We start from the raw sequence: 142,402 nt of genomic DNA on the forward strand, positions 1-142,402 counted from the left end.
CATTACTTAAGATTTCATTGTTAAGTCTCCATTTGGGTCTGTATCTTGTGGTTGTGGTTCCAGAACCAATTTCCATTCTTATTGCATTATGGTCTATAAAGGATGTATTGGTTATTTCTGCCCCTTTATATTTGTTTGTAATATCTCTGTGCCCTATGACATGACCAATTTTTGTAAAAGTTCTATGTGATACAGAGAAAAGATATATATTCTTTGTTGTTGTTCATTTGTTTCAGTTGTGTCTGACTCTTTGTGACTCCATTTGAAGTTTTCTTGGCAAAGATTTTGGAATGGTTTGCCATTACCTTCTTTAGCTTATTTTACAGATGAGGAAACTGAGGCAAACAGGGTTAAGTGACTTGCCCAGGATCACACAGCTAGAAAGTATTTGAGGCCAGATTTGAACTCAGGAAAAGGAGCTTTCCTGACCCTGGGTCTGGCACTCTCCACTGTGCTACCTAGTTGCCCACAATCCAAGCATTAGTGTCTCTATTTTATAGATGAAGAGAAGGCAATTCACACATACTTCACTGGCCTTGGTCTCTGCCCAGCTGACTTTTAGGTGGTCACAACTGATCCCAGCTGGATGCTGTGTCCTTCCTTCAGGTTTGGTGGAGTGCTCCACAGTTCTACTCACACAGTGTTCTGTCCCTGTGACCTGTGTCACTTCTTCTGTTCCTTAGTTCTTTGACCAAGCACAGTTGTTCAGAGCCTACTTTCCCTGGCACCAGCAGTTCAAAGGTATGGGCAGTTTAGAGCTTTTTAGCATTGGTGCTTCTGGGTGTATTGGGAATCAAGATGGGCTCTTAGCACTTATTCAACCAAGTGCCCTTGAAGAGTTTGGCCTTTGTTTCCTCGATTAAATTAGGAGTCCTTGATGACCTCCTTGACTCAAGGGAATGCCTAGTTTACATGGGTTTGAGTGACATGTTTGTGGCATCAGAGGCTTTTAGACCACATGGGTTTAAGTGGCATTTTTGCAACGATTTTAGGTCACGTGGGTGAGTTGCATGTGTGACTTACCTTTGATCCTGAACAAGATATATAAACACAGAGGTTGGCTTTCTCTTTTGGAGCTCTGAGCTGCAGCAGAAGTGGTGTGTGACTCTAGGCTAGCCATTGTTATTAGCTCCCTGGCTTTGATGTTGATGCTTCTCTGGTAACTGTATATTGTGATTTTGTCAGACAGAAATCTGTCTGTTGATTTGTGTTTGTAATTTGTTTGTGTTTGCTCTGAAGTTCAGGGTGCTGGCTTTTCCCTCTGAACTAGGTGAATGATATTTGTATGTTGGATTAAAGTAAGATTGTTAACCCCTTAACGTTGCTTTCCTTAGTAAAGCAGATCAAAAGAATCTGGGCTTGCAGCATTCTTGTTGTTGGGCTTGTGTTGTTTTTTTTTTAACCCCCACAGCAGCTGCTAGCCAAATTATTGCAACACTGGGTTATAGATTCTGGCAGGCTTTTGCTCCTGAAGGGCTGTGGCCACTGTCATGTCCCTAGATTTGCTTGTGTGGCCTTACTGCAGGTAGTGTAGGAGGCTGGGGAAGAGTGCTGAGTAAGTTCAAGGTCATTAAGTATTAGTTTCTGGGTTTTTTTTTAACCTTCTTCTGGATTCTTGGTGTACTAGACTATGGAAATAGCTAAAGTTGTTTTTATTATTGGTGCATGGTTCCTGTTTTGAAGAGGTTTGAGAAATCATGGGGATTGAAGAAAATGTCCAGGTGCATCTCATTGGTCTGGTGACCTGAATGTTGACTCATTCCCTTCTAAATCCATATGCACTTTTTCTTATTCCCATCCTCAAAACTCCTTTTGTGAAGCTTTTTCAACTATAGTTGTAACTGGCACAGAATAGAAGGCTTTGTACCGGAGGACCAACATGGGCACAGGGTAAAAGGACTCCCCACAATGATACTAGACTTCTCCTTGAGGCCCTCCGTTGATCTGCACCATATTACACAGCTGCTCACTTGTGCCCCACTCCCAGGTCCATTTTCCCATCCCAACGCCCAAGGGGCTATTGTCTGGAATCTGTGGGGTTCAGGTCGCCTACTTTTCTAGTGCAATATACTCATGGTGGTACTATACTATTCTTCCTTCCTTCACCCTCATTCCAATCCCAGTTGAAATCCCCCAAATGCCAGTATTCCTAGTTAAAATCCTGTTTACATCTGTAACCATCTTAGGGTCCTAGAAAAGGGAAGATGATACCCAGATGGCTAAAATGTTATTTATTATTAAGCTCTTCCTTAAGATTGTGGTATTTATTTATTTGAGAGTATAAAACTAAATGAACAGGAAACATTCTGCTTTTATGCTTCAGATAGAGGTGAGGAAAACTTGGCTAGAAAATAGTTCAAGTGAGAATTAGGGCTTTTAATGGACAGCAATCTCAAAAGAAGGCAGTTAAAGCTAATGTGGCCTTAGGCTATATAATGGGAAAAGTGCCACATCTAGAATCAGGAAATGTGGTCTTGGCACTTACTTTATGACATTAGGCAAGTCACTTACCCTCTCTGGATCTCAGTTTTCTCATCTGTAAAATGAGTGGGTTGGACTAGGGAACTTCCAATACCCTCTCTAACTCAGCTCAAGCAGCCTTCACGTGAACTCTTTCTTGATCTCCACTTACTGCCAGTGCCCCTCCCTCCCACAGCTACCTTGATTCATTTTGCATATGTTTTATATATACTTATATAGGTACATGTTGTTTCCTTCATGGGAACGCAGGCTCCCTGAGAGCAGGCACTGTTTCGCTTTTATTTTTGTATACCAAATGCTTGCTATTCCTTGGCAGACAATAGGTAGTTAATAAATGCTTATTTATTGGTTGATCACATCTTATGAAAAAGGACTAGAAATCATATGTAAGAAGATCATTGAAGGAAACTCAGATGTTAGTCTGGAGAAAAGAAGACTTAAGGGGTACATGATAACTGTCTCCAAATACTTGACTTGTTAAATATTTTAAGAATCAAAGTATAAGACTGTGGAAGGACTTCCTATCCAGTAGAGTTGTCCAAAAATGGAATGTGCTTTCTGGGGATCAGGAGGAGGTAGTCACTTGTTGGGAATATAATAGATATACTTTGAGTAATGATTCATTAGGTTCTTTCTAATTTTGTGACCCTATGTGATTCTATAACCATTGAAAATTGAGATCTTTTCTTGTGAATCTAATTTGTCCAAGGGGTAGTTGGTGATGTGCAAGGAGAAATGAGGAAAGAGAATAAATCTGGAGATACAGATCTAGAAATCATCTGCATTGAGATGCTAATTTGAGTCCTTGGGAGCCGATAAGATTACCAAATGAGGTAGTATAGTTGGAAAAGAGAAGAGGGCTGAGGACCAAGTCTTGGGGACAACCACAGTTAGTGTTACCTGAAAATCTAGCAAAGGAAACTGTGGAGCAGTGAGACAGATATAGGAACACTGGAAGAGAGCAATGTTATGGAAATCTAAAAGAGGAGAGGGTGACTGACCATGTGAAAGGCTGATGAGAGCGAGTTAAGGAGGAAGAGGACTGAGAAAAGACCATTAGATCTGGCACATCTAATGTTACAGATCCTCTGTAACTTTGGAGGGAGTAGTTCCGGTTGAACAATGAGGCTGGAAGCCAGATTGCAGAGTGTTAAGAAGAGAAGGAGAAGATAGGAAGTGAGGCATATAGCATAGACAGATTTCTCAAGTTTAGCTGAGAAAGGTAGACACATGATAGCTAGCAGGGATACTTGGATCAAGTGAGAATGAGGGACACATGAGCTAGTAGGGAGAATCTAAAAATTAGAGATGGTAAGGCTGATGGTGGAGACAATCTGCTGGAAAAGTTGGGAGTGTTTGGAACCAAGGATACATATTTAGCACTAGGTGAGTTTAGGTGGCAAATAGAGCCATATGACAATTTCACTTTAAACCATGCAGTCAATATTTGGATTGGAACTCATGTCCAAGCAGGAAGCATTTTGGGTCTGAGGAACTCCTAACCTTGCCCTGGGCAGCGCATGCTATCTATGCTTTGGGAAGCGGAATAACTGCAAGGTAGTGTTCAGGAATTATTTCAACATTTGCTTCCCAGGCACACCCCAAACCTGTTTTAAATAGTGTGGTGTGGGTTAAACACAAGAAAGGCTGGGACATATTTCCCTTTACTTGACTCCACCTCTATTTCAGAGGCTATCCAGGGGCCAGATTATGCAAAAAGCTAAGAGAGGATCAGCACAGCTTGGGTCCTTTAAGCAGGCAACAGTTTTAGAGAGGGAGGGAGGAAAAGAGGGAAGTGTTTGGGAGGCCCCACCTTTCATTCCAGCAGAGTGGATGACCAGAACTAGTATGAGTCAGAGGCACCAAAGCTTAGATTCCCAGAGGTGAAGAGGATCTTAAAGAATTTTCTCTGCAGTCAGAATCCACTTTTTTGGACACACGTTTCCTCTCTTACTCTTGGCAAAACTTCTGAAGGGTCTGGACTCCCTCGGTCTGCCCTTTCTGGTATCGGGGTGAGGGCTAGGTTTCCCTGATGTATGGCAAGAACCCGACATGTGCTGTGCTTCTCTTTTGCATACAACTCACAGGTAAGGAACGCGGGCTTTTATTGTGTGTCTTCTTCCTATGTCTTCTTCCTGCTGAAGTTAGTTCGTGAGTTTAAGAAGCTCTGGAAATTTATGTCAGTGAGGCTGAACTACAGTTTTCTTTGATTTGACTCCACTGAAACCCAAATTAGTGGGTTGATTTTTGGGAACTGCTTTTGGACAAACAGGTTTAGGTGTGTTCAGGTTGCCAGTGATTCAGATACAGTGAGTGCTTTCTGATCTCAAGTTACACATTATTTTCTTCTCGAAAATAATGCTGCAGCTCCAGGCAGGATTTGGCTTAGTGTATTGCTGGTAAATATGTCTCTGGTTTTGTCTGGGACTAAATCTACAGCACTAGAAAAGTTATAGACACATGAAGAAGTGTGGTTTTGAAACTACCTGGTTTTGAACGTGAACACAGTCATTTGGGTATACATATTCCTGGGAGGTACTTGAGAAGCAGTAGGGTATAGGAGAAAGGAAGTGGATTTGAAGTCAGAGGAAATGGATTTAAATTCCACTTTCACTATTTGCTTCCTATGTGATTTTGGCCAAATTCCTTTAGCTTTCTGGGCTTTGATTTTCTTATGTGAAAAATGAGGGCTATAGATTAGATGATAGATAAGATACCTTCCTGTTCTAGATCCTGTGATGGCAAAAATAACTCTGGGCAAAATACCTAGTGGTTTAGCAGCTCAGAGCAAATATATTTTAGGATACTTTAGTGTTTACTTAATGAACTCCTATAGCGTGTTTGGACCTATATAGAATATATACGACAAGGTTCCTCTCTTGTGAGGGCAATTTCAGTGAACTGCAAAACGAATGTGATGTCCTTAACTAAATACCACAAAATTTACACCCTCTTATAGCTAGTTATGTTCTGTCTTGTTTTTATTCTCCAATATTTCTAATTTGATAAATTTTTGCTATGTGAGAAGTGAGTATGCAGCATATCAGGCTGCTTCTTAACAATGTGTGACTTCAGCTTTTTTTTTTAACTCAGTAAACTCACGGGGTACAGAAGTGTTGAATTCTGGGAATGTGACTAGCTGCAAGTTTGGGTAAACGGACAACTCGGTTTGGTTGCTTGACCTATCTGGGCTGTTACGTTGGGGGCACTTCAGAATTCCATGAAGATCTACTTACAAGGGTGGGAGGAAAGCACTTTGTAGAGCACCATATCAATGTGCATTGTCACTATTAGCAGAACATTTCAGGTGGCTTAATGTGGGTAGGCAGTTTTTTCCATAATTCATCTCTTCCTTAATCTTTCTCTTCTCCTTTGCTTATCTTTGTAGTTGTTTGGCACATAGCAGCTGTGGAAGTTTATACCTCCCGAGTAGTAGAGGCTGTTAATGGGACAGATGCTCGGCTAAAATGTACTTTCTCCAGTTTCTCTCCTGTGGGTAATGCCCTAACAGTAACCTGGAACTTCCGTCCCCGAGATGGGGGGCCTGAGGAGTTTGTAAGTAGATAATCATTTTCCAGGGAGTTCTGGGTGGGTTAATTTATGGCAAGTTCCTCTTGCTCTTTCTGAAATTGCTCTTAGAGCCAAGATGAGGGAGTGAAAATTCCTAGGAGGACAGACTGAGCAGAATAGAAGACAGGTAAATGAGAATTTAATTGCTTCTTATGGAACAGTGCATTGGCAGAAAAGATGAAGCACTTACTGGGCTCCACGGCATTCTCTTTTAACTCCTACCATCCAGCCAGGTAGGATGGGGTATACAATGAAAATATTCCTCTGCAATTCACTCTCTCTAGGTGTTTTACTTCCATGAGCAGCCCTATCCACCAACTGCTGGACATTTTAAGAATCGGGTGGCCTGGGACGGAAATGTAAACCGGAATGATGTGTCCATCATCATCTGGAAACTACAGTTTAATGATAATGGGACATTCACCTGCCAGGTGAAGAATCCACCAGATGTTGATGGAGTGATAGGGGAGATTCGACTCAGTGTTGTACAGACAGGTAGGTCACCCAGAGGAAAGTGTAATGAGGATGTAGAAAATTTTTGGAAGAGAGAGGATCCATCTTCCATGATGGCTGCCATAAAGACTGGGGGTGGGGTGGGGCATATTCTATAGAATGGGTGAGAGGTAGAATGAAAAATCCTGAGGCAAAAATGAATACTTTGGCTCAAATTGGACAGGAAATAGAAAAGGCAAAAAGATTTAGGGGAAATTATTATTAGAATGTTGAGGTTGAGAGAAATATGGGGAGAGAAAAGAACTATAAAATTCACTTTTTCACGGGGGAAAAGACCAGAAGATAGTCATGAAAAATAAAAGTGAATAGAAAACAATGAAGTCTGTGAAGAGAAGCTATTTCTTCCCTTCATACCCAGTCTTAAAATTGTCCCCTCTAAAATCAATCAGATGATAGGAAACCAAGGTAAGATGTGGGAAGAGAGAACTGAGGGAAAAGAAGGTTACATATTTATCTTATGAAGTTAGTAATATCCTGATAGTAAAACCCTGATAGTAATCTAACCAGTGCCTCTTTTCTATTGTTCCTGAAAGGTTAACCCAAGGGAATAAGAACATTTTTCATGTAGTGAGGGAGATTTATTATGTTAAAAATATAGTCCTCCATATCTTGGGGAGTTTCCATTGTCTTCTACAGAGTCTTAATACGTCCTTTTTCTTTTGTGCAGCACGTTTCTCTGAGATCTATTTCCTGGCTCTGGCCATTGGCTCTGCCTGTGCACTGATGGTCTTAATAGTAATTGTGGTGGTCCTCTTCCAGCACTCCCGGAAAAGACGGTGGACCAACAGAGGTCATGTGGCAGTTGAAATAGAATCGTAAGACTGGGTACTTGTGGGAAAACTTCTGACATCATCTCATGGTGACTCTCATAGTATTGCTGGTGCATAAAGATGTACCTTACTTTAGTCAAGGAAACTAAGTGAAAATTCATTTAAAAAAAACCACCTTATTTAAACAGAACAAAATTTTTGTTTAATTTGGAAGCTTAAATGACCAGAATTAGGGGTATTCCTCAAATTAAAACTGTAAGTGTTCATAAAATAGAAAGTAAATGACTGTTCAGTCTAACTGGAAAATAAAATGAAGTAACAAGAGTCTTGATCCAGTATAGCCATGTCTTTAAAGCTGAGAGAAGAAAGCAGTTTTGTAACATTTTCCTTCTCTCAAGAATAGAAAATACATACGAGAACAACAGCATGAAATCAAATGTAAAATGTCTCCCATTGTACTGTGTTGTATTGTTTCACTATGTACTGCATGGTTTTGGTTTATGCTAGCAGGCAGAAGCAAATACATTTTGTACTTTAGTTTTTGCTTTGTATCTCAGGTGATTGAGAGTTCCCAAGAACGAGAAGCTCTAAGACATGCTGGGATTAATGGAAAATTTCCTTCGGCTATTCCAGTACTGACCCACTCGAACCAACTCTGCTCATTCACATCTGTCCTGACACACTGCAATAGTCCCTTAGGAGCCAGTGCAGGACCCTTCTTGAGGAACACTGCCAGAATGTTCTTATTTTCCCCTTACGAAGGTTTTATTCAAATTCAAAATCCAATGCCATCAAGCAGGATGAAAATGAATTTTTCCTTCAAAACACCATAACGTTTCCTTCTGAAGATGATGAGAAGCAATTCTTGATATTAAATCTGATATGTAGGTTCTCCGTCATCTGATGTCCTCAATCAGAAGGTGAGATAAGTCTCACAGTTTCTGTGTTTTGACAGAAGTAATTTGAAGCTTCAAATTGTTGGCTTGAAGAATGATTTTCTGAGCAGTTGTTTACAGCTCAGTTTTACGTGATCTTGCGACTCTAATATGCAAACTGAACAAAGACCCATCCTGAGGTTAGAATCATTAAGCAAGTTACCACTGGGATTTGGAAGATGATCATTACATCTCTGGGAGTTTAGGGATAGAAGATTGTAAAAAGGACCCAGAAGTGGTGATGAAAATTTTATATAGTATTATATTCAGCTCTGAAAAAGTAGGAACATTGCTGGAGTGAAAGAGTATTTTTTTTTTTGAGGTTGGGATAAAAGGGAATTGGTTTTATTATGGTTGATCCAGAGTAATGATGAAAGGGATTTCTTTTACGTACTAGTATATCACTGGTTTAAAACAAACTTTGTAAGTGGGTTTTGGGAAGAAAAGTATCTTTTTAAAAAATGCCCAATTTTCTGTTTTCTCTCAACTCCAAGCCATGGCAGCTTTTAAGGTGCAGACATCACATGGAAGTTTAAGCACAAGAGTGGACTATACAATCTGACTGTTGGCATGTCTTCTTTAGTAACCAGACTGGTGAATACGTTTCTTCTAACAAACGAAATAGGTCCAGGGAGACTGCATATCCTGGGACTTCCAAATGTGCTACTTCAAACTGTAAAGACAGCTGAGCCTTGATTTTGATCCTTAACAATTTGTCTTCTTCACAAAATAGCCCTCCAAGAGTGAAGTTTAGTTCCCTGCTTTTATACTAGATATTTAGGTTTAGGTATCTATTACTTTTAAGCCACATTTCATTTTAAAAAGTAAATTATCTGGAAACACCATTATTAGATAATTTTCTTCAGACAGATGGTCTGGAGAGTGTTTTATAAACAAAATTAAGTTTTTAAAAATAATTTACCTTTAGTCCTGATTCCAGCAAAACTTGTAGCTTCCTTGTGTCTTGGCTGAAACATACCAGGAGAAAATTTTACTTGCTACTTGGATATCTATCCTAATGGGCCCTTTTGTATTGTAATTTATTTTTTATTAAGCTATGAAAACTCATTTGAATAAATACTACCTTTAGTAATAAAGCATTTTTTCATTATTCTTGCATACACAAAAGTAAGAAGTTTAAGAAACATTTAAGTCAAAAATCAGATGGAGGGTGGCAGTAAATAAAGATTTTAGCTGAAATGAAAAAGTAAAAATTGCCTTAGGATAAATCATTCATTGGAGGTAGATATAATTGAATAAACTAGACTTGATTTCTACCTCTGATCTTTGCTATCTTCAAAGAACAATGATACTTGACTTCTTCTTGATTGTTTAGAGGTAAAGGAAGTAAAATGTTGTCTATTCTATATCAGTATTTTTAAATTACCTGAAAAGCATATGCAGTTGGTTACTAGTTCCTAAGCCTCTAGTGAAGCAGGCTAAGTTGCAAAATAGCAAGCTTCTTAAAGTTTAAGGAATATACTGCAAAGAGCACTGGGTTAATAGTCAGGAGATCCCTGTTTTAGTACTGGTTCTGCCACTCACTAGCCATGTGACTGTGGGAAGTCAATTTTCTGATCCTCAGTTTCTTCAGATGTAAAATGTGGGAGCTGGCCTACCAGAAGTCCCCACCCTGACATTCTATTCTCTAGATGCATATTTTTTGTTCCATCCTATTTTCCTCAAATAGTCTCATGATCTAGAGTTGAACAGAATGACTGGAATCAATAAAAATCTGAACAGTGCAAGACATACGGCACATTTTTCCCCCTTGAAAGGTCTGTCATCATTCTTTTAATTATCTCAAGCCTAGTGATAAACTGCACGACTGGCTTACTGCAGCAGGGGAATGGTAAACCGCACTTTCTCTTCTTTTTTAAGATGACATTGCCCCACTAGCATTCACTTTTCTTGCCCCCTGCGCGGGTAGGTACCTATGCATAGCTGGTACACACTGTCCTCGGAGGCAAGGGGTGCCGGTCCCAAGGCCAAGGTAGCAAACTCTGACACATACTGGGAGTCTACCTAACCGGTAGCTCTGGTTCCCTGACTAACATCCACCTGCGGCCATCCCGCGGCCCAATAAAGGCCCTTTTCACGCCAGGCTATGACCCAATGCCGCGGAACTCCCTTTCCACAGGCAATCTAGGCTGCTTCTTTCTCAGGTAGATGAGGAAGAAGCCTTCTCACTCCTGGCTGCGAAGAGCCACCTCACAGAACGCTCAGGTGAGCAAGACCATAGAGCCACACGGGTTCCCATGACAACCGCCGGCGGCCATCTTGGTCTCCCCGTGGCGTCCGCCCTTCCGATCTGTCATTTCCGGTATCACCTGTGTGGGTCGAGAGAGCCGTAAACAAGGTTTTCGCAGGTATCGGCAGCGGTGCCGGGATGCAGCCGAGCGGCTCGGCTAGAGGCCGCTGCCGCTCTTTCTCCCAGCTGCTGGCTCTTCTGTTCTTCCAGGGTGAGTGCGCGGGGTGCTTGTGCCCTATTTCCGGGTGTTTTTTTTTAGCGTGTGTATGGGGGGGGGGAGGAAGATGGTCGCTCTTCCGCTTCCGGGTGGGGGTCCCCAGAGGAGGCAGGCCGGCTTACTGCACTGGGTGGTTGGGAGGCTTAGAGGTGAGCTCACCGCTCGTACTGTTCCCCGATTTTGGGGTGGGGAGGAAATCCGAGCGAGCGCGCGGCGCGTGCCCGAGCGACGGGGCGGCTCCTGCGTGGGCCCAAGTCCCCACCGCCTTCGCGCGGTGCTCGTGGGCCGGCAGCGGGCACCGAGAAGCCTCTACCGTGAGCTAGGAGGACCATTGCGCCCCTCGGGGCCCCTTCAGTGTCAAAACTCTTCTTACAAATTCAGGGCGTTACTTAGCTTGGCTGTATAAAACCTCGTTGAAGTCCTCAGTATTTTAAGATCGTTTAAGCCAGGAAAATTTGAGGACCGCAGATGTAGTGTCACTTTACAGATGACGATCCCGAGGCCCAGAGAGGAGGGCCAGACATCGGGGAACTCCAGGTAACGCAGGTGTTACAAAGTGGCAGATACAGGATTCGAACCCACGTGCCTCGCTTCCAGTGGAGCACCTCTCTGCAGGGGACTGTGTTTAGATCGAGAACAAAGTTAATATGGAATATGCTCTTGAGTAAAACATTGCTATTAACTGTCCCAAATTCTTAAGTTTAGAGAAGTTTAAGTTAAATTTAAAAGTATGTAATTTTTGTTTTAACCACAGGGAATGAATGAAACACCCAGCTGTTATTCCTCTCCTCCCTCCACACCCCCCTCCCCTTGCCTTTAGTTCCTGGAAGGAGAGATGTCAATTCTCTGATCATCCAACTTACTGTAGTAATACCTTTTGTTATGATAATAATCATAGGTGAATACTAGTTTCCTGTAAGCTAAACAGCAGGGAAATTTTTCTCTTCAAGGAAATTTGTGAAAGGGGGCCCTTAATCCAAAGATCCTGGATTTTTAGGTCTCAGAAGTTTAAGGTGGAGGAATTTTTAATCTGGTGATTCATGACCCCTCCCAGGTAGGTACCTGTGTCATCACAAGTGTCCAGTTTTTCAACTAAGCTCTTTTGCAATACCGTATTTGGGGTAGCCTAGCCTAATTCTGATTTCACTAGGAAATGCTGCCTCCATTTCCACGCAGAAAGTGTTCAACACATTTAAATTTAGCGAATGTTCATTCGTTGTCTAGTATGTGTAGGTTTCTCAGTGTTCTGTTGTGTTCACATGTGGATATAAAGACAGGAAATGATGGCTAACAAATAAATTATAGTTGATTTCAAACTTATTTCTAAAGTCACTTCAGGTACTTCAAGATTTCTTTAGCTCCAACTGATTCCAGATTTGCAAATCATATGCTGAAATGTGGATCACCAAAAGGGAAAGACACTATAGGTTTAAGTAGGCTAGTTGTGCTTCAGAATAGGCACACCAATATCAGAATGAATGAAAAGGCTGGAAAAAAGGAGAACCTGGTTATTCAGAGATAATTGACAACCTTTGGACTTCATTGGTACTTCAAACTTCCTCTGGTTCCCTCTCCTCCTATCTTCTTGCCTCATATTTTACTGAAAAAACTGAGGCCATTCATTGAGAGGTCCTTCTCCCTCCCTCCTTATCTCACATTTCCCAGGGGCCTCCTACCCCTGTATCCTATACCTCTGTCTCACATGATGAGGTGGTCATTCTTACCAAGGCAAACCACCCTGCATGCATGAGTGATATCCTTCCTATCTACTCCATCAGATTGTTTTATCATCCCTGCACTCTTGTTTATGTTGAATCTTCTCTAACTTTTTCACCATGCCCCAGAAAGCTCAGTGGGAAAACCACATCATCTTGCAAGATTCCTGTTACTTCACCTCAGCGCTACCCTTTGTCCCTTGTATTGGAAGGTGGAACCATGAACTCCTCAAACCTCCATTTAAGAAGGGAGCCCAGGTCAGATTGTCTTTAGTTCTCACCTGGCTGCACTATGGGAGTTCTGACTTTTCTATCACGCCCTTGTATTGGGTACCTTCCCTGGTGACAACTCTTTCCTCTTGCTTTTCACTATCCTTTTGTGTGTTGTCCTCCCCTATCAGATTGTAAGCTCTTTGAGGACAGGGACTGTTTTTTTTTTTCTTTTCCATATTTGTACCCCCATCACTTAGCACCGTGCCTGGTGCATAGTGGGTACTTCATAAATGTTTATTGACTGAAAGTCTCTCCTTATATATTGCTGCTTCCCTGCTGTCTACAAACATGCCTATGTCTCCTTCATCCTCAGAAACCCTCACTCAACCCTTCCATCCCACTATCACTCCCAGTCTTTCCTCCCTTTTGTGGCAAAACTTGAGGAAGCTATCTATAATAGATGGTTCTACTTCCTTTCCTCTTGCTGTCTTCTTAACTCTTTGCAGTCTGACTTCTGATATCATTATTCCATGGAAATTTCTTTTTCCATAGTTTGCAGTGATCTCTTCATTGTCAAATCCAATAGCCTTTTCCTCAAGCCTCCTCTTTTTTGATTTCCCTGTAGGCTTTTATACTGTCTATCACCCTCTTCTTGAGAACTCTCTTCTAACTTCTTTGGCTTCCTTCAAGTCTCAGCTAGAATCCCACCTCCAACAAGAAGCCAGTTCTGCCTTAATCCTAGGGCCTTCCCTCTGTTGATTATTTCCTATTTATCTTGTACATAGCTTGTTTATGAGTCGTCTCCATTATAATTGTGAGCGTCTCCAGGACAGGGACTACCCTTTACCTTTCTTTGTAGGTCCTGCACTTAGCATAGTGTCTGGAACCTAGCAGGCACTTGAGAAATGTTTATTGACCGAATGTTTGACTGATGATGACTAGAAATCTAGATAATTGGAGGATTTATGAAAATACAAGGTACAGGGAGGGTGTCAGTGAGTGGATGGATGGTTTGTTAAGGAGAGCTGATATTGGACCAATGTGAGCCATGATCTATTTCAAACAGATCTATTTCAAACAAAAATTGGTAATTGGCTTCTAGAGTTTTTGTTGTTTTTTTTTGGTTTTAATGTCCTAAGTGGTAGACTTTGGTACAATACTGTTCTTTGTTTGCTTTTCCTTTTCACCCTTTGAAAGCAGGACTGGTTCAGTTATTAGCCCATTTGACTTTTTCCTAACTTAAGAGTATTGTCTTGGTGTTATCAATTCTTTAAAAAATAAAAAATTTTTAAAAATAAAATATTATTTATCTTTTGTTTTTATATAATTTATATTTCCCACTGTGTTCTTCCCTTTTCCCTATGCAAGAGAAGCATACCTTATAATAAAATATGAAAAAGGAAGGAAAAAAAGCTCAGAACACTAAACAACACATCAAGTAAATCTGATGTTATATGCAATAGTAGGTCACATCTATAGTTCCTGCTTCCACAATAGACTGAAGGAAGATGTCTTCTAATATCTGTTCTTTGGGGTCAAGTTTGCCCATCATTCCAGAGGATTCGATTTAAATTGTTTTGTTGTTCATTTTTCTATTTACATTATTGGAGACATTGTACATGTTTTCTGGGTTCTGCTTACTTTGCGTTAGTTTACCTAAGTCTTTTGGTGCTTTGTATTTGTCATGTTCATTATTTCTTCCAGCACAGTAATGCCACTGTATTCATGCACTACAATTTGTTTATTCATCTCCCTAATTAATAGGTCTCTACTTAGTTTCCAGTTCTTTACTGTCACAGAAGTGCTGCTATAAATATTTTGGTGTATATAGGACCTCTCTTTTTGTCATTGTCCTCCTTTGGGTATATGCCTAGCAATGGAATTGCTGGGTCAGGGGTATGACCCTTTTAATAATTGTCTTTGCATAATTCTAGATTGCTTTCCAGAATGATTATACCCATTCACAACCCTACCAAGAATGCATTAGGGTGCTTGTCTTTCAACTACTTCACCAGTGACTGTTCTCATCTTTGCCAAAATGGTGGGTGTGAGGTAAAACCTCAGAGCTATTTTAAAAATCTGTTGTCTTTTATTTTTTAGAAATAATATTTTTTCCCAGTTACATGTAAAGACAATTTTTAGCATTCGTTCAAATTTTTTTTAAGTTCCAAATTTTCTCCCTCCCCCCCAGCGCCCCGCCCCGAGACAGTAGTCAATTTCATATAGGTTATAAATATGCAGTCATTCAAAACATTTCCGTATTAGTCATGTTGTGAAAGAAGACCCAGACCAAAAGAAAAAAAAAACCTTGAAAAAAATAAAGTGAAAAGTAGTATGCTTCCATCTGCATTCAGACTCCATTAGTTCTTTCTCTGAATGTGGATGACTTTTTCATCATGAGTCCTTTGGAATTTGTTTGGATTGTTGTATTGCTGAGAATAGCTAAGTCATTCACAGTTGTTCATTGTACAATATTTTACAATATTGCTGTTTACAATGTTCTCTTGGTTCTCCTTACTTCACTCTGGATGAGTTTGTTTAAATCTTTCTAGGTTTTTCTGAAATCATCCTGCTAGCGCAATGCTGTTCCTTTACAGTCGTATACCCCAATCTTTTGTCTTTTAAAGTGGAGGCAGAATAAATTGTTTATACTTGGTGCCTTCATATTCTTTCCTTTCACTGTCTTTTAAACCCTCACATTTCCAACCTCATAATTCATCCAAAACTACCTTCTCCAGTTACCAATGACCTCTTAAGTGCCCAATCTAATGGCCTTTTTCACTCTTCATCTTTATTGACCACTCTGTAGCATTTGACCCTGTTGTTACCTTTCTCCTCCTTAATATTCTTTTCCTCTGAGTTTTCATGACACTGTTCTTTCTTGGTTCTCTTGCTTTATGACCACTCTTTCTTAGTCTCATTTGCTAGATCTTTGTTCTAGTTATGCCCACTAACTGTGGGTATACTCCCTGGGCTTTATCCTGGACTGTCTTCTCCCTTTAATTTTTCCCTTACTGATCTTATCTGCCCCCATGTGTTCAGTTATCACCTCCATATGGATGAATCCTAGATTTATATAACTAACTTGCTTCAGTTGTATATTATGAACTGCCTCTTGGACATTTCAAATTGGATATCTTGTAGTAGTCTCAAACTCAGTATATCCAGAATAGAACTTACTTATTATTTTCCTGCTCACTTCTCTTTTGAACTTTGCAATTACTGTTGAGGGCACCACCCTGCTTCTTGTCACCTATTAACTTTGGTATCATCCTTGGTTCTTCAGTCTCCCTTACCTCATATAGCCAGTGAGTTGGCAGATCTTATCATTTCTGTTTCCATAACATATCTCCTATATATCTCCTCAATCCTGTGTACATCCCTCTATTTCAGGACCTTCTCATCCCTCAGCTGGGTTATTGTTACTTCCTTCTGTTTAATTTCCCTGCCTCAAATCTCTGTTGACTTCTTCTGGCTGTATGTTTTGATCTTCTTTGTCACCAAAGTAAGATTCTATAGTCTGAGTCCTTTTACACTGCCTGCTCTTTTTTCTAGCCAATTACTTGACTTTTGAGCTCTTGTTTAGGGTATGACTGCTTTCAGAGTGGAGAGTGCTCTGTCCCAAGCTTCAGGGGTTTTGTGCTGCTGTTTTCAGAACTACTTCTATTCTGAGGTGCTATGATACTCCTCCTTGGCCTGTGCTCTGGTCTGTGAGTGCAAGCACTCCTTTCTGCCATATAACTACCAGGAGGACTCCCTCTCCACAGCCATCACAAGCTCTGCCACACCAGCGCTCTTTCTTACTCCAGGACCACCAACCAGGACTGTAACCCAGATCCAAGCAGGGCAAAGCAAGAGAATCCTGCCTCAGCGCCAGCAAAGAGATCCCTCCATTTCCACTCTGATCAGCCACCTGATTCCCCCCACCATCTGTGGGCCTGGAGCTCTGGAAGCAGCTGCCACTTCTGCTGCCACTGCCATTGCCACTGCAGCCACCTCTGCCACCCTGGGGCTGGGGCCTGACTGTGCCCCTCTCTCATCCAGGTCCAACAGTTTTCCCACTGACCTGCTAAGTTGTATTTGGCGTTAGTGGGTTGAGAAGTCTGGAAACCATCACAGCTGCCAGTGATTCAGTGCCCTGAGGCCTGCTCCGCCCATTCTGCTCTGGCCTGTCCTGGCACAGCCCACGCTGCACTCTGCTCCCAGCACGGTGCGATAGCCCCTTTCCAGCCACCATCCAGGCCATCTTGGGCTGGAGAGTTGTTTCACTCTGTCATTTTGTGGATTCTGTAACTCTAGGGTTTGTTTAGAGTAATGTTTTACAGGTGTTTGGAGGGATTTGGGGGAGAGCTCAAGTGAGTCTCTGTTTTTACGTAGCCATCTTGGCTCCACCCCCATCCTAAGAACCCTTGCCTCAAATCTCCCCTCACTCCAATCAGTTCTCTCTTAGCCGCCAAAGTGATTTTCCTAAAATCCAAGTCTGATTATGTTATGCTACCTTGCCCCCCAACAAAGGAAACTTCAATGGCTCCCTATTACTTCTAGGATGAAATATGAACTCTGTCTGGCATTTAAAACTCTTCTTAGCATTCTAGAGTTCTTAGAGAATAGCCCCTTCCAGGTAATTTATTGTGCAGCCTTACTGGCTGCTTGCTATTCTTCACACATTATGCCCCATCTCCCATCTCTGTGATTTTGCACTGGCTGTGCCTGGAATGCTCATCCTTCTTGTTTTGGTTCTTCTAATCCTTGACTTCCTCTAATATTCAATTCAAGCACCACTTTCTTTAGGAGGTCTTTCCTGGCCACACAAGCTTCTGGTGGTGTCCCTTCTAAGGATTACTTTGTGTATACACACACACACACACACACACACACACACACACGCACGCACGCACGCACGCACGCACACACGCATACACGCTCGCACACATGCATACATGCACACACATACCTCCCTCTTTAGCCAGGGACTGTTTTTGCTTTTTTCTTTATATCCCCAGTGTTTAGCATAGTGTCTGGCACAAAGTGTTTAATAAATGCCTATTTATTCATTGATTGATTATAGGAAGTTTAAACTAGCATTATTCTACAGGATGAATTGGAGATTCCCATGCCTACTATTTGCTTTCCTCCGTCTTCTCTACAGTAGGCGATGCTATAAATGCAACAATATTGTACTTGGCATTGGCCAGATTTGTATTAGTCAAGAGTCTGGACTTGGTACCTTTCTTTAAAAAGGAATGTGAACAAACAGGCTTGTCTAGAGAAAAGCATACAAATGTTTAAATTTATATTTCCTGAAATTTAAATGTAAAGAGTTAGGTTTATATGATTTACTACTGTGTTCACAGTATTTGAGGAGTTAACAGGGGGAGAGTGGGAGGAAGGAGTGGGAGGAAAGGCATAAGGAGACAGAGATGGGGAATAGCTCAGGGCAGGCCATGAGAATCAGAAAGAATAAAGAACAGTTTATCTGCTTTTATAAATAGATGGCTCTTTAGTGGAAGATGGATCTCTACTAGCTACTTCTGAAGTCAAAGGTCAGAAGTCAGTGCCAATTTTTTTTTGAGAGAAAGGAGTAAAATGTTTTAATATTAGGTAAGCTTGGAAGGAGTGAGCCTGTAGATGGTTTAAAAAGATATAGAGAATCCACTTCATTTTAGAATTCCATTCAGAATTCAGTTTTTTTCCATTACTGATTATGACTGTGACTTATTAGCTATCTGATAAAGAAGAGCCAGGATAAATTCTGTGTGTGACATTTTGAAAAGATTTTTCTGTTCTTAGTTTGTAGACTTTTTCTTCAAGGCAGTAGTGGCAGTGGTGGTGGCTGGAGTTTTCGTATGAGAATATAACTATATTATATTTGGATGAAAATCCTGTCTTCATTAGAAGCTGACACTCTAATATTCTCTTTTGAGTCAGGACTATGTGGATCTGTTTGTTTCTGCTCAATTTAGCTACAAGTCTATATTCTAGTCAGTGACCAGGTTTTGTATTTTTAGTTCAGCATATAGTTCATTGTTTAAACTTGCAGTGGTGATAAGGTATACTTAGCAGTTACGATATCACCCCACACACCATTTCATGAAAGGACAAATGCATTGCTCCATGTTTTTATCAAGAGCCTTAATAACCAGGTCATAGATTTTGAGCTGGAAAGTGGCTTGGAGGTCTTCTAGTCACACCCTTTCATTTTACAGGTAAGGAGACTGAGGCACAGAGAGGTCAAGTAATTGGTCTAGGCTTACAAAGTCCTAAGTGGAAGAACGAGGTTACTTTTTTTTCCTCTTTATTGACTTCATAATAGGAGCCCTTGCTTATATCTGTCTTCTCTTCCCAGATAAATATATTTATAAACACTTTGCCTTCCTTTATTTAGGTGTTTACACAGCCCTTTCATTGGAGATTAAAGCAGATGCCCACGTACAAGGTTATATTGGAGAAAATATCAAGCTGAAATGCACCTTCAAGTCCTCTTCTCCTGTCTCTGACAAGCTCACAATAGACTGGACTTACCGACCGCCTACCAGCAGTCGCACAGAGACAGTAAGTTGTTTTGGGGTGTTTCAGTTGAGCTTAAACGAGAACAGACCAATCTTGAACTTTCTCCTTTTGGAATGAGCGTATCAGTAAGAGTATAGCCACCTAATTTATTTCAGGGGTTAAGCTACCTTTTGATGTTCCATTCACCTTATTTTCCTTCTTGAACTTGAGGGGTCTTGTGAATAAGTTATTAGAGACATAGGAAATGGGGTTCCCTTTCCTTGCTTTTTATTTCATGATTTCATAACTTCACTTTCAGATTTAATATACTTAAAGGGTGCTATCTGGGCTGTTGGATATAAATATAAACTAATTTAAAGAGAATTCATTCTGTATCTCCAGCTAAAGATGTTTCATTCTCTGAAAGCTATACCTTTTCTGATACCTTTAGTTGTCTCATGTGGGCAGATGTGTTTGTATGACTGTTAAATGTGCTCTCTGGTCCTTGCCCTGTGGGCTGATCTTGGCACTTTTTCCCAGTGTGTACAGCATCCACATTGATTTACACGTTTTCCTCTGAAGAGAATGGTGGCAGCATATGTATAGCTCAATTTGGTAGGTGGTGTTGGTGGCAGATGGTCTTGTAATTTGGGCTGTTTAATGAACTCTAGTTATATGTATGCAATTTACATATGTCCAATGGAAGATAGTAATGCCATAAAACTTTCTCTTTGTGCTTTCAGCAATATCCTTAGGAATTTTAGGCAGGAATATTAATTTTGCTGCTGTATGTAAAACAGTTCTTTAAAAAATGTCCCCGATTTGCTCATACTCCTTTCCTTACTGTTAGAGCTTTCGCTCTTACTTTAGTTTAAAGCCATAAGAGTTACTTCAGGAATCATACCTACTTGCTGCTTGGGGAAACAAGAGGTTCGGTGAAGGAAGTTAACATTTGTGATCTCTTTTTTTATTCCAACTTCAGATAATTCAGAATGATACATTTTTCACAGGGGGCTGTGAAGGGTTTTATTGACCAAAAGTAGGGTATCAGTGGGAGCTCCCTCAGGGTCAGAAATCTTTTTTTTCATTTAATTTTTATTTTTTTCAATTATGTGCAAACAAAAAATTTGAACTTTAGTTTTAAAAAATTTCTGAGTTCCTGAAGCTGAGTGAGAGGAGCAGAACCAGGAGAACATTGTCCACAACCACAGACATATTGGTTCTGTGGTGACTAACTTTGATAGACTTGGCTCTTCTCAGCAATACAAGGCTCAAAGACAGCTCCAAAGGACTCATGATGGAAAAAGCGAGCTGCATCCAGAGAAAGAACTGTGGAGTCTGAATGCAGATTGAAGCAAACTATGCACTCTCTTTTTTTTTTCTCTTCTTTTTTGGTTTTGTTTCTTTTCTCTCATGATTCATTCCATTGGTCATAATTCTTCTTTACAACTTGACTATCGTGTAAATAAGTTTAATACAAAGGTTTACGTAGAATCTATATCAGACTACATGCTGTCTTGGGGGGAGGGGGCAGGGGAGGTTTAAAACTCAAGAACATGTTGTAATGTTCTTGAATGTTGTAAACTAAAAATAAAAAAGCTAATTAAAAAAAATGTCTGAGTTCCATTCTACCTCCCTTCTCTCTATCTTTTTTGAGAAGACAAGCAATTTGATATAGATTATATATGTGCAATCATGCAAAACATTTCCACATTAGCCATATTGCAAAAGAAAAAGTAGACAAAAAACCAAGAATAATAAAGACAGTAAAAAAAAGTATATTGCAGTTTGCATTCAGATTCCATCATTTCGGTTCTCCATCAGTTCTTTCTGTGGAAGTGGATAGCTTTTTCATCATAAGACTTTTGGAATTGTCTTGAATCATTGTATTGCTGAGAATAGCTAACTCATTCAGTTGATCATCATACAATATTGCTGTTACTGTGTAAAATGTTCTCTTGGTTCTGCTTACTTTATATTGCATCAGTTCATGTAAGTCTTTCCAGGTTTTTCTGAAAGCATCCTGCTTGTCATTTCTTCTTTTTTTTTAGTTGATTTATTTTTATTTTTCAACATTCACTTCCATAAGTTTTAAATTTTCGTCCCCTCCCTCCTCAAGATGACTTGCAACCCGACATAGGCTCCACATATACATTCCCACCAAACATTTTCACATCAGTCATGCTGTACAGAAGAATTACAACGAATGGGAGAAACCATGAGAAAAAAAAAAAAACAAACAAAAAAAGAAAACAGCCTGCTTCGTTCTGCATTCAGACTCCATAGTTCTCTCTCTGGATGTGGAATGCATCCGCCATCATGAGTCCCCTGGAATTGCTTTAGATCCTTGCATTACTGAGAAGGGAAGGGCTAAGTCTATCAAAATCAGTCATCACACTCTGTGTCTGTTACTACTGTACAATGTTCTGGTTCTGCTCACTTCATTCAACATCAGTTCATATAAGTCTTTCCAGGTTTTTCTGAAGTCCTCCTGTTCGTCATTTCTTATAGCACAGTAGTATTCCATTACATTCATATACCACAACTTATTCAGCCATTCCCCAGTTGATGGGCACCCCCTCAATTTCCAGTTCTTGGCCACTACTAAAAGACCCGCTATAAATATTTTTGTACATATGGGTCCTTCTCCCATTTTTATGTTCTCTTTGGGATATAGCCCTAGAAGTAGTTATTGCTAGATCAAAGGGTATGCACATTTTCATAGCCCTTTGGGCATAGTTCCAAATTGCTCTCTAGAATCGTTGGGTCAGCTCACAGCTTCACCAACAATGAATTAGTGTTCCAACCTTCCCATATCTTCTCCAACATTTATCATTTTCCTATTTTGTCATGTTCTGCTTGTCATTTCTTATAGCACATAGTATTCTATCACAATCATATACCACAGCTTATTCAGCCAATCCCTAGTTGATGGACATGACCTCATTTTCCAATTCTTTGCCACCAATAAAATTGCTGCTATAAATATTTTTGTACATATAGATCCTTTTCCTTTTTCTTTGGTCTCTTGAGGGAAGAGACCTACTGGAGCAAAGGGTATGCGCAGTTTTATAGCCCTTTGGGCATAGTTCCAAATTGTTCTTCAGAATGGTTGGATCAGTTCACCACTCCATGAACAGTCCATTAATGTCCCAATTTTTCCACATCCCCTCCAATATTTGTCGTTTTTCTTTTCTGTCATGTTAGCCATTCTGCTAGGTATAAGGTGGTACCTCAGAGTTGTTTTAATTTGCACTTCTCTAATCAATAGTGATTTAGAGCATTTTTTTATGTGACTATAGATAGCTTTCATTTCTTTATCTGAAAACTGTCTGTTCATATCCTCTGACCATTTATCAATTGGGGAATGACTTACATTCTTATAAATTTTACTCAGTTCTGTATATATTTGAGAAATGAGACCTTTATCAGAGAAATTTGCTATAAATTTCCCCCCAGCTTTCCTTCTAATCTTGACTGCATTGGTTTTGTTTGTGCAAAGGCTTTTTAATTTAATGTAATCAAATGTGTCCATTTTACATCCTATAATGCTCTCTATTCCTTCTTTGGTCTTAAATTCTGATGGCCTGGATAACGGGAGTGGGGGGAGGGTCAGAAAATCTTAAACAAAATCAGCAGACCTCATGTAGTGCTATTCTTCAAAGAGAGTTTATTAAAGCTGGCATTAATGGGCTTTTATAATTTGAAAAAGAGGAGGTAGCTACATCGCATGAGTAAGACTGAAGCAATAATGTTTTGTTAGTCAGGATTAAGTCAGACTGATCACTGAGCAAAATATGAAGTTCTATCTATCTGTCACCTCACTCAGGTTATGTGAACTTCAACGTCTCAGTATTCTGGTGAAAGATAGGGTAGGCTGTGCTGAAAATCTTTAAGAGGTTGGCCACAGCAAGAGTGCCTGATTTCCATGTGTATTGTTTGACTGAGCATTCTCACCCAGGAAGTTGCTTTCTTCTTGTTAGTTTGGTAGTTGAGAACTGCTGGGATTTTTGAGGGGGAAGGCAACTTGCCGTCAGATAAACAAATGAATAAATATGCACCGTGTACAAGAGCACAGTCATTGCATGAGTAATAATTGCCCAGCCTGACACAAGTAGGTGCATTGTGTTGATATTCCTGTTTGCTAAGTCTGAAGTAATAAGAGTTTAGTTAAGGAAGCATTTATTACACGTCAGCTGTGTGCCTGATGACAGGAGAGAAATGGAAATTTAGAATACTCTCTATTTTAGGATTTCAGGGCAAGTTGTTGAGTGAGTAGTGATTTAGAATTCTTAGGTGCTTTCCTTGATTCTTTTGACTTGGTGTGGTCAGTTTTCTTGGTTCTCTTTCCTCATAGATAAGGTTTATATTAAAGTATTTAGGGGGTCATGGTGGTGGAAAGCTTGCAACTATGCTGTATTTTTTCTTTTTAATTTGTTTAGCACTTTCTAAATTGACTTTTTTCCCTTATCTTTTTCCTTTCTTAGATTTTTCATTATCAATCTTTCCAGTATCCAACTGTAACAGGCACATTCCGTGACCGAATACTTTGGGTTGGGGATGTATACCGAGGAGATGCATCCATTAGCATAAGCAACCCAACCATGAGAGACAATGGCACATTCAGCTGCACTGTGAAGAATCCACCAGATGTCCACCACAATATTCCCCTGACGGAGCTGGTAGTCACTGAACGGGGTAAGAGGGTTGCAAAAAGCATCCATTCCCACTTCCACTCAAGTGACACCTGCTTTTCTAGATCAAGGTGGTCACAAAGCCTTTTTTGTAAGTCCAGTGAGTAATTGGGTAATTTGGGGTCGTGCTTATTTCCTTTTTATTGAGATCCAATTGTTGGAGTTAATTTTGCATTTTTAATTTATAAGCAGAATCACCTTTTTCACTTCTTTCCGCAGCTTTATTTATTTGTTTTTTGGTTGGACCTGTGATTTCATTGGGCAGCTAGGTGGTGCTGTGATTAGAGTACTGGGTCTAGGGTTAGGAAGACTCATCTTCCTGAGTTCAAATCTGGGCTCAGACACTCACTACCTGTGTGACTCTGGGCAAATCACTTAACCCTGTTTGCCTCCTTTTCCTCATCTGTAGAATGAGCTGGAGAAGGAAATGGCGAATTACTCCAGTACTTTTGCCAAGAAAACCTCAAAAGGGGACACAAAGAGTGAGACACAACTGACAAACAGTTGAACAGAAAACAACGAAACAATTTCATCTGTGTAGGGAGCTCTCTGGAGTAACTTCTTCTGTCAGTGCAGATCTACACCCACTCTGCAAGTTATAGTCTTAGAAATTGGCCTGGGGCACTTCCTAAGAGGTTAAGTGATTTGCTCAGGTTCACATAGCTAGTATGTGTACTACAGAGTCAGAATTGGAATTCAGGTCTTTCTGACATTGAGGCCAACTCTCTATCCACCATGCCATCCTGCCTCACCCTCTTTTTACATTGAAATAAATATAAGTCTTGTGGAACAGGTTGACTGCATCCTTCGTGGCTGGAGGTTCTTTATGGTGTAATAGAAAGGCCAGCACCTACCTCCTAGGATTCTGAGAAAAGTACTTGTAAACTTCAAAGCCATATGTGAATACGTAAATGCCAGAAAGGTCTGTGTTGGAATAAAGGCTATGGCAACCAGCTAAGACTTAGTAAATCCTAGGGATTTGACTAAGGTACTGGTTAGGATTAGTTTAGGTTGATTGCCTTGTCCAGAATCACACAGCTAATGAATGTCCGAAGCAAGATTTGGAGCTATGTCTTTGTGAGTCTTTGCTAGGCTGCCTCTTCTAGGTAATTATGTAAAAGTCTGCTCTCACTGTTGATAGTCAGGCTTCCCCATTCTGTTCTTCTCTGCCCGGTAACGCTCTTTGCTCATGAAGGGAGGTGGAGTCTGGGGACACCTCTTCTTTCTTAGTGGCCAGCTAGGATTTATTGAATGTGAAAAAGAAAGAGTTCTGTATTCTGAGCTTGAATAGTCAAAGAACTGACACTATTGTATTTGTGAACCTTAAAGTGCTCTTGAAGTAAGAGTGTTGATATGACCTTCCTTTTCACTTGCTTTCCTATCATATTGTGATCTGATGACTGGTGTTGATTGGCTTCTCTGGAGCTAGAGTGAATTTGAACAGGTATAGGGTTTCAGTGTATGTTCCCTTAAAGGAAAGGAACTTGAAGAACATTCTATGAGTGAATAGAAAACATTTAGTAGTGCTTGCTGTGTGCTAGACATTTTCTAGGTGCTGGCGATTGAAATATGAAAGAGATAATCAGTCCCTGCCCTTGTGAACCTTACTTTTTAAAAGGGAGAGAAAACTCATAAGGGAGAGATGTCATGATCAGGAGGCTGAGGCCAGCTAAAAATAATGAGCTCTGCCTCAGAGTTGGAGCTGGATCATCTAGTTCGAGGGTGGGGAACCTCCAGCCTTGAGGCCACATGTGGCCCTCTAAGTCCTTGGGTGCAGCCTTTTGACTGAGTCCAAGTTTTATGGAACAAATCCTTTTATTAAGGGGATTTGTTCTGTGAAGTTTCGATTCAGTCAGAGGGTCTCCCTTGAGGCCACAGGTTCCCCACCCCTGATCTCATCCAACTGCTTTATTTTACAAACTGAAATTGGAAACAAGTGAGTTAATATTAATAGCTGACCCTTATCGTGAAATATATAACTTAACTTTGCATACATTATCTCATTTGCCCCTTACAAGCAACCCTGTAACATAGGTGTTAGAGTATCAACATTTTTCAGAGGCCCAGAGAGAGTTAGTTAACCAAAATTTACATTATTTTAATGGGTCTATTTTATTAAGAGATAAATAAAAGTACACATTTAAGGAATTTCCTCCCCCCCTCCCCCATTAAAATGTATTATTTAGCATTTCTCATTAGCTTCCAAATTAGATAAAGCCTATGGGAATAACCTTCAGATAGCTTTTCTTAAAGACTCCGTCTCTTGTGGTCCTTTTCCCTTGTTCCCGTTCCCTTTTATCCAGGTTTTGCCATCCAGCTCTCTTCTGCTGCCTTGCTGTCCATTCTGGTCTTCATTCCTTCGGCTGTGGTGGTCACCCTGCTCGTGGTGAGAATGGGGAGGAAGTCTGCTGGGCTAAAGAAGAAGAGCAAGTCTGGCTACAAAAAGTCATCTATTGAAGTTTCTGATGAGTAAGTTTGGCTGGAGCTGAGACTCATTTCCTTGTCTTAGTCCTGCTTGGTGGAGAATATTCAATACCCAAGCCTTAAGGATCTCTTTCTTACTCCCAGACCTAGCTTACTTATGCTAGTGAAGCTTCATTTTAAAGTTTCTTCTTATTCTGGTGCTCAGGATAGTTGTGGAAAGGCCTTTCATGGGGATGGTTAAAAATGAAGTTTATATATCCTGGTTTTGGTTTTTAGAAAACAGAGTTTGGGGTGATTAGGGTGTTTCCTGAAGTGAAGGTCCAACCATGTCACCCTCCTCTCCTTACTCATTAAACTTCAGTGGTTCCCTCTTACCTCCAGGATCAAATATAAAATTCTTTGTTTGGCATTCAAAGCCCTTCATAACCTTGCTCCCTCCTACCTTTCCAGTCTTCTTACATTTTACTCCCCAACACATACTCTTCAGTCCACTGACACTGACCATCTGACTATTCTACAAACAAGACACTCCATGTCTTGGTGCTGGGCATTCTTTGGCTGTCCCTCATGCTGGGAATGCTCTCCCTCCTCCACTCTGCTTGCTGACTTCCCTGCTAGCTGCCTTTAAGTCTCAACTAAATTCTCATTTTTTACTGGAAGCCTTCCCAGTTCCTCTTAATTCTAGTGCCTACCTTTTGTTAACTATTTCCTATTTATCCTGTATATAGCCTGCTTTGCATATCTATTTGCATGCTCTCTCCCTCTCTAGATTGTAATCTCCTTGAGGGAAGGGACTGTCTTTTGCTGCTTTTTGTATTCCCAGCATTTGACACACATAGGTGCTTAAAAAATGTTGATCAATTGATGGAGTGCAAACTGTTTTACAAAGCATATATAGAAATAGTTTTTTCCAGTCTCATGTTTTGGTAACCAAATTGCATAGAAGACTAGCTATTGACTATATAGTCTAAATTAGAAAGCCCAAACTATTTAAAAAACAGAATAAAATGATTAAATAATGGGAATATCACCTGGTTTAATGTTTTACCTCTTGGAACTCTTAATATGTTTGATGTATAGTTACAGAAAGAGAGTGAGAAGAGAAAATCTATTTTTTTTCAGTATCTCCATTTTTCTTCGATTTACATCCCTTGAACACCCTTCTCTTGCCCCCTTCTGTAGGTTGCAAGGTCTTGTCAGTTCACCTCCTCTCCTCCCATCTGTCTTCTTCTCTGTGCTAACACTGCAACCATTCTAGTTGAGGCCCTCATCACCCCCTGACTGGACTGTTATGGTGGCAACCTCTTCATGAGGCACCCTCGGTCACTCGGGAGTTCAGCCAAACTGGGCCTCCTCTCTGTTTCCTGTCCGTGGTATTGCACTGCTCTCCTTTGTGCCTTTCTCCTCTATTAGGAATAATCTCTCCCCAGTTCCACCCTTTGGAACTCTTGCCTCTCTTCTAGGATTAGCTCAGACGTCATCTCCTTCTAGAGGCCTTGCCTGATGCCCCCAGCTGTTACTGCTTCCCATCACTGTGTTTTCACTTTGTATATATCCTGTGCTCACTTCTGTGAACATCTCACCTCCCTTTACTACAATGTGAGCTTCCCAAGGGCCAGGATCGGCCCACCTTTATATGGATATCTGAATGTCTAGCAGTGTTTAGTACCTAGTAGATGCTTAATAAAAGAATTGGTTTATTGAGCTTATAAGCACTACTAACGACATGAGAATAGAATGGAGCAAGCATTTATCAAGTGACAGGCACTATTCTAATACTGTTTTACAAATAATGCTACAAATATCTTGTTTTCTCCTCTCAACCACCTTTCTAGGCAGGTGCTGTTACTAGCCTCATTTCAAAGTTGAGGAAACAGAGGCAGATAGACATTAAGTGACTGGGAGGGCGTGGTGCAGGTAGCTGAGTCTAGATGTGTACTCAGGTCTTTCTGACTCCAGGCCCGGCACTTTATCCACTGCGCCACCTAGCGGCCATGAAAATATTTTAATAAGAGCTTGTTAACCAATGGTGCCCAGCACTGTGCCCACTTATCACAGATATTAGCTCATTTGATCCTCACAGCAACTCTTGTGATGTAGGTGCGATTATTATTCTGTTTCAACAATCTGACTAGCAGCTGTTGTGGGGGTGAAAGACCAACACAAGCCCAACAACAAGAACGCTGCCAAAGCCCAGGTTCCTTTGATCTGCTTTACTAAGGAAAGCAAAGTTAAGGGGTTAACAAGCTTACTTTAATTCAGCATACAAATACCATTCACTTAGTTCAGGGGAAAAAGCCAGCACCCTGAACTTCAGAGCAAAATACAAACAAAGTACAAACATCGACAGACAGACCTTGTCTGATTCAAATCCTAATACGTAGTTACCAGAGTCTAACAAAGTCCCAACATCCGGGTTACAAGCTGGAGGGCTCTTAGCTACAGCTGCCCCGAGTCTCTGCATCAGTGCACCAGCATGAGTGAGAGCCCTGAGCAAATAGCTCTGTCTTCTCTTCTTACACTGATTCAGACATCATCAAACATCATTTGAATGACCAAAACTTAGGCTCCTGTGATTGGCCCTTGAGTTAGCACCTCCCCTTAGTACCCTGGGAACTCTACACCCACATAGGCTTAGCGCCTAATAGGGGTTTGGGCCTGGGGCTTAGCTCCTAGTAAGACTCAATGAAATACACTGAATTACTCAAAGGAAACAAAAGCCAAACTCTTCAAGGACACTTGGTTGAACTGAGTGCTAAGAGCCCATTTTGCTTACCAACACATATTCTTATTTTTCAGTTGAGAAAGGTAAGGCAAGCAGAGATTAAGTGACTTCCGCAAGGTCACACAGCTAATAAGGGTCTGAGGCTTGATTTGAACTCAGGTTTTCCTCGCTCCAGGCCTAGGGCTCTATCCATTGCGTCACCTAGCTGCCTCACAAGAGCTGATTTAGATGTCAATCAGTCAGTGAACAAGTGTTTATTACGTGCCTACTAGGTGCTGGGCATTGTGCTAAACACTGAGGGTACAAAGAAAGGCAAACAGTAGTCTCAGCTCTCAAGGAGCTCACGGTCTAAAGGGGAGACAACATGCAGAGCAGACAACCGTGCACAAACAAGAGAAATGCAGAGTAAATTGGAGATAATCGGTAGAGGAAAGGCACTAGTATTAAGGGGGATCAGGAAAGGCTTCCTGTAAAAGGTGAGATTTTAGCCGAGACCTGAAGGAATCTGGGGAGTCCGGGAGACATAGATAAGGAAGGAGTGAATTACAGACATGGGAAACAGCCAGTGACGGTGACCAGAGTGAAGAGATAGAGTGTCATGTTTGAGGAATAGCCAGGAAGCCTGTATTACTGGGTCCAAGATTATGTGGTGGGAGGGTGGGGTGGGGGCGGGGGGATGACAGAGTGGAGTAAGGTGTGAGAAGACATAAGATGAGATCAGGTTATACAGGACTTTAAACCCCAGAGGATTTTTTATTTGATCCTGGAGGTGATAGGGTGTCACTGAAATTGATTGAGTAGGTAGGGGTAACATGTTCAGACCATCACCTTAGGCAGGTCACTTTGACAGTTGAATGGAGAATGGACTGGAATGGAGAGAGACTTAGGCACAAAACTAACCAAAAGGCTATTGCAGTGGTCTAGGCTCGAGGTGATAAGGGCCTGCACCAGGGCAGTAGCAGGGTCAAGATGATGATGAGAGATGCCCCAAAGGTAAAATCAACAAGACTTGGTAGCAAATTGGATTTTGGGGGATAGGAGAGAGTGGAGAGTTGAGGCTGACATCTCAGTTGTGAGGCTAGGTGACTGGGAGGATAGTAGTCTTCTCAACAGTGATAGGAAAGTTTGGAAAAGGGGAGGGCATGGAGGCAAAGATGGTGACTACACTGCTGGACACATTGAGTTTAAGGTGTCTAAGACATCCGTTTAGGCAGCTGGGAATTCTAAACTGGAGGTTAGGAGAAAGGCTAGGGCCAGATAAAGAGATCATCAGCGTAGGGATGGTGACTGAGGTCATGGGAACTGATGAGATCATCAGCATATCGCATAGAAAGAGAAGAAAAGAAGGCCTAGGCCAGAACCTTGGAGGGCACCTGGTTAGTGGGTGTGATCTGGATGAGGATTTCTCAGAGAGCTCCGAGGAAGCGAACTAGGAGAGAGCAGCGTCACCAAAAAGTGGAGAGAGAAGACAGTATTGAGGAGAAGGCAGTCTACAGAGAGGTCAAGAAGGTGAAGATTGAGAAAAGACCATTAGATCTGGTGAAGAAGTCTTCCTTTGTCTACAAGAGTGTAATTGGCATGAAGTTATATCATCACCACAATCAGATAACATTTGGTATATTCTTACACAAGCGTTGTGCTTTACTGAACAGTGTAGAAGACCCAAGTAAACAGAGACGGCCCTTTCCTCAAGGCATGGCACAGTGGAGAGAGGCCTAGGCATGGTGTCAGGAAGGGCTGAATTCAAGTTTGATATCAGGAACTTACTAGCTAGGATTCCCCTGGGCAAGTTACTTTACTCTTTTTGCCTCAGTTTCCTCATCTTTAAAATGGGGATAATAGCACCTACCTCCCAGGGTTGTTGCAAAGATAAAATGAAGTAATACTTTCAAAGCACTTTGCAGACCTGAAAGTGCTTTATAAATGCTAGCTATTAGTGTCATTCAGGGCAGCTGGGTGGTACAGTGGATAGAGCGCCAGGCCTGGAGTAAGGAAGACCTGAGTTCAAATGTGGCCCTGATACTTAACTAGCTGTGTGACCCTGGCAGGTAACTTAACCCTGTTTGCCTTAGTTTTCTCATCTGTAAAATGGGCTGGAGGAGGAAATGGCAAAGCACTCCAGTATCTTTGCCAAGAAAACCCCAAATAGGATCACAAAGAGTCAGACATAGCAGAAAAGTGACAACATCAGTTATTGTTGTTGTTATTTTGGGGAGTTTACAAAGGTTGGTAATGGGCATTTTGACTGACTCTGCCCACTTCTTTTTACAGCACCGACCAGGGAGAAGATGAAGGCTGCATGAGAAGACTTTGTATCCGTTGTGCTGAATGCCTGGTAAGCCATTTCTTCCACTTCTGTTTAACTTTTCTGCACTTTGAAGTAATACACTGTGCTTCGGTGTTAGCTGAGACAATGCAGGTGGGGCAAGAGGGAGGTATGAACGAGTGTCTTTGAAAGAATTATGGCTGCAGGAAACCCATGTCAACCCTAACCACCTCAACTCCTGCCCCTGATCTGCGGACATAAAGCGGTGCTGGGAGCGCTTCTGTGGAGCGTTCCCTGAGAACCAGTAACTCACATTTAGACAGCTCTTCACTCTTACTGACATTTTATTTAATCCTCATAACAGCCCGATGAAGTGGATGGTCCAAGCAATATTCCTATTTCCCAGATGAGTACTTTCCCTCATTAAGGTTAAGTGATTTGTTTTAGATCAAAAGGCTAGTTACATAGATGATTTAGCCCTGAAATTCAAGTAGTCTGATTCCAGATACAATTTACTGTCTATGTGCTTTTGCTCTCTTCTGGCTTACTTTTTTTCTCTCTCTTCTGCTTTACTAGCCGGAGGAAATGTGGAAAAGAGAGCATTTCTCCTTCTTGATGGCCAGTCTGTGTCATGCTCGCCTTTGTTCAAACCTCACTCTCTTCAGGCTTGCCGTACTTAGGGTGGTGGATTTTGGGGGAGGGTGTATGGTCCTCTACTGGCTTTGGTGCTGCACTTGGCTTCTCTTTTCCTCCCGCTTTGTCAGTATCTTGTGATCATTGAAGTAGCATGGATAGAGTTTTAAAATGTTTCAGTGGCTATATATTTATTTATTTGTTTTTGCATTATTATTGCCACCCCAACTCCCAGCTAACCAAAAGAAATAAAATTAAAAAAAAAAAAGCATGGTCAAGCTAAACGAACAAATTCACAGGGTCTTTGTCCAGAAAGATCTATCTCTGTACCTTGTGTAGCATGGATAGACTTTCATCACGTGAGCTCCTCATCAGGGCTTAGAAAGCTGGTGCTTTGTCTTTTAACTCAAAAGGGAAAGGCTGTTGTTCCTATCATCCTAGCGTTTGTGACTCGTGATGGGTTTGCTTTGTTGTTCCAGTACTTTTTATACAGTGATAGCTGGCTCTGATGTAGAGATGTTAGGAGACCAAATTTATGCTCTAAGTATGGCATGCACCTATTAGTATAGAGTTTGACATTTTTCTTTCTCAAATTTATGACCAGATCAGCACTTAGCAGGATTTGGCTATATTGCCCCACCTCTATACCCATTGTAATGCTCTATGTTTTAAAATTCTCAGCTGACTCTTCTTCCTTTTCACTGTTAAAGTAAGCATAATATCTAAAATGAAGATCAAAGATGTTGCTGTTAAAGGGTTGTGATGGTGACGCACTTGAATGAAAATATTTTGATAATATAAAATGAATACATGTTTACAATGTTGATTATGTGCAATATAATTTGAGTTTGAATAGACAGGATGTCTTGCTGAAGTTTTAAGCTCTTAAAACTTAAAAATACATTTTAGATCCTTTAGAAGACATTAAGAAATACTGGCGCCACATGAAGAAAGGTTTTCAGTATATTTCAGTAGCTCTCTGTAGCTCAGTTTTGGTATTCAAAGAAACCCTTTCCATTTTTTGTCCCTTCTGTTGTTACTGATTTGGTCCCTCTGGGTTTACAAGTTCTGGCATTCTCCATTATGTGTGACATTAAAGCCCACTGTTCTCTACCTCTTGCCAGAATTTTTTTATGCTATTAAAACATAAAACTTCACTAAGACTTTTGGGACAACCTTTGTAAATATGAAAGCATCATGCTAGGCTGGAAAGCCTTTGAAACAGAAATGGAGATGGTAGGTGTCTGTTGCTTAGAGAGTTGGCTCAAATTTACCTAATGGTAATTTCTGTACATGAAAGTTGTGCAGGGTAGTGACTAAGCCATATTCTAGGAAAAAGCTTTTGAGTTTTTGACTTAATTTGCTGAAGTGCTGTCTCTGCTGCATGGTTTTTGGCCTCTGTGTTGTATCTCAGTACATACCACATACATGGTTTTTCTCCATTTAGGATTCGGACTTTGAAGAAGCCTATTGACGACAGTTTAAAGACTGCCTGGTTTCAGAGCTCAAGAGTCATCTGTTTGATCTGCACTTGGCTTGAACTGCCATGATGGAAAGCCATGTTGGAGGAACCTGGAGTTCAGTAGTCAAGACTGTCCAGTAACTTTTTATTTATTGAAGAAATGTTCTTTTTATATTTATAAAACGTTTTAAGACCTTAATAGAAGAGATGCATAAAAAGCAGAGCTCCTAGTTACTCTAGTTTAGTAAGTTCTATTCTGGCTGGACTGAAGAACTATCTTCCTGAATAGGAAGGTAAATATTGTCTGTCCATGTTGCACTCTATTGTATTGTGTGTTTTCTTCCAGTTCTTTGAGGGAGAATCATAAGTATTTGTTATTTACTGACTACAGAGGATCTTTCAAAGGATTGTCACCCGTAGCGTCCTTTTGTTCCTGTCAGATGAAAATATTTGTGATAGTGCTTTGCTCGGTCAGTTTTTATCTTGGAGCTACTATTGAATAGTAATCGCTGCTTATTTTTCTCCTTTTACTAAAGCTGCAAAATTCCATTGTGTATTATAATCTCAAAATCATTTGGATTGTATAAACTGTAATTATGTAAGATTAGGCAAATTCTGCTTTGTTTCAATACTATATTTTTTTCTTGTTAAATGTTATTAGTTTATGTTCAAAGAAAAGAGTAGTGGGGCAATAAAATTCATTTCTTCTGGCTTGCTAGAGCAGAATTAGGCCGAGGTTGTAATGGGGAATGTCTTATTATCACATTTCCTTTCACACAAAGCTATTTTGCTCCTTGACTTTTAGGCCAGAGGTTCAAAAAACTCTTTGGAAGTTTTCCAGTGTGAAGTTGTAGGCTGTTATAGCTTCTGTTTTAAATGTCCATGTCTTCTAACCTCTCAGAATTGATGATTTTCAAAATGCACAAAATATATACACTAATAATTGTTTCAGATGTTACTGCAGAAGATCTTTTGAGTCAGGAGTGAGCACAGAGCCCAGATTTTCTTATTCTGTGTTCTTCCTTCTTTGTGCTCTATGTACTCTGTCTTAATTGTCTAGTGCATGATAATTAAGCCAAATGAAATGCACATATTTCATATGTTGTAGGTTTTACTTTTTTTCCACATATAGAAAAATAAATTTTAGATCTGCCGTAAGACTTTAAGAAATGTGTGCCATATGGAGAAAAGTTGATAGTATATTTCAGCAGTCCACAAGTAGGTTGTTTTCTCAATTTTTGTATTCCAAAAATCTCTTTCCATTTTTGCCCTTTGGTGCTTCTGATGTTTCCCAAGTTCTTGCAGTCCACAAAATATGTGACATTAAAACCCACTGTGTCCTCTTCCTCTTCTTAGATTTTTTAGCCCAGATGAGGTTTTTTTTTTTGGTTTTGTTTTTGAGCAGAGATTGAGCTCAGAAGCATTGTGGTCTCCCCCATTGCTTTATCCAACCCTCCTTGGTTAAATTGTTTTACAAATAAGAAAATCTGGTGACTTAACTGAGGCTGCCACTTACCTAAGGTCACACAAACCTTCCAGCCAAATCTGGGACTAGCAGCTTGCTTTTTTTCCATGACTGTGCCTGTCCCTGTAGCTTCACAGTTTCTTGGACCATGTGATAATTGATTTCAGGGCTGACCCAGTGAAGCTCTTTCTGACTCTTAAATACAGAGAGAAAGAAAGAGAGTTAATTTAAGCAGTAAGCTGAACTTTTAAGTGCTCCTAACTGTAATGTAAGCATTTTGTGAGACCTCAGCTCCCTGAGAAGGGGGACAATGCTTCAGGATGACCCAGTTAAAGCCATATACTTCTAAATGAAAGCCCATTTTGACTGGGTCATCTTATACCTTTCTTGCAGGCCTGAGGATGAATTCAGTGAGGTATGTTTGTGATTGTTGGATGAACAGTCCTGTGTGAATGCTCAATAGTATTATTTTACAATCTTAATCACGATTTGGACCAAGGCCCCTCCTTTTAGAATGACTGAACAGTAGAGTCCTTCATGGTAAGGGGTAAGTTGATCATTGAGGCTTTTCTGTCTGGTTGTGGTCACATCACAGGGTATAAAGCTGCTGTCAATTTCTTCATTACTCCTGTGAGGTCTGGCCTGTAGCCTCTCTCTTCTAAGAATTGTTGAGAAGTTTATACTTGCCTCCTTTAGGGATGAATGAATGATATCATATACCTTTTATATATAGATATCCTGTACTGTCTTAATACCTCCTAAGGTTCTATTTTTAGTCTCCTTTATTCTGCTGCATGGATTCCTATGAGATCGGGGAGAGAGAAACTTTTTCTAGAATGGGAATTTACCACTGGCAAGCTTTATGCAGAGTTTGTCTTTCTAAAATAGCTTCTGCTTCATGTTATATTACCATCTTTGTTTTCTGAATTTCTGCTACCAAGAGTCATTGAGTATGTGACTAAATCTGTGCCTTAGAGGAAAGGGCCTTAGGTTTCCTGTATATCTGATTGCATCAGGTAACTTGGGAAACAGGTCTTTCTTTACCAGCACTGAGAACAGGCACTGGTGCTTCAAGAGAGTGAGTTACTTGTGTTTTGTTTTCTGGTTTTTCTTTTTTTTTGAACAAAAAAGCCAAAAGCCACCACCTGAATATTGGTGTGGAAACTCCTGTCCTGAATGTCCTTATGTATGATCTAGTCATTTGCAAATGGTGAACTTCAAGAGGACCAGAGGGATGTTTATAAGATGGATCTAGAGCTGGAAGGGACCTTGGTGGAATCCAGCCCCATCCTTTACAGATGAAAAAACTGAGAGGTTAAATGATTTACCCTGGGTCACAGAGCTTGTAAGTGTATGAGGTGGGATTTGAACCGAAGTCTTCCTGATGCTAAGTACAGCACTCAGTGGACTAACATTTTCCCTTCACATTCACATTAAAGAAGAGCCATTTCATTCTTTGTCTTCCTTCCCCTTGAAAAGGGGAAGTTCCATTCACAAAACTGTTCCATTCTTGCTGAGTCTCCCTGTGGTTTTGCATGTGGAAATATGGCCCTTTGTCTGTAAACACTGTAGATGTTTGCAATGATGTGGTCAATAAACTCCTTTTCACCTTCCCAGGCTGTGCTCTTTTTGCTTTGCTTATTTAGGATCAGAATTATTCATGAAAGAGTTGGGGGCTGGTGGTTTTCAAAGTTAAGGTCTTCTGTTAATTATGCCCCTGCAAGGTCTTAATGCCTGGCTTTGGAGAAGGGCAAAGGTTTCATCTGAAGCATGCTTTACATCAAGAGAGCATGCAAAAAGGCCAGTCTAAACTTGCCTGGCAGAGTCAGATGAAGCAGAATATTTTACTCTGAGTTGATGCATCACTGAGGAAAAAAGAGTTAGGCTCATGACTTTTTCCTCTAGCATTAATTTTTACTTACACAGGATGTTCATTCAAGGTATATAGTGGTTGGGCTCTTTTGGGGTCTGTATTCTGTAAATGATGATCCTACATTGCCTGGGCAAGTCACTTAACCCGTTTGCCAGTTTCCTCATCTTTAAAATGAGCTGGAGAAGGAAATGGCAAACTGCTCTAGTATCTTTGCCAAGAAAACCCCAGATAGGGTCATGGAGAGTCAAAATGACTTAAAAGACTGAAAAAACAACAACACATGACCATAGAAACTTTACTGTGAAAGTCTGCAGGTCTGGGTAGTAAGCCAGGGGGCTTGGGAGATGCCTCTTTCTTAGGGGGAAGTAGCACATGCTGAATAACTGCCCTTCAGATTTGTATAATATTTTAAGAAAGGAACTATAGCAGACCACTGTGACTCAGATCATAGAACAAATGGTTTCTTAAGTTGTAAGATTGTTATGTAAGCCTCGTTCATTTATTCAACAAATATTTACTGAGTGGTTACCATGTACAAGTCGCTATGGAAAGTGCTCTGAGATTAGATTAGATGTTACCTACCCTCAAAGAGTTCACAATCTAGTGTGGGAGATGACATACATAAACACGAGCAGATGTGATCACGGCTCCCTCAGTAAGTCAACCCCTAAACTTTTTTTTTTAAAATAAAAGCATTGCTGTGGGCTCAAAGACTGAAACAAGAACTTAATGCTAGTGGTTCCTGTATTTCTCCTCAGCTGCCTCAAAATGCACACATCTGATTTGCTCTGATGCCTCTAGGATCCACTTGAATCAGACTTTGGGGAAGCTCGATACCATCTGAGGAGTTTACAATTGTAGTGTCTCTCCTGGCATGTCATCACTTTAGGTAAGCATTTTCCTTTAGTTTTCTAAATACTTATCCCATTTGAGCGTTTTCTTGTTCAAAGGAAGGAAGTTTCTAAAGTGTTTTTTTTTTTAACTGACCCCACTGTTGGGTCATAAGACTCTGTGTCTATGTGATGGTATTAGCTTTAGCTGAAGAATTGGGAGTGAGGTGTCTTAGCTTGTTATGACCTGACTGAACCAGATAGTCATGGCCAAGTTAGTTAGATTTTCTGTGTTTCATTTTGCCCATCTGAAAGAAGGTTTATGATAAGTTGCTTTGTGACAGAAGAAAAATAAGGAATATTTTTAATAAGAGGCCAAAAATGAATCAATGGAAACTGTCTGTTGCCTTAGGTAGGGCTTTGCCTAGTTATGCTTAAAGCTGTGAGAAGACTGTATTTCTCTATTGCTTCTACTCCCATCACCAGACAGGATCTTACACCAAGAAGCCACCAACACCTTGCCTCTCAGGGTATTTGGAGTTTGACAGAATCCGTGCTTGTCACACCATTTGTGAAGCTGTGATCTTAGTGAGGAGTCATGACCTGACTAAGGAGGAAGAGATTTGGAAGAAAATGGATTGTGTTACCATTTGTATTCCTTACCAGTGTGGGGATGGGGGGAGGGTTGTCTCTGATAGAGATTCTTGTTGTTCAGTCGTGTCTGACCCTTTGTGACTGCATTTGGGGTTTTCTTGGCAGATACTGGAGTGGTTTGCCATTTCCTTCTCCAGTTCATTTTACAGATGAGGAAACTGAGGCAAACAGGGTTAAGTGACTTGCTCAGAGTCACATAGCTAATGAGTGTTTGAGGCCAGATTTGAACTCAAGTTTTCTGACTCCAGGCCCAGTGCTCTATGGACTGAGCCATCCAGGTGCCTCTTGATATAGCTTAGGTTGTGCTAATAAGGCACCCCTGTGTCTGAGGTTATGTGGCTGACACCCTTTTTACGTAGTCATGGAATCATAGAGCTATATAATCTTAAGGTTGGAAGGGATGTTATAGAGTACTTATTAAATGGTCTTAGGAGGAGAATTAATACTGAGAGACTCAGATTTTATGTAAGTGTAAGAGCAAGCAAAAAAGCCAGTTTAGCTGGAACATCAAGCACCCAAGGAGTCTTGTGAAATCAGTCAAGAAAGATGAGTTAGGAACAGCTTTAAGCGCTAAACAAGAGGAATTTGTATTTTGTCCTAGAACCAATAAGGAGCCTCTGAAACTTTTCAAGCTGGTGATGGGGGTTTGGGGGTGTTGGTGACATGGTCAGATCTGTGTGTTGGGAATATCAACTTGGCAGCTGTGTAGAGGTTAGACTGAAGAGGAGAGGGAAACCAATTTCAAGACTATTTTAATCGTCCAGCTGAGAGGTGGTGAGGGCTTGAGTTTGGGTGGTAACCCAGGGCTATGAGAGTGATGGTGAGATGCTGTGGAGGAAGAAACAATAAGATTTGGTGACTGAAGAGATGTGAAGTTGAGTGAGAGGGAGGATTTCAGGATGCCGCCCAGGCTGTGAACCAGGGAGACTCAAAAGGAAAGGGATGAAGTGTAGTGGGAGCAAGGCGTTGTTGGGCGATTGGAGTTTGAGATGCTTATGGGATGCTCTATGTGGAGATGTTCCGTGGGTAGTGGTGGTACGGGCGGGGAGCTCACAAGAGGTGAAGGCCGGATATGTGCATTTGTGAGTCAGTTCTATAGAGCTGATAATTGAACCTTGGGAGGTGGTGAGAGCACCAAGTGAGAGTTCAGAGAGAAGAGGGCCCAGGACAGAGTCCTGTAAACATGCACAACATGGAGATTGAGAAGGATTGCTAAGACAGGCAGAGGGGGGAACCAGAGTGGGTGGAGGAGAGCAGTGTCATGGAAGCCAAAAGGTGACAGAGAGTATCCAGGATGAGGAGCTAATTGAAAGCGTTAGACGTTTCTGAGAGGTCAAAGAGGGAAGACTGAGAAAAGGCTATGGGATTTAGCAGTTGAATTGTGTATAACCTTGGAGTTGAGGTATGGGGTCCTAAGTCATGTCAGCAAAAGTTGAAAGCTGAATGGGATATACGAAAGTGGACACTATTAATATAAGCTTCTTTCTAGAAGTTTGGCTGTGAAAATGAGGAGACAGACATAGAGGATGATTGCTTGAGGGTCAGGTCAAAGATTTTTGGGTGGGAGGAGATCTGGGTATGTTTGTAGATAGCAGAGAAAGAGCCAATAGTTAAAAATGATCGATAGGATCACTATAATCAGAGGAATGCTGTAGATAGTTTACTTAGATTCTTGCAAAGCAATTGATAAAATCTCATATTTTCTTTCTGGAAGAGATAGAGAGTTGTGGGGCAGACAGTTTAGGTAATTGTGTAGCTGCCCAAATGGCTAGACCTAAAGAGTAGGCGGTAATGCCCTGATGTCAACTTGGGAATTTTCACTGGAGTGCCCCAACCGGGGACCTTTGCTATTTGTAATATTTTTATCAAAGATCTAGATAAAGCACAGATGGTATGCTTATCCTATTTGTAAATGACAGATCTGGGAAGGATAGCTAGAGTTAGATAACAAAGTCAGGAATCAAAAAGATCTTGACAAGATACAGCATTGAGCCAAATATTAATAAGATGAAATTTAGTAGTAAAATTTTAGAGTTAAAAAAATCAACCTCACAGGTACATGATGGGAGAAGCATGGATAGAGGATGTTCATCTGAAAAAATCTGGGATTTTAGAGCCCTCTCCCCTCCCCAAGCTCAGCAAGAGTCAGCAGTTTAATCTAGCAGCCAGGAAGCCAATGTGGTCTTAGGCTGCATTAAGAGAGACAGAGAATGTCCTAGATGAGACAGGTGACTGTTCTGTTTTCTCTGCCCTGGCCAGGGAACATCTTGGATATTTTGTTCAGTTGTAACCAACACATTTTAGGAAATACATAAGCAATCTAAAGTGTGTTAAGAAGGGAAGGGGGTCATTAGAATGGTGGGGGTAGGCCATGTGAGGATTGGTTGCAGGAACTGGAGATTTTAGCTTGGATAAAAAAGATAGCTTTGGGGGGAACACGATTGTACTCTTCAAGGGCTATTGAATGGAAGAGCAATGGATTGGAGTTGTTCTGTGTGGTCCCAGAGGGCAGCGTTGAAACTAGTGGGTGAAAATGAAGGACACAGATTTAGTGTCAGTGTAAGGAGGAACTTTGTACCGTGGGAGGTATCCTAAAGTAGAACGGGCCACTTTGGGAAGGAGTAGATTCACATTTACTGGAGATCTTTAAGCAAAGACTTGATAATCATTTGAGTATATTGTAGGAGGCCTCTTGTTCAGGTATGAGTTGGATGAGATGGCCTGTGAGGTTTTTTCAACAATGTGATTCTGTGAATCTGTGTTTTTGTTTTTTTTAAGTGAATCACTTTTAAAAAAAAATTCAGATTTCGTCTGTATAGGGAACTCTGGGTGTAAAAACTTGCTCCATCGATGAAGATCAGCAACACTATCTTACAGTCCTTAGAGAAAGTAGGACACAGTTTTCTGAAAATACTGTGGGTGTATTAGATTCTGATAAAGGACCGCTTCCCCCTTTCGTTTTGGCTGTAACTAACTAGCACATAGGTTTAGCAGGTAGTTTCAGGTCCATCTCTCTGTCATTGGTTTCCTTTTGAAACAGTGCTAGAGTTCTAAGAACTGTACACATTGATGAGTCATCATTAGGTTGAATACTACAGATATGATATTTAAGATTGTATCTGATGGATGGTACGAGAGTTGATTGCTGAGCTGACATCTACCTTACTGACTAACCTTGTCAGGCTGTTGCTGTATGTACTTAGAATTTTGGAGAATTTAACATGTCTCTTATTGTACCCCAATCAGTGCAATCACTAGTTATGTCATAAGATTTCTACTGCTTTCACTTTTAAATTCTCATGTTCACTGTAATTCATACTTTCTCATCCTTGCCATCCCCTTCCTAAAATTTACAAATGCAAGTCTGACCACTTTGGCTTACGGTCCGTAGGACTTTTCTGTAAGCTCTTGATGATGAATCTGTGAATCTGATCTAAAGACACCCGTGCAAATAAACTACTTTCCCCTTGTCTTCTGTGCTGTTACCATAATGAGCTTCTATTATTATAGTTTTTAAAATATTTTGTAATTTGTTTTAGAAATATTTTTATTTAGTAAATTTTGTTTTAAATTCCCTTGATCAGTATTATTGAAATACAGAAACAATAACAAAAGAAGAAAAAGGCAAACTAAATGAAAGCAATTACAGAAAACAGAAAAGAGGGAGACAAATGATTATGCATATAGCTGTATGCTTCTGTTATTTACGGATTGATCATTAAGCAGAAGCTGTGTATGTTAACTTTAACAAGGTAGTAACACAGTTGTCTGGTGAATTTAAAATGGATTTTGTTGGTGTGCAGTGTCTTTTATTTCCACATTTGTAAACAATTTGAAGCAGACTGGGTATAGTGGAGAGAGGGGTTGGCCTTAGACCTGGGTTCAAGTGTTGCCTCTGATACATATTAGCTCTGTGACTGTTGGCAAGTCTCTTAACCTCTCAATGTCCCAAATAATTTTCTACAACTGTAAAAAGTGGCAGACAGGTTGCTCTTCTGCATTATTAATCAGAATTTCTGAATAAAGAGGTTCAGATGAAATCACAAGTTCAGATCAAAAGCAAAAGAATTTTCTGTGTAGATTGTTCTTTTGGTTCTGCTTTCTTCATTCTGTATTACTTTTTATGACTTCTTAGATTTCTTTGAATTCTTTCTATTTATCATTTTTAAAGTGTAAAACTATTCTATTATATTCTTATGTTGTTGTTGAGTTGTCTCAGTCATTTCTGACTCTGTGACCCCATTTAGGATTTTCTTGGCAAAAATACTGGGGTGATTTGCAATTTCCTTCTCCAGGTTATTTTACAGATGAGGAAAGTGAGGCAAACAGGGTTAAGTGACTGGCCTAGGGTCACACAGCTAGTAAGTTAAGTGTCTGAGGCCAGATTTGAACTCAGGTCTTCCTGACTCCAGGCCTGGTGCTCTATCCACTGCACCACCTAGCTGTCTTATATCCTTATAGTACAATTTATTCAACCATCCCCCAGTTGTTGGACACATTGCTTCTAATATTTTGCTTATTCTAGTATACTTTGTAGTAGCTTACGAAGTGGTAGTAAGTGATGCTGTCACTTATATCATCTCGTCTGGTAGAATAACTCTATGAGGAAGGCAGAACAGGTACTATTCTCCACTCATCCCGCTCCTCCCCATTTTACACACCATGAAACCAAAGGTCAGGGGGTGACTTGGACAATGTCCCACAAGGAGTAAGTAGCAGAGCCAGGACCAGAACCTTTTGTCTTCTGACTCTGAGACCAGGCTTCTTTTTGCTATTCCTGTGATGCCCCTCTCTTTGCTTGGCCTCCTGGTGTAGTTGCTGATTTTTTTTCTAGTGGAGGTAGAGTGAAGAATTAGAAAATGGACTCGCAAACTTTCGGGTGATCCTTTCTTGCTCAGATGTGGGTTATGAATAAAGCCAGACATGACATAAGAGAACCAGACTTATCAGAGCAAAGATGAGCAGCAGTTCTTCTATCTTCACAAATCTTTTCCTCTTACCTTATTTATGTGATGTGTTCTCCTTCTGCTGAAAGGGGGTGACTTCCCCTTCCATTGTGAGAAATAGAAAATAGACCTGACTGAGACCAGTAGCCTCATGTGAAGCTGAATGGTGTAGAGCAGGGGTGGGGAACCTGAGGCTTCCAGGCCACATGTGGCCTTCTAGGTCCTTGGGTGCAGCCTTTGGTCTGAGTCCAAGTTTTATAGAACAGATCCTTTTATTAAGGCGATTTGTTCTTTGAAGTTTGGATTCACTCAAAGGGCTGCACTTGAGGACCTAGAGGGCCACATGTGGCTTCGAGGCCTCAGGTTCCCCATCCCTGGTGTATAGTAATCATCCTCATAGGACCTGAGCCCCTCCATAGGAGCTGGTAGGTAGGATAAAGTTTGGACTGCATTGCTGATTTGGTTGTTCTAGACTTTCTCTACCTTCTGTTTGTTCCCTGACTAATTTTCTCTCTTTCATCACCAGTCCCTTGTAACAAATTGCCCCAGCCATTTCATGTGGCTGCACTGCTACAAGGATGGAATTCACTGAATTAGGACTTTTGTCTTTCTATGTCCATCTCCTACTTTGTTCACATGCCCTACCCATTCTTCTTTGGTTTTGGTAAGGCAGGGGATGGGAGTAGAGGAGGATCTAGACTTGTAATTTCATAAATGTAGGGAACTTCTACTATGGTGACTCTTCTGTCCCTGTAGATTGGCAACTCATCTTTGATCAAATGACTTGTTCATGGGCACATGAACTTGAACCCAAGTCTTCTTGACTCCAAGGTTGGCACTCTATTGCACATCTTTTCATGACGCGTAAATAAAGTTTCCATTTCATTTGAGAGGACAGATGAGAATTTCAAGGCTATGTAGTCAGTACTTTCAAATGTGAAATTGTTAGGCTGTTTTGGATTGCAGTTGCATAGGGTTGCCACCCCAATGTCAATATACAGTTGGTTGCTGTATGTTCTCTTGAAATCAACTTTAAACTTTTCTGTGTTTTTATTTTGAAGGTTGAAAAAAGACAGCAGAATGTTTTATCTGTTGGAACTTAAACTGATATCTGTGTTGCTGGGTAAGTAGAGGGAGAGGGTATAAATGTGATATTTCATTTCTTATAAGTCTTGTTCAATTTCTTCTAAAACCAGTTTTGTTTTCAGTTCTACTTGTGTTTTGAGAAGGAACCAACAATTTTGCTCTTTGCAATTTTGTTGACAATTTTGTCTTAAAATTCATTGGACCAATTCTTCTTTGGAATGATGTTTCAGTCTCTATTGCATGAAAACTAGAGTGTCCTGCTTCTTACTGGCTATTCTGGGACCCCATTATATAACATTTTCATTATCGTATTCAGAGAGATGGCATGATGTTATACACACACATACATACATACAAACAAACATACATACATACATATATATACACACACACACACACACACACACACATATATACACACACAGTGGAAAGTATGCTAGTTTTGATGTCAGCAGACCTGAGTTTGAATACTTATTATTTATGTGACTTTGGATAAATCATTTCACCTTTTTGAGCTTCAGTTTTCTTATCTGTAAATGGAAATAATAATTCTTAAATTACTTATTCTTCAAGGTTATTGGAAGAAAGTGATTTGCAAACTTAAATTACTATATATACATGTACACATATAAGCATTATTATTATTGTTTTTTAAAGGGCTAATTTTTAAACTGGGCAGTCTGATTTTTTTTCCAAAGTATAGGCCAGACAGGGTACTTAAGCTGATGGAAAATGTAATAATCTAAGTCTAGATTCTTAAATCTAATCTCTAAAAATGGTTTTAGAGATGGTGTAGGTGAGAGACCTTGGGTCCCATTAGTCTTAATCTTTTCTTCCTTTTTCATTCCTCTTTTTCTTTTTGCTTCATGGCTTTTCAGGGAGAGAGAATGCCTCTACTTCATACCCTCTTTCCTTGATGCTCAGGTCTTGAATGTGTGTATGTGTTTGTGTGTGTGTATGAATGCCTCTTGCTCTCTGAAGTTGTGAAAACTGGGCCATTATCTAACTTAGCATGCTGAGAACTTCCCCTGGGGATGTGAGGCACAACCACATCCAAACACAAAGTCTGTGCCTTGGAGAATGTGTGTGTCAGGGAAACAGAATGAGGAGGGCGTTTGGATGTGTTCCTAGTGGCCTGTGAGATAAACCTGAAGCATTTGCATTAGTTTGGCTGGGCATGGTGGAATAGTGGCCTGAACCCTAAGAAATTCTGCTTGGTGTCCTGGTCTTGCCTAGCCTATGTGAGAAATACCTTTTTCTCTGAAGCTCCTTACTTAGATTTTTCTGTAAAAGTTCATCCTTCAGTCTAAAGTTTTGTCTCTAGCTTTTCTCATGCCTCTGTTAACCTTTGGTGGGCCTTCACTTAAATGCTTTAGATAGGCCCTCTTTAAGATGGCCAAGGGGGAGGAGGCAGCAAAGCCCAGCTCTAGCACAACACCTACAGCAAGGATTGATCAAGAAATTCAAGGAGAACTACAGTTAGTTCATTTTGCCAGCCCAGGTCTGACAAAGAGACAGAGAGAAACCTTTGCGCTCTAAGAAAGTAATCCAGACAGAAAAACCCAGCCTAGCAGTAAATTCCCCTGAAGACTGTCAATTTCCAGACAAGGGGTGAGGAAGGAAAATTTGGAGCCTGGTATGCTCTGTACTGGGCACCTGGATCAGGGTCTAACCCAAGAAACCTGGAGCCTGCAGCTATATTACTTTGACCCCAAACCAGGGCTCAGAAGCCTGCTGGGCTCTGATGGGGAAGGCAGCTGTCAGGGCATGCTTTGGGTTAAACCATTCCATGTACACTGCCCTGGCACTTAAGAGGCCCCTTTACCACAATGCTCATCACCCAGACACTAGATAATAAAGGTCAGTACCAGAGAAGGCCTTGCCATCCCATCCAGAGCTACACAGAGCCTGACACCAACTCAAAGTCCCAGTTCATGAAGTAAGGCTGGAGAAATGAGTAAGTAGAAAAAAGTAAAAAATTAAGAGATGTTATGGAGTGAGAGACACTCAAGAAATAAACCCGGAAGAAAATAACTACATTATCTACAAATAAAGGCTGAAAGAAATCTATAGATGTGCCTCAAACTATGCTGGAATTCCTGGGGGAAATGAAGCAAAGAATTAAAAAATGATGCTGGAACTGAAATGAGAGCTCTGTGTAACAGACAGCATAATACAGGAAGAAAAAGAATAAATGCTATTGACCAGAGGTTTCAGTCATACAGTTTGCAGACCACATGTGACCCACAGCTCTCCTAAGTTTAGACTGAACCAGATCAAAAATGTAATTGGAAAATATTTAGCAGAATAAACAAGAATACAATAAAATATGGATAACATTACTTTAAAACTAAGCCGCTATGCAGCCTACAGGGATTCTTCTGTATAGTTCAGTGGCTTCTATTTCTGTTTGAATCTGACACTATGACCATCAACCATTCCCTTAAAAACAATATTAAAAATTAGTTTCTTATACATTTGCTTTAGAAGCAGCCACTCTTACACTTGCTCTTCTCAGACTCATTCTAAATGTTTTTTTTTTCATTCATAAAACTTTTATTCCACTTACATCAACTTAATACACATGTTCTTAACAATTATGCTTGGATTGTTCATGAAAATTTCATAAGACATTAAACAAAGCTAGCCATCCTCTCAAGTTATTTCACTGTTAACTTTTTATGGCACATGCATGTTAAGCAAGTATCAAAAAAATCACAAAAGCAAAAAACCTAAAAAAAAGTTAAATACATGGGTTTTTTGTTTTACTGCTGTGCTTGATATACAGTGACTTTATGAATATCAAGCATTTCATTTTTACTGCATCTTGTACATTTGTTCTTAGGTTGCCTAAACCATTTAAATACAAATAAAATGAGTGTAGCAAAAATAATGAAAGCCAACAGCAGGTAACTTTACAAATAATGGAACGTGAACCGTTTCTGCCCTTCTCCAGAGTAAATTGACTGGGTTAAAACTTTGTCTTAAGGAACACTTTTGCAGCTGCAATCATAAAGGTGTACACCTTGAGATTGTGTATTCCACAGATACACATGGAATGACATGTAGTATCTATGGGACATCCGTTTCTACCACAGCTATGAGTGCTCCAACCCTAAAGTACCCACAATAACTCCACCTGTGGCTGGAACCAATTATCCCTTTATCCCCCCACCATGACAGACCAATATGTAGGCAGTTTTCTTTGCTTAGACACAGAAGCTGTTTTAACACTGGCCTTGTGAAATCACAATGTACCAAAAGTACTATGCCAAACATGTAAAACGTGTATAAAAATTCCATATCCCCATGTTGACCACCTCAGATGAAAACAGATAACTCCCCAAATGTTAACTGGCTCTACTCCCCTAATATTAAGCATAAAAACCACATGGGAAATATAGAAATCCAAATAGAAGTAACGTAAACCTGTCATAAATTGTAAACAAAAACTATTTGTGGGACAGCATGGATGACAAATGGTCTGCTGTGTAAATTTTAGAATGAGGCAGACAAAAGTTGGAAGGCTAGTTAATTCTCCCCTCCTTTTCCTGCTTCAGCTTCATCTCCTTGGGTGTCCGATATCCACAATGTCAAGTTGTCTCTCAGTAATTGCATTATTAGTGTGCTGTCTTTGTATGATTCTTCACTTTTAACGTATCAAGCTCGGCAATGGCTTCATCAAAAGCTGTCTTTGCAAGGGAGCAGGCTTTCTCTGGAGAGTTGAGGATCTCATAATAGAACACAGAGAAGTTCAAAGCCAGACCCGATCTTACAGGATGCGTTGGTTGCATCTCCTTTTTGCTGATTTCAAATGCTTCTTGATATGCTTGTTGTGATTGATCCACTATTCCTTTCTTGTCATCACCAGCAGCAACCTCAGCCAAATAACGGTAGTAGTCTCATTTTCAAATAGAAAACTTTGCTTTTTGCTTGCGAAGCATTAGGAATCAAGAACTTTTTCAATAGAGACAGTACATCATTGCAGATATCTCTTAGTTTGGTCTCAATTTTCTCTCTGTATTCTCGGGCCATCTGCTGTTTTTTCTCAGCACCTTCCGTCTTTTGCTCAATACTTGAAACAACCCTCCAAGATGACGTTCGGGCTCCTACGACATTTTTGTAAGCAACAGAGAGAAGATTCCTTTCCTCATTGGATAATTCAGCTCCTTGCTCAGTTATAGACTTCACGCAGGCTGCCGCGTCATCATATCTCTCGGCCTGCTCAGCCAGTTTGGCCTTCCGCACCAGCTCATTTTTATCCGTGACTGAATGTTCTGTGCCTGGAGTGAGTGGTGGCAGCGGACGGACGGACGGGGGTTTCAGCGGTCTCTGGGCAGTGGCAGCGGCAGCGGTAGGGCTGAGACGGTGTCCCTGTATCTCTCAGCTCCCTCATTCTAAATGTAAACCAACTGGTTCACTTGAAGGGAGGTGCCTTCCCCGCTGGTATTCTTTGGAGATATTGATTCCTTTCAAAAAACTCCTATCATGTTTAGATTTTGGAGTCCCTACTGCTGGGGAGGAAGTTAAATATCTCTTCTCAGGAAAAAGAGCCTGGATGGAAATGTTGGCGTATTGATTTTGTTTATTCTCATGTGGCTTTGCTTGGCTTTTCTTTGAGCTGAACTGAGCCCAGTCTATGTCTTTGTGCCTGTGTTAACTCACCTTTCCCTCCCTCGCGTTCTTTCCCTGACTTTATTCATTTGCAGAGATACTGGGCTGTGAAATCTGAAATACCCATCTATCTAATGGGGTTCTCTGTCATTGGCCTTGAAATGATTTGTGTAGTTTCTGATGCACACAGGAAGGTAACAGGCAGTTGGAAGGGCCTACCGGCTGGGAAGTCAGTGTCTGAAGGAAGGAGACGGGCAGAAGAAGGCAAACAAAAGGCTGAGTCAGGGAGGAGGATGTATGCTTGGCCAAGTAGCAAGGAGTCCTATGATCTGTCCTGAAGCCAGAATCAGCCAGCCTAGCTTATAATTTTTTAAAAGAATAGGGGTTAAAAAAAATAAAAAAAACCCGTGATTTGGCTTTTTAGATTAAGGAACCAGTAACTTTTTGACCAAGAGCAAGAGTTGTAATTTTCCACTTCCTGTTTATTAGATGTAGCCACACAAGTAGGTGATCAGAAAGTTGGATTTCCCCTGTTTCTTTTGGCTCACGCAAGGGATGGCTCAGACTGTTTAAGGGTAGCAGCTAGAGTTTTTATTATGTAAGTCCAACAGTTGGCATTTTATGATTTATTCAAGTCCATCAAGCCTTTTTTAAATACCTGCTGTGTGCAGAGCATTGTACCAGGCACTGGGGGATTCGTCATGTTTAGCTAAAAGGTATAATCTGCCTTCATGAAGACTGTAGGTACGTAAGATACACATATAAATAACTAATGTAAATAACATATAAGCAACTAATGTGAAATAGTGAATAACTAATACAAATAACTAACATGTAAATAACTAATGTAAAATATATATATAAGTGAGTATGAGAAGCTCAAACAGTGCTCGCATAAAATATTATGACACATTTCTTCTCACTTAACCCAAATTGGATGACTACCTTCTACAGGAAGCAACTCTTAGCTCCTTTTAATTCTAGTGCCTTTACTCTGATGACTATTTTCTATTTATTCTGTACGTAGCTTGTTTGTAGAGTTACTTGCTTGTTGTCTCCCTCATTAGATTTTTTTCCCTTATCTGATCTTAAATTTTTAAAGTAAGTTTTTATTGATATCTTCTGTTTCTGATATCACCATAGTATCCCATGCATGTATCCTTCCATTTCTCCTTCCCAGAGAGCCTTCTCATATACCAAGTAGGATTTTTTTGGAGAGGAAAAAAAGTCAGTACAACTGACTGAAAAACTGAAAGCAACCAAGAAAGTCCAATCTGCAATGTGTGATACCTTTAGGCTTCCCACCTCCACAAAGGGGTAGTCTGGATGTGTCCTCTCATATCTCTTCACTTGTGTCCCATTTGATCTTTACAGTTTTACTTTTGATTTTTTGGTGTGTCCTTTTTCTGTCCGCTGCTGCAGGTAGTTACTGTTTTTACTTTGAAGTTACTATATTGTTTCCTTGGCTCTGCTTCCTTCACTCTGCATCAGTTCATATAGATCTTTCCATGCTTCCCTGTATTCAGCACACACATCCTTTCTTACAGCACAATAATATTCCATTACATTCATGTACTGCAGTTTGTGGTTATTCCCCAGTTTCCCAATTGATGGGCATCTACTTTGTTTGTAATTCTTAGCTATCACTAAAATAAATAAATAAATGAATGAATGAATGGCTGAATAAATAAATAAATACATTTATTTTGGAGTATATGGGGACTTTTTTTCTTATTGATGGCTTCCTTGGAGTATAATCCAAGTAATGGAGTCTCTGGTTCAAAGGGTGTAAACATTTTTGATCATTTGGTTTGCATAATTTCAGATTTATAGCTCCACCAACAATGTTTTGGTATATCTTTCTTCCCGTAACCCCTTCAGCACTGACTATTGCCATTTTGGGCAATTTTTGATGGGTGCGAGGTGAAACTTCAGGATTGTTTTGATTTGAATTTCTCTTATTAGTAGTAATTTGGAGTATTTTTCAAGTGATTGTGTAGTTTTTCTTTTGAGAACTGTTTGTTCTTATCCTTTGACCATTTATCTATTGGGGGATGGCTGTTAGTCTTACATGTATTTATGATTTTTTTATATATCTTAGATACCAAACTCTTATCAGAGAAATTTGATACAAAGTTTTTTTTCCCATTCGATCACTTCCTTTCTTATTACATTACATTAATGTTGTCTGTGCAGAAGCTTTTCAGTTTTAAGTAATCAAAGTTATCTATTTTATCTGTTGTTTGATTAAGAATACGTTTCCTACTCATATGTGAGAGGTATATGATTTATTTCTCTTCTAATTTTTTTATTATATGAGCTTTTACATTAAGGTTGTGTACCCATTTAGAATGTATTGGTATAAGACGATAGTCTAAACCTAATTTCTACCAGACTGCTTTCCATTTTTTATTGAATTTATTATCAAATGGGGAGTTTTTTTCCCTGCGTAACTTATGTTTTCCCCTTTATCAAACACAAGGTTAATGATTTCTGTTGTTTTGGAATCTCCCTTGCCTAGTCTGTTCCACTAATCTCGCTATTCTTGAACAGTGCTAGATGGTTTTGATGTTCCCCCATTAGATTGCCAGTTCCTTGGGAGTGTGGGGGGGAGGGGTGGGGAGAGGAGGAGGGGAATTAGCCTTTATATAGCACCTCCTGTGTGCCAGGCACCGTGGTTAAGTACTTTACCAAAATGACCTCACTTGAGCTCACAACAGCCCTGTAAGGTAGGTGTTATTGCTATCCCTGTTTTGTAGTTGAGGAAACTGACAGACAAGTCACTTGCCCACGTTACACAGCTAGTAAGCGGCTGAGGCTAGATTGGAGTTTGAGAATTCCTGACTCCAGGCCCAGCACTCTGTTTGTCTTTCTTTGTATCCTCAGTGTGGATCACACTATCTGGCACATAGTAGGTGCTTAACAGATGTTTATTGACTGGCTGGAAAGTATTTCACTTAACCTTGTTGGCTCCATTTTTGTTTTGAGTGAGAGAGAGCTCTTCTTGGGAGGGAGGTATAGTGTACTTGGTGGCAAACCTTGAATTCTCCTGGTGAAGTTGTCCATTTAAACTTTTTCCGCTTGCCCTTGAATTTTTTAGGTTGTGTCTGGGGTCTCGATGACATGGTTGTTTCTTCCCCTGAACTGATGGCACGTGTGGGTGAGTCAGCCCTACTGGCCTGCATCTTACCGAGCCCTGGGAAGAAACAAGTGACTAAAGTGGACTGGATGTTCTCTTCGGGGGAGCGTGAGCGTGCCCAGGTAATGAGAAGGGGGGAAGTGGCGCTTGATACGGATTCCTCTGGCTGATGGTTACAGAGCAGTGGGGACAGGAAGATGGATTGCAGAGATCAGATGCTTAGGAAGAGAGCTCCCAATTTTACAACTTTCTGGAGAACGAGACCAGTGCACCCCATTTCTAGAATGACACGGGCTCACAGATAGGAAAGGAAATAGCCTTTCTAGGCTATACTGTGGACTGTGCGCTGGGATGGAGTCAGGAAGGCCTGAGGATGACCCTGGGAAGTCATTGAATCTCACTTTCCTCAACTGTGAAATGGGAATGATAATATTAACACCTACCTCTCAGGGTGGTCATGGAGATCAAGTGAGGTAATATTTGCAAAGCACTTAACATAGGGCCTGGTGCATAGTAGGTGCTTCAATCAATCTTTTTCCCTTCCCTTCTTCCATGGGATAACTTAGGGATTTAAATTTATTGACAGAGCCCACAAATGCAGAAGTTCCTAATCAAGTTAGTGACCACTCTGGGGACAGTTACATGAGGGCCCAGATTTATAGCATAGGATGCTTGTGACATACACGTATTTTTAAAAGGAAACCACAAGGTAGAGTGTCTGGTCTTCATCTTTTCCTTTGGATTTTCTTTTTAGAAGAGTAGGACCATTTGAAGGGGGGGTAGGAGAGAAAGAGAGACAAAATATGAGAGAGAGAGCGTGAGTGAGCATGTTGGGAGGTAAATAAGGATGAACTCATAGATCCTAGTTGGGGCAGATGTTGGGGTGGTGTGTGAACACAGGTTCCTACAGACCTGGGGTGAGAGGTAAAAGTGAGGAAGGCAGGTGGGTAGCTTTGTGTTCGCAGCCTCTGTTCTGGTCAGAAGAGCCTTCTGCTGGATTAGGAGGAACAATGGCCCCTCCCAGATGCTCATTAGCATGAGTATTTTCTTTTTTTTGTGATTCTTGAGAAACAGCAATAAACATACATTTCAATATATAAAGAATAGAGACTTGGGGTGTGTGTGTGTGTGTGTGTGTGTGTGTGTGTGTGTGTGTGTGTGTGTGTGTGTCTGTGTGTGTCTGTGTGTTTGGTGTGTAGGGGAGTGGATTTGGAGTCCAGAAGACCTGGATTCAAATCTTACCTTAGATACTTATTTGCTGTGTGACCCTGGGCAAGTCGCTTAATCTTTTTTGTGCCTCAGTTTCCTCATCTCTAAAACGAAGAGGTTGGACTTAGTGGTCTTACAGTTCTTTTCCAGCTCTAAATTTATGATCCTAAGGTTCTCAGATTGTATAGGAGACCTTTAATCTCTATTATTATGTATGGCTGTTTTTTTAAAGTATAAAATAAATTCAACGTACTAGTTTCAAAGTGATTTTGCTTGTCTGTGTCTTCCTCTAACTACTTTCTGTTCTCTTGTGCTTTGTTTTGACATCACTATCACTAGTATCACTCTTCTCCTTAGTGCTCCTCAACCAAAAACATTTTTAAACCTTCCCTTATAACAGATAAGCACAGTTGAGCAAAACACGCTCGTATATTGGCCTTGTCCAAAAATGCATTTCTCACTTTGCCCCTCAAGACCATCGGCCCTCCATCCAGAGCTGGAAATCCTATTTTGTTCCCAGCCAGTCCTCTGGAGTAATAGCACGGGCATTTTCTCCCCTTCGCACTATGGTTGCTTTGTGCAGAGGACCCAGGGTTCTGTGGAAGCAGTTCAGCAGAAGAGGGATGAGGCTTACGAGGCTTGATGGTTCTCAGGGGTCCTGAGTTCCATTCCTCATGTTCTCTTCGTGCCTCACTTTCTCATCCAATAGGAAGAGTGATCTGACTTGGCTGCTAGAGGACTGTCAGATTACAAAACACAAGGTGGGGTGGGGACATTTTGGGGAAACCTTCTAGCAAAGAGAACTGCATTTTAGACCTCCAGGACAGAAGCTAGCATTGCAGCGGTTATGTACCTGTCTCACCAGAGGATGGCATCTCTTCTCTTAGACTGTAGGCAGCTGATGGGCAGGGGCAGAGGTCTATTCCAGTGTTAGATTCTGGACAGAGCCATGTATTAGGTGTATAATAAAGGCTTTCTCATGATAATTATTGGTTATCCACAGACAACAACAGGCATGTGCGCCCCCAAAATCCCAGACCTGGCACAGCTCACCTCTTGATTTTCTCTGACTCTGCATCACCTCCTAGGGGGAGTTTGTGCTGTACTACTATGCCAACCTCAGTGTGCCCGTGGGGCACTTCAAGGACCGAGTGCGCTTGGTGGGGAAAATCTCAGACAATGATGGCTCCATTTTGCTGCAGGATGTGAGAGAGGCTGATCAAGGAGTCTACACCTGTGAGATCCAGGTCCACCAAGAGAACAATGTTTTCAAGAAGACAACCATGCTGCGAGTAGTCCCAGCTAAGCTCACAAGTACATGAATGCTTGGTCATGGGGAGAGCTTAATTTGAGGGGCTGGAGCCCTGGGGATAAGGGGTAAAATCTGGCCAGTCAGCCACACTGATGCATTGCTTGCTGTGTTGGGGAAAACTGAGTTGGGCCAATGTGTGGTGGTGGCAGGGGGAATAAATGGGAAAGATGGATGATGTAGGACCTCTGTTGGAAAGTGTTTACTGTAATTAACAATAATGGCTAACGTTTATGTGGCATTTGAAGATCGGCAAAATACTTTGTATATGTTACCTCATTTGATCTTCACAACCACTCTGTGAGGTGAACACTGCAGGCATTGTTCTAAAAAGATCAGCTTCATGAGTGTAAGATGGCAGAGACACGGGACTAGAGAGCAGCTTCTTCAGACTGGGGGTTTTAGAGGATGATGAGCTCAATGAGACAACAGTGTGACACGGCAGGCAAAAAAGCAAATACAATCTTAGGCTGCATTGAGAGGAGCCTAGTGTCTAGGACGAGGTGGTGGGGGAAGGGGTGGGTGATAGTCCTGTCCCACCCTGGTAAGGTCACATTTCCAGTATTAGGCTCCATTCTGGGTACCACATTTTAGGAAGGACATTGATAAGCTGAGGAATGCCCAGAGGCACACAACCAGAATGGTAAAAGACCTTGAAATCATGTCATTTGGGGATCTGTTGCAAGAAATGGGGATATTTTTGCCTGGAGAAGAGAAGATTTAAGGGGGATTTGATAGCTGTCTTTAAGTATTTGCAAAGGGTAATCACATGGAAGAGGGATTACAGAATTCTTTTATGTGGTCCTGTAGGCCACAGTTGGGATGAATGGGTAGAAATTGCAAATGAATAGATTTAGGTTTATGTACTGACTTTCTAACCATTGGAGGTATTACGGTAGAATGAGCTACCTCGGGAGACACTGATTCCCTTTCTGTAGAAGTGTTCAAACAGAGGCTAAATGACCACTTATGAATGCAGCAAGATCTTTCTTCCTCGTTGGTTAATAGCACCGTCCATAGACTAAGTAATAGTAAATTGTGACTGAAGAAAGGAGAAGTTGGGGATGGGCCTGGTAAGAAGCACAATCTTTAGGTTTAAATCTTAATGCCATAGGTTTAAGAATATTTAGACACAGTCCTGTGAGGAGCAGAGTGGCCAGTGCCAGAGGGTACCAGATTCTAAGGCTATGGGAAGGCTTGAGCAGACTAGCAAGCCATTGAGAAAAGATGACGTTGCTGATGAAGAAAATTCTAGTGTTAGTAGAAAATTAAACCTCTTTTTTCCCCCCTTTCCTTTCTACTTCTAACCCCACACTGTGGGGATGAGTAAGTAGGATTAGACTTTAGGTCTGAAACTGGTCAGGAACTACTGTCTTAATAACCTAATCTGGGGTGGAAGTCAGCCTACATCCCCGTTCCTAGCTACTCTTTAAATATTTGCTGAATTGCCTTGGAAATACCAGTGTCTGAACTCAAAGAATATGATTCTTGGGGAAGAGAGAGTCTTAAGTGTCTCACAGCCATTCTCTTTACTGTTTGTGTCTGTCCTCAAGCACTGAAACCCACAGACGCCTTCAGAACTGATGTGCTGAGTAACTATCAGCATGTGATCATCGTAGGGATTGTTTGCTTTACCGTCATAATGCTTGCCATCCTTGGAGTGACCATGAGGAGGAGTCAGCGCCACCACAGGTATAGAAACTGTCGTATTAGGCACTGAGATAGTGTTGGATGGATGCTGAGCCTGCATTGGGCCTTTCTCCCTCTTCTCCATTCTTGGGTAAAGAGCTCCCATTTAATAGCTCTTCTTTCTACTATTGACTGACTCACACATGGGAGAGAGTGACAAAGTCCTGAAAGCATCATCTTCTATTGGAAGGGCCATTTAAAGTTTTGCCATCTCTCGATTAGCTAAATATGAATTATCTGGTTGGTACTTTGATGTGGGCATGCCATGCTGGGCAGCCTTTTGCCAGCGTTTCCTCCGTCATGCAATTGATTTCAAAGTTCTTCAGAGAGACCTTGAGAGTGTCCTTGTGACCACCATGTGAGCACCTGCCTTGCTGGAGTTCTCTGTAAAATAGTCTTTTAGGCAAACATACTTTAAAGAAGGCACTGTGTTCTATGAGTGAAGCATAATTGCAGTAGCCCAAAAGAAAGGCTAGATGCACAAATTTAGAGACATCTCCACCCCAAATGTTCATATGGACTATTTGTGCCTGACCTGTGGTAGAGCATTCCAAGCTCATATTAGTCTGATCAGGCACAGGCAGACACTGTACCTTGACCCCAGCATAGTGATATCATTGTGGTCCTCTTTGAGAATGAAGGACAACAACCAACCATCTGGTTACTAATTATTATTGCTTCCATAAAGTCTTACTCTGAAGCTTCAACATGGGATGAAGGTGACTGGAAGTTCTCCTGGCTGGGTTAGAATTTGAGCTAAGGCAGGTTCTGCTGTGGTAGAGAAACTTATTTAGGTGAAGATCCAGTGACAGAATGATCCTGCTTTCCAAAGACCAGCTTAACTAAGTACAGAGGATTTCATCACCAGAAGATAAATATAACTAAGATAATTCTGTTTATGACACTTTGGTTATTGCCAAGTGAGATCTAAAAGAGGAAGACATATGCTTATCAAAGGCATTTGCCCATGTAATGGAGGATGCTTTTCTTTCTAAAAAAAAAAAAAAATACGATCAGTGAAAATCTGCTATCTCTCTCTCCAACTTCCTCCTCCCAACCACCACTGAAAAAGAAAAACCCCTCTCACAAACTTGTATAGTTAATAAAGTAAATATCTGCATTGTCTGTGTCCCGCCCTGCAAAAAAAATCCATTCTGTGCTCTTGAGTCCTTTACCTTTCTATCAGGAGGTGGCTGGTAAGTTTCATCATTACTCCTCTGGAATTGTGTGCTTGGTCATTACACTGATCAGAATTCCCGAGTCTGTCAATGTTGTTTGCCTTTATAACACTATTGTCATTATGTAAATTGTTCTCTTGTTGCTGCTCATTCCAGGCTGTATTAATTCATACAAGTTTTCCTGGGTTTTTCTGAAACTATCCTCTTCTTCATTCTTACAGCACAGTAATATTCTATCATATCATATATGTACATGATGTATGTGATTATATGATATATATAATACATGCACATGTACAAGTGTGCATACCTACATGTACATATACACATACCTATACACATGTGCATGTGTGTATATACATACATATGCACACTGTCTTAAATATATGTGTGTATCTATATCTATGTCTATGTATCTTATTCAGCCATTCCCCAATTCATGGGCACCGCCTCCAACTTCCAATTCTTTGCCACTACAGAGCTATATTTTTGTAAATCCTTAAAAGTTTATCTTGCTCAGGACTAATCCTTCCCTTCATCTACCTTCCCTCTCATTCTGCCTTCTGCCCTTTTCATCTTGTTTCCCTGTTGAGTGAAATGTACTTCTGTACCCAACTGTGTGTGTTTGTTTTTCCTTCCTTTGACAAGTTCATTTGTGAGATTCATGTGTCAGCTGTTCCCTTCACCCCTTCTTCCTTGTTTTTATAGAATCCTACTATCCACACCCCAGTAATGTGACATAAATTCCCCTAACTTTCCTCTCCTTTTTCCTTTCCCGTGTATTCCTCTTCCCCTTCCTTTCCATTCTTTAAGATCATCAAGACCTAGTAGAAACACTCTCAGGCCTTCTGTCTAATTAGACTCCCTCTCTGTCCTTTGATGATGATAGGATTCTGAAGAGACACATGTTAATCTCATATTAGAATGTAAACACTTTATCTTTTTTTAGTCCATTATGATTCTTTGTTCACATTTATTTTTTATGTTTCTCTTGACTTCTGTGTTTGTACTTCATATTTTCTATGCAGCTCTGGTCTTTTCATTGGGAATGCTTGGAAATCCTCTATTTTATTAAAGGTCTGTTTTTTCAAATGTGGAATTATATTCAGTTTTGCTGAGAAAGGTGTTTTTGGCTCTAAGCCTTTGCCTTCTGGACTATTGTATTCCAAGCTCTGGCTTCTGTGTAGGGACAGCTGCTAAATCATACATGATCCTGCCTATAGCTCCTTGGTACTTGAATTCTTTCTTTCTGTCTTCTCGTGGTATTTTTTCTTTTGACCTGGAATCTCTGGGTTTTGACTATGATCTCCCTTTCATTTTGGAGCTCCTTTCAGGAGGTGACCAATGGATTCTTTCTAGTTCCATCTGTTCTCTGGTTCTAGAGGCAGCTATGTAGTACAATGCATAGAGTGCCAGACCTGGACCGTTCAAATCCAGCCTCAGATATTTTCTAGTGGGATGACCCCAGGCAACTTACTTGACATCTGTCTGCCTCAGTTTGACCATGTGTAAAATGAGAATAGTAATAGCATCTACCTCCCAGAGTTATTATGAGGACCAATGAGATAAGATTTGTAAAGCACTGTGCAAACCTTACAGCGCTATATAAAACCTAGTGATGATGAGGAAGAAGCAGCGGAGGAGAAAGAGATGATGGTGGTGGTGGTGGTGGTGGTGGTGATGATGATGATGATGATGATGATGATGATGATGATGATGATCTGGGCAGTTTTCTTTCATGATTTATTGAAATCTGATTTCAGAGCTCTTTTTTTTTGGGGGGGGTCATGACTTTCCAGTATTCCAGTGATTCTTAAATGACCTCTCCCTGATCTGTTTTCCAGGACAGTTGTTTTTGTTATGATATACCTTAGATTTCCTTCTGTGTTTTTTTCCATTCTTTTGACTTTGTTTTCTTTCCTATTGTCCCATGAAGTCATTAGCTTCTATTTGGTCCATTCTGATTTTCAGGGAGTTTGTTTCTTGGGTAAGGGTTTATACCTCTTGTGCTAACCTGTTAATTCTCTTTCTACTTCTTTAATTCATAGCCCCAATTTAAAAATTTTTTCCTCTGACTCTCATTTCATTTTTCAAAAACCATTGCTAAACTCTTTTTTTAAAACTCTTGCCTTGTCTCTTCTAGGAATTCTAGTTGACTTTGTACTCAAATTGTGTTTTTTCTTTGAGGTTTTGCAAACATTTTCTCTTTTTGGATTTATATTTTGAGCATCCCTGTAACCACAATAAAGTAGCTTTTTTATGGTGGGGTTATTTTTTTCTTTGCTCATTTTTCCAGCTTCCTGACTTTGGGCTTTACATTAGGGCTATGCACACTTTTGGAGGGAATTTCTGGGCTGGTCCTGTTGGTGGTTTCTTGGGGTATTCAATGTTGTGTTATTCCAAGATTCCAGGGACAGGTCAGGCTGGAAACCTGCAAACTTTTAGTGTCCTCAAAGTGGTCTGATCCAGGGCAGAGTCTGATTGTTGTCCGAGCTCTGCAAATTCCTGACTTGAGTTTGGGTCTGAACAATAGGCTTGTGGGCTTGCTGCTTTTGGAATTTCAGTAGATTACTTCTGAACTCAGCAGCTATCAGCCATCTGGAAAGCTCTGTTAATACAGTGATGGAACTATAGTCTTCATTTTGGTCTGGGATTCCCACCCTTGTTATTCTATCATAGGCTTTATTATACCGAGCTAGAAGCTGAAGCTGAGACCCCACTCCACTTCTGGGGTCCAAGCCACACAGCTGCTACTTGCTTCTGAACTGGCTCCTTGATCAAAACACACCTGAAGGCCTTTGCCCACTCTCCTCTCTGGAACACCACCCTTAGGCACAGATGCCCTATTCAGTTTGTCCTGTGATTCAGAGCTAAGTATTGACAGAGGTGCCATTTAGCACCTGTTCCTCTGCCCTATGCAAATTTAGGCTCCTTTCTGCTGGATCCAGGATCTTTTTTTTTCCTCTGGTGCACAGGCTTACCCTGCTCTGGGATGCTCCATGTGGTGTACACCCGCCCATACCCCATTTCTGATGTCCACAGAGCACTCTATTTATTTGTGTCAGCTTGGGCTAGAAAAATGACTTGGTATACTTTTTTCTTGGATTTGTTGATCAACATTTGGTCTTTTTGGAGAAGTTGTAGGGGTGAGAGGATAGGGGTGCAGGTCACTGTACTTCCTCCTGCTACTCTGTTGTATTGGCTCAGAGGATGCTTTTCAAAGAGTGCAGATGGAAGATGCTTCTGTTTGTTGATCATATTTAGCTGGTTTTATCAAGCTTCAGAACAGTGGGAGTCCTCGAAGGAGATACAGGGTTATTCAGCAGAAATGGGCCTACTGATCCATACGATAAATGCTAAATGGATAAAAAATACCTGTTATCCAGACTATGTCATACAGTTAGAAGGCTAATTCATGGAGTTGTTCCATCAGCATATATATCTGTGACATACTGCACATGGACAGTGAGTTGGACCTAGAATTGACAAGGAGGAAGAAAGGGAACCGAATTGCATGTGGGAAATTGCAGGGTGAGTAATAATAATACCAGGCTACTCCCTAGCACAAAAACGCATTTTTAAAAATATATGCTATCTTGGTTTTGGTGTTTGATTACAAGCTATAGAATGCCAGAATCTCTGCAGGCAACCCAAAGTCAGTGGAGAGATGTGTGGTGGGTGAAAGTAGGCTGTGATCTTGCAAGATGATTCACATGCAAGAAAAAGTGTAAAGGATATGATTCAAGACAAATATGTTTGTAAAAGAGGATGGGCCAGTTATGGTGAGAGCAGGGGGTAAAAGATGGAAAACCTAAGTGAAGGGAAGACTTTTAGCACATGAACAAAAAGTACACGGGATGAGGTGTGGGTGGGCTGTGATCTATTTGATGGAGCCCCACAGATTCATTGAAATATTGAAGTAATTATTTATGACAACTATTAATACCAGACTCTTTTTTTTTTGCCATTTGTCACATGTATCAGTGTGTGCCCCATCCCTAATTTAGTGATGTGTATAGAGGGAAGTAATTTTGTATGTCCAGCTATGAACTCTCTTCTAATCTCCAGACCTGCCTCTCCAACCATCTAATGCCCGTCATTGCATGGATTTTTCACTGCCATCTTAAATCCAGTGAGCTCATTATCTTTACTGATAAACCTACTCTTTTTTTTTTTTAAATTCTGACCGTGGCACCACCATTCATTCTGTTTTCCACGTTAAAAGTCTTGGGGCTTCTAGTTTTATTGTTTTTCTATTTTATTGTTGCTTCTATTTTATTTTTAAAAATCTAATCATTTATCAAGTTCTATCAGAGGTAATTAGTTGGCTCAGTGGATAGAGTGTTAGGCCTGGAATCAGCAAGACTTGAGTTCTAATCCTGCCTCAGATACTAGCTGGTGTGACCCTGGACAAGTCACTTAACTGCTGCAGTCTGCCGCAGTTTCCTTATTTGTAAAATGGGTATATTTATACCACCTACTTCCCTGGGTTCTTATGAGGATAGAATGAGATGACATTCATAAAGCACTTTGCAGACTTTAATGTTAGTTGTTGTTAATCTTCTTCATGCACTGATTTGATCACATTACTCCCAGCTTCAAAAATCTTCAGTGACTTCTTGTTGCCTACTGAGTGAAATTCAGATCCCTGCTTGGCATTGAAGGGTGCCCCCTATTTAGGACTGCCCTACTTTGTCTCATACTCCCTTTTACTTACACACACACACACACACACACACACACACACACACACGCACACACACACACAGAGTTCCATCAAAACTAGATTCTTAGAATTCCACCAAACATGCCCTGTCCTTGCTCACATTGCCCCTTATGCCTGTAATGTTCTCCCTTCCTCTTTGCCTGTTGAAATTCTATCCATTTTTAAAATACCAATTCAAATGCCATGAAGCTTTCTCTTATCTTTTCATGCATAAATAGCACTTTGTTTTGTAAATCCACAAGGCACTTAGCATATAATGTCCTGTAAGTAGCTGTCTCAGTTTGTGTCTTCCCTCCCTATTGGATTACATGTTCCAGTTCATGTCTTCTCTCCCTATTGGATTACATGTTCCATGAGGATAGGGACTATGTATTTAAATAAACTTTGTATCTTCCTCAGTGCCTATCAGAGTAAGCAATAAATGTTTGACTGATTGAATTTTAGTATTAGCCTAAGTCAAACATTCTTATGCAGATAAATCTTCAAGGGAAAAGTAACCAGAAGCCAATTAGAAATTATTTTTGGTTTATCTGTAGCATGGCTTTTTTTCCATAAGCATAGATAATTTAGAGTGAAATGTTTGCAGGCTTTGCATGATCCTTGAAAATGACTTTTCATGTAAATTCCATGAAGGCAGTTACCGTTTTTCATCTTTATGTCTCCAGTGCTTTGCCCATAGGAGGCTACTGGTAAAAGTTTGTCAGATTGATCATATTTCCATTTAAAACCAGTGAGTTGCATTTGTAAGAGGAACCCTTTTGATCAGAACTTCTTTTACATTATTATTATTATTATTGTTATTATTGCTGAAGTCTTCCCAACCTCCCATATGAATTAGGATTTAAAATGCTACATTCCAACGTATTGAAAATACCATAATTTTTAAACTGGACAGAGTCATTAGTTCCTTATCAGTCCTTTGTAGGTCCACATCTCTGTTTAGCCAGCTAAGTTCAAAACCTTTTTAAAGATCAAGTCACTGTGTCACTGAAGCAGTTTTCCTAGGCAGCACGGTATTGTGCAAAGGCCGCTGGATGGAATCTCCTAACTCCGGGCCTTGATGTCTGGCTCTCATATGCACTAGCCGCACTAGCCAAGGGATCCTGGGAAAGTCATTTAATCTCACTGTCATCTAGATTTTATCCTTTGAAATGGAGGATAGTACTTGCACTTTTGTCTTCACAGGATGGTTGTAAGAAAAGCCCTTTGGTAAACTGTAAAGCTCTACCTTAAAAAGAGTTCTTATTACTGTTACTAGGAAAATGGCCCCTGGGTAGGCTAAGAAATGTTTATCTTAGTGTCATCTTCCTATGCCAAAGGAAGAACTGGACAAACATTTCTGTCGGTTGGATTTATCCTCCCAGCCCAGCCACAATCCCTGATTGCTATCCCTAACTTTCATTGGCAAACGACAGAAGAATGATGTGGACCACCAGAGCCCAGGAGGCAGGGGCTTAGGAGTAACAGATAAGCCAACCCTCTCTGTGTGGGAATCTAAACAATTCTGGAATAATTTTGAAAGGACCTGGAACTTAAAGCTGAAAGGGCCGAGCTATGTGGTAGTAATGGGCAAATCCTTTCCCCGCTCTGGGCCTCAGTTTCTTTCCCTACTAGTGAAAGAGTTGGATTCAGTGAGTTATTGGGCCTCTTCTAGCGCTAATGTTCTATGTAGGCATTCAGGCTGGGAATGCAGGAGCAGTGGTGGGGACATTGTCTCCGCTGTACTTTGCTGCCATCTGGTGGTCCAACTACAAAGCACCCGGCCCATTTCTCTTCCCGTAGCCTGGGACCAGGCTTGAAGATTAGGCTGGATCAGGGAACCAAAGAGATGGAAGTGATCTTAGTTCAGTGAATTTTTCTTGTCCTCACACTCAGGCAGAGTAGGTATTTGCCTACATGGTAAGATCTGGGGGGAACCAGAGCCGCACCTAAACACTTGTCTCTGCTCGAACCCTTTAACAAGGGATAAAACCTTTTGCTCCATCGTTAGACAAAAGGTTTGAAATTAAAATGTATGTACCCATCGGAGAGGCAAGATATTGACTAAGATAATTCATGCTGACATGTGAGTGGCTAGTTTTAGGATCCTCTTCTGAGAGTAAATTTTAATTTCCCTGGATAGAAGAGAGCCTATGAGATCACTGGTCATTATGAGGGATGGTGTACCATCAAAATGGGGTGAAGGGGGAGAGTATCAGTGTAAAGCATTCCTTGCTTCACAGTTCTGCTTAGGCCGATCCTGTAAGACATGCTTCTTTCCCTGAAGGGGCTTTTTCTCTCACTGGAGAAGCCTTACACATATGAAACAACTGATAATTTGATATAATATTTAAGTACTAGAATGAATGTTATAAACTTGTGGAAGGATTTAGGTCTCTTTGAGTACAGCATTATGCTTGATAAGTAAAGCCTAAACCGGCAGGAAATCCCTCTCCTTAGAGATCTCCAAGGAGATTCCACAGCCTCCCTCCTAGTCTATTGTAATAACCTCTCTCCCTAAATTACTGGCCTTGAAGCTGATCTAATGATAACTGAGGCTGAGAAGAAGCATGTATGAAATGGAAGAAAAGAAAACAGGCCTCCAAGGATTGACATTTTGCATTCCACCCAAGGACTCTCATTCCACAGACTCTCTAAGAACATTTAGTAGCTGATCCAAGCTAGGGTGGGAGAGTAAAAACTTTGTGAGTAGTCTCGCATATGGGAGTAGAAAGAATTAACATTCCTGTTCCCTAAAGTACTCTTCTCCACAAGAGTTCAGTACAGAAGCAATGGCCTGGTGGTGCTTAGTTGTTAACCCCATGCTTTATTTACTTTGCAGACCAGAAAACCACCCGGAGAATACCAGTAAGGCTAAGTCAGAGGTACAGGTAAGTGGACTCTCTTCTCATCTAACTGCTTTGTCTTCTGACCTGTGAAAAATGATATAGATAAGGAGTTCAATTATAAAGTACTCTGTAAATTTGTGGTAGTGGTGCTATTCACTCTGTGGACATAGCTGCTGAGGGGGAAGTGAAGGTCAAAAAAGGCAGGATGTGACAGCAAGACTCCAGATTTTATATATAATACGTATGCATATAAGTTAGTACATGTACTATATACATATACATACGAGTGTGTGTATATAGACAGATTAGTAGGTAGATAGAACTAACATTTCTTCTGTTCCCTAAAGTCCTTTTCTCCACAAAAGTTCATTATGAAAAGAGTATGTGTGTGTGTGCGCGTGTGCGCACGCACGCTCACATTTGTGTTTGAGATGTGGCATAGAGAAAGGGATAGAGAATCAGCCTCAAAACCAGAAAGAGTTGGACTAAAGTCCCATCTAGTCCCATTGTCCATGTGACACCAGCCAGGTAACTCATTAAACTGCTCAGTCAGTATTCTAGGCAACTCTCTCAGACTAAAAGTTGCAGAGTAGGTGCTGACATGCATTGGTGGAAGGAATTTTCCTCATCTGGGAGTTCCCTGTATGTATAATGTATGTGAAAGTATAGTTATCTCCATCTATAAATGCAAGGCAGCTATGTGGCACAGTGGATAGAGTGCCAGGTCTGGAATCAGGAAGACTGTCTTTTTGAGTTCAAATCAGACTACTTCCTGTTTGCCTCAGTTTCCTCATCTGTAAAATGATCTGGAGAAGGAAATGGCAAATCACTGTAGTATTTTTGCCGAGAAAACCCAAAATGAGTTCACAAAGAGTCAGGCGCTATTGAAATGATTGAACAACAACAAAATCTATAAATGTAGCTAGATGACTTTAAAAAAAATTTTCCTCTTCCAGTATCCATTTTTCTTCATTTACGTTATTTGTTAAATCTGGACTTAGCTAAGGTCCCATAAGAGTCTGCAAATCTGTAGCTGAATGACATTGCTTTTGCCAAACACAAAAAGGTAATTTGAATTCTGAAGTGCCACTGGAAACACTTACGGGAGATTTAGCCCTCTAAGACCTGTTCTGCCATGCGCAGTTCTCTGGAAGGAATCATTCGTTAGTTAATGCCACCCTGCCATGGCTTTAATTAGAAGAGATTACCCAAGGTGACAAGATGCTGGTCTCCTGCTGGTATCTGAATACCTGCACCAGAACAATGTGGTTGGTTTTCGAAAGAGTAGGTTTGGATCCTGAGATGACACTCTCTCCTAATTCTCATGAAGAATGAATGAGGGATGTGGTTAACTCGTATGCTCTAGCTCTCATTATTTCTTTGGCCCTTCCTAGTTGAGTAATGGGCTTAAGTCTTGGGGTGGGGGTGTCTTGGATATGGACCAGGTTCCTGAGATGTGCTTCATTTTTTAGAAACGATTTTACAATGTTCTCCCTTCAGGCACATGTTTACTCCACAATAGCAACCCAGTCTGTGATTGAGGAAGAGGAGTCCAGCAGAGCTTCTGAGGCCACCTACATGACAATGGTGAGAAAGTAGGCTCTAGGTCATTGCTGAGTCATGAGCTAAGTGGTTCTGGAAGGACCAGAGATTTGAGGAGGGTGAAGATCCTGACCTTAGGTAGGGATGGACTTGAGGGTGGGGGACCAGAAGATCTGTTTATCAAAGGAAGAGATTATTCTAATTTACAAAGAGATAAACTGCTTTAGGCACTGTTGTCAAACTATGCTCTTAAAGCATGTTTAAGTAGTGAAAGGCCTTAGACCTGAGGGCCCACCAACTCAAGTTAGAGCGTATTCTGCCTACTGTGTCCTTTGAGAATGTGGTTGTAGACAAACCTACAGTACAATGACAATGTCATCCCTGGGTGGTCAGCCTGGGTGGGGGGGGATGGGGAGGGGTTGGTGCGTTTTAATGACATTATTGAGAAATGATTTATTGGGCTGTTTCTAGGGTGTGTCTGTATTAGCAACTGGAGATAGTGTGATGAGGCCCTTAGAGGAGTATTTTATTGCTAGGAATTCACTTTTCTTTTGGATGAAGTTCTCTATTTATTTTTAGTCTTCAAGATTCAATTCCATAAGAGTTTTTGTTCCAAATTTTCTCCCCATCTCTCCCTTCCCCCACCCTAAGATGGCATGTAATCTGATATAGGCTCTACATATACATTCATATTGAACCTATTTTCACATTAGTCACGTTGTAAAGAAGAATTAGAACCCATGGGAGGAACCACAAGAAAGAAGAAACAAACAAAAAAGAGAGAGCAAACTGTATGCTTCAATCTGCATTCAGACTCCATAGCTCTTTCTCTGGATGTGGATGGCATTTTCCATCATGAGTCTTTTGGAGTTGTCTTAGATCCTCGCATTGCTGAGAAGAGCTAAGTCTATCAAAGTTAGTCATCACACAATATGGTTGTTACTGTGTACAATGTTCTCCTGGTTCTGCTCACTTCACTTAGCATCAGTGCATATAAGTCTTTCCAGGTTTTTCCGAAGTCTGCCAGCTCATCATGTCTTATAGCACAATAGTATTCCATTACATTCCTATACTACAACTTGTTCAGCCATTCCCTAATTGAAGGGCATCTCCTCAATTTCCAATTCTCTGCCTCCACAAAAAGAGCTGCTATAAATATTTTTGTACATGTGGGTCCTTTGCCCATTTTTATGATCTCTTTGAGATCCAGACCTAGAAGTGGTATTGCTGGGTCAGAGGGTATGCACATTTTTATAGCCCTTTGAGCATAGATCTCTATGATTGGATCAGTTTGGATGCAGTTCTCAACAGGGTTTATTAAGCCTTACTGTTAGGGAGCAGCCTGGTAGGTTGCACACTGACTCCTGAATAACAGGATGAAGTTTGATTCTGGTCTTTTTGTTCAGTTCTCCTGGAGAGTACCACACCTAGAGCAGTCACATGGCATTTCAGGGAAGAGGAGAAGTGGGGCTGGTGGTGAACAAGATGCTATTTATAGAATAATTATAGTGAATTAAGTCTGTTAAGGAGCAGTGTTTATTCCAGTACGGGTATGGCCTGCTTTTTGTTTCCTAGAATGATGGGGCTTTGTCTTTTCTCCTCATGGCAGCAAATGACACACATGACTTCATGTTGAATTCAGCTAGCACAGATTCTTCCTGAGTAATGCAGTAGCCAGCTGTGGTCACATTAGCTCCACCTTGGAGTGTTAGTTGGAGCCAGTATTTTTCCCCACTTCCTGTTATCTGCCATTTTTATGAGCTGGTGCTGTAGCTACTGGGTCTCAGCCTAAAGAAATCTATTAATGTAGCTGCATTTTGATTGTAACTGTGTTCCGCCAGCTTGAGTGACATGCCGGAAGTCTGACATGAGTAATTGATGTTGGTGATAATGACTGTGATCTTTAAAGTTGATTTCACTCCTTCCTGTTGAATGCTTTGTAAAGTACAGAATATAGGAAATGCAGTCATTGTCTTGTAGGAGATTGCTGTTATAACCTTAGAGAATTGGTCTGGAATCTTTCTGAAAACTCACTGGCTTCATGTGGCTTTTACATATGCCTAATTTGATGGCTAGCTGTGCCTGCCTAGAGTCAGGAAGACTCAACTTCCTGAGTTCAGATGTGGCCTGAGGCACTTACTAGCTGTGTGACTCTGAGCAAGTCACTTCACCCTGTTTGCCTCAGTTTCCTCATCTGTAAAAATGAGCTGGAGAGGGAAATGGCAAACCATTCCAGTATCTTTGCCAAGAAAACCCCAGATGGGGTCATGAGCAGCTGGACACAACTGAAAATGACTGAACAGTAACAATTTGACATCAAGGTCTGTCATCTCTACTCCTGTGTCTTTGTTTTTCCTACTTCACAGCAACCAGTTTGGCCTTCCTGGAGAGCAGAACAGAAATCACCTGAGATAATGCCAGAAACAGAACAAACTCTTGAAAGACCGAGGTTGGCTGTAAGGCCCCCAGCAAGGGAACATCATGTCTTTCAGTAGCCTTTGATTCCTCATTTTTCCTGAGCCACAGCTGCAGTTGATGTCCTAAAGCTCTCCTGCAGTCTTTTCTGTTTGCTGCTTGGGTTGAGGGGTTGAAAGATGGAGACCTTGATTTGTGATGGAACGAGATTGGAGTGAGAGATAGTCCTCAAATCGGTAATGGGCCAGAGGTTTAATTCAATAACAAATGCACCTCAGCAGACTGCTTTGAAGTATTTGCTGAGTGGAGAGCCCTCTGGGGGAGACATAAACTACGGCTAAAGCATGGTTCTTGCCTGCATGGAGTTTATGTTATGTCTCCGGAGCAAGTGTGTAATCCTTGTTGGTTGAGTACATCAAACTGCTAAAATGGACATTTTTCTTGTAGAGTGAGTTACTGTAAAGAAACCTAAAAGCATCATAAATCAATTCAAAATGTTTTGTTTTATAATGACTAAAAAGTTTATCTTTGAATGAATGTATCCAGAGGAAATAATCTTTCCCTTCACCCCTCCCCTTTTTTCTTTTGGCTGAAGACTACCTGAATGTTCGTTAGGAGAAAAGGGTTCTGGTGATGAATTCATAGTAGGTAGCTCCTTCAGCAGCATTATATCCAGGAGGAAAGCCGTCCTGCAGACCAGTGCATCATAGGAGAAAGATACGGTGTCTGACAGTGGGGGGAGTGGGGTGGGAGAAGGTTTTTGTCAACCTGAAAATAAAAAGTATTGAATTTGGCAAAGAATGAAGATTTAGAACTCCATGCGTATGATAAAATGTTTGGGTCTTTAGTAGTGCCACTTAGAGATTTAATAGACCTTAAAAATTCTTTTATTTGGAATATCTCTTTTTAACCATGAGTACTAAGCCCTCTCCTAGTCCAGGTTCTCCTGGCCTCCCCGACCATGCATGCAAGTGTGTATTATCTTTCAAATTCCAGAATTATTCTGTCCCCACACAACCTCATTGCCACTTATTCCAAGCCAAGCTTCCCTTGAACTCCCCCGGCCACTGGCGGTACTTAGCAATTGTATCTGGTCTTCTTGTATCTATTCCTATACCCTTGGCCTAAACTACCTGCAGACACTTCCTAGCCTTGTGACCCTTGGGCAAGTCACTTAACCCCTGTTTGCCTCAGTTTCCTTATCTATAAAATGGGGATAATGATAACACCTACCTTCCAGGTTTCTGGTGAGTATCAAATGAGATAATAATTATAAACCCTCAGCACAGTGCCTGGCACGTAGGAAGCACTATATAAGTGTTAGCCAATATTATTATTATTATTAGCTCACCTGAATCTTTAAGCCTCAGCTTTATCACGTAACCCATTCCTTTCTATTTTGTTCTCTCACAAAGGACAATATTCATCTTTCGTCTCTTATTCAGTTGGGACCGAGAGACATCCAGCCTTTCCCTCTCACAGAAATTAGCTTTCATAAAGAGCATAAACCAATAGTCCTTTAAAATAGATGCCTAAAATGCAGTATCCTGATCACGCTATAAAAGTGGCACATGCAGGCATATATAATGGTGTTGGTGCTATTGATTCTTTGTGTCTTTATATGGTAGGAAAGCATGGCTTTCATTTCTGGCCTGTAGATGGTACTTTCCAGAATTAATGGGTATCTGTCTCCCTTGAGATAGCATATTCATAGAATAATGGCATTAAGGATATAGGAGCAGATGGATACACATAAGTGCAAATTCCTTATGTTGTCATTCAAGGCCCTCATTATCTTTCCAGCATTTTCTTATACTATTCTCCCCCGTGTACTCTGTTCTGTCCAAACTGGATTAATCTCCATCTCCTGTATGTTTTCTGTACTTTCCTGCCTCGGTGACTTTGCCCAAGCTGTGCTAACATGCATACCTCCTTTCCCATAGCCTTCAGAACTCTTACCTAAAGCACAACTCAAATGTGACCCGTTCTAGGAAGTCTTGTCTGATTTCCTGCAAGTTCGTGATGTAATTCCCTGCTTGGACCCCACTTTACTTGCATCCCTCTTGTGTGCTGATTGTGTAATATTCTGTATTATAGTTATTTCTGTGTGTGTCATATTTTGCTAGTAGACTGTAAGCTCTACAAGGGCAGGAACCTTTTCTTTTCTTAACTTTGTATTTTCCCCAGGGCCTAACATAGTGTTCTGTGGACATAGGGACTCTGCACCTCAGTATCTCTCTGGTTTTAATTTCAGGTTGAAATACTTAATAAATGCTTTAAAAATGGAATTGAACTGAACCATTGATTTTTTTTTTCTGGGGTCCGTCTAAAGAAACACTTAAGAATGGAGCTGAGTGAGCTGGAGATGCCATTAGACAAGACAGGAAGTTTTACACAGAAAGTATAGAAATAACCTTGGTTCTAAAGCTCCAGAATTCAATTTTGGCCTATTCCATTCCAGGTATGGGAGAGGGGATTGTTGATAAAGGTCTCTTTTAGTACCTTAATACTCAGCTTTTTCATAACCACAGGTTGGAAATGAAAGTCCAGGGAATGTTCAGTGCTGATTTCCTACAGCCCTGCCTGAAATCACAAGAAAAAAAAAACTGTCTCTAGTCATGGATTTGCTCATTTCCTAATACTTCCCTACCAGAAAGATAATTACTTCTTAAATTTAAGAGAGTTGGGGAAGCTTGAAAATATGTACTGTATTTCCCCATGTATGAGATGCACCCTTTCCTGAAAAATTTGGGGTCTAAAAACTGGGTGTGTCTTATACAGTGGTTGTAGTTTTTTTTACTTGCATTTCCTGCTTTTTCCACTCTTGTTTTTGCGTTCATTGTTGTAGATTTTTTTACTTGCATTTCCCAATTTTTCACGCTTGTTGTCTGAGCTCATTGTTTCATGTTTGCTACCGGTATGTTAGGTTACTTTTTGCCATGTTCTGCCCAGAAATGGCTCAGAAAAGATTTTCATACAGTGCTGAATTCAAGTTAAAAGTGATCCAGTTTGCTAAAGTGAATGGAAATCGTGCTGCTGAACGTAAGTTTGGTCCTCCTCCAACTGAGAAAACAATCTGAGACTGGCTATGGGAAGAAGAAACCCTACTGAAAACACCATGGCAGAAGAAGGCCGTAAGAGACAAGTCAGCAAATGGCCTGATTTAGAGAGGGAATTGAAGATATGGATTGAAGAGCAAAGAGCAGTTGGAATTTCTGTGTCCACAAAGATGGTTCAGCATGAGGCAAGAAGAATTGCTGATGAGAAAGAAGTTACTGATTTCAAAGGAGGGCACAATTGGTACTTCAGGTTCATAAAACAGAATGGACTAAGCATGCATACACACACCAGACTTGCCCAAAAGATGCCTGAAAGCTATGAGCAGATGAATACAACTTGAGTTCAATAACTTTATGTAATATATATATTTTTTTCAAATTTTGGGCCCCAAAATTAAGGTATATCTTATACATGGGGAAATATGGTAAGTCTATTTCTAGCCTCTACACCTTTTTCATTTATTCCTTCCCCGCCCCCCTTTTTTTTTATGAGTCCAGCTGCTAGACATTGTCTGTCCCTGGCAGCACTTAATAATGTATGATTAGCAAAAACATTAAGTAGGCAATTGCCCTACATTGATACAGCTTATTACTTCTTATTTACTACTTATTTACTGTATCAGTAGGAAACTTTTAAAAACACAATAATCCTAGAAAAATATAAACCAGGGAACTCAGTTTAATGATTTGTACAAATGGGAGTTGCCCTGTTCATCTCGAAGCTGGTGAGATAGGGTGGTCAGGCTTGATGATTTTCAAGTTCATAAGACGTGACCCCAAATGTAACCACAAAAATGCACTTCAAAGCCAAGTATAAGTGATTTATCCATGTCCCCATTTTTATCCATTAGTATAAATAAGAGGGAATTGACTGTGTGGACACTTAGATTTGGAGATTTTTTTTTTTAACCCGATAGGAATAGGTTGAAAACCTTGAGTATGCCTACTTAAAGAATGCATGCACCTTCTTCCAGGCCAGGTTGATGTCTTTAGATACTTATCACTACTCTGCTCTTTGTTTTTTGTTTTTATTTTTTTGGAGAGAGACAGAGTGCTTACTTCGGCAACTTAAATAAACAACAGCAACCCAATAACCTAAAAAAGTGAGCTGACTGCATTGTGAGAAAAAAGGGAAAGAAGCCTGAGTGATACACCGTTATTCATAAAACCTTAAAAGAGGTAAAAGGCCAAAAGCACTTTGGGTAAAACTTCTATGGAGCTGGATCCCATTCCCTTTCTTCTTTGGCTTCCAAGAGTGCCACTGATCTCTTTTGATAATTATTTGCTGGCCATAATTAATAAAATAGTTGTTAATTACCTAGAAATTATGTCTCTTGGACTATTCATTCATCACAGTTTCTTCCCTTGATAACTCTCTGTTCATATTCTTTGACATTTATCAATTGGGGAATGATGTTTATTCTTACAAGTTTAAATCAATTCCACATGTGTTTTGGAAATGAGACCTTCATCAGAGCAAATTGTTACAAAGATTTTTTTTCCCAGTTAACTGTTCCATTCTAATCTTAGCAATCCTGGATTTGTTTCTGCAAGTTGTTTAATCCATTCACATGTAAAATTGTAATAGGTTTATATTTTCCTCTATCAGTCTCTAAAATTGTTTTTTTTTTACGTTATGATTTTCCCCTTCTTCTGCTATAAACATAGCCTTATGTTCCTTCACTGACTTTAATCTTTTAAAGGGTGACCTTGTTCCTTTTAGCTCTCTTACCCTCACCCCCGATCCCCATTGTGTGAGGTAAATAAAATGTGAAGATTTCACAGGGAAGATGTATATAAATATATATCTATACTAAAAAATGTTTAAAAATCAAGAAATAGGGAAATAGGAAAGTGGAAAAATTCTGAGGCCATGAGAGTCTGATGTCTCAGCCTCTGGGAAAGTTTGCCCTGAAACTTTTTGTTCTTTCTTCTGGTTCTGGTTTAAAGATTTGCTCAGTAAGAATAGGGTCACTGTGACCTGCTTTCCTTTACTGTACTACTTCTACAGTACTGTAAAAGTACTGTAGAAAAATGGAGAGGGTCTCCCCCTCCCCTTATCCTATTCTCCTTCTTCAGATTTATAGATGTCACCTCAGTTGTAATCATTACTTAAGGAAATGGGAATTGGAGTTTCTGTGCCTCGATTTCCTGATTTTTTTTGTCTAGCTTTCATGCTCAGATTGTAAGTCTGCCTCCCAGCCAATGGTGAGAAGGGTCAGAGGTGGGCAGGAATTCTCTTGTGTTAGGTATAATTATTGGTGCTTTGCACCTTGTAAAGCTCCTCTCTTGCTAGATCTGTTCTGGCAGAGGACGCCTTATTCTCGAGAATTGAATAAAATTTATTTCTGTTCCCACCCTGAGATGGCTCCTTATTATAAGTTTAATTGGTGAGGGTCTTTCCTCCCACCCGTTGACCCTTTTGTCCTATATGGTTAGGCTCAGATTTGCAGGATAGGTCACCCTGGGCTGTTTCCAGAGCGCTAATGTTCTTCAGAACACGTTCCATTCTCTCCTCTTTTTTTCTAGGGGGTGAAGAATCATCTTGCGTTATTCAAATATCCTTTCCTTCATATTTGAAGATTTTTCTCCTGATGCGTGGCAGAACTTACTGTTTCTGAATTGAATTGTTAAATTTAACTGCTATGTAGCTTTGGTCTCCCCCCCCACCCCAAAATGATCTGTGAATTCTTTAAATTGGAATTTCATTTTTTGTGTTTAGAAGTTCTGGGCAGTTCTCTTCTATTATTTCCTTCATTATCCTGTTAAGATTTTTTTGTCCCATCATGTTCTTTTGGGATACCTATGATCTTTAGGTTGTCTTTCCACATCCTGACCTCAAGATGAGTATATTTTACTTGCATAGCGAGCATATTTCCTTTTAATGTTATTGCTTTTGCTTCTCTTCTTCTAGGTTGTCTTTCTCATCTGTGTATTCGCATTCCCAATTTATTCTTCTCTCTTAGGTTTTTTTGGTGAGGCTTGCCATTGCAGACTCCAATTTTTCCATTTTGCTTATTATTTTTCTGTGTAGGACATAAATTCTTTTTTTCTTTTTTTTAATAAGTTAATTTCTTTATTTTTAGTTTTCAACATTCACTTCCATAAGTTTAAAATTTTCTCTCCCTCTCTCCTCTTCACCTCCCCAAGATGGCATGCAATCCGATATAGGCTCTACATATACATTCCTATTAAACATATTTTCACATTAGTCATATTGTATAGAAGTATAGAAGAATTAGAACAAATGGGAGTAAGCATGAGAAAGAAGAACATAAAGCAAAACAAAACAAAAAAAGAAAATAGTCTGCTTAAATCTGCATTCGGACTCCGTATTTCTTTTTCTGAGTGTGGATGGCATTTTCTATCATGAGTCTTTTGGAATTGTTTTAGGTCCTTGCATTGCTGAGAAGAGCTAAGTCTATCAAAGTCAGTCATTGCACATTGTGGTTGCTACTGTGTACAATGTTCTCCTGGTTCTGCTCACTTCACTCAGCATCAGTTCATATAAGTCTTTCCAGGTTTTTCTGAATTCCACCTGTTCATCATTTCTTATAGCATAATGGTATTCTATTACATTTATATACCAGAGCTTGTTCAGCCATTCCCCAATTGATGAGCATCCTCTCAATTTCCAGTTCTTGGCCACTACAAAAAGAGCTGCTATAAATATTTTGTACATGTGGGTCCTTTTCCCATTGTTATGATCTCTTTGGGATATAGCCCTAGAAGTGGTATTTCTGGGTCAAAAGGTATGCATATTTTGTAGCCGTTGGGGCATAGTTGCAAATTGCTCTCCAGGATGGTTGGATCAGTTCACAACTCCACCAACGATGAATTAGTGTCAGGACATAAATTCTGCTCTCACAATTCTCATTTCTCTTTTAAACCACTCAGGAACAGGTTGTTGTAGTTCTGTGTTCTACTCAAATTCCACAGGGTCTTCTTCTTGTCAAGTGTTATATAATTTTCCTTAATATTGCCGCATTTGTTCATAGATTTCTAAGTTTTTTTTTTTTTTCTGTATCTGGAGGCCATATTTTCTTTGGTTGTTAGTTTTTTTTTTTCTGTTAACTTACCTGTTTATGTTCAAGGTCTTTGAGTTTTCTTCTTCCTGAAAATATTTGGTGTTTTTTCCCACTTTATTTTCCTTATCACTCACTTCCTGACTCCTTTCCTTCTAATTGTGGTTTCCTTAGGGACTGCATCTCAAAGCATTTTAGCCTCCTCTCACACTGGACAATTCATGGTTCACCAGGCTAGGTCCTTGCCCCAGATGACTTTTGGGTGGTCAGAAATGGCCCCCGAGGATGCTGTGCTCTTTCCCTCGGACTTGGTATAGTGCTCCACGGCACCATGCATGCAGAGTGTCCTCTCCTGGTGAGCTGTCTCACTCCCTCTGCTACTCAGCTCTTCAGCCCAGCATTGGCAGTTCAGAGCCTGTTTTCCCCAATGCCAGAAGTTCAGAAATTTACAGCACTAATGCTTCTGGTTTATAACCCCTTGCAGGTTTTTGCTACCGAAGGGCCTGTGGTCAAGCTGGCTGTTGAGGCGCAAAGCAAACTTCTGCAGCCTGGAGCCAGGATTTCCTCAGCACTAGAAAGAGAATGGATAACTAGGGAATAGGGGTGGGTTTTTATGCCATTCTGTGCCATATGGGGTAGTGCAGCCCCATTGCTGGTAGTTGGTAAGTGGGGGAGGAACACTGAAGGAGCTTAGTGTTGGTTTGGTTTTTAACCTTCTTTTGGATTCTGGGTGGCCTAGGCCGTGGAGTTAGGTGAAGTTGCTGTATCTTTGGCACATAATTTTTGTTTTGGAGAGATTTGAGAAATTGTAGGGATCAGAGAAAATGTCTAATCTGTCATTTTGTTGCTCACATGACCTAGAAGTCTTAGACTATTTATTTTTAAATGTTTAAATTAAACTTATTTTTTTCAAACACGAATCTGTCTTTTCTTCCATTTCCTTCCCCCTTCTCCCACTCCTCTGAGAAAGAAAGAAAAATGAAATCTGTTACAAACATGTATTTCTGAACTGTTCATGTCCAAAATCCAAACAGAAACAAACAAACAAACGTCAACCATGACTCAGTCTGTATTCTCAGTTCATCACTTCTCAAGACATGGGTAAGCAACAAGATTGGTCATTATGCTGATCAGAATTCTTAAGTCTTTCAAAGTTGTTTATCTTTATAATATTGTTGGCACTATATAATCTATTCTCTTGATTCTGTTTGCCTCACTCTGCATCAGTTCATATAGGTCTTCTCAGTTTTCTCCGAAACTATCCTTCAACATTTTTTGTAGTACAACAATATCCTATCACATGTACATACCATAACTTGTTCAGCCATTCACTAGCTGATAGGCAACCTTCAATTTCCAGTTCATTGCCACCATGAAAAGAGCTATAAATATTTTTGTACATCCTTAGTTAGAGTTTGTTTTGCTTAGGATTAGTCTTTCCCTTAATCTGCCCTTCCTCTAATTCCCTCCTTTCTCTTTCCCCCATATTTTCTGTTTCCCTGTTGAGTGAAACATATTTCTATGCTCAATCTTACAGATTAGGAAACTGAGGTTCATATAGCTTAAGTGACTTGCCCAGGGTCACACATCTAGTAAGTATCTGAGGCCAGATTTAACTCAGATCTTCTTGACTCCTGCTCTACCACTCTATCTACTGTGCCACCTAGCTGCTAGAGTATTGACTATTCCCTACCACATCAACATTTTTCTCTTCTGACTTCTGATAACAGTGTCTGCTTGGCACTTGACCTTTTTCTCACCTACGTTGTTTTCTGGTTGCTTCATATAAATAAAGTCTTGTGAGCCTATAAGAGACTATAAGTACCTTGTGGGTAGGAATCATATTTTATATCCTTTTTTAAATCCCACTTTTAGCATTTGGTACAATGCTGGGTATACGATAAAGGTTTAATGATTACTTGTGGAATATAATTTCTATTTTTATTTTGTATTTTTAGGGGCCAGAGTGGAGTCCATTGCAGCAGGGATTGAGGGAGATGGCTGACTTCCAAGTTCAACCATACATTAACTATATGTATTGATTTTCCACCTGTTTCCCCAGATGTAAAATGAGACTGTTAATTCTTGCCTTTTTGAAGAGATGTGAAGGATTTTAGACTTCATAAGTGAATTATGTCCTCTTTACAGTATCTCCTCAACTCTTATTTAACCCGATATAGAGGATCAGTTTAAATCTCTGATTGCCTTTCTCTATATCAATTAAAGGTTCTGAATCCTCTCCCTTGTCAGTTTCTATGGGACAAAGGAATACAAATTAACTTTAAAATCTATCCAAGCCAAACATAATAAAAAAGGTAAATTTGCTGGTATTAGGGAAAAATTCTAAACTCAAATAGAAATTACATTTGTGTTGTCTGTTACTTTGGTTTATCCATTAAGGCTGATAATTTGAAGTTGGTTAATAACAGAATCTTTTGGGCTAATGGCATCATGGGAAGGCATGAAAGTTGTTGGACAAATTTCTCAAAATAATATGTCTCATATATTTCTATTCCTTAATCCTTAACGACTCTTTTGGCAATTCATAACCACAGAATATCAAAATGGGAAAGCACCTTAGAAGTTGTTTAATTATAGGAACATAGGGTTTGGAGTTGAACTACCATTAGAGATCATAGGATTGTAAGGTGTAGAACTGAAAGGCTATTCAGAGACCATTTTATCCATCCTCGAATTTTAATAAATGAGGAAACAGGCCCAGGGAAGTTAAGTGACATGCCCAAGGTCACGTTGCTCATGAGCAGCTGTCGGATCTAGAAGCTAGTATACAGATCTTTTTAGTCTACCATATAATACAGCCTCTCTGTTGTCTCTGAGAGATAGTTCATTCCTTGGGAAGAAATAATCACATCCTAGATACCATAGGGGAAAGATACGGAGCAGCTCTGCTGCATTCCTCTGTCAGGGCATCTGGTTCCTTACTTAGGCTCCTCTTAACTTCAGGGCTGGAGATGACGCAGGGGAGGGGCTGCTCCAGTGCCTAAAATGCCCAGTTGTTTCTTTTAAAATCAAAGAAATTTATTCCGAGTATCTCCACACCCAATTCCTTTCCAATTTTGATGTGCTACAGTAATAAAGTTTTCTGAATGTAATCGAGTGGGTCCCCTTGGATTCTGAGCTATAGTTTAAAGCCCAGGCAACCTGTAGTAGGAAAAAGGAGGAAGCCGGCAACATCAAACTGAATATTCCCTGCACTTGGAGGGAGCATGTGCCTGCCTGATGCAGCATCTTTGAGCTTGCTGCATATGAAGAGAGAGTGATGGGACCAAAGGCCAGTGAGGAAGATGAGGGCCTGGATCAAGCCGAGAAAGGGGGGTAGAACCCTAGCGTCTTATGGCTGTAGACTTAGAAAGGATGTCAGAGATCAGCTAACCAAGCCTTCTCATTTTATGAATGAGTTCTGTCCTGATCTAAGTTGGGGTAGAAATCCTAGGTAACCAGCGACTAGAAATGAGGCTCCTTTTAGCCCTGATATAATCATAGATAATAATCTCCCCTCCTACCCCACTGCTGCCCCATTTTACAGACAAGGAATCTGCAGCCCGAAGAGATTGTGACATCCAAGTTTACACAGGAAATTTGTGGCAGAGGATTCAGGTCCTTTTACTCCAAATCCATGCATTAACCTGCCTCCTGAATTCAGGTTGCATCAGCAGCAGTATTGGCCAGGATTTCATAATATCCAGGGCAGATTTGCATGTAATTCTTGTACCATTGATTTATGTCACACTGTATGTCAGGGCATCCCCCAATGGCTATATTGCAGCCAAAGGGATGAGAGTAGTGTAACGCTCCCCACCCCCACCCTGTGTGCTTCTGCCAGTGCCATCCTTTCAGCACACCTGGCAGGATGTACTGCTGATGGCTACCCACAGAGAGCTCAGGATGAGAGCAGCCGAGGCTATGTTTGAAAGGACTTTAGTTTCTGTTGAATGGAAACTTGAAAGCCCTTTCTAAGGGTGTCTCAGTGGGTGATGAGAATTTATCCTACCTGGATAGTACCACCTGCTCTCTGTGCTCTCCACTCTTCCTTCCTTTTCTGCCCCTGGTACCCCAGTCTGTGGTTCTCTGTGTCCAGTGAAGAATCAAACAGAGAGGTCCATGCTAGGGACAGTTAATTGGTGAATTCCTTTTTCCATATGGTTGGAATAGTTCTTCAGAAGTCATCTTGTCCATTGCTTCACTTTTTTTTTTAGAGGGGGAAGGTGAGGCAGTTGGGATTAAGTGACTTGCCCAAGGTCACACAGCTAGTGTCAAGTGTCTGAGGTCACACTTGAACTCAGGTCCTCCTGACTCCAGGGCCAGTGCTCTATTCACTGTGCCACCTAGTTGCCTCCGTTGCTTCACTTTTAGCCCCAGCTGTAGCTAAGGGGAAGCTAGGTGATGCATTGAACAGAGCACCATGCCTGAAGTCAAGAAAACCTGAGTTCAAAACTGGCCTCAGACCCTTGTGCGTAGTTTTCTCATCTGTAAGATGAGCTGGAGAAGGAAATGGCAAAGCACTCCAGTACCTTTGCCAAGAAAACCCCAAAGGGGGTCACAAGGAGTCAAACAAAACTGAACAACCACAACATACCTAAGTTCAGACTACCCTTCTATCTTGGAGTGCCCTCTTTGTCTCCTTCTGGCCTGTCTAAAACTTGCCCATTCTCAAGGCTCTGATTCGTTCCTCCTTCCCACCATGTGACTTGCCCAGTTGCTCAAGCTCTTTTCTCTAAATTCCTACATTATTTACCTCTCCAACACACCATTTGGCACCTCATTATGTCTTGTCACTTATTGTTCTTTAATTATTTCATATTTTAGTCTTGTTTCCCAAATTAGACCATAAACTTCTTGAGGGTACTGTAGAGTAGTGTTTTTTATCCCACTGGTACCAAGTGACAAATTGGTAGTGTCTTGTTAACATATATAGTAGAGTCTGAATAAATTCTTATTGATTGGTTAATGAGAGACAGACAGTATGGCTTCGTGGGTAGAGATCAAGAGCCTTCCTTGAAGTCAGGAAGACCTAGGTTGAAGTCCTGTCTCTGACATAGACTTGTGTTTTGTGTCTGTGGCTGCGTGGCCACAGGTAAGAGTCACTTAGCTCTCGGTGTCCTAGGCAACTCTCTAAGACTGTAGGTTATAGTTTGTGGTTGGTCTGCATTGGTAGAAGGTGTTTTCACACGTACAGTTCCCTACCTTGATGAAGTTGCAGGCCAAGAAGGGGGAAAAAGTCAATTGATAGATGTGTATTCTATGTTATCTTACATTTAAATATGTTCACATAGTGGTGTTTACCAACTTTCCTTGATCACTTTATCCACTGTCTAATGACTCTCATGATCAGCTTGATTATATTCCCAACCCCAAGCAAGTCCCTCTTGCTATAACTTACACCCAGGGTAACACAGCCTTTAAGTGTCTCAGGCTGGATTTGAACTCAGGTCCTCCTGACTCCAGGGCTAGTGCTCTATCCACTGTGTTCCTACTTTAGTTTTTAAAAGGGGAGGATTGCTGAGAATGCTCTTTCACACCCTCTCCATGGGAGCCAAGCTGGTCTGTTGGCTTGTTGTCTTATGCCCCTGTGACTTTGAAGAGGCCGTCCTCTGCGCCTGGAATGCTCTCCCTCCTCAACTCTGACTCGGCATCTTTAGTTCCATTCAAGGACCAGCTTGAGTACCACCTCTTGAAAGGGGACTTTTCCTGATCCCCCCAGCTTTTAGCGCTCCGTCCCCATACCCAGAAATTACTTTGTGTTTATTTAATCTGTCTGCCCATTGCTGTCCTCAGTGGAATGTAAGCTCCTGGAGGACAAGGACAGTTTCATTTCTGTCTTTGTATCTCTAATGATACAAGGCATAGCGCCTTGAAGCCGGCAAACACTAAGCTGAATTGAACTTGCTGCTGCTTGGAACACTTTTTTTTATGCCCTCCCACCTGCTCTGAAAAAAAATTCACCAACCATAAAATTTTTCCTATGTCCCTTTTTCTATCTTCCTCGTTCTTCCTTTTTTTTTTTTTTTTTTAAAGCAGCAACAGACTAGCCAGCCATATTATAGAGGTGGAAATAAAGCTGCCCCAATATTATAAATGTCTTTGAAATAAATCCGTGCATTTTTTTTTAGCATCTAACCACTGCTCACCTTCCAGCCTTGAGTCCCCAGATCACCCCCTCCCAGCCCCTAACCAAACTACATCTCAGTTCTTGAAAATGCACAGAGACGCCTGGCTACCTCGCCCATCCTTCTGTTTCACTGGGCTCAGTCTGTTTTTCTCTCTGGGTAAGTTAGACTGTCCATTTGCATGCTCCTGATGCGCAAAAACAGCAGCTTGAGTTAGAAGGGGTTGTGGAAAGGGGGACTCCCCATGTCCTAGCTGAGGGGTGGGTGGGGGTAGGGAGAGATATTGCTCCTGGGCAGGAGATGCTGTTACTTGCTTTTGACATAGAAATTTGGGGAGGGGTGTAAAATCTGTGATAACTCTCTTGTCAAAATTGTAAGCCAGAAATGGAAGAGGGGAGTGTTTTTCCTTTAAGTTTTCCTAAGAAGGCTGGGGTATAGATGAGGGTGGGGAGTCAGGGCAGAGGACAGATTGAATCTGTATTCTCTCTTTCTGGGATTTTCAAACTTGTTCCCAGCTGATGGGGGCTTGGGATTGAATTTGATGCCCTAGTTGGAGGGGTCCGTTGGCATCAGGGACTTCCATTTAGAGTTGTGGTCCTTGGTTCATGGGTGGATCGGAGAGCCTGGGGGCAGAGGGCTGAGCCTTGGGTCTTCCTTTTATGCCCTGGTTCACCAAGAATATTGGTCAGTATTATTATGGAAGTCTGTATGAGGGGAGGAAGAGGGGAGTCAGGCTGATTTTTAAAGATAAAGGCATCATGTAAGTGGGCTGAGGGCAATGGAGAAGACATAATTTAAGATGGAGGATGAGGAGAGTCAGACCGCCTCCCTCCCCCAAAATGAAGTACACGGGCTGTGAGGGCTTGTGAATTTTAAAGGCTGGACTTCAGGAATGCCTGGTCAAGTCTTAACAAGATAGCCCATCTGCCCCCTTACCCAGGGTGAGATGTGCCAGGTGAGAGGTTCAGAATGTTTGTACCACTTGTCTCATTACCTGTAGACTTCCTATATGTCAGCCTGTCTGCCTGTTAAGTGGTCTGGGAAGTTAATTTACAAGCCCAACTTAAAGGTGCTCTTTGCTTCTCCTTTATTTTCTTAACTTAATTGTTCTTCATACACTGACTTGGGGGTTATATCTATGAATTGAAAGGGGAAGTACCGCAACCTCAAAAAATCACCACGCCCTGGGCAAAGGAAGCTAGAGACTCATAGTCCCTGTCTCCTGGGAACTTAGGTGATAAGATTGGTGCCCTCATTTGGCATATTGACAGCTGAATTATTGATAATATAATGGAATGGAAACAACACTAGAATCGGAGTCAGGGCACTTGGGGTCAAGCCCTAGCCTTGGTGCAAACTACTTGTGTGACCATGGGTAAGTCTAAGCCTCAGTTTCCTTATTTGTAACTTGAGAAATTGAACTGGATAACCTCTAAAGTTGCTCCCAGTTTTAAATCATTGATCCTCAAATACAGCAGCCCATAGTAACCCACGATTCTGTGAATAATTAAACCTTGATGTTAACATCACGAGCAAGTAAAGGGCGGATGAGTGAAGGGAAGCTGGTGACTTAAATGTTTAGATGGGATAGATTTGGGAGAATAGGCCACCTGGCTTGTAACTGGAGAAGAGAAACCATTCAGGAACCGGGATTTCAGGAACTTTTCAAGTGAAGGCAGCTCAGTGAGTTAGAGCAAGAAGGCTTTCTGGGTATAAAGTGCCACTTGGGAGATTGGAGGGGAATTGATGGGAAATAAATTTGGGAGGAACCAAGGAGGCACTGATAATACCAGCTAGCGTTTATATAGGGCAAAGCACTTTACAAATATTACCTCATTTGACCCTCACAACAACCAGGGGAGGTAGTGCTATTATAATCCTCACTTTACAGATAAGGGTATGGAGGCAGATAGAGGTTAAGTGACTTGCCCAGTGTCACAGACTAGTAAATGTTTGAGGTGGGATTTGAATTTAGGGCTTCTTGATTACAATCCACTGCACTATCTACTGTACCACCTAACTGCTATAGAATAAAAGACTCTATAGAAAAGGAGGAAGGATGAGGGAGTGAGATAATATGGGAGGGCCTGATGAAAGGCTTTTGTTGGGAGGGCAAGGCAATCTGGAGGGCCATGGGCAGGAAGGATCTTGCACTTGATGTGTATTGTGAGAAGCCCCGATGAGTCTCTAAACAGCAGTCATGGGTTGAAGAAGGTGGCTTTGGTAGTGGCAGAATTGACAAGATAGAGCGATATCTTGGATGGGGAGGCCCTTCTGTAGGAGACAATGGCAATTCAGGGCCCACGTGGAGGTGGGAGATCATGGAGATTAGTACGAAGGGAGTTGGCTGGATTCAGCAAAGCAGTGGCTACGTGGCAAGAGAAGCAATAGATGTTTCATTTCTGGACCACAGCTTTCCTTTCTGTGGTTCCACTGGGGTAAAGCCAGGAAGGAAGCCCAATGATGATGGGCTTCCCAGAGTCTCAGAGCTTTCTGTTAAGCCTTACCAAGTTGAAAGGGTAGAGATTATGCTAAGTGATGGAGGGACACTTGTCTCCTATCTCCATGCTTGAGATACCCTACTGGGCTCTGGAGAATGGAGGCTTCTTGGATTTCTGCTTCCCCCTTCTCCTTATTCTACTTAATGCCTATATTAACCTAGGCAAGTAGATGATGCCCAAGAAGGCTGTGTGAACCACTAGATGGTGGGTAAGAATTCCTCAGCTCTCTCCAATTTCTATCACTCTCTACGTCATAGAATCCAGTCCAGCCCATAGCTGGACAGGATTCTTCTTGAGAACATCCATAACAAGTGACCATTCAGCATCCAACTGAAAACCACCAAGGAGGGGACAACCCACTTACCTCGTGGAGAAGTCCATTCCACCTTTGGGTAGCACTAATTGTTAGGAAGCCCTAAGTCTATCTCTCTGTCTCTGTATGACCTTGGCCAAAGACATCAAGGCTTTGAGGAATAGCCCTAGGAAAAAGAAACAAAAAAAAACTTGAGAAGTCTGGGGGAGGGGAGATGGACGAACAGCAGACGCAAGTTTAACGCTCTCACTACCTATGTGTCCTTGAGTATTTCCCCTGTCTGGGCCTCAGTTTCCTCATCTGTAAAATTAAGACATCAGACTATGTGTTCTCTAAAGTCCTTTAAGGCATTAAATCCTATGACCTTAAAGTTTTCAGTTGCTTTTCTCTCTGAGCTGGTAGGGTTAAGGTAATAAGCTCTCCTCCCTCTAGAGGGCTCACAGACCCTGCTCAGGATCTGCTGCAGAGGCACCCCTGCTGGAAGAGAAAAGTCTGCAATGCACCTAACTCTGGCTCTCCTTCCCCCCCACCCCCCCATAAGCTCATAGGATTCTGAGCCTTCCCAGACTTTAAGAGATCAGCATCCACCCTTTGCATCTTACAAAGGAGGAGTCAGAAAGGGAAAACCACCTGCCCATAGCCATACAATAAGGCAGTGTCAGAGTCGGGATCCCCATTCTCCCAAGCTTGACCCTCAGGAAAGAAGGAATCCGAGCTGAGGATGGAGATGGCTAGAGGGAGGGAGCAAAGGCCGCCTCCATTCCGAGTTCATCCAGACCTGAGGATCTCTCCTCCCCAGTTCTCTGCCCACCCAACTTTGTGGGATGAAGCTTTGGTATCTCCTGGGGAAGGGGTTAGGGTTTTGTGGAATGTATATTAATATGAATTCCTTGGCCTTGCAGGGAAGGTCATCAAATCCATCCACCTGCCTTGGGAGGGAGGGTCTAGTACCACTTACCTGCTGAGATGGATCAGGGCATCCACTGCCTTTAAGGCTCTCCGGGTTTTATTTTCTCATCTATAAAAAAAGCCACTGGAACTGGAGTTGTTCTTCAGTCATTTCAGTCCCGTCTAACTCTCCATGACCCCCATTTGGGGTTTTCTTGGCAAGGCTACTGGTGTAGTTTGCCATTTCCTTCTCCAGGTTGGGACTAGAGACAGAGTTTTAAACTCAAGTCACATACTTCCTTTAAATTTTTAACAGTAATCTTACTTGTACTGCAACAATCTAAGTCTTTGTGTTTTCTTCAAAACGATTTGTTAATCTGATTACTGTTTATCTGAGCAAAGAGACAGAGGCCAGGAAAGGGTGGGGTGGAGTGGAGTGGCCACAAGCTGCCCTGAGAGGGCCCAGGTTTGAAGTCCCTGACCCAGAAGGTCCCTTTCACCTCTTAATAACAGAAAAAGAACAACAAGCAAAATGCCTGACTCTGACCTGCATGGCCTTGCCTGATGAGCCAAGCTATTGTTCAAGCTGTCCAGAGGCATGCTGTCCTTAATGAAGTCCACTGCATTGAGCAGATGGGAGCCCCAAGAGGGAAGTGGAGCTTGTCATTTGATGCTGCAGTGCAGCTGCTTTTTGGTTTCAGCATAAAAAAGTCAGAAAACAGGCTCTTCTAGGCAGAGAAGGGGACCCCTATGGCTGGGGAGGTGCCCATCAGGGAAAACCCCTGGAACGCTGTACTCCCCCTCCCTATTTTTCAAGGTAGAATTCAAGGAGAATAGAGTTTCTAACTAGTAATTCTGTGCTAATTCCATTGTCTCCACTACTTATTATACATATTATACTCAGGCTTCTTGAAAGAAAATGAGTCTAATGAGGAACCTTCTGTTCTTTTTCAGGCCTGATATTTAAGGTACAGGTGCCATTGACTTCCTTGCCCTTGAGACTTCTACCAAGTAGAAAATAATTCAATATACAGTATTACAAAAGGAAACACGGAGAAATGCTAAAGCCAGGGGAGGAGCAGGGGAGTGGGTGGTGTGGAAGCAAAAGTAGGAGAGTCGGAGAGAGGAAGGCAGTGAAACAGCCTCTTGCAAGAGAGAAAGGGTTGGTGAAGCTTCTCCTCCTCCTCCTCCTCCTCCTCTTCCTCCTCCTCCTCCTCCTCTTCCTCCTCCTCCTCCTCCTCCTCCAGGCTTTCTGGTAAAGGGAGAGTGATGTGAATACTGAGTGAAAATGTGTCTGTAGGGAGGAGGTGGAAAGGAGCAAAGGGGAGAAGGGCCTGGTTCATCTTCAGCATCTTTCCCTCACCCCAGATGCCACATCTGCTACCTTTCCCCTATACTATTCAGTGAGTTGGAATCATAGAATCCTAAAGTCCTGGGATTTAGAGTTGGAAGAGGTCTTACAAATGATCTAGAGCAACCTACCTCTTTTACAGATAAAGAAACCGAGGTCCAGAAAGTTAGCGACTTGCCTGAGGTTACATAGCTAGTAAGTATTAATATCTGATGTCTCCATAGCACTCTAGAGAGGCAGCTGGTGGCTCGGCGGACAGAGCACTAGGCCTAGAGTGAGGAAGATCTGAGTTCAGACCCAGCCTCAGACCCTTCCTAGCTGTGTGACCCTGGGCAAGTCACTTAACCCTGTTTGCCTCAGTTTCCTGGCCTGTAAAATGAGTTGGAAAAGGAAATGGAAGACCACTCTAGTGCCCTTGGTAAGAAAACCCGAAATGGAATCACAAAGAGTTGGACACGACTAACAGCAACTAAGGCTACGTGGCTAGTGTCAGAGGCAGAATTTGAACTGAAGTTTCCCTGACTCAAGGCGCAGTGCTACTTCGTGCTGCTTCTCTGAGGTAGCATAAGTGAGCTTATCCGGGACTGCAAATCCTTCGAGGTCTTTTTTGGAGACTTGCCCAGGGTCACACAGCTAGTAAGTGTCATAGGCTGGATTTGAACTCAGGTCCTCCTGACTCTAGGGCAGGTGCTCTATCCACCAGTGGCTGCACGCCTTTGATCTCTTACAAATCACCAGGATAACTCACAAGAGCTGGAAGGGAAGATCTAAGATGTCCGGTGGCTTGGTTCTCCGAGACTAAAATTCCAGAGAGGATCCCCTTGATAAATACAAAGAACTAGTTCCCCAATGCCCTTCCTTCAAAGACTACATAGTGGTTGTTAGGGTGTTATTGTTTGAGCCTATGGTGTAATTTAAAGGACCTGCAGATTGAGGGAGAGGGAGGAGGGAGAATATGGCAGGTTTCTTGGCCTGCCCTCTGCACGACCGTCCTGTCTTTGTGCTCAGAGCTCTGAGCCTCAGCATAGAGGTGGCTCAGTGAACCGGGGATAATTATGAGTATCTGGGGAGGACTGGAGGAGGAGATGGCAGGGAGTGAGCCCCCCGAGAGCTGGCACCCAGAGAGGTTTCACGCTTCCCCTGTTGCACAACCCCCTTCCTTCATTTGATTAATTCCCCTTATTCTCTCTTCACTCCTGTACAGCCACCCACGCTAGGTTTCCCTTTTTTGCATCTCCAGGGCCTCTCCCCCATCTTTTAGTTGTAGGTGGCAGAGTCAGTCACCTGCCTTCTCCTGCCCAAATGACAGCTGTTCATGCTTTGCCATGTTGCCCTTATTCCTCGGCACCTCAAGTGTGGAGGGGCTGGGCTCTCCCCTTCACCCCAGCTCCATCATCTCTGGTTCTCATGGGCTTGTGATTTTGTCCCCAGTGCCATCAGCATCGAGCATGGAGGTCACAGTTCCCATGACGCTCAATGTCCTCAACGGCACGACTGTGCGCCTGGCCTGCACCTTTAACTCTTGCTACACAGTGAACAATAAACAGTTCTCCCTGAATTGGACATACCAAGAGTGCAAGAACTGCACCGAGGAGATGGTGAGCCGGGGCTCAGGAGCAGCCGGGCTTAATGGGGAGACTGTCTTCCCTCTGGCTCACGTACTTGCTGCTGAGTCTGAAGTCCATCTGGGCTGGAATTTCTGCCCAGATTAGGAGGCTTCTTCAGGGAAGCTATGAGGGTAGAAAGGCGGAGGGACAATAATGGGAGACGTTGTTCCGGGTGGCAGGGGAGGAGGAGGGAGGGAGGGCAACCAGGGTCTGGGCCTGGGAGGGAGGTGAGATAGTATGGTTAGTATATTTGTGGTAGCTTTAAAAATTCCTCATTCTTCATTCCCTTTCTTTCCCCTTCATGACCAGTTTCTCCAGTTCAGGATGAAAATCATTAACCTGAAACCAAACCGTTTTGGGGATCGGGTGGAATTCACAGGGAACCCCAGCAAGTATGATGTGTCTGTGACCCTGAATAATGTACAGCTGGAGGATGAGGGCACCTACAACTGCTATGTCATGAACCCACCTGACCGCAACCGTGGTCTAGGCAAAATCTACCTACAGGTCCTAACACAAGGTGAGGCTCTGAGGTGGGAAGCCAGGGGAGCAAGGAAGTGAGTCAGAGCAGCTAGAGGGAGATCCTCTCTTCCTCCTCTCCTTTCCTCTTCTTCTCCTTTTCCTCTTCTCTTCTTTGTTCCCTCTTTCTCTCTTCCTCTTCCTTCCTTCCCAAAGATGAGTGGAAGCAGCCCTCAGAAGAACTATTCACCAGTCAGGAGTAATAGGTGGCAGGTGAGTGGGAAAAGGTGGTGAAATCATTTGCTTAATCTCTTTCTTGAGCTGGCAAGGCATCTTGGTGAAGTTTTTTCCATAGTGATGGACAGGGCTGCAAAGAAGGACATATGGATTCCATTCCTGGCTCTGACCCTGACTCTAAGCCCTAGGAGGGAATAAGGGAATAAGCCAGTTCAGGGTTGGTGACCCTGCCTAGTCACCAACTCCAGTGTTATTTGTCTTCCCTTCCTCCTATCAGTGCCCCCTGAACGTGACTCAACGGTGGCTGTGATCGTGGGTGCCTCAGTGGGTGGTTTCTTGGCTGTCGTCATCCTGGCACTGATGGTGGTCAAGTGTGTGAGGAGGAAACAGGAGCAGAAGCTGAGTGCGGACGACCTGAAGACAGAAGAGGAATGTAAGACAGATGGGGAGGGCAATCCAGAAGAGGGCACCAAGTAAGGGTGGATGGTCTTTTGGCCTTCCTCCTCTCATGCCTACTTGTCTCCCTCTCATTCTCCACCCTATACAGTGTGCTCCTTGCCTACCCCTCTCAGTGTGCTTCTCTTAAGCCAGGATTCCAGCCCCCAACTCTGTACCTCCTACTTACAGCCCTCCCTACCCCTTGCCCCAAGAGTGACTCACCTCTCTTCCATCAGAGACGCCCACCATTAAACCAACTGGGAATTGAAGTTCAGACGGGGTGTAGGAAAACAAGGGGCCCTAGTAGGTACCACTGGCCGAATAAATGCTCATCTTCTTCCACAAGAAGATGGTAAAATGTGGCCGTAGGTTGGCCATTCCTGTGTGAGAGGTAAGGAGCTCATTCCAGGATCCTAAAGATGGGGAAGTGTTGGGAGAGGATGATGGTGGAGGAAGAAATAAGCCCCCTCAGCCTGTCCAGAACTTGCTTTGAGTCTCTACAAGTGCACCAGTCTTAGAGGGAACCTTTTTTAAGGGGCCATTCTAGCATCCTTGGAGCTACCCCTGCAGATGATCCCATGTACTAATTTTTTTGCAGAATTCCTAGGATTTCTCCTAACAGAGAATCCCTTTGAAGCTTATCAAGTTTTGGGGGGGGTATCTGAATGAGTTCCCATAGTTTGGGGGTCTCTCATGGATGAAAGTGCATTTCCTAGATATTGGAGGTTGGGAACAAAACCCAAGAGAATCAGGAGCCTTAGTCTCAGTATTCTCTGTCTTGGCCCTGTTGTCCTCCCCAGATCAACTACAGAGTTCTTCCACCTCATTATTCTATGCCCAGGAGCCCCTTGAGTTTTTAGGGTGAGCTTATTGGAAGAAATGAGAGTCACTTGAACTGAGCCTAGGTGGAGGGAGTGTGTAGTTCCAGCTAGATATGCTGACTGGGGATGGCTATTTTGGCACTGGTTGCCTAGTGATAGGAAAGCCCCAATTGCAAACCTGGTTGGTGGTGGAGACACCTTTTACTAGCAGTCTCTGCTAACCGCCTCCTCAAATAAGATGTTCACCTCCCCTCTCCTCCCTCCCCCCCAACCTATGCCTTAGGAATACTCAGTGTGAGAGTGTGTGTATGTATGTACGTGCGTGCGTGCGTGCGTGCGTGCGTGCGTGCGTGTGTGTGTGTGTGTGTGTGTGTGTGTGTGTGTTTATGGGGACAGGGAGGATGGTAAGAGGAAAGAGAGACACATTCTGATGGGACTGAGAAGAAAGGTCCAGTTTGGACAGCCCGTTTCCAATTGCCCTCTACAGGATATCTGACTAGTCTGAGATTTGCTGTCCAAGTCCATAGATCAGTTTAGAGACCAGAGATAAGGTGGGATGAGGAGGAGGTGTCTGGCAGGGGGCTCCAAATCTCTTTGTCTTTTAGGCCTTGGGTAGACCTCGATTCTGCCCACTTGTGGTGATGGGTGGGACTGGAGGAGGGGAATCAAAGGCACTACCTGAGAGGAGACCTAATTTTCACTGCCAATTTACCAGCTGCCCCAAACCTGAGATGTAAGACTGGCTTCAACTTGTACTTTCCTTAGCTCCTTCAGGAAGGAAGATGAAGTCTGGAGACAGTCAGTCAGGACACTGAGTATGAACTCTATCCTCTGAGGATTCCACTGCACTCTCCCCTGGTTAATCTGTGCCCAGGAAGAGTCAGGCAGGCTGACTGGTTCTCCAGGCTGGAGGAGGTTTTTTTTTTTTCTTTAGGCTTCTGGATGGTTAAGAGAGAGTGTACGGGATGCCCTCTTTGGGCTATAGATGAAGGAGGAACTGCTTATTGCCTTTCCTTTTCTTACTGTAGCTCCTCCAAAAGGATCCTGCTACTTAGCTAAAAAAAAAAAAGATAATTTGAAACAGAGGGAGTCAAAGTAATGGGGAATGGAGAAACTAAAGTTGTTGGGAAATACCTTTATCCCACAACCTGGGCTAAATTCACTCTCAGGCCTGCTTAGCTCCTTGCCCCACTCCAGTATTACACCTCCAGGGGGCAAAATGTTAATAGCAGGGCAAATGAATGAAAGAAGAGGTGAAGGGAAAGGACTGAGACAGTCTTCTGAGAGGACATTCCCTGCCCCTGACCACCTGGCCTCTCAGGTTTCTGTGGCTCAAAAAGGACTGGGTAAGACAATCTAAAACTCTGGGGATGCACAAGAAGCCATAACAGATATGTGAACTACCAGCTCAGCTCTTTGTGGGACCAAGATTATAATAATTTTTTTCGTGCATCCAATTCTATCACTGTAGCTAATAAAGTCTAAGCCATTACTACTGGGTTGGAGTCTGAGAAGAGATGGAGTAGGAAAAGAGGGCAAAAGAACAGGAGAAGCGGAGAGGAGCTCCAGGGGTGGAAAGAGGTGCAGACAGAGCAGCTCTAAGGCAGGGTGACATGTTCTGTCCCAGCTTTCTCTAAGGCCCCATCTAGTACTTAACTCCCAGATCAACACTGCCAATGGGGCCGGGCTGGAGTGAGGTCAAGCAGGCTGGTCATCTGGGCTAGATTGGTATTGTCTGTCCCGGAGCAGGGAAGGAAGAGCATGTTTTGTTAGTACCTAAGGAGGGTCACTCAGTTCTACTTATTCTTCTGAATGCACCTTCCCTCTGCCCTCTCGTCACTTCTAAGTTTCCAGCCCATTCTGATTCTGGACACTGTATTTCTCCCTGGGTTCTTAAGGTTTCCAAGAAGAATCTGATTTTGCCTTCTTCCAGCCTTTCAAATATTTTTATCTCCAAGGGCCAGAGAGGATCTCTTCAATACCAACCTCAATTAAAAAACAAACAGCCATTGATTAAGCATCTGTTATGAATCTTTGGGGTAAAAAGACAAAAAAAAAAGAAACAGTCCCTGTCTTGTAGGAGCTTACCTTCTTGGGAGAGGAATACAACATGCAACACAGTCAAAGTCATCTCAAGAGGGAGAGAACAACAGCTTCCAGGGGAATCAGGGAAGGCCTTGTGTTGGAGGTGGTGCCAGAGCAGTGCTTTGAAGAAAGCTTTGGATTCAAGGAGGTGGAAATGAGAAGGGAGGGCACTGGAGGGTGGGGTGGGAACCACCTTTGCAAATGCATGGAGGCAGGAGATGTTATATATGGAGAACAAGTTTGTGGGTTAGTTTGATAGAACAGAGTACAAAGGGGAAAATGATTGAAATCATATTGGAAAGGGCTTAAAATTTCTACTTTGTCCTAGAAGCAATAGTGGATCGCTAGGAAATTTTGAGTAGGAGAGGAACACGGTCAGATCTGTGCTTTTTTTTTTTAAACCAGACCTGTGATTTCATTAGTGTAGGAGATTTTCTCTGTCAAAGCATATTGATATCTTCTCTGAAGCTTAGTCTTAGAGCCTGGGGAACTGAGAGATTAAGTGACAGGTAACCAGTATGTATCTGAGGCAAGATTTGAACCTAAGTCTTCCCGACTATGAGGCCAGCTTTCCATCCATTATACCATGCTATTGAAAAATCTACACTTTAGGAATTCTGATCTGGCATCTGTGTGTGCAGAATGGATTAGAGAGGGGGAGAAAATGAGAGGAAGACCAATAAAGAGGCCATTGCAGTAATCCCAGGAGAGGAGAGATGAAGACCTTACTTAGAGTGAGTGGAGAGAAAGGGGTGACTTAAAGAGCTGTGGAGGTAGGATTAACAAGGCTTGGTCAATAGGATATGGAGGTGAGGAGGGAGAGGGAAGGGTTAAGGGAGATTCCAAGGTTGTGACCTGTGTGAGTGGCAGCATGGTGATGCTCTCAAAAGAAAAAAAAAAGGGAAATTTGGAGAAGTGATGGGTTTGGGAAGACATAGAGAGAGTTTTGGATGTGTTGAATTTGAGATGCCAAAAAGATGGAATGTCCAGGTGGAGATGTCCTTCAGGCAGCTGGTGATGCAGGACTTTAGGAGACTCATAAATGGGAGAGTTATCTTCACAGAGGTGACAATTGAATCCTCAGGAGCAGATGATATCACTAAGGGAGACTATGGAGAAACAGAAGAGCTAGAAATGAGTACTGGGGTATGCTCACCCTTATTGGGTGTGACCAGGATGATGAAGCCAAGAAGAGACAGGGGAGACCCAAAAGGAAGCCAAGGGAGGAGACCTTCCAGGGTAAAGGGGTGGTCAGCAATCAAAAGTGGCAGAGAGGTCGAACAGAGTAAAGACTAAGGATAGGTCATTGGACCCAACACTTTGGTAACCTTGGAGAAAGTAGTTTCAGTCCAATGGTGGGGTTGGGAAGAGAGTGAAAAGTGAGGAAATGGATGCATTGAGTTTTAGATAAGTCTTTCTAGGGGTTTAAATGTGAAATGGAAAAGAGATATGGGACAATTGTTTGAGGGAGGGCAGGGTCAAGTTGAAGTTTTTAAGGATGGAGTCTAGTAGAGAGCCAATCGGGAAACAATAAAAGGATTGCCTTGTAGCATGTTAGATAACAAAATTGTAGTGAACCCAGTCCACGTGATTGTGCGATTTTGTCCTGGATCATTCAACAAGAGAGTAGGAGCAGAGAAGGCAGAGTAAACCAAGTGGAGAAGTTTGGCAAGGTTTGACTGATGACAGATTAAGGAAGCAAGTGATTCAAGAATAACTGATCATGTACAGTTGAATTGATTGTCATAGAGTCAAGACTATGAAGGAGAGAAGAAAGGCTAGAAAAGGGATAATGAATTAGAGGGACAAGGAAGGGCAGAAGGATTAGAGGCAAGGATGAAGATTAATCTTAGGAGGAATGAGAGAGAAGGAGAGGTTGAAGGAGAGAGGATTGTTGCATTTCAGATTTCTGGCCCATGAAGGCAGAGGAGTTGTGAGTGATTGTCCATCCCTCTGTGGACCTTGAAATAGAATGAAGATGGAAGTCACAGGAGTTTAGGAGGCTTATAAACTAGGAGGCTGAGGTATTTGAGAGGACATTGATGCATATGTTAAAGTCCCCATGTATAATGGCAATTTGGGGTGGGAAGATTGTGACCAAGGTATTGAACTCCTTGAAAAAGGATGAAGAATGACTTCAAGGACTGGAGATTATTTTGACAAGAGTTAGAACCAAATAAAAGAGATGGATGGAATGAACCTCAAAACAGGATAACTTGTTGCATAATGGTGGTAAAGGTACAGTCTAGAAATAAGAGTGAGGAGCAGACAACGTGCCTACTTTTTCTTCTGGCCCAGTGTGCCAGGGAGAAGGAACATATAGTGCTCAAGAGTATGGCTAAAGATGCATTGTTTTCTGGAGTTTTCATTATTGCAAGAAGATGGAAAATGTGAAGTGAAAAGATATAGGATAAAGAGTAGATTGTTTACAGTGGAATAGAGACTATGGAAGGTTTAGTGGGAGGTAGGGCAGGGCAGAAGATCTGGATTATGCATGGGAAGGAATGAGTTGGATAGGGATGAGAATACAAAGAGAAATAGGAAGAGTTTTTGCCTCATTTGCTATTGACTCTGAATCAGGGTGATGAGGGTGTATGTGGGATTTTACCCACCATTTAAGGGGGAGTTACCAGTTCATAGGAGTTATCAACCTTCTAGGGTGGTGTGATGACTGAGCACAGAGTCAATTTGGGTCCTGCTGGTCCTGATGCCCAGAAGCCCAGCCCTCAAGGATGGAGAAAAGAAAAAGCGGTAATTGGATCCCTGGGGCTTGGGCCAAAATCATGCTTTGAATCTCTGTCTGAGCCTCATACTAAAGTGATGGGGATCATAGATCTTCTGCTGGAAGAGACCTCACAAGCCCTTTGGTCCAACCCTCTCATTTTACAGACAACAAAGCTGAGGTTTTAGGAAGTTTAAATGACTTGTGTAGGTACACACAGGTTGTGTTAGGTGTGGGATTTGAACCCAGGTCCTCTGACTACACAGTCGGTGTTTTTTCTGCTTGTATTACAATGAAGTATGGTCAAGAGATACATACCCTGGCCAGGCTGCAGGCACTCAGTTCTCAATATCTGGAAATAAAAACTTTCTCACACAGCTGCCCCTCATCCATACCCCCTCAACTACTTCTGGTGCCCTGAGGCTCAGAATCTATGAAGATCCCTCTGCTGTCCTTGGTGCCTAAAGGCTGAAGCCTGAGGTGAAAGTGAGAACCAGTGTTAGGTTCCTGGAAGGCTGAGCTAAACTCATGCTCTTCACTCTTGGAGGTTCATCTCAACCAAAGTGGCAATGAGGCATATTCAGGAGATGGTCTTGCCCAGCCTTGATCTTCTTCAATTTCAGCATCCTTCAGTGATGATTCCTGAGAGGTCATCCAGTTAAAAGAGGGATGTTGCTGGGTTTGCCCCATAATCATTCCCCTTTGCTGGAGAGGAGGTGGGGATAACTTGGTCCTAGGGCCAGCAATTACCAGGACTGATAGCATTTTGAGAACTTATTTGTAAGGCCCTCTAAGTTTATTCCAAGAGCTCCTGAGAGGAAATCAGGATTCTGGGACCCTTTCCCCAGCTTTGAATATGTGGTAAAAGCTTAGGAACTCATGCCCTTAGCTATAGAAGAAAGAGGATTAGACATTGAGAGTGCCCAGGGGTACACATCTCCTCTATGCTTTCAACTGTTGGGGAACCTAAGACTCTCATTCACTACATTGCTCTTCCCAAGCTGCCTCTCCTTTAAGAGACCAAGTCTTTTCTGTGTTACTCTCCATTGGGGCAGCAGAGTAATTTCTTTCCTTGCCCTCGGGGTAGGCACTCGTCTTCATTAACTTCATTTTTGGCTATACCAGTCCTTTCTTCTCTCTGACCCTCTCCCCAATATTGTTCTGGGATTCCCATCCCCTCCTTTCCTGCTTTCCTCCTCAAGCCTCTTCCCAATATAAGTCACTGTGAAAGGAAATGGGCTGGTCAACCATGAAAGTTAGAGTTTATGAATAAAGCACAAATTTTCAGGACTGAAATGCCTTGGGATGCCTTGGATCCTGTCTTGTAAATAACCCCTTGCCTACTTGTCCTGAGACACTATTTATATCAACAAGAAGAAAAAAGAAATAATTATCGTGTGCTTTCTAGGGAAGGGTGGGCTAATAGTCATTTATAAGGGCAGGTAAATCAAGTGGGTAATGAAAGATACTGGCCAAGTCCAGAGTGATAAGTCTGGGTTGCAAGGGTGACCTGGATCATTTGGACTGGCTAACGAATCAGGAGATTTTTCCTTCCTATCCATATCTTAATGGACAGAAAACCCATGTCTTAAGTATTTCCTATCTCTTGCTGACGTCTTCCTTTAATGGTAATTTGTTGATGCCTCCGTATATAGATGTGCTCATGTGCGTGCTACACACACATACTTCTGTGTGTATGTGTATGTTATCTACAGATATACAAACATCTTGCTGCACTCACCATAAGCTTGTTAGATTTCGAGGTGTCGTTTTCTCATTTTTTTTTCTTTTGGGCTGATTTCACTAAGACCAAATCATGGAATGTTACATTGCTTTTTGTACCTTTGGAGGAAAAAAAACCTCACAAAACTAAAATTTGCACTTAATAGTTTTTGTGTGTGTTAATCAGTGGAGGGGGGAGGACCTAGTGGAGGGGCTACAAAGAGAAATGAAAGTAGTCCTATATCACTGCCGATGTGTTGAGCAGGAATTTGGGGAAGAACATTTTTCTCTCAAGAAGTGTCATTGTTTGGATCTGTCTGCCATAATAAACAGTTTGCCTCCACCCAAACCACCCGAGGTTGTGCTTCTTTGGGAGAGGGGAGGGAATGTGAGTGGGCTGAAACATCATTTCAGGAATACCTACTTGTTTTCCCACCTCCTTGGTACCTTTCACCTGAGCATCTCAAAACTACAGAATGCTAGAACTGGAAAGAAACTCTGAAGCTCAGAGCTGGGATGTTACTCCACTACGGTCATGCCCATGGGAAGGGGCAGAGCCAGGTCTCTTGACTCCACAGCCACTGTCCCTCTCATTTACCAGTCTCCTTCCCATTCCTAAAGCCAATAAAGATGAAGCACTCTCCCCCTGACTTCTTTCTATTCCTCCCCAACCCTCCACCTCAGTTCTCCTGTGGGCCAGTGTTCTGACTCTCTTTCTACCCCTCCTCACCATGTTTCTTAGGATACTGTTGGACCATCCACCTAGATTGGAAGGAAGAAAACAAGCATTTATTAAGCACCTATATGTACCAGGCACTGTGCTAAGCCTTTTACAACTATTATCTCATTTAATCCTCACAACAACCTTGGGAGATCTGGTCTATTATTATACCCATTTTACAGTTGAAGAAACTGAGGTAAGCAGAGGTAAAGTGTTTTGCCCTGGGCAAACTAGTAAGGGTCTGAGGTTGGATTTCAACTCAGGCATTTTTTACCCTAGGCCCAAGCTCTATCCACTGTCAAGATCAGGACCCAGTATATAGAATGATTGCACCTTCATCCCATACTCCTTGTGCTTGGAGTATCTGTCTTTTTTGGCCATTGGATCTATCCCTAGAATGAAAGATGGTAGCAATGTTGCTGACATTGCCACCCCTACTCCTCCCTGCTGCTGGAAGGGGAATGTTCTTCCCTTTCTTCAGCCTCCAAACAGTGCCTGACTGAGAAGACATTCCTCCCGCTGCTATGGATGCAGTGATGATGGAGAATTACTGACCAGTGTCCTTTTGTAATACCCTCTTCTGTTCTCTAAAAGTTTGGGGGTTTACATGAATGGAGAGGGGAAGATGATGGCGATGGAGACCTAGGCTTCATGATAATAGCTTTCATTTGCATAGCATTTTCAGATTTTCAAATCATTTCCAGCCTTTTTTCTACAAACACACAGCCTCTTTGGATTGAGAACCTATTTTTTTTTGAAACTTTCAAAGTGTGGGATATTGGGTAAGGTGCATTAGAGGGTGGGTTTTCCACCATGCAGATAGGTAAACCTAGAGGCAAAGATGAAAAAAAAAAATAGCCCTGGGAGTCCTGACCCTTAAGGCATTCTGCTTGGCTTATCCTACCAGTATAGAGTTAGGAAGCAACGCAATGCAGAAAAAATCCTGGTGTTCTGCCAAGCTAGGCACCTTCCCTGACCCTGGGAAGGGAGAGAAGGAGTTGGGACTTCTTCAGGGGCCTCTCTCAGTGGATGCTGGGGTTGCAGTTGGCTTGGGCAGCCCCATTAATGAGAATTTGTGGAATTGTCAGTTGTCAGGGAAAGTGTCCCCAGTTTGTGGGGGAAGGGTTTGTTCCCACTTCTGATGGCCGATTGAATTGCCAGTTGCCTATGCCCAGTTCTTGCCATGAAGGGGAAATCTGCAAAAAGTTGTTCTGGATTGCTCCACTGTATCACCACCCATTCCTGCTCCTACTTGCATAGGGCAAATGTTACACAGGAGAGGGAGAAGAAAAGATAACACTCACATGAGTTCTCAGGCATACCTCTATCAGAAATATTTAGAGCCAGAAGAGAAGGGGTGGAGGAAAGGAAATGTTTTTGCGCATCCTTTCTACAGAGAGACTCAATTTACATAAGCATGGAGATTTACATTTGGCACCCTCTCCTAATCTCAGCCTATCCCTCCATCCCTCATAGCAGACTGTCCCCTAGAATTCTTTGACTTACCCTTCTCCTCTACCTGAAACAAGAGGGAAGCTGAGGAGGGAGGTGTGAGAGCATTTCATCCTTCGATGAGAAGAGTGCTTTGAAATCGTTAAGCGAAGGGACCAAGAGTCGGTGGCAGTGGGGTTGGGAGTGGGGCTCTAATGCCTCTTTGCCACAGAGGGTAGGATAGGTGGAGGCACTTTGAAAAGATGAAGGTCCCATCCCACATTGTCTTTAGTTTTTGCTCCCCTTATAACCCACCAGCCCTTTGCAGCTGGCAATATCACCACTGAAAGGGTAGTAGACTCCAGATGGCCATAGGATCACCATGGCCTGGCAGGCTGCCTCTTCTGCCATGCCCAATCCTCTTTCCTTGAAACTGCGTCTCATCCAGGGCAACAAAAGTACAGGGCTGCCAGCTGCTGTGAGTTTTCAAGGGCACCAATTGTCGGTCTTTTCTGTCCTAGCTTCGGCTTCCCCAAGGGCATGTGAGAGGGAACTTGGAAGGACCACAGGGGAAGGAAATCCATTTAGAAACATGCTAGAATTCCAGCTTCAGTGTGTTGGGAAGAGGGGTGCTAGATGAGAAACCCCAGAGGTTCAATAAAGGGTGACAAGTTTTTAGAATCTAGGCTCTGGGGAACAGCAGAAATCAAAGGGAAGGAGGAGGACCAGAAAGGGACAGGTTCACGTGTGGTACCTTCTCCATTTCTCCTAGTCAGCAGTGATGCTGAGAATCTGTGAGGTACTCGGCAAACTGAGGGTGACACAGGAGGGGAGGGGTGGTGCAAGCTTGGCTATTGGGGGTTGTAATGGGAGGGGCTTTTCCTCTTTTATCCAAATGAAATCACCTTCCTTCCCACCACAGTTATCCCTGCTTCTCAACAAGAATCCACTCTAGCTTTTCAAGCCAAGGATTCACACAATGGGGGGTTGGGGGTGGGGTGAGATTAACCTTTATCAGCCAGAGAACGTGAAATTGAGGTAATCCAGTTTTCTTGTTAAGTACTTTGGGGGCGGGGTACAGGTGTGTGGGGGGGGAAGAGTCACTGCTTCCCCTTTTGCCTTGCTTTAGTGTTCCAATCCTGGCTAGGTGGTACCATAGTGCGCAGAGTGCTGGCCCTGGAGTCAAGAAGACCCATCTTCCCGAGTTCAAATCTGGCCTCAGATACTTGCTAGCTGTGTGACCCTGGGTAAATCACTTAACTCTGCCTCAGTTTCCTCATCTGTAAAATGAACTGGAGAAGGAAATGTGAAACTACTTCAGTATCTTTGCCAAGAAAACCCCAGATGGGGTCATGAAGAGTCAGACATGAACAATAAACAACAAAAATGTTCCAATCCAGGCTTTGAGGTAGGGGATGAGGGAGAGGACAAGTCAGCAAATTGAAAAGAGGATTTTTAGGCTTGCAGTGTTAATGCTGGAGGGGAGAAAGGAGAAAAATAGGGACCCCAAGGAAGAGAATGAACTGAGACCAGAGCTGTTTGCACTAAGGCGTGTATAAAAAAGACACATGGTACTTGAAGTCAGGAGATGTGGATAAGGGTCTGAGATCTGTCACTTGGAATCACAGACCCATAGAATTCAGTTCAACATCCACCCATCTGAAACTTGGATTCTTTCTGTAGCAGGTAGTAAAAATAGTCATCTTTCTTTTTTTGTGATTCCTTGATTTTCTTCTCTTCAGTTTTCTCATCTGTAAGATGGGGATAATAATACTTGTACTACCTACCTCACAGGGTTGATGTGAGGATCAAATAAAATATCATATTTAAAAAAGTTTTGTACTTCTAAAATGCTGCAAATGTAAGCTAGTACCATTAGTCGGGGAGGTCCTCTGCCCTGCTCACCAAAGAACTGGGGTGCTAGGGGGCCATCAACTGGAGCACCCTAGAGGAGTGTTTTTCCATAGCCAAGCCAGCTCCAGTTCCCATAGCTCAGGAGAAGGGCCAGAATGAACCTTGGTGGTTGTTGCTTTAGCAAGTCACCTTTGACACGCAGACAGGGATGTGATCCCCATTTCCACTCCCACCCCCAAACTCTCAGCTATTTGATGGTTCCTAGAATAACAGATTTAGAACAGCTAGGTGGCAAAGTGGATAAAGTGCTGGGCCTAGAGTCCAGAAGACTCATCTTCCAGTGTTCAAATCTGGCTTCAGACACTTACTATCTGTGTGACCCTGGGCAAGTCACTTAACCCTGTGTGCCTCAGTTTTCTCATCTGTAAAATGAGCTGAAGGGGGAGGTAGCAAACCACCCCAGTATCTTTACCAAGAAAACCCCACATGGGGCCATGAAGAGTCAGCTGAAACAACAGCAGAAAGAATAATGACAACAAATAATAACAAAAGAATAATAGATTTATAACCGGAAAGTATCTTAAAGGTTATCTATACTTCTTTTTGAGAAACCACCACAGTCCAATCGCCTTATTTGACAGGTGAGGAGACTGAAGCTCAGACAAATTGTGACATGCCCATTACACAGATAAGTGGAAAGCTGAGATTTGAATCCATGTCTTTGGATTCCAAATTCAGCTCTTAGCACTGTGCCAAGCTACCTCAATATTTCAAGGACAGCAGTTTAACCAGAGCCCATCTTGTTGCCTAGAAAATCAGAGAAATAACCCAAGATCCCCCATTTCCCCGCCCCGCCCCCCACTCCATGGTTCTCTCCAGATGAGATCAGTCATTTCTATTCAGATCCTCCCTTCTACCTCCACTTCCATCCCCACCTTCTCCTCCCCTTGCTTCTCTCTATACCTTTTAGCATGCTCACTCTCTTAAAAAAAAAAAGGCTTCAGACCTAGAGCTGTCCCTGGTGGTAACAAGTAGTGTGCAATGATTCTCAAGAGTCTAGTTCACATGTAGTCTAACTGACATGAGATTAACTGAAGCCATTCTTAAAAGACTAGGGAAAGAACTAGGAAAACACCAGTGAAGCCTCCTCCCTGAAGGCTATGCCTGGAGTTCAAGGTTTGGGGGGAAGGATTTGTGTGGGGAACACCTCCAAGTTTCCAATTCCACGCCGATTCAAAGACTCACCTTAACACCCCCCCTACCTCAGCGCAAAGAGATTTGGTGTCTGCTATTTCTGCCTTCTTGGCTCCCTATGGCTTCTCTCTCATTTCTCTCCTCCAGTCTTAATGCTGCAGGTTTGAATTCTCTTTTAAAATTGGTCTCCTCCTTCTTCCCCCAACCCTGAATAGCTGCATTCCAATTTCTTGCCTCTCTAAAGTTCTATTTGTGAGTTTACTGTGTAATCCTTAAAGTGACACATAAATGTAAACTGCTGTTATTATTAGTTTCCTCTTCCCTCCCCTCTCATCCCACTCATGCCCCCTTTTCACTCTCTCCTCTATTCCTGTTCTCTGCCCTCTGTTTGTCCATTCCTACCACCTAAACCATCCTATTTTCCCTCTTGGCCGCACTCTGCTCCTCATTCCCCTCTCCTCTCCTTGTCCCCAAGTTTGAAGTCCTTCCTGAATGTTCATTTTTCCTAAGCAGCCTTTTATGGACGATTATCCATAGAAGGGAAGGGAATTTGCTAATTCAGGGATCCCTGTTTAATATTCTCCAATCTACTCTGCCTTGCCAGTATATGTATTTCTGCTTTGGCTGTTCCAGTGGTCAGCCCCCAAATTCCAAGGACAAGGTCCTTTTCTAGTGATTCTGACCAAATGGATGACTGACTGGCACTGTTCCATTGATAAGACAAATGCAGGGGCATCCAGAATACTGATATGCCCACTATCATTCACAGCAAACCCTTGTTAGATGCTTCCCCTCCCGTGTCCTGCTCCCTACACTCAACAGTCTCCCAAGGACTACCCCTACGTGAGCCTGGGCTAAAGCTGATAGTATGAGAGGGTCAGTTTGTGGGAAGGGGAAGAGGAAAATGGACCTTGACTTGAGAATGGGTGGAGGGAGGTTCATATAACTTTGAGTGAATGAGCGCCAGAACTTCAGCTGCTTATTCTGTCTCAGGGAAAAAAAAAGATACTTAGGACTTACCCCTCATCCTGATTGCAAGTGGAATCTCTGGCTTCTGCTTCAGGAAGCAGACATGTTAGATTTCTCTCCTGGTCTGTGGTTCTCAGGTTTGGGACTGTCCTGTAGAGAGGATCTCTGACCACAAGATTTCAGTTTCTTCCCCCTTTCCCACTCTCATGCCTCCTCCCTCCCTCCCTCCTTTCCTCCCTCTTTCCCTCCCTCCCTCCCTTCCTCCCTTCTTCCTTCTCTCTCTCCTCAAATGAGCTCACCAGATGAAAGGATTGGAGTGGGTTTTCCCTCCTTTGCTTGAAATGTTGAGTGGACCGAACCTTGCAGTAAACACATAGGTGCCAAGAAATAAAGGAGAGAGATGACTTGCATACCCAGTTCTGGAGCTGCAGATATGTAGCCTTCCTTTGAAACTGGACCCAGTGTCCTGCCTCTTTCTGGCTCCAGGGAATAAGGAATTAAAAACTGGAGATTGAAGAGCTTTTGGAAGAAATGAAGAGTAAGCAGGCAAACAGCCTCTTCTCCAGCCCTAGGTTTTCTTCCCGAGAAGAGGGTTAAGGGAGGCTCTTTCTTTTTGTAGCAACTCTCCCTTTCTTAGCTATCCTTCCCAGCAGGCAGAGGCTCAGCCCTTTCCCTGGGAGGTCTAGGGGATAAGGCAGTGAATGTGGATTAAAAGGAGATGGTAGAAACAGGGCACAAAGTTGTGTTGCAGTAAGTTAGCCTTTTTTTCCTGGCTGTCAACAGTGACAAGCAATTCCTGGGGCTGCAGAGCGGGTTGGTGCAAGCTGTTCTATTAACTCTTTGGGTGCTTGCTGAAGGTATTGGAAGCTGTAGCTTATGACTGGGAGTAGGATAACATTAGATTTCCTGAGCAGGGTGAAATGGCAATGAACAGAAGAGACCCTGGGAATATTTAGGTGAGAAAGACAGTGTATAACATTGACAAAGGTAATAGATTGGGAATCAGGGAACTGAGTGCATGTTCCAGCTACTCCGACAAACTACATGATCCTGAACAAGTCACTTCATATGACTCTGGGTCCCAGTTTCCTCACCTGTAAAAGAGTTGGACTAAATGGTTTTATGGTAAATTTCAACTTTAATATTCCATAATTCAATAACCTCTCAAAGAAAGTGTTTTCTGGTTAGATCAACACAACCTAACCCAGCAGGAGACAGTGGGATTTCTATATATTGGGATGTTAAATGAACATATGAATAAGATGTCAACTAGCATTGGAATCTATTATTTTGAGGTCAAGGGGGTAAAGTTCCTGTTTATGATTAGACTTCAGCGTAGGTAAGGGAAGAACAGTTACAGACCACAGTTTTGGTTAGAGGTGAGACATGATGTGGGAGAAGCTCTCAGGGGATGTCAAGCCTAGATGTCAAGGCAGGATCCCCAAGAAGACAAAACTGGTCCTGGAGATTTTAATGTGAGATTTTAAACTCTGTTCCCTCGAAGGCCTCCACTAAGATGTCTGCGTATGCATTTGGAGAAGGGGTAGGTGGAGAGAATAGAAATGTGGAGTGATGGAAGAGCAATAGGGAAGCCAGAAGGGGAGCACCTTCCTTCACACATATTACCTATGTGATTACAGGCCCTTTTGACCTCATCTTCTTCACCTGTGAAATGTGCAGGTTTGACTGGATTCTTTCTAAGGTCTCTTATACCTCTATATTCTATGATTTCATGAAAAGAGGGGAAAAAGTATTTCTGCTGGGCCTTCATGCTACTTACATAAAATGACTTATCATAGCTCCATGGACCTTAAAAATGCAAGGTCTCCTTAAACCCTCACCCCACCTTTAAGCCCAGGGTCCTCAAGGTTTTCTCCGTGGTTGTCATGGGAATAAGCCCTCCAAGGTGCTGTTTATAGATATCTCCCAAAGATGACAATTTTTCAGCCTGAAGCTGGACATTTTGCTGGGATGCTGTGCACCTTGCATCCACATGCCCTATCCCAGATTTGTTTGGGGATACTCCGAGGCCCATCAAATGCTGGGGAAGAGGAATAGGCTCTTTTTCTGACTCCAAGCCCAGGTTTTGCTGACTCCAAACTTTAGCCCTGCTCCAAGCTTCCCAGATGGATTGAGGGTAGAGGGTTGAGGTTGGGAGAAGGGAGTGTGGTAACTGCCTGGGCTTGCTGAGGGCCATTTGGAATAACTGCCAAAGAACCCTTAATGAGTCCCCCAAGGAAAAGCTTCCTTTATCATAAATCCAGGTCCTTTCTCATCCTGCCACAGAAGGAATGCTCTCTGACAGCTGCTTGGCTCCAGGCCCAATTCATAGAGGTCTTTCTGAAAACTTGTTCTGCAGGGTGTTCTATGAACTGGGCCACCCAAAAGCTTGGCTATGTATATGCTTTATCATCTCCAGGAATCAAGCCCCACCCAGCAGCATAGGTTGTTGTGGCAGGAGACACCATCTCTCCCCTCAAGAAGCTTCTAATAGAGGTTGGATAAGGAACAAATAACCCTCTCTGTTCCATTTTATATGATACACCATCTTACCTGCCTCCTTAGGGATGATGCTCTTTAGGGTAAATGAAGATTCAGTGAATCAGCAAGGACTTCTTGAAGGAGACCACAAAGAATAACAAAGAAGAAACTCTGTCCAGCTATATATATGTGTGTGTAGATCACAGCTCTTTCTCTCTCTCTCTCTCTGTCTCTCCTCACCCCCATCTCCTATTTTCCTATCTCTTCCTCTCTCTCTCTCTTTCTCTCCCCCTATTTCTCTCTCCTCTTTTTCTTTTATTTTTTCTCTCTCTTTCTCTCTTTACCTCCTTTTGAGGACCCCAGAAAATCAATGAGATAATGATTGTGAAAAGGCTTTGAGGTTTCTTTTTTGAAGGAAAGTGCTGTATAAACACAATAACAAGGAATCATTACTATTGATCCATCTGCACACTAGTACCTTTCCTAAACATTTTTTTTGCAGCCCAGCTACTACAATATTTCCTTTTTGGAGGAAGGTCTGGAATTTCTGAGAATGTGGGGCAAGAGGAAGGCCAAGAGGGTGGGGGAGAGGACATTCTATTCTATTTGGCTCCTGCTGTCTGCTGTCATCATCTAAAGATATCCATGGCCCTCTGTCCTCCTTTTCACCCCCTCACCTGACCTTCTGTGTGTGTGTGTCTGTGTGTGTATGTGTGGTCATTTTCCTTTCCTTGTCCTTGGCCCATCTCTTTTCACCTGTGCTTCTTGCTCAGGGAAACATGACCCCTTGGTATAAAAATAAAGGCCATACAGTTTATGCCTATGTTACCATTCATGCCTGAGACCTCTCAGGGTTGTTTTCTGTGATTCAGGGCCCTGTATCCTCTAGAAAGAGTTTGAGTTGGTGCTGTTGCATGCGTGTTGGATCCACTTAGATGGAATAACCATTTTTCCATGTTGGGCTAGTCCAACTTGACATTGTTGAGGCCAGAGGTTCTGGAAAGAAGAGAATCTGCATCTGTGTCAGTAGCACTAGGAGGGGGAAACGTCAGATGGACAAGTGGACAATTTGGACAATGCAATTATAGCAGCTATTATTTTTGACCTTAGCACCTTTAGTAATAGGACATGCCTATTTGGCCTATTTAATCTGGGTGCTCTGCTAGTTGGGATCCTTACAAAGGAATGGCCTCTTGATAAGTCCCAGAAGGGACAATTTTGCTAAGGGGATATCAATTTTTGGCTGGAGAAGAAAGTCAAGTTTGGAGGAGGAATTTGAAAGAGGTAAGGAGAAGTTTTTAGGAGAGAATGATGACAGGAAGCTTCAAGAGGAGGCAAGTAGGTGGCAGCTTCCTCTATTAAACTGGAAGGAAACAAAGTGTGAAGAATAACGGTACATTAGAAAAGGAGAGAAGGGAAATTGGAGGGGAGAGAGAGAGACAGAGAGAGAGAGAGAGAGAGAGAGAGAGAGAGAGAGAGAGCTAGGAAGCTAGAGCTAGAGCAAGACTGCAGCATCAGGGATGAAGTGATAAGGATAGGGGATATTTAACCAGATTCCCAGTCAGAGAACCTTGTGGGCTCTGGGTAACCTTTAGAAGAAGGTAGTGAGGGCTGGAGCCAGTACTGGGGGAAGGAGTTGTTTCTGATCTATTATGACGGGAAGCTGAACTCTAGGGTGCTATAGTGAAAGAACACTCAATTTCAGTTTATAGGTTCATAGCATGGAGAGATGGAAGAGATTTGGAGGTCCTCTTTCCTAACTTCTCATTTGATGCATAAGGAAATTGAAGCACAGAGAGGGGAAGGGATTTACTTAAGGTAGCACAGGAGCAGAGTCAGGATATGAACCCAGTTCACTTGACTCAATATGCGGGTTCCTACTCTGAAGACTTGAATTAAAATCTTGCTTCTGTTGTTGATTAGCAGTGTCCTTGGGCCTCTTGACTTTTCTGGGCCTCAGTTTCTTCTTTTGTAAAACGAGGGGGCCGGGGAGCTGCATTAGATCTTTTGAGCTTCCTCCCTCTTGGTTTGCTATGAACGTTCCAGCGTTTGGCAGCTGACCAGGGTCCTGGCTATCCATCTATTGGTGCAGCTTGCGAGGTGGGAGGTGGTAGAAATAAGGCAATGGTGCAGAAGCTGCAGCCCAGATACAAGATTCTGAGAGTCCTCTCAGTTGCTTATGTCCAGAAGTCCCTGTTGCAGTTTGCAGCTGGCCCAGCAGCAACTCAGCGTCCCTACTAGGTTGCGGGAGCTGGAGGCTTTCAGAAATGTGCTATGTGGAAAGAGCATATCCCTCTGCCCAGGTCTGGGTCGAGACGCGGGAGGAGGAAGTCGGCGACTCTTTCTCTGCACAATTTCCCAGGTCTCCCCCTCCAACTCGCCCCCATCCCCCCACCACAAAACTGTCTGCCCCTTATATAAGCCGCAGCACAGGCAGGGATAGCTGCAGCCAGTGGCCCGGGAACGGAGGGCTGGGCTGCCCACGTGCTGGCTGGCACTGCAGTGCAGGGCTGGAGAGTGTTCCCTGTTGGCCCCTCACGGCGTGTATAAAGCCCCTTCTCTCCTCCATCAGGAAAGGAGAAGGGGGTCCCTTGCTCTTCCCCTGACTCCCTAGGACGGTAAGCAGTCGGTGCAGAAGCGGAGGAGGTATCTAGAGAGAAGCTTCTTCTTGGACATTTGAGTCCGTGTCCTGGAGTCGCCGACTGCAGGGCTAGCAGGTTCTTTCCCTCTTTCTTTTCCTTTTTTCTCTCCTTTTCTCTTCCTCCACCTCCTCCTCCTCTTCCTCCTCCCCCTCTTCCAGCAGCATCTCCCGCAGCCGGCTCCAGGGGGCAGAAGGAAGCTCCTTTTTCTTTCCCTACCTCCTCGCTCCCCGCCCCCTCCTTTTCCCTCCCCTCCTCTCTCTTCCCCTCCCTTTCTCTCCGCTCTCTTCTCCGCGCTAACTTTGCCGAGCCCGGCCGGTGCAGAGCTCCAGTGGCTGTTGGGTGGCGGACTGCAGACAGAGGGCTGAGCTGGAGTCTCTGTCCCCTCGCTCCAGACCTTTTCAACTCCCAGCCCCTGTCTTAGCTTTGCGCCGCAGCCTTTGCTTTCTCCGCACTCCCCGGAGAAGACAGGACGATGCCCGGGGCTGGGTACCACGTCCCAACCGCGGCGAAATGGTTGGGTACCGGGCTTTTGGGTAAGGTCGCCGGCGTTTGGTGCCCTCCAGGTTGCCCGTAATTACAGGGAGATAGCACATCAGGAGAGGGTCGCCCAGCATGGTGTGAGTTTGGGGGAGGGCTCCCAATGCAGGAGCGCAGGAAGGTAGCGGTTTCTCTGACCACCTAGTTCCGACGCCTGCTCTCCCTGCGGAGCGTGCCAAGGCGGCACCCGCAGACCTCTTCCACCCCTGCGCCTCACCTCCCAGACTGCCCACTTTCCACCTCACTCCTTTGCTGCCTCAGACACCTACAGCTTAGTACTTCGAAACGAGGGGGTGGTGGGGAGGAGGCTTTGGGGTGAGCGCCGCTGGACACTAGATTTCCACTGTCTTTGCGCAATGGGAGGGCGGAGAAGGGAAGGGTGTGTGTGTATGTGTGTGTGTGTGTGTGTATTTGTGTGTGGTTGGAATTTTTATTACCTCTTTAGAGCTGCTTGCAACTTTGTTTCAGTTTGGTCTGGTGGTCGCCACTATGCATCAGCAGGGGGTCCCTCAGCGGCCCCCCCCCCCCGCCGCCTCCCCCAACTTCTTTACTCTGGCATCTAGGGAGTCTTTGCTTTCTACTTGCATCAGTGCTCACCTCTTGGTGCTTCTTGTTCACTCCTGTCATTCGTGGTAGGATTGGGAAACAGGGGTGGGGTGGATAATGGGTAGTGAAGTGTTTCACGGAGCACTTTGGAAGAGCCTACCTTCTTCAAAGACATCCCATTTAAAATATTTTTTTTGGTGGGATGAGACTCTAATATTGAGCAATGACCCGCAAGACTGGAAGGAATGAGTGAATATTAATATCTCATTATATATATCTCTATGTAGATATATGTGTGTGTCAAACTTTTTTTGGGGAGGGGTGTCAAACTTTGAGTAATTACGGAATGTTATTTGAATGGAACTTAATATCCTCACAAATCATAGCTATGCTTCAGAGTAAGCTGAGGCCTCTGCCACCTGACAGGGCGCTTCCTGTTGAGCAGATTCTGATTCCATTCGGCTGAGGCACTTAAGGTAGGTGCTGCTCCTAAAAACATTGGAAGTTGAAGCTCAAAAGGAAATTGACCAGGGTGTCTGCAGATATCTCTTGTACATAGATAGGCTTGTGACTTTGGCCCTGGCCTGGAGTTTCTGCTGAGAGTGTGGGCTGTTGTACTGTTTCCTGAGTTTGGCTTTGCTGCTTGGTTCAACTACCATTTCCCTGGCTAAATTGAAGGAATTTGTGTTTCCTCCTATGCTTTTTCCTCTTTTCTTTCTTACTCACAAATGAGTATGTCATCAGGGTCCCGGGCCCCTGAACTGGACTTTTGGAAGCATCCCACCTTCCATTGCAGGGAGCCAGAGCTGTGTTTTTAAGAGTGCTCAGTCTAAGGTGTAGATTGTACATCTTTTATCATTTTCATCCTACATTAAGATGCTGTGGTGAATCAAGTACTGGATTTGGTAACAGGAAGACCTGGATTAGAATCTGGGCTCTGGTACTTAATAGCTGCAAGGGCAAAATAGGCAAGCCACTTATCTTCTCTAGCCTCATTTCCCTAATCTGTAAAATGATACCTTTTCTTATTATGGTTCTGGTGAAAAGAGACAAACGGCCTTGAACCAAGGCTGGACTGGAGATTCCTGGAAGGAAGGAATGGCTGAGACAAGTATACAATTCATGACCTAAGTTCTAAAGCCAGTTCTGCTACTGACAAGCTACATCATCTTGAGCAAGTCACTTAAATTCTCTTTTTCCTCATCTTCAAAATGAGGGCATTGGATGCAGATGATCTCTTAAGTCCCATCTGGTTCTTAGATTTTTGTGCTTCTCAAGGCAAGTCAAAATGTATTCACTAAGTCTGAGCTATATTACTCCAGTTCTGAGTCAATAGAATGTAAGCTCCTTGAGTGAAGACACTGTTTTTTATTTTGTATCCTTAGCACCTAGCCTAGTGCCTGGCACATAGTAGGTGCTTAATAAATGCTTTAAAAATGGAGTTGAATGGAATGGGAATCATATCACTTTTGTCCTAATAGATTTCCAGATGTGGTGACTTCACTATGACCTACCTTGACAGAGGAGATTCTAGACTTGTCCATTCTTCCTGGAGCATCTATTTTCATCTGAGTCCTAAGGACAGGGGGAAATGGGAAGAAGCAGGGATCCCTATAGAGGCATGTAGTTCTCTGTCAATGCATGCTCCACCCCACACAAATCATCAATAACCCTTCATCTCTTGGAGGTTTCATAGCATTTGGTTTGAATTTCTCTTATTCTCTAATCATGTCATCATTATTTCTGTATATGACTAGATTTTTTTATTAAAGGGGTCATCCATTGGCTTACCTCTTAAACAGACCTAATCACTGAATGGGTGTTGCCTCAGTCAAAATGAGAACTCAGAAAGACCTTAGCTTAAAAAGGCCAAGGTCTCCCACTACATCCTGGGCCATCTCCAGTCGTCCTGATCTATATCTGGCCACTGGACTCAGACAGCTCTGGAGGAGAAATTGAGGCTGGTGACAGCTCTCCTTCATTTAAATACAATTCACTTGCAAGTGATGGCATCGTCTTCCTGATGTCATGGTCCTGTTCAAGAAGGAAGGACAAACCACAATCACATGTGACTGGACTCTGAACTCAGTGGTGGCAGAGGCTGGGTCTTATCTCAATTTATTATCTCCTTCAGTGTAATGCTTCATGTATAGTAGGAATTTAATAAATATTTGTTGAAACTGGATGCATCCATGAAGAAAAACCACATAAGGAAGAGCTCAGTCATTCTTGAGATCTCAGGATTCTCTTTGACCTGAGTTTTCACCACTCTGTTGGCCCCTCTAGCACTACAGCTCTGTCCAGGCAACTCCTACCTCCTGAAGTTCTGATTCTGCCACCTAACTACTCATGTGACTTTAGACAAATTACTCAATCTCTCTGGGCCTCAGTTTCTACATGTGTAAAGTAAGAGAGTTGGATTAGATAACCTCTGAGGTCCCTTCTGGTTCCAAATTGATGACCTTCCAATATACAAAGTCATGGCAGTTATAGGATACATATGTTAAATGCATCCCTGGGGCTATCAGATCCGAATTTCTACCTTCTCTAGTCCCATCCTATCCTTGGAGATTAGAACTGTATGCCATGCCTGTGGGGACACACCATGATTTGGCACGAGGGTAGGCAAATGTTTTCCATTTAGCTTTGGGGGGAAGGAAGCATCATATGATTGCAATTTATCATTACTTAATATTAATGTCCATATTAATGTTACTATTGCTGCCGCATATACTAAGTCAGGCAAGGGATATTCCACAGGCAGCTTAGGTATGCTCAGAGCCTTAAATTCAGTACATTCTTCTTTCCCCATCAAGAGAGCCAAGTGAAATCCCAGCAGTTAGTTCCAGAGTCTCATAGCAATCACCCTAGGGTGAGGATGTAGGAGTTGAGTGTGAGGAGGTAGAAGGGATTTGTCCCTATCTATTCCAAGTTTAGAAATAATCTCTGACAAGACTACAGAAATATCTGACTTTAATAAGTTAATATATTTGGGTCCCAGGGGGATCAGAATCTCTCACTGGGAGCCAGAAAATGGGTCCAAGGACATCGGGACAGGACTTCTTGTGAGGAAGGGACCTTTGTGACATTTGGATGCAGGGGCAGGCCAAAGAAGGGCCCATTGGGTCAAGAGACAACGGAAAGGCTTCTGCTTCTCCCTAGGCAACCTGCCTGCTTCCTGCCTGCCCCCATGGGCCCTACCTAGATATAAACAAGTCCTGAGACACCCTTACCATGTAACAAAGCTTTGCAAACAACTGAATCCTTCCCAGGCTACAGAATGGGCAAGGTTGACACTTTCTAACCATCATTAGCTTTCTTCTTCACTTTAATAGGTGAATCACCTGAGATCACCTCTGGTCCCCAAATGGGCACTGGGACCTTGCCTTCCTAGCCCCAAGTCTCCTACAAGAAATAAGAAACAATCAAGAGTTCCAACTTCAAGCTTGGGGGACATTCTTCCCCTTCCCCTTCTGAAACAGCCCTCTCCCTTTCCTTCCTTGAAGTGGAGCTGAGCACTCACTCTCTCCTTAATTGGCTCCTCATTAAGTTCATCCTTTATAAGTACATACCAAGGGAAAGGGGTTTATACAACATAACACCCTAGCAAGTGATAATTAAACACAGATCATAGCAATTAAGCATATCAGGGAAAAAGAGAGAAGAAGGAGGGGTGGGCAGGAAAGATGACTACCAGCACCATAATTTAGAAGGGGACCCAAGCTTCTTATAAACAGTTTGTCTTCAAGCTGTTAAAAAGTGGGGAGTGAGGAATGGCTCACCAGGGCAGGAGGAGAGGATTCAGAAATCAATGTGATTTTTTAAAAAGTGGTAATAAAAAGGGGCCTCTTCCCTTCTCCACCCACCATGATCATCTAGGATCTGGGAGGTCTTTCTTTACCTTTTAAATTCCTACATATCCTCTAAAATTGAGGGGAAAATGCACATCCTTTATGGGTCTAACCCAAATTCCTTAGTCAGCAGCTTTCTCAGACCTCAGAAAAGATTTTACTTTGAATACCTTGAATGCACTTAGTATGTGTTAATTTAGATTATAGTTGACTCTGTGTGAGTGAAATTCCTCGAACTAGATTAATAACCACTAGGGAAGGGAATGTGTTAAAGTCTCTATCTCCCCTAGCCCGGGGTTCTGTACTCAGTCAATGCTTAATAAATATTTACTAACCTAAATTTAAAATCACTTTTATCATGAATTTCCACACTCTGCAGTGGTTGAACCTCTTCAATCTACTGAATGGGTCTGATTGGATTCAGTGACTTTGTCCTCTTTGCTGCTCCTCTCAGGCAATATTCCATCTCTGATTCCAGGCATTTTGTCAGACTGTTCCCCATGCCTGGAACTCTCTCCATCCTCATCCCCATCTCCTGGCTTCCCTGACTTCCTTCAAACCTCAGCTGCTGTAAGGACTTTCCCATTCCTCCTTAATCTTAGTGCCTTCCTTCTATTGATTACCTCCAATTTATTTTGTATATCTTATTTTGTTTCTATTTTTTCATTCTTTTTAAAAAATCTATTTATTTTTCATTTTCAGCATTCCCCTTTATAAGACTTTTAGTTCTAAAATTTCTCCCCTCCCTTCCCTCCCCCTTCCCAAGATGGCATGCAATCTGATGTAGACTTATAGATCTTGTTAGTATGTAGTTGCCTACACGATGTCTCCCAATTAGACTCTGAGCTTTTTGACAGCAGAGAAGGTAGAAATTTGAATCTGAGAGCCTCAGAGATGAATTCCCAGACTTGCCTTTCTACCCTGGGAGCAATATTTTACTTGTGAAGCTCAAACCCATTCTTACCATGGTAAAACAACTTCCTGAGCAAAAACCTACCAGCTTTTCCAAGAATTTTTCCATGTCTAAGAGATATACACTCCCTTTTCCCCTACTTCAGACTAGTCCTGGGTCCAGTGGGGTCAGAAAGAGCTCCTGTATACCATGTATATGCCATATCTATCCTATATCTGCTCTGACTTTGTAGACAGAAAGGATTTAGAACCAGAAGGGACCTCAGAGGTCACCTAATCCAACTCCCTTACTTGATACATGTAGAAGCTGAGGCCCAGAGAGATTACATGATTAGTCCAAAGTCACATGAATAGTAAGTGGCAGAATTGGAATTTGAACCCAGGTCTGGTGACTTGAAATCCAGTTCTCTTTCTTCTCATAGCTTTTTACTACACAAAAGGTGAGGCAAAGGTGTAACTGAACAAAAGAAAAATAAAGCAAAGTAAGGCATTCAGACCTCAGATTGTCCATGGACATCCTTTCTCATTTGAGAAATTGATGAAATCTGGTCTGTATTAAAATCCTTCCCCCTTTTTTGTGCTTCTGCATCTTACCCATCAAGTAGTTAGGGATTCTCCTACTTACTTTCTGGAGCTCAACATTGAAACCCTTTTGTTGGGCTGGGTTCCATTTTAGGTCTGGGGCAGTAAGTTTTTAGTGCCTGGTTTCTTTATTCCTATGGAGATTCTGGAGTGCAAAGTATTGCTGAGTCCAATAGCATAATCCCCAGTCTGCTACCTAGTCATGATTCGTAAGCCATGAAAGCATTTTCTTCACTGGAGGCACAGAGAAAGGCAAGAAACATGATCAGGGTATGGGGGCTATCTGATGTAACAGAGTAGATAACAGTCTAAAAAGACTGAGCAAACATATGTTAAAGGCTACTAAGTTCTAGGCATGGGAGATAGAAAGACAATAATGAAGTGGTCCCTGCCCTCAAAGAGCTTACAGTCATTCTAGTGGGGGGGAAGAGAACACAACATGTACTGTACACAAGTAAACAAATACAAGGTAATTAAAAAATTATACTTTATTTTAATATTCATTAAAAAAGTTGAGTTCCTAATTCTCTCCCTCCAACCCCTTCCTCACCCATCGAGAAGGCAAGCGATATATCAGGTATACATATGAAGTCATGCAAAACATATTTTCATATTAACCATGTTGCAAAAAAAAAGAAAAAGAAAAAAGCAAGAAAAATATAGTAAATGGAAAAAAGTGTGCTTCGATCTGTATTCAGAGTTCATCAATTCTCTCTCTGGAGGCGAATAGCATTTTTGGAGTCCTTTGGAATCGTCTTGGATCATTGTGTTGATTAGAGTAGCTAAGTCTATCACAGCCGGTCATCAATACAAGGTAATTTTGAGAGGGAAGCAGTGCTAGTAATGGTGAAGGAGGGAATCAGCAAAGGCCTCCTGGAGGAGGTTGCCCCTAAGTTGTACTCTGAAGGAAGCTAGGAAAGAGGTGGAATTGAAGGGGGAATGTTTTTCAGACCTGGGAGACAACTTGTACAAAAGCATGGAGATGGGAGATGAAACAGCATCTACAGGGATAGAAGGTATGGCTAAGATGAACCAGGAGTAATCTACCAGTTCCTGGAAAACTTGAATCACAGAATCTGAGAGCTGGAAGGGGCTTTGGAGGACATCTAGTCCCACCCATTCCTCTACAATATACTCAAGTGACCAATCCAACCTTCGCTTAAAGACCTTCAATGTGAAGGAGCTTCCTTTTCTCCTTTTGGAGTACTGTCATGGTCAGAATGTTTTTCTATACCTCATGCCTAACCCTGCCTTGGAGGTGGCTGGGTGGCACAGTGGATAGAGCGCTGGGCCTGCAGTCAGCGAGACCTGAGTTCAAATCTTAGATGCTAGCCATGTGACTCTGGACAAGTCACTTAACCTCTGTTTGCCTTGATCTGCTGGAGAAGGAAACCACTTCAGTATCTTTGCCAAGAAAACCCCATGGACAGAATGGTTAATGGGAGTCACAAAGAGTTGGACGAAACTAAACAGTAACAAACCTACCTTTCCCTTACATTCATTGCCTTTTTCTACTTCTTCCTTCTAGGGTTAAGCAGAACAGATAGAATTCCTCTTTTAAATGGCAATTCTTCAAATACTCGAAGACATGGATCTCATTTGCCCTCCCCCTGGGTCTTCCATTGGTTGAGAGGGTTTCCCCACGGGGAATTGAGGAAGTCCCCTCAAACTGCTATGCGATTTATAGTCTTAGGAAGGTGCTTGAGGCATTGATAAGTTAACTGATTTGCCCAGGGTCTCAGTGTCACCGTACATCTGAGGCTTCTGGGTATAATCTGGGTCTTCCTGAATCCCAGGACAGCTCTCTCACCACCGTTCCGCAAGACCTGACAAGTCTTCTCTTGTCCGGGATAAATGCCCTAACTTCCTTCAGCTCCTTTCAGGAGATTGTCAGCAACAATTTATATTAATTTAAAATTATTCTAAATAACTGACAGTCTCCTTGTGCCCTCATACATGTCTCCCACACAAGACATTTTGAAATAGCATTTATAGGAATCTTGAAGAAGGAAAAGTGACACATTTCAGGGTTCATGTTCTACATTATCATTCTTAGACAATAATACCTGCTTAATTGTTTTTTTTTTCCAGAATATCCCTGAGAATCAGTCTCCTAAAACCACTGAATCCCTTTTTGGCTGCTCTTCCTAAGGGCTCATCTCCTCTAGCTGGTGACAGGTGCCTGGAAATAATCAAAAGGAGTGCCTCCCTGGTTCAATACCCTAATCTCTTCAGGAAACAGGAAGAGAGAGTATTGGTTTTAGATAGGTCATAACTCTAATCCCTTCGGGGGTGGGAAAGGCCAAATGACCTTAAGTAGACTGGATGTCTTTCTAGTTCTAAATTTGGTTACCAACCTTAATCCAATATCAGGAGTCTTAACTTTGTTCTTGACCTTTTACATGCTTTCCTAAGAGATAAGGGCTAGGCTCAAGAAGGAAGGAAAGAAGGAATGAAAGAATGAAGGAAGGAAGGAGGAAAGGATAGAAGGAAGGAAGTAAGGAAGAAGGGAAAGAAGGACATAAGGAAAGAAGGAAGGAAGGAGGGAGGGAAAGAAGGAATGAAGGAGAGAAGGAAGAAAGGAAAAAAGGAAGGAGGAGAGGAAGGAAGGAGAGAAGAAAGGATGAAAGTAATGAGGGAAGTGAGGAAGGAAAGAGAGAAGAAAGGAAGGCAAGAAGGGAGGAAAATAGAAAGGAAATAAGGAAGGAAGGAAGAAAGAGTGAAAATGAGGAAAGAAGGAGGAAGAAAAGGAAGAAAGGAAGGAATGAAAGGAAGAAAGGAAGGAAAGAGGGGGAAAGGATGAAAGTAAGGAGTGAAAGAAGGAAGGAAAAGAGAAGAAAGGAAGGAAAGAAGTAAGGAAAAGAGAAAGGAAGTAAGAAAGGAAGTTTGGTGGAAAGAAGGTAGGAGGGAAAGAAACAAACACTTATTAAATGGTTACTATGTGCCAGGCATTGTACTGAACACTAGGGATACAAATGCAAAAAAAAAAAAAAGAATTCCTACTTTCAAGGAACTTTTTTTCCTTTTTTAAAAAATTTCTTTTTTATTTTTAGTTTACAACACTCAATTCCACAAGTTTTTTGAGTTCCAAATTTTCTCCCCTTCCCTCTCCTCCCCCCTCCTCCCCAAGATGGCATGGAATCCAATATAAGTTCTACATATACCTTCACATTAAACTTATTTACACAATAGTCAAGTTGTAAAGAAGAATTATAACCAATGGAATGAATCATGAGAAAAAAGAAACAAACCAAAAAAGAAGAAAAAAAAAGGAAAAAAGAGAGAGCAAATAGTTTGCCTCAATCTCCATAATTCTTTCTCTGGATATGGATAGCTTTTTCCATCATGAGTCCTTTGGAGCTGTCTTTGAACCTTGTATTGCTGAGAAGAGCCAAGTCTATCAAGGTTAGTCATCGAAGACACCGTGTGTCTGTAATCGTGTATAATGTTCTCCTGGTTCTGCTCCCCTCACTCAGCATCAGAACACATCGGTCTTTCCAGGTTATTATGAAGTCCATCAGTTCCCCATTTCTTATAACACAATAATATTCCATTACATTCATATACCGTAACTTATTTAGCCATTCCCTGATGGATGGGCATCCCCTTGATTTCCAATTCTTTGTCACCACAAAAAGAGCTGCTATAAATATTTTTGTACATACAGGTCCATTTCCCACTTCTATGATCTCTTTGGGTTACAGCCCTAAAAGTGGTATTGCTGGGTCAAAGGGTATGCACATCTTTATAGCCTTTTGGGCATAGTTCCAAATTGCTCTCCAGAGTGGCTGGATTAGAGGAACTTACATTATAATGGGGGAATGACAGACAGACAGACAGAGAGACAGACAGACACACACACACAGACACAGACACACACACGCACACACAAAAGAAAGCCAGAAAAAAGGTGGTGGGCAGGATGATGGTTTTGAAGTCTACAAGCCAGGAACAGGAATTAAGGCCAGTCTGAGACCCTCCACAAAATGGAGGTTTCAGGAGGAAGTTACCAATGGGAGAAGGAGATGAGCCTCATAGAGGAATTTTGCAGGTTGAGAGGGCTCCAGGAGTTGTTGGACATTCTAGGATGGAGCATTCATTCCTTAGAAATTTGACCAAATACTTATAGAACTTCCTGCTTTGAAATTAGTCCAAAGGCTTTAGGATAATCTTAAAATACTTTCTTAATATTCCTAAGAGGAGGATGGAATGGGGACACTTTGTCTGCTTCTATGTCAGAGGCAGGTCTCGAACCTAGGCCTTCCTGAGACTCCGCATTATCAGTACCCTTCCTAAAATGTAGCTCTCAGAGCAGAAAAAAATACTCTATATGGACCAGGACAGAAGATAGAGAGACTCCTAGTTGTAGGTGCCATGTATCTTTTAATTCAATTTAAGGTTACTTTAGCTTTGGCCTACTATACCCTCCTGTTGGTTCTAATGGAATGTGTTGTTCAGTCGTTTCTAACTCTTTGGAACCCTGTTTGGGGATTTCTTGGTAATGAAACTGGAGTGATTTGCCATTTCTTTTTCTAGGTCATTTTATAGATGAGGAGATTGAAGCAAACAGGATTAAGTGACTAGCTCAGGGTCACCCAGCTAGGAAGTGTCTGAGGCTGAATTTGAACTTAGGAAGATGAGTCTTCCTGACTCCTGGCCTGGCACTCTATCCACTACTCAACCTAGTTGCCCATATGGGCCTTCCAGTCCACTAAAATCTCAGATCTTTTTCAGACAAATTACTGTCTAGCCACACTTCTCCTTGTAGATTTAAAAAAATTTAATCCACATAGTCCAATTTTAAAATTTCTTATTTAAAGGAACAGCCTACAATCATTCCTTTAAATTCTCCCTTAATTAGGTTTGGCCCAGTGTTCTAGCCTGTCAAGAGCTTTTTGGATTCTTACTCTGCCATATAACATGCTAACTATCCTTCTCAGCTTTAGGTCAGCTGAAAATTTGATAAGCATGCCAACTATGCCTTTATCTAAGACCTTGATAAAATTGTTAGCACAGTTAAGAACCGATCCCTGCGGGTACTTTACGAGATACCTACTTCCAGGTCTACACTGCAACATTAATGACTGCTGTTTATGTCCAATCATTTACCCAGTTCTGAAATCACTTAACTATACTATTGAAAAGCCACCATATCTCCATTTTGTCCTCATGAATAATATGAGAGACTGTCAAAAGCTTTGCTAAAATTTAGGTAGATTATCTATTTTGTTGTTATTTCACTGTGGCTGACTCTTTGTGAATCCATTTGGGATTTTCTTGGCAGAGATACTAGAGTGGTCTGCCATTTCCTTCTCCAGGTCATTTTACAGATGAGAAAACTGAGACAAATAGGATTACATGACTTGCCCAAAGTTACATAGCTAGTAAGTGTCTGAGGCCAGATTTGAACTAAGGAAGATGAGTTTTCCTGACTCCAGGCACTATGGTGCCGCCTAAACTATCTATACCACTCTCTTGATCTACCAGTCTAGTAGTCGTATTAAAAAAGGAACCGACGTTATTGTGGAAGTCATGCTCTTTGCAATGATAGCTTCCTTTTCTAGGTGTCTACAAGACATCCCTTTGATAACAATACATTATAGAATTTTTTCCAGAAATAAAAATCATCTCTTTTACCTCTAGTTCACCAACTCCATTCTGTCTTTTTTTATGGCAGTTTGAGAGGCAAATTTGGACAAATAAAGGGAGGTGCTCTTTTATTCCAGTACAGTAAGCTTATGGAACTCATTGCCTCTAAGAAGTTGTGCAGGATTAAAATCTACAGCATTTCCAGAAAGTCTTGGAGAACTTCATGGATGATATGTATAGTAGTTGTGGTAGGGCCAATATCCTAGCTCTTCCTCCCATGCAAGGTGGACTAGTTTTCCCTTAAAAGGTATTGAGATCTTCCTCTGATGTGGTCGTTCAAGCTTAGACTGTTGTCAGTTCCTTGGTGTCTGAGTGCAAAACAGCCATGAGGAACTACAGGGACTTTTGATTATCTTGGCTGGAGCATTATGATGGGATCTTAGGCAAGAGATCTTTGCTCATCTGAATTAAACTGAAGTGTCCTTGACGCCTATCTTGTAGGATATCCTTCTTCAGCTACAGTTAAGTAAGTCTCTGTTAACTACTGAATGATTTATTAGTGTCTTGTAAGCTAGGTGGTACAATGGATAGAATGTTGCATCTGGAGTCAGAAAGACGTGAGTTCCAATCTGGCTTTAGACAATTCTTAGCTGTGCGACCCTGGGCAATTCACTTAACCTGTCTGTCTCAGTTTCCTATAAGATGAGGGTCATAATGGTGCCTACCTCTCAGGATCGTTGTGAGGATTAAATAAGATATCTGTAAAGCTCCTAACATAGTGCCAGGCACATAGTAGGTGCTTTATAAATGTTAGCTATTGTAATTATTATTCATTTTGTTCCAGTAGCTAGCTGAAACCATCAGGGGACTGGCTTGGGTTAGCCCTAGTCTAGGCCAGAAGGTTGTCAAAAGAGACTTGGGTTGGACTCTGGAGAGACGTGAGTTCTAATACTAGCTCTGACACAGCTGTATGAAGCTATTATTTCACATGAACTTCATTTTTTTTCATCAAGAGAATGTAGACAGTGATACATGTATGACCTATTTCACAAATGTGTTGTGAGGAAAGTTTGTGTAATTTTGTATACCAAGTAGGAGGAAGTTACCAATGGGAGAAGGGGATGAGCCTATGCTATAGAAATGTGAATTATTATTGCAACTAATATTGGACTTCCATCCATGATCCTTTGAGGTCTGTAGTAACAAGGCCACCTTAACCAATCAAATACCCACATATATCTATATCTATATAAAATAAATTTACATATATATGAAAATTTTTTTGGGGAAGACCAGTATCCAAGGGGATCAGGAAAGGTTTCATGTAGGAGACTGAGGCATGGGGAAGTGGAGCTTTGAAAGGAACCAGGGTCAGAGAGTCTAAGAGTCAAAGATGAGGAGAAAGTGCATTCTAGGCATGGAGAACAGTATATACAGCAACAAAGAGATGGGAGATAAAATGTCAGCTTGGCTGAAGTGTTGCTTCTCTTCATTGTCAAACAGTATGTAGTCTTCGTTTGGATGGACTCTAAGCCTGATGCACTATGCTTTCATATTCATAGGGAGAGAGATTTAGAATTAGAAGGAAGGTCACTTAGTCCTATTTCTTAATCTTACAGGTGAAGAAACTGAGGCAGAGAGTTTGAATGACTTACCCAAGGTCATTCATGTAGTGAGTTGCAGATCTTTTTTCTTATTTTTGCCTCTGAGTAAGCCTATAAGGCAAAAGAGGGAGATGTTATCATGCCCATTTGTGGAGGAGGAAACCAGACCAGGATACTTTATGGTTTATCTAAGGTTAACCAGGCGGCAGGATGAGAAGTAGAGCCTGTGGGAAACTCAGTGCTTTTTTGCACAAGTCCAGTGTTCTTTCTGTTAGATCACAACTCCTTAAGCCCCCCACTTTGTGAAACTTTAATTCACATTTACCAGTCTATCTGATAGATGTAGAGAAATAGTGGTTGAAGGGGCAAAACTGTGAAGATTTTCTCTCCTCTTCAGATTCTGTATGTTGCTTGCTTAGACCTATGCTTTATACTAAATCACACTTTCCCTTGCTTGTATTAATTATGTGACTACCTCTCATTTCATAGTGTAGTCAGTCAATAAATATTTATTAAGCACCTACTCTGTGCCGGGCACTGTGCTAAGTGCTGGGGAAACAAAGAGAGGCAAAATGTGGTCTCTGACCTTCAAGGAATTCACAATCTAATGGATCACAGTTTTGGAAGGGATCATAGAGGTTATCTGGTTTTACAGATGTGGAAACTGAGCCTCAGAGAGAGGAAACAACTTTTTCCAGGTCACCTGGCTAGTAAGGACTAGAACTGGGCTCAGGTCCTCTGATTTTTAAATCCAGAAAACCTGTCCACCACACCATGCTAGCTCCCAGAATTGGATCATAAGCATCTAGACAGCAGGGTCTGTTTTACATTAACCTCTCTATGCTCAATACCTATGTAATGCTTCACACAGACTCATAACAAAGGTTGACTTTGTTGAAAAGGTTCATCTACTGGGCCTCAGAAATAATCCTGTCTGAAGGGACATGGGAAGGGCAGCCTAGGTTCCTACTTTTGTCCCCCCAGGGTTGTTCCTTGACCTTTCATTTCCAAGGAGTTCTCTGTCCTTTAGAAACCATCTCTCAGCTTGTCCCTCTCCTCCTCTAGGCCATGGTGGAAACAGAAATGATTGGCTCTGGAAACCCTGAATGTGTTACAGATAAGTCATCCACCTAAACACACAGGAGTCAGGCAGCAATATGTGCTCTTCTGCATTGAGACTCAAAGAAATTGCTTCCTCATCTTTAAAGAGATAGTGCAGACTGCCGCAGTCAGTCATTCCAATTTCCCCTTTCCCCCTCTGTTCTATGTGCTTACGGGGCTTGAGATAGTTACATTTGGATATAAGGCTGCAATCTGTGGGAAAGGAAATCTGGTCCCAGAGTTGAGTACACCTTCTTTTCCAGGGGGGTCCCCCCAGCTCTTGGACATTCACCTGGGCCGGCTGGAACAGATCTCTTCCAGAGAGGCAGCCATTATGGATCTCCCAGCATCTTGGCTCCTCTGGCGCTGGGTCAGAAGGATGGTGGGAGAGAACGAAGGTCTCTGGTGAGAAGAGCTGAAACCTCCCACTAAAATGTCATCTGTTAGAGGCAGCTCTGGGCTTGTTTCTGGAAACAGGTGCTGGGGGAAGGCAAGGGCTGCATCTTTGCCCAAAGAGCATCATCTATCTGGCTTTTTAACTGTTCCCAGGTCCCTTTGGGAGCAGAGGTGAAAGGAAGCTCTGGCCAGAATGTTGTGGATTTTAAAATTGCGATGTGGTTAGCTAATAACAAAGGATACTAGGCAAAAAAAAGTGGTGTCCTGGAAAGAACATTGGCCTAGAAGTCAGGAAACTGGATCTATCATTAACAAGCTAAGTGATATTGGACATTTCACCTCTCTGGAGGGTGTGCGTGTAGGGCTGTGGGGGGACAAGATGATGTCTGGGATGACTCATTCACTAACATTCTGTAAAGGAACACAAAATCAGCAGGATACAAAGCAGATTTCTGCTGGGCAGCGGCTATGTCCCTCACCTGCACAATTCCCATGTTTGTTCAAAAAGTTTTTAAGAGCATTGACTGGAAGAGACTTTAGGTAACATTTTAGGTCCTTTCATCTTTGTTTAGTTGTTTTCTAATCGTGTCCAACTCTTGGTAACCCCATTTGGGGTTTTCTTGGCAAAGATACTGGAGTGGTTTGCCATTTTCTTCTCCAGCTCATTTTACAGATGAAGAAACTGAGGCAAACAGGGATAAGTGACTTGCTCAGGGTCACCCAGCTAGTAAGTGTCTGAGGCTAGATTTGAACTCAGGAAGATGACTCTTCCTGACTCCAGGCCCCGTGCTCTTTGTACTATGTCTCCAGCTAGCTGCCCATGTTACAGATGAGGAAAAGCTATAGCAGAGAAGAAAAGACGTGTGTCCAAGGGCACACAGGCAGAGCTGGGATGGTAGAGTGTAAGTAAGGTGCACTTGGCTTTGGAGTTCAAGAAACTGGGTGTTCACATGCCACTTGTGTCATTTACTGTCTATGTGACCTTGGGCAAGTCATCTGGTCTCTAAGGACCTTGGTTTCCTCATCTGTAAAGTGAAGGGGCTAAATGAGATTATTCTAAGGTGCGTTCCTGCTTAAAATCTATGCTCCTATGGAAATCAGTTCTGATGGTTCCAAATTTTGTTATGGCTCCTACACTTAGATGCTCACTTTTATTGAACATCTATGTGACCTTGGGCAAGCCACTTAACCTCCTTGGGCCTCAGTTGCCTCATCTGTAAAAGAAGGACAGTTGGACTACATGGCCTTTTATTTCCCATATGACATACTAGATGTTCAGCACCACATTCTTTTTCTTCTTGACTTCCTTTCTTTTCTCCTCCCTCTTTCTTTTCCTCCTCCTCCTTTTCCTCCTCTTTTTCCTTCTCCTCTTCCTCCTTCTCCTCTTCCTCCTCCTCCTTCTCTTCCTTCTCTTTCTCCTCCTTCTCTTCCTCCTCCCTTCATTTTCTTCTTGGACATGGAAAGAGAAAACAGCAGGATAGGATTGGAAAGTGAGAATTGTTCAAACCTAGAATTGCCTTGCTTAGGGACTTACACAGACACACAGACACACACCAGAACAAAACAAACATGTCAAGGGGAGGAGGGGGAAAAGTCGGAAGTTGGTGGCTGGGGGAAATCTTCTGAGGGTGTCAGTGGCTTAAGTAGCAATAAATTCCTAGCCCTGGGAGCTCTCTTGGGGGAAAGTCTGGGCATTGCTGCAGAAGCATTTGTTTGGGGGGATTTCTGTAGATCATTCTGGGACCTTTCCTCCCTGACTTCCTAGTGAGAAATTGTTTACAGTCGTACAGACCCAGCCCTCTGGAAAATAGTGAAGTAGGTGCAAAAAGACTCCCCGAACCTCTCGGATAACCCCGTAACGCGATTTTGGCGGACTTGCCACGAGTAGCTTACAGATGCACGTGGGCTTGGGTCTGACTGAAGACCCCATGGTCCCAAATCCCTCTCGGCAGGCCCTGGCCCTGTGCACCAGAGGCAGAGCTAGACGGCTCACTCAGGCATTCAGAGCAGATAAACCAAAGACTTTGCGGGGTTCGGGGGAGTGAGAAGCTAGGCTCTCCAGTCTTAGGGAGTCCTGACTGCCTGGCGGTGATCCTGGCCCCAGAAGAGTGGAAAAAAAGAGTTGGTGCAATACAGCCTGGGATTTGAAGCCATAATCTAGGTTTAAATGCTGTCTCTGCTCCTTCCTCGCTGTGGGTCTTTGGTCGAGTCACTTGTCCTCTTTGGGCCTCACCTTCTTCATCTGCAAAATGAAGGAGCTGGACCAGATGGCTTCGGCGAATCCTTCCAGTTTTAACTCCTGGGATACGATAAAAGGGGGCGGGGGCAGCTAATCAGAGTGAGAGACCGAAAACAGCTCTGTCCCGTTTTGGAAAGGGAATTCCAGGGGAAGGGCGAGTTAAATGTCACCGGGAGGGCCTGCTGCCCGGGCCGGAGGGGGAGGGCGGCCGCCGAGAGCGTCTCTGCTGCAGGAGTCAGGCGAGGACAGCCGCCTCCACCTCCCCAGCCCGATGCAGGGTTTCACTGAATCAGCGCAGCCGACGCGGGAGGGATTGCGCTGACTTGATCAATCCCTTCTCGAGGCTGGCCGGCGGCCAGCCTCTCTCCAAGCTCAATGCGGCACTCAAGTAACCGCCCGGGATTCCTGGGCAAACCCTGCGAGGGAGAGGAGCAGCCCCTGGTGCCGGGGGGCTGCTGGCCCGCCCTCAGGGGGTTGGAGCCCCGGCTGTGTACGGACTCCTCGAAAGGCCTGGGGATTGTGTGGGAGACAATGCGAGGCGTCTGCAGCCAAGGGAGATTGGGGTGCGTCTATGAGGCCAGGTGGACATAACGGTTAGAAGTTGCGTTCCTGCTTTGTCTTCCGTCCTCGGAGGATGCTCTTCCCTTCACTCTATCCCTTCATTTTTTTCTCTTTTTTACTTCTTCTGTTTCTTTCTTCATTGCTTCTTTTCCTCTCTCTCTTCCTCCAAGAAACTCTAGTTCCTTCCCCCCTTTTCTGCTTTCTCACTCTCCTGGCTTCTTCTGGGTGTTGTGGAACGAACTTGAAACAGCAGGAGGACCTGAGTTCAAAGGGTGGAAGGCAAATTTGCTACCTGTGTGACCTGGGTCAAGTCACCTACCTTCTCTGGGTTTTAGTTTTCTAATCTGTACAACGAAGGGAATCTAGATTAGAATACTTCTAAAGCGATCTCGTAGATCAAGAGAAATTATAAAAAACAAATGTTAAAAATTTTTTTATGTGCTGTTGGAAAAAAAATTAAATATTAGCAATAACAAAAAAAGAACTAGAAGGGACCTATGGTCAAGGTTGGAGTCTCAATGCTTTCACTAATTAGTTTTGTGACCTTAGGAAGGTTACTTTGGGGCCTCAGTTTTCTGTAAAATGGAGTTAATAACAGTTGCATTATCTATCTAGAACAAATGAGAAAACACATGCTAAGCCTTGTTTTTAACACAAACTATTATTATCTGCTCTCTTCAGCTATTTTCCTGGTGGGGGATAGAGTGTTGGACTGAGAGCCAGGAAGATCTGAGTTCAAATCCTGCCTCAGGTGCTTGCTCCCTAGCTTTGTGACCCTGAGCAAGTCACTTAACCTCTGTCACTTTGGGGGTCTCAGTTTCCCCATTATGAAACAGGGATATTAATAGCACTTACCTCCCAGGGTGTTTGAGAAGATCAAGTGAGATAACATTTGTAAAGCGTTTTACAAACTTTAAAGTGCTGCATAAATCTTTGCTTCCTTGGAACAAGGGTAAAGTAATCGCTAACCTTTATAGAGCACTTTACAGTGAAAGCACTTTCTTTGCAACAACCCAGTGAGAAAAGGTAGAGCTAGTATTATTCTCATGTTACAGATGAAGAAACTGAAGGTCAGAGAGATTAAGTGATGTCCAGGTACTGGGACTCCCTGTAGGAATTTTGATTTTCAGTTCGGTGCTCCTTGCCCTGATAATAATAATAATTAATAATAATAATGATAATGATATTAGCTAGCATTTAGGTTTTGTTGTTCAGTCATGCCCAACTCTTCAACCTATTTGGGATTTTCTTGGCAAAGATACTGGAGTGGCTTGCCATTTCCTTCTCCAGCTTACTTTACAGATGAGGAAACTGAGGTAAACAGGGTTAAATGACTTGCCCAGGGTCACCCAGCTAGGAAGTGTCTGAGGCCAGATTTGAACTCAGGAAGATGAGTCTTTTTGACTTCAGGCCTGGCACCCTATTCACTATATCACCTAGCTGCCCTCATTTAGGTCTACAAAGCACTTCACAAACATTATCTCATTTTACCCTCACAACATCCATGGTAGGTATGTGCTATTATCATTGTCCTCATTTTATAGACCACAAAACTGAGGCAGAGGTTAAGTGACTTGCCCAGGGTCATACAACTAAGTGTTTGAGGCTGGATTTGAACCTAGGTCTTCCTGAATTCTGAGTCCAGTGCTCTATCCACTATGCCACCAGCTTGCCTCCTAGCATTCCACACTAATGTCTCTAAGAGTAGGAGAGCTCAATTTCCATGATGTCAGGCTCCTGGGGCACAGCATCTATATCACGGAGCAGTGCTGACCGAACTTGGAGTCAAGAGAGATTGGGTTCCAATCTTGCCTCCAGGATGCTTGGAAGCCACATGACCAAGGACATGTCACTTGGTCTCTCTGAGACTCAGTTTCCTCATATGTAAAGTGGGGATAATAACTGTAGCTACCTATCTCAAAGGATTTTTGAAGATCAAATAAATATCTAACTGGTTCTGAAACCCTTCAAGACATTATTATTATTGACAACAGCGTTTCCCCCGGTGCCTCTTCTTTGCATTCTTTTAGAAATTTAACTAGTATGGGTTTCCCCCATGACCTTTACCGGCAAATGCCCATTTCAACTAAAAGCATCTATACATAGTGCTTTAAGGTTTACAAAGCATTTTACAAATGCCGTCTCATTTTACTCTCACAAAAACCTTGGGAGGCAGGTGCTATTATCATCCCGGTTTTACAGATTGGCAAACTGAAGTTAAGCGACTTGCTGAGAGTCAGAGATTGGATATGAACCGACGTCTCCCCAATTCCAGGTCTCTGGCTCATTCCCTGTGCCTCCGAGCTCTAAGTATAGAGCACTTACTATGTGGAGGGCCTTGTGCTAGGTGGGGGGAGGGATAGATACAAAGGTGAAGAACAACGCAGCTCCTGACTTTATGGATCTTGTAATCTACTGAGGAGGAGAAGAGGTGTATGGGAATGAACGTGAGACATGACAGAATGTGATGGGGCACAAGGGCAACCCCCAGTGCTGAGAGAAATTTGAGGATACAGAGATCCCTTTTAGCTGAGGGGATTAGGCAAGGCTTCATGGAGGAGGTGGTATATGAGCTGAAGGGAGAGGAAGAGAAGTATTGCTCAACATCCTTAATATAGAAGGAGCTGGGAAGGCACCGGGCCCTGGCCTTTGTTGGCTCTCCATTAGTTTCCTGCCCTTCCTTGGAGACCTTGGCCTCTGGCCTTAGAGAATACTTTTTTTTTGGTTGCTATTTTTTTAGTGACTTCCATGCCCGTGGAACCCCACCTAGAGGTCTGGATCCTCTTGGGTCATAGGATTTAGAGCCAGGAAGAATCTTAGAGATCATCTAGTCTAGGTTTAAAATTTTTTTTTAATTAAATTTATTTTGTTACATTTTAAATTCCAAACTGTCTCCCTCCTTCCTCCCCCTCTACTCTGCATCAGAGAAGGCCACCATTTCACACAGACACAGACACAGACACACACACACACATATAATATAATACACACATATAATATACATATACAACATATGTATATGTGTATGGTCATATATCTATGTCTATATTTGTATATGTGTATGTGTATATATATATATATATATATATATGTATATATGTATATATATCCTATGCATGCTTCTGTTTATCAGGTCATTCTTTGGAGGTGGATAGCATCTTCCTTCACAGGTCCTTCGTAGTTGATTTGAGTATTTATAATACTCAAGATGACTTAGTTGTTTAAAGTTGTTCTTAGAACAATATTGCTGTTACTGTGTACAACTGCCCGAAATGCCTTATAAGTAGTTGGAGCCACGGGACTGCAGGGAAAGGGAGAGATTGAAGCAGATGTAGATTTGGGCGTCATGCGTATTGAGTGATGATTGAGGCCATGGCAGTGGATGAGATCACTCTGCAAAAGGGTGTAGAGGTAGGCATGAAAATGGCCAACAGTTCTCACAGTTAAGGGGTTGGAGGAGGAAGAAGAATCAGGGAACACAAAGAGATTAAGAAAGAACAGTCAGGTGGCATGGGGGAAGAATAATTTGCCTTCGCCTTTTTTTTCTTTTGCCCTGTTTTTAGATTTGGGGTTTGAGTTTCAGGGTAGCACCTTGGGGGGTAAAACCTATTTGCCTCCAACACCTCCAGACTTTGGAAGCCCTGTTCGGATCGCCTGACTCCTGTCCAAGAGCCTTGTTTATTTGGGTTGGGGCGACCCCTGGTGGCTACTTAGAAGTTCAGGGGTTTCTGCCTATACGGAAGACCAAGCCAGCCCATTGTGCGTGAAATCCAATTGGAGAATAGGAAGGACCTAGTTCCTCGGACAATTGTTCTTAAGTCCTTTCTTGGGAGTCAAATCTTTTGGACTATCTCCTTGTTGTCCTTTCATTAACAACGTGATGGATTTGCTGAACGGAGTGAGGTCTCTTTCTGGGCCTCAGTATCCTTGGTCCCCTACAGTAGAGAAGTTAGTCCTTGCCTTTTGCCCATGCTCTGGGATGTGAGAAGGAGATTTGTTTGGGTTCCTGAAAAGAGAGGGGATAAAATCTTCCTCCCAAGCCCAGCGAATGACTGGGACTTCCTTCAGCTCAGATTCTGATTCTCAGATTCAGGTTCTGCCTCCCTGGAGGAGGAGAGGCCTCTCTGAACCGTGGCTTGGGGGTTAGGGCTTACTTGGAAAGAGCCTTTTCAGTCACATAGAACAAAACCCTGTATGACCTTCCCTATAAAGTCCCCAAGCCTCTGCTTTCACAACTCCAATGAGACAAAATTAACCATCTGGTGAGGAGCAAACAGTTCATTCTGAATGATTAGAAAAAAGTGCATCAGAAACATTGTGATGTAGCCTTGGGGTTCACATGCTGGCTCTGTCTCTCACTAACTGGCCATGTAAGCATCCCTGGGTTTCAGTTCCCTCATCGGATGACGTTTGTCTTGATGATTTCTGGATTCCTGTTCAGCTCTAACATTCTGTGTGGGCTATTCCTCACATTGAGCTAAAACCTGCCTCAGTAGTTTTTCGTCCATCATTGGTTCTGGTCTCTTCTGCAGAGCATAGCGTCTCAGACGTAGGAGGCACCTAATAAATGCCTGTGGACTTGACTTGATATAATCTAGTACTGCCAGGGATTAGAACTAGAAACCTTCCCCCAAAGCCTCCCTCTCTAACAAATTTTTGTTATCTACTGTGTATAGGCCTCTGATTTTTGGAAAGTTGGTCTGTTTGTATTCTTCGATGTTAGGACAGTGGGCAAAATTTCTGACGTTTCAGGCTAATGGTACTTTCTAACACATGCAGACTCACCCACACCCACACCCACAGGAAAAGAAAAGTGCCTCAAAGGGCTGGCTTTCCAACTTCCAGGACCATCAAATAGATCTCTGATTGTCCTTTGCTGGAGTTGAGCCTCCATTGTGATTCTTTTCTTTCTCTTTTCTTTAGGAGTAGCTTTCCTCCTGTTCCCTTGTTCCCTGACCCTGGAGGTATCTGTGGGGAAGGCTACCACCATCACAGCTGTAAATGGAACAGATGTCCTGCTGCCTTGCACCTTCTCCACCTGTATGGGCTTTGAAAACTTACATTTCTGGTGGACATTCAATAACTCAGAGGAGTTCAAAAATGTGAGTATCCTTGGGGCGAGAGAGGAGAGGGGGTGGTGGTGGTGGCCAGATGTAGAGATTGGGAAGGAGAGGGTGGGGTAAAGCACTTTTCTGTTCTGACTTATGCTTCTCCTGTGTCCCACGGAACCTTTGTCTCAAAGTCCTTCCAGGCTTGGGCAGGGGATACACTGGAATTTCTCATTCCTCTGATTAGTCCTTTTATTCCTTTGTTTTCTTATGAGTAAGATGGGTATTTGTCACCTTGGTTGTGTCAAGAATGAGGTACTCGGGAGGAGGTTCTGAGGAAATGGATAGAATCCTGGAATCTTAGCTTTTGCATTAACCTTAGAGTTCTTCTGGTTCAGTCCCTACCTGAGTCCGGGACAAGATGTAAATAGGTTAGGGTTTGAGTTCAGTAAATGGAATACTTTTTATAGCCAGATCAGACTGTGTGGTCTCCATCTCCAGAGTCTATCTGTACTGGTTTGGGTGAAGTTCTGTCCAGAAAGAGAAGGTTGGGCGCTAAGATTTAGCCTTTTCTGATTCTTCCTTGGTTTCTGGGGCTCTCTCTCTCCTCCTCTGTCTCCCCACAGCTGCTTGATGGGACAGTGAAGAATGAAAAGTCAGAACCAAAGATTAGGTCGAACATCGACCCGTCACGCATTGAGATGGCTGGCTCTGTGAAGGAGAAAAAGAACAACATCTCGATTTTGATTCTTAACCTAGAGTTCTCTGACAAGGGAAAGTACACTTGCCGCGTGAAGAATCCCAAGGAGAAGAATGCCCAGCATGAAGCTACCATCTCTCTCATTGTTGTTGACAAGTGTATGTGGTGGGCATAGGGGAGGCGGAGCATTTGGGGGTGATGGTGGTGGTGGGGATTGAAGAGAGGGCAGGGCAGGACAACAACTCATTCATATGGCATTGGAAAAATGCCCTATTTCCTCAGAAACAACCCTATGTACTTAGGACAAGCATTACTGCTCCCGTTTTAAAGGTAGGGAAACTGAAGCCCAGAGAAGGGAGACAATTTTCTCCTGGTCGTATCGGTTGTGTATAGAACAGTCAAGACTCACACTTTGGAGAAACTGCTGAATTTGAAGTCAAGAAAACCTCAGTTCAAATCCAGCCTCGGATACTTACCAGCTTTGTTACCCTGGGCGAGTCAACTTAATCTCTCTTAGCCTTAGTTTCTTCATCTGCAAAATAATGGCACAGAAGGAGTAAAATGAGATGATGTTTGTAGAGCACCTTATCCACCTTAAAGCATTTTATAAAGGTTAGAAAAACAGACTGTATTTATGAGCGTGCTGGTAAGCGTTGAATAACCAGCGTGACACACTTTGAAGTGTAATCTGTTTTATTAAACATTTCTTCACCACTTTCTTGAGTCATTCCACGTTCCACAATACGACAAATCAAGCCCTGATTTATAGCATTTGTTGATTTCGGAGGTATAAATGCTCACAGTGAAAATTTAAGAGCCAGCTTTCTGGAGCCAATAAAACCTGACTCCAGCCCCGTAGTGGTGTCATAGTGGTGACTATGGTGGTGTTATACTTTTTTCTTATCCTGGCCTTATCATCATCATCATCCTTATTGTCAAAAGAGTAAGTGACACGTGGGGTATTAGAATTGCAGAATATTTGAGCTCATCTTGTCCAACCCCATCTTCTTATGTATGGATGAGGAGACAGGCTAGTTCTGTGCCTACTCTGGTTGTCGTTTTATAGTAGTATTTCTAATCACTCAATTACAATTAAATAATTAGAAATTGATGTGAGGTCCCACCAATTCACTCAATAATACGGGTATAATAAATAATGATGTCAATTCTTCCAGCATCACTGTGGCTTAGAGATTTATTTGATATAAGTGAGAGCATTGGCCTGGGATCAAGGAGGCCTGAGTTCTCTTTCCAGCTCAGTCACTAATTAGCCGCATTGCCTTGGGCAAACCTCTTGGCCCCTGTGGGCCTCATTCTAAGACACTCTGGCTCTGTGAGGCACCTTAGAGATTTATCTGGTCCTCTCCCCTTTTGAATAGATAAGGAGCTTGGTGATGCTGATACAGGTTATCTATGTTTCATGACATGTTAGAGTAGAAAGGGACTCATTTAGAGCTCATTTAGTTCAATCCCCATATTTCACAGATGAGGAAGTGGGGGCTGAGTCTATAGCCAACCTGATCTCATCTGATCTCCTGTAATCTGTGACCAGAGTTTCATCTTAGCATTGGAAATGACTTTAGAGGCCCTCTTGTTCAGCTAACTCCTTGTCCTCTCTCATGTCCTAACAAATGGCCATCTAGTTTCTGCTTGGGCACAGAGAACCACACTGTATAGGATAAAGTGCTGATTGTGTGTTTCTAGCTCTTAGCATTGTGGACATTTAGAGCAGGAAGAGATCATTGTGGGTTGGTGTAGATGAAAGATGTTTCTTAGAGGAGCTGGAACTTGTGTGCTTCAAGATTGAGCCAGAGGGTATAGATAAGGGGACAGGAAATAACTCAGGCAATCTTGCTCACCAGATTGAAATCACACACACACACACACACACACACACACACACACACTCACTCACAAGCATAAACATAACCACGAAGAAAAAGACTTTTAAAAAATTGTGCGATTTATGGCAAGTCCAAATGCATTATTTTTAGATGGTGCTGTTATGGCATATTCGTGCCACAGATTCCATTAATTAGCATGGATAACTGAGAATTAATTCTAATCAGGTTCTTATCTCCATGAGGCACTGAATTGAGTTGAGAGTCCCTGTTCTTTTGGAAGTTTCTATAATAATCTAAGACAGAGATTTCTATAATAATAATAATAATAATATAAGACAGACTGAATAAGTATCAGCCAGAGACATTAATAAGATGCAAATAAATAATTTTATTGTGTAGAGAGAGGTCAATGAGTACATATTGTGGGGTAGTTAGAGGAGGGGGATTTAGGGGAGTTGAATGTTTAGACAAAAAGGGCCTGGAGGGGACTGGAGTCCTCTCTTCCAGACAGTTTTATGGAAAGCTTCCTAGAAGAACTGGGGTATCTGTTAATCAACCAATTGACTAATATTTAGTAAATGAATACTTACAGCGTGCTAAGCATAGTTAGGGTAAATACTGAAATAGTAGGAGACACGGATTTGTCCCTAAGGAGCTTATGATGTAGCAAGGGAACCAAGGAAGGAAATTACAGGGAATAGAAGGATGATATATAAAATTATGCACTGAATTGTGTCATCAGAAGAGATTGGTAGTCATGGAAAGCCAGTACTACAAAGAAACAGAATCCCATGGACAAAGGCTGGGTGGGACAAAGGGTGGGAAGGAATGCCACCAGAGGGTGTTTATGGGGCAGGAGGAGACTGGCATGAAGTAAATGGAGGCAGCACAGACTAATGGAAAGAAACCTATATTGGCATCCAATGATCTGGGTCCTGGTCCCAGCTCTGCCATTCACTCATGCCCTTGCACAGGGTATCCCCTATACTTGGAAATTCCCCCCTTCTCATCTCTGCCTCTCTGAATACCTAATATGTTTGAAAGCTTAGCTCAAGTGAAATCTCCTATGTGAAGCCTTTCCCTGATCTCCTCACCCTTCCCAGCTGCTGGTGCATTTATTTTGCATATACTTGAATGAATGAATGAAAAAGCATTTCTAAAACACTATGTTACAAGTCCTGTGCTAAGTGCTGGGGATGCAAAGGGATTCCAATAGAAAAATGAATTAGGCACTGCTCTCAAGAAGCTCAGATTCTAATTAAGGGAGATAACAGAGAGTAGGGCTTAACCGCAGATGTCTTGGAAAGGTCCAGGAGTCCTTAGGATGCCTTGGTGGATTAGGTGACAATGCTTGGGTGTCTACAGGGAATACTAAACAGGCAAATGGTAAAGCCTGGTGGTCCTTCACCCATAGTTGATGACTCCCTGTTCATCCCAGTGATGTGAATGACCACCTGGCAAGGGGTGGTGATAGAAGAGCCTAGTCCATCCCTTTTGGGAAGGAAGGAGTGGCCCCAATGGTTGGGGTGTAGTGGGGGCTCTGGGTTCCTTCCTGAAGATGTGGGGACATTTAGCCAGGAAAGGAAAAAGAATCTGGCAAGAAGGTTGTGGAGGAAGGGCTACTCTTGATCCTTACCCCTTCTGTTGCACATGTTTCCTTCTATAGACAGTAAGCTGCTTTAAGGTAAGGGCTATTTAATTTTTGTCTTTGTGTTCTCAAAATGCAGTAGGTTTCTTTTTTTAATTCCTTTGATCAGTATTTTATTTTTTCCAATTACACGTAAAGATAATTTTCAATATTCACTTTTATAAGACTTTGAGTTCCAAACTTTTTTTCTCCCTCTCTCTCTCCCCTCCCCCCTTCTTAAGACAGCAAGCAATCCTATATGTGGGCTCTACATGTACGATCATATTAAACATATTCTCACGTTAGCCATGTACACAGCAGGTTCTTGCTAAGTTCTTGCTGACCGATGGATTATGAGCATAGAATCTAAAGCTGCACCGCCCTACCTCCCTGCCCTCTTTTGCAGATGAAGAAACTGAGCCCCCTAGAGGTGAATTCAGGCATTCTCATTCTGAAGTCAGCGCTCTTTCTAGTTCACCTCAGTGCTGCTAGCTGGCCATGGATCTGGGGCTTGCTTACCTCTTAACTCTTCCTTCCTCTCCTCTTCTATCCCCACAGTGGTGAAAGTAGATAACACCGTGACGATCATCATCCTCTCCGTTGTGGGTGGTCTCATTGGACTTCTTATCGTCATCATGTTGATTAAGAAGTTTGTTACTTTCATCATTAAGAAGACCCAAGAAAAGAAGTGAGTCATCAGTGCCTTTGTCCTTCCTCCCTGTCCTACTGTTTTCTGTTCTGCTATTCTCCCCATGCCATCATCCTTACTGTAGCTCGCAGTCATCTTCCATCCTCATCCCTTTCTTCCTTATTCCGTCTTCCTTCCCGTCTAGTAATAATGATAACTTTTATATGCAAAACTTTAAAGTTCAAAGAGAGATTTTGAATGCATTATTTCATTTGGCATTCGCAACACCCCTGTGAGGTAGGTGGCACAGGTATTTTTTTTGTCATTCTTACTAATGAGGAAACCAAGACTGAGAAGTTAAGTGATTGCCTGTGGTCATGCTGGTTTTCCCTTATCTTACAGTCTATTCTAGTCTGACCATTTCCCTCTCGTCCTTTCATTCCCACATCCTCCCCATCCTCCCTTTCTTCCCTTCTAGCTATTGTCTCCATCAGGCCATTCCTCCCAAGCCACTTTTCTCCTACTAATCCAACTATTCTCCTTCATCTTTGACGATTCATCTCTACTTTTCTCTTTCTCCTTATTCCACTGCACTCCTCTATCCCACCATCCTTCCTTTCCCATCATCTTCCCCATCCTTCTATCCTTCCTATCCACCTTGCTTTTCTTATCCAATCTTCCTTCTCCCTGACCCATTCAATCTCCCTCCCCCCATCTGCCCTTCGTGTTTCTCCATGTCTTCCTAACCGCTCAGGTCCTCTCTCATTCTTTCTGTCCTATCCTTCTTTCCTTTATCTCACTGTCGTTATGCCTATCCTATTCTTCTCCTCATCCCACTGTTCTCTTCCATTCCATCACTCTTATACTCAGTGCATCCACATTCCATTCACATCGCTGTTCTCTCACATGCTACTGACCTCAGTCTTATCGCTAGCCCTCCTGTTGTCAAACTCATTCTATCCATTCTATTGTCTTTACACAGCCCAGGCACCTCCCCTTTCCTATCACACCATCTCTCATGTAAATATTCCTCCAGTGACACTGTCCTTCTTATAGTGACATTTCTCTGCCATCACCTAGTCATCTTCCTCTCCATACCTCTCCCCGCTCTACTTTCCTCTCCCTTCTTCTCATCTCCTGAAACTAAGGAGACTGGCAGTGAAAGACTCCATTGTCATTGGCATTCTCCTGTATTTTGCTTTTTTCTTTCCCCTAGGGTCAGGGAAGGGGTCAAAGGAAGAAGGGAGAGTGTCATGGTCCTGATGTCACCTTCTTCTCATCTCCTCATAGGGTGTCCTTTCTGAGTGCAGCTCATTAGCACCACTGTCCTCTCCCACATTAAGGTGGTGTGATTATATGGAAGAGCAGGGAGGAAGGTCCCAGGGCTCATCCCTCACCTGCTTTTCCACCAGCCAAGTGATTAGAGCATTTTCTTTGAAGTCCTTCTCAAATGCTTAGTCGCTATGTAACCTCAGCAAGTTAGTTAACCCCTCTGAGCCTTGGTTTCCTCATCTGTAAAATAGGGCTAATGATACATACTGCCCTTGCCCCTTAATTTTCAGGCTCATTGTGGGTGAAGTGCCTTAGAGGTCTGGTGTTATTATTATCGCCTTTATATAGGCAAAACTAACTAACAGGTGGGAGTCATAGCAAAGACCTTTTTACAACAACTACAGCTGTTCAACAATAGAAGGGCTTCCTCGAGAAACAATGAGCTCCTTGTTACTAGAATTCTTTTTTTTTGTGGTCATTTTGGAGGCAATCAGGGTTAAGTGACTTGCCCAGGATCACACATCTAGTAAGTATCTGAGGCTATATTTGAACTCATGTCCTTCTGATTCTAGGGCTGGTGCTCTATCCACTGCACCACCTAGCTGCCTCTTTACTAGAAGTCTATAAAGGGAAATGGCAAGCCTGAGAGGGGTGCACAGAACAAGCATGAGGCAGGGAGTGCTGGGAAACGAGTAGCCAGGGTCATAGTTGGTGGCGTAGAAGGTTGGCCTTGATGACCTCAAAGGTCTCTTCCCACGCTGAGATCCACGATTCTTTGCTTTTCCAGGAAGGAATGCCTCGTGAATTCATCGGGGAATGACAACACCGAGAACGGAATGGCTGGCTCCAAAGCAGAACAGAAAGGAACACCAAAGTTGTAAGCCTCTGGCCTCGAGGCCCAGGGGATACTGCAGTCAACACCACAACTACAGAGTCTCTATTTTTGTTAACAAAAATGATGCTTGGGCCGTGTCTATAGAACCCACGTGCCTGTGACACCCGCTGCTTAGCTCAGACTGGAATCCCCTAGGGGTGGGGAGCAATGGGGCCTATTTAGACTGGCTCCCTTAGCTGTAGCCTCTCACATCTTTTCTCTCTTTCCTCCTCCTTCCAGAGATGCAGATAAGTCAGGCAAAGAAGGAGAGAGGGGGCCGGGGGAAGTCTTGTGGTTGAGGGGGTGGTGGAGGGCAGGGAGAAGCAGTACAGGAGCACTGTGTGGGACTCAGCATTGGGATAGCATCAGAATGGGCCACCCTAAGGCTTGGGTGTGTGCAGATGAGGATCTTCTCTTCCAGTCACCCCTCTCTACCCTGATTTTTCTTCCCTAATAGCTGAGAAGCTCTTCCCTCTGTGTTGGGAATGGGCAAAGCTCGTACTCTGGTCCCATCACATCCCTTGCCTGACCTGCAGACCTTCTGTCTTCCTGGTCAAGGCAGGACCATGGCCAGTTCATTGGGAGCTCCAATTCTGGGTCCCCTTCCCACCAGGATTCCTTCCCTTTCTTTCCATAGCAAGAGGTGTCATCTTGCTTGGGGTTCTGAGTGCCTGTCTTCTTTTGTCTCCTTTGCCCCTCCCATAAGACGCCCTCTCCATTCTGACCTCTTTCAATAGCTTCTTCTTTTTCCTCATCCCATTCACCCCCTACCTCCAAAGGCTTATTCAGTACCACCCCCCATCCAAATAAAGGACTCATACCCTCTGGGTACTGTAAGATCCTTTCTATGGATCTGGGAGGGGGGAGACATGGAAGAGTCCCTATGGTGCCATGGGGGTCATTTGCAGTCCTGAACATTGAACTCTGGGATGGAAGTCAACTGGGCAGGAACCATATCCTTTTTGTGTGTGTTGGGGGGAGTACGTGGGGTTAGAGGAATGGATCATTTCAGGTGTTGGTGTTTCTAGGTGTAGGACTTTTGGGGATATAGCCTCCTATTTTGCAGGGTAACTAGTATCTCACCCCGGCCTGCAGCTCCACAGCCAGAGTTGGGAGGAGAGGTACATGGGGCATCTTCTCATTACCTCAGGCCTAGTGCTCTCTCAGAAATGGGAAAGTTGCATTTTAGAGGCCTGAGCTGGGCCACCCTACACCTCGGGCCACTGGGAGATGGGGAAAAGGGAGAACCCTGGCTCCTTGGCCTGGAATCATGTCAGGCACTAAACCCTTCCTCCTTTCTCTGAATCTGTAGCTCAGGGGCCCAAGTTCCTATGTTACTGAGAGAACTAACCTAGACAAGGGCAGAGACTTTGAGTCCCAGCTCCCTAGGGGACTGGAAGCTCTGACCTAGCCTTAGTTCCCTGGTGCCTAAATTCCCCTATTGGGAAGGGCCATGGCCTGTGCCCCAGGCCCAATCCACCCCACCTGTCCCTGGGAGCCCATATCTCTTTGTCATGGCAGGACTATGGCTAATTCATTGGGAACCCACATCCTGTCTGTCTCCCCCCAGCCCCTCAGATCCCTTTTTCTTCCTTTTTGGAGAAAGGCTGCCATGTTGCTGGTGATTCTGAGCATCCTCTCCCCTCATCTCATTTTCACTCTTTCTGCTACTCTTCCTTCTAGCCAGTTGTCTCTTTTCCCCACAGCTGTTTGTCTCTCCCCCATGCATACAGCCCATGCATGATCCCTAAATAAAGGGCTAGAAACTCCTTTAGGTATCCTCAGTTTCTAGTGGCAGACTTCAGAGTCTTCCTTGCTTCTGTTGAGAGGTGCCTTGGGTTTGCTGGCTACCACTCCCTGCTTCAGTATTAGGTTTTCAGTCTCAGCCTGCATTACCCTCTCCCCAGGGTTGGGATGGACCTAGGAGAACAGGCACCCATGATTATGATTATTATCATTATTTTTGCTGTTCTAAGAACTAGTATGCACGTCCCTATGAGTGGGGACAGTCTGTGCCTTAGACCCTTGGTATTTTAGTATATGCCCTGGGAGATAGAAAGTTGCATTTGGCATGGGAGGCAGGGAAGAGTCCTCCAAACCCATTCTGGCTCACACAGAGGGCATTGGCCTGGGAAAAGGAGGAGTGAGTAGGGCATGGGAGCTTGTAATTAGGATGTTTTAGCTTGGTCCCTTGCCAATTAACTTGGTCCTATGGTGCTTCTGATGTGAGAGGGGTTTTGGGGATGTGGTGTGTGAATGATTGGAGTAATTGGGTGAGATGGTGGTTGAGCTCTGAGAATCCATATGCCTGTGCCTCAAAGCAGTAGATAGAAGGGGTCCAGTGAAGGGAGGGTAGTGGGGATGGTGATATCAATATTATGTTATAGCACCAACACAAGCCAACTAACCCCATCCTATCCTCAATGGTGAGACTGTACATGGTTCCCTCATTTAGATTTTCTAGACTCAATTTCTGTGGCTTTCCCAGGAAGTGCCAGAGTTTCTCTTATTTCATTTTCACCAATCAAGTACCTATGGTAGCTGCCTCTGAGGACTCCCTGGGACAGAATTTCCCATTCCACGGAAGATAAAGGAAAGAAAATCATAGAGCTGGGAAGCAGTACCCAGAGTCCTCCCCTTAGGCCAACTTTTAGCAGGGGCCTATGTCCTGGCTCCACTCACTCTAATCCTGGCTCCTTGTTTCCCAGAGCTTTCTGCCTCATGCTTGGTGCCGTGCACCCCTTCCAGGCTTCCCATTCCCCCCTCTTTCTGCTCCTACAATTGCTCCCGTTCTGTCCGGCTTTGATTAGGCCAGGTTTTATATACAAGTTCGGACTTCCATGGGTGAAAAGCCCTTTGGCAGTGGATAGATCAGGGCTTCCAACCATCCAGCAAATACCTCTTGTAGCTGTCTTCATGGAAAACTACTTTCTTTTTTCTTTCTAGCCTCCTCATTAAGCACAAGTCAAGGGGGAAAAAGATCTTGGGGTCTAGTAGTTAGGGTAGTTTGAGAGGACAGAAAAAGACAAGTGAGATCTTTTCATTCCCAGCTCTACCACTTACTTGCTCGGTGACCCTGGGCAAGCCACTCGCCTTCTCTGGGACTCAGTTTTCCCCATCTGTAAAATGGGAGTAATACTGCTTACCTACCTCACTGAGGTGTTGTGAGGCTTGACCAGTTCTTGACTATAAAAAAAAAGGTTTTGACTCGGGAGTCTCCAGGAGGCAGAGTAGTATGATCAGAGAGATCGTTCAGTGGGTGAGTTCCTTTTCTTCATCCTTGTCTCCCCCACCGCTGCACATGCGTCCTTGGAATTCTCTTCACTTTGAGGATGGTGGAAACATTATCTATGTTGCTTAAAGATCTTCTCCCATGACCTTGGCCATGTAGCAGGAAGTATATGTAGAACCACCACCCAAGCATCCCCTGCAACGTTGGAGGAATTCCATGGAAGGGAAGGCATAGGATAACTGGTGAGGTTTCTGGGCTGAAAGGGAGCCTACTTTGCCAAGTTGTACTTGGATGCCCACAACTTAAATTCACTTGTCACTGACAGGATCTCTTGGGGCTCGGTATCTTTCCTGGGCAAAGGAAGGTAGTTGAACTAGATTGGCAGCCTTTGTTTCTATAGGCTTTGGGCTCATGGGGGTGTCATTTGGGGTTACCGCACAGGGCCTGTGAGTGCGTGGTATCTGCAGATGCTAAAATGCTATTGGGCCAGGGTCCTGGAAAGGCTTTGATTTCAAAAGAGGGTCCTCATCCTTAGAGGGATTAGAAATCCCTGGACTAGATGAGGTGGAAGGCCCTTCCAGCTCTAATATTTTATGAATCTATAAAAAAGACTGTTTGAGTGATGAGACCAAAGAAATCAATTGGAGGCTGGTTCTCCCTTTGGCACTTCCTGTCCTTTCACATCCGAAAGAAGGATCTGAGTACTTGGCTTTGGTTTTCACACCTCTGTGGCTATGAATTCTATAACTG

The 142,402-nt window shown here is 42.6% G+C and overlaps 6 protein-coding genes and 1 pseudogene across 9 annotated transcripts in view; 5 read left to right on the forward strand and 2 right to left on the reverse strand.

Annotated features, from left to right (window-relative positions):
* The first annotated feature begins 4,292 nt into the window (after window positions 1-4,292).
* Window positions 4,293-9,328, forward strand: MPZL2 (myelin protein zero like 2). 2 transcript variants are annotated; one of them, XM_036747147.1, is made up of 5 exons: window positions 4,308-4,568; window positions 5,870-6,036; window positions 6,336-6,546; window positions 7,232-7,379; window positions 7,892-9,328. In XM_036747147.1, exons 1-5 carry the CDS (start codon window positions 4,514-4,516, stop codon window positions 7,893-7,895), a joined length of 585 nt encoding a protein of 194 aa, XP_036603042.1. In that variant the 5' UTR covers window positions 4,308-4,513; the 3' UTR covers window positions 7,896-9,328. The 2 variants fall into 2 exon arrangements, with proteins under 2 accessions (XP_036603041.1, XP_036603042.1); XM_036747146.1 differs by having other exon boundaries at window positions 4,293-4,568; window positions 7,232-9,328.
* Window positions 9,329-10,588: 1,260 nt separating this feature from the next.
* On the forward strand, window positions 10,589-36,436 carry MPZL3 (myelin protein zero like 3). The gene is made up of 6 exons (XM_036747122.1): window positions 10,589-10,731; window positions 19,051-19,217; window positions 23,642-23,852; window positions 26,152-26,317; window positions 31,269-31,332; window positions 33,344-36,436. Exons 1-6 carry the CDS (start codon window positions 10,659-10,661, stop codon window positions 33,368-33,370), a joined length of 708 nt encoding a protein of 235 aa, XP_036603017.1. The 5' UTR covers window positions 10,589-10,658; the 3' UTR covers window positions 33,371-36,436.
* Window positions 36,437-37,509: 1,073 nt separating this feature from the next.
* On the forward strand, window positions 37,510-70,067 carry JAML (junction adhesion molecule like). The gene is made up of 8 exons (XM_036742800.1): window positions 37,510-37,585; window positions 44,188-44,249; window positions 51,927-52,087; window positions 54,263-54,488; window positions 56,037-56,175; window positions 64,898-64,946; window positions 66,405-66,491; window positions 68,813-70,067. The coding sequence occupies exons 2-8, from the start codon at window positions 44,207-44,209 to the stop codon at window positions 68,939-68,941; spliced, it is 834 nt and encodes a 277-aa protein (XP_036598695.1). The 5' UTR covers window positions 37,510-37,585; window positions 44,188-44,206; the 3' UTR covers window positions 68,942-70,067.
* Window positions 47,744-49,529, reverse strand: LOC118840072 (annotated as a pseudogene).
* An 11,911-nt stretch (window positions 70,068-81,978) lies between the features above and the next one.
* SCN2B (sodium voltage-gated channel beta subunit 2) lies at window positions 81,979-92,847 on the forward strand. Its single transcript, XM_036745920.1, has 4 exons — window positions 81,979-82,232; window positions 88,558-88,724; window positions 89,043-89,253; window positions 89,707-92,847. The coding sequence occupies exons 1-4, from the start codon at window positions 82,163-82,165 to the stop codon at window positions 89,904-89,906; spliced, it is 648 nt and encodes a 215-aa protein (XP_036601815.1). The 5' UTR covers window positions 81,979-82,162; the 3' UTR covers window positions 89,907-92,847.
* Window positions 92,848-108,312: 15,465 nt separating this feature from the next.
* The window catches only part of SCN4B (sodium voltage-gated channel beta subunit 4), a 36,003-nt gene continuing 1,913 nt past the window's right edge, over window positions 108,313-142,402 (forward strand). The window contains exons 1-5 of one of the 3 annotated variants that reach the window (XM_036747410.1): window positions 108,313-108,485; window positions 131,351-131,529; window positions 132,102-132,333; window positions 136,205-136,334; window positions 138,334-142,402. The exon at window positions 138,334-142,402 is cut by the window's right edge and continues 1,913 nt beyond it. In XM_036747410.1, coding sequence (XP_036603305.1) covers window positions 131,470-131,529; window positions 132,102-132,333; window positions 136,205-136,334; window positions 138,334-138,427 — 516 coding nt within the window. In that variant the 5' untranslated portion in view covers window positions 108,313-108,485; window positions 131,351-131,469 and the 3' untranslated portion in view covers window positions 138,428-142,402. Of the gene's footprint in view, window positions 108,486-108,787; window positions 109,043-126,231; window positions 126,420-131,350; window positions 131,530-132,101; window positions 132,334-136,204; window positions 136,335-138,333 lie in introns of those variants that run through there. The other 2 variants (XM_036747409.1, XM_036747408.1) reach the window with 2 other exon arrangements.
* Window positions 140,209-142,402, reverse strand: part of TMPRSS4 (transmembrane serine protease 4) — a 44,867-nt gene continuing 42,673 nt past the window's right edge. The window contains exon 13 of the mRNA XM_036744057.1: window positions 140,209-140,340. Within this exon, the coding sequence (XP_036599952.1) occupies window positions 140,209-140,340 (132 nt within the window). The remainder of the gene's footprint in view (window positions 140,341-142,402) is intronic.

Source organism: Trichosurus vulpecula, chromosome 2, assembly GCF_011100635.1.
Source record: "Trichosurus vulpecula isolate mTriVul1 chromosome 2, mTriVul1.pri, whole genome shotgun sequence".
Taxonomy (NCBI): domain Eukaryota; kingdom Metazoa; phylum Chordata; class Mammalia; order Diprotodontia; family Phalangeridae; genus Trichosurus; species Trichosurus vulpecula.

Bases quoted from the DNA above. Each gene is read 5' to 3' on its own strand.
- JAML (XM_036742800.1), top strand. From the start codon at position 44,207: ATGTTTTATCTGTTGGAACTTAAACTGATATCTGTGTTGCTGG. The intron at 52,088-54,262 runs GTAATGAGAAGG...ATCACCTCCTAG, and splicing joins GGGAGCGTGAGCGTGCCCAG to GGGGAGTTTGTGCTGTACTA. The intron at 64,947-66,404 runs GTAAGTGGACTC...TTCTCCCTTCAG, and splicing joins AGGCTAAGTCAGAGGTACAG to GCACATGTTTACTCCACAAT.
- MPZL3 (XM_036747122.1), top strand. From the start codon at position 10,659: ATGCAGCCGAGCGGCTCGGCTAGAGGCCGCTGCCGCTCTTTCTCCCAG. The intron at 26,318-31,268 runs GTAAGTTTGGCT...TTCTTTTTACAG, and splicing joins TCTATTGAAGTTTCTGATGA to CACCGACCAGGGAGAAGATG. The intron at 31,333-33,343 runs GTAAGCCATTTC...TTCTCCATTTAG, and splicing joins TCCGTTGTGCTGAATGCCTG to GATTCGGACTTTGAAGAAGC.
- SCN2B (XM_036745920.1), top strand. From the start codon at position 82,163: ATGCACAGAGACGCCTGGCTACCTCGCCCATCCTTCTGTTTCACTGGG. The intron at 82,233-88,557 runs GTAAGTTAGACT...TTTTGTCCCCAG, and splicing joins CAGTCTGTTTTTCTCTCTGG to TGCCATCAGCATCGAGCATG. The intron at 88,725-89,042 runs GTGAGCCGGGGC...CTTCATGACCAG, and splicing joins AGAACTGCACCGAGGAGATG to TTTCTCCAGTTCAGGATGAA.
- MPZL2 (XM_036747146.1), top strand. From the start codon at position 4,514: ATGTATGGCAAGAACCCGACATGTGCTGTGCTTCTCTTTTGCATACAA. The intron at 4,569-5,869 runs GTAAGGAACGCG...TTATCTTTGTAG, and splicing joins CTTTTGCATACAACTCACAG to TTGTTTGGCACATAGCAGCT. The intron at 6,547-7,231 runs GTAGGTCACCCA...TCTTTTGTGCAG, and splicing joins ACTCAGTGTTGTACAGACAG to CACGTTTCTCTGAGATCTAT.